General features: G+C 50.3%; 4 protein-coding genes across 6 annotated transcripts; 2 read left to right on the top strand and 2 right to left on the bottom strand.

Moving 5' to 3' along the window:
• Window positions 1-48,322: 48,322 nt before the first annotated feature.
• On the top strand, window positions 48,323-48,700 carry KCNE2 (potassium voltage-gated channel subfamily E regulatory subunit 2). The gene has a single exon (XM_050332898.1). The coding sequence runs from the start codon at window positions 48,323-48,325 to the stop codon at window positions 48,698-48,700; it is 378 nt and encodes a 125-aa protein (XP_050188855.1).
• A 1,893-nt stretch (window positions 48,701-50,593) lies between these two features.
• SMIM11 (small integral membrane protein 11) lies at window positions 50,594-58,007 on the top strand. Of its 2 annotated transcripts, XM_050332902.1 has the most exons (5): window positions 50,594-50,717; window positions 52,076-52,137; window positions 54,952-55,042; window positions 56,257-56,433; window positions 57,780-58,007. In XM_050332902.1, the coding sequence occupies exons 3-4, from the start codon at window positions 55,022-55,024 to the stop codon at window positions 56,419-56,421; spliced, it is 186 nt and encodes a 61-aa protein (XP_050188859.1). In that variant the 5' UTR covers window positions 50,594-50,717; window positions 52,076-52,137; window positions 54,952-55,021; the 3' UTR covers window positions 56,422-56,433; window positions 57,780-58,007. The 2 variants fall into 2 exon arrangements, with proteins under 2 accessions (XP_050188859.1, XP_050188860.1); XM_050332903.1 differs by lacking the exon at window positions 52,076-52,137 and having other exon boundaries at window positions 50,648-50,717.
• A 25,384-nt stretch (window positions 58,008-83,391) lies between these two features.
• Window positions 83,392-83,763, bottom strand: KCNE1 (potassium voltage-gated channel subfamily E regulatory subunit 1). The gene has a single exon (XM_050332899.1). It carries the CDS (start codon window positions 83,761-83,763, stop codon window positions 83,392-83,394), a length of 372 nt encoding a protein of 123 aa, XP_050188856.1.
• Window positions 83,764-102,108: 18,345 nt separating this feature from the next.
• RCAN1 (regulator of calcineurin 1) lies at window positions 102,109-131,600 on the bottom strand. Of its 2 annotated transcripts, none has more exons than XM_050332879.1 (4): window positions 131,340-131,600; window positions 107,277-107,450; window positions 105,405-105,564; window positions 102,109-104,532 (listed from the first exon to the last, which is right to left on the bottom strand). In XM_050332879.1, the coding sequence occupies exons 1-4, from the start codon at window positions 131,598-131,600 to the stop codon at window positions 104,357-104,359; spliced, it is 771 nt and encodes a 256-aa protein (XP_050188836.1). In that variant the 3' UTR covers window positions 102,109-104,356. The 2 variants fall into 2 exon arrangements, with proteins under 2 accessions (XP_050188836.1, XP_050188835.1); XM_050332878.1 differs by lacking the exon at window positions 131,340-131,600 and adding an exon at window positions 110,427-110,708.
• Between the last annotated feature and the right edge of the window lie 9,784 nt (window positions 131,601-141,384).

The raw sequence follows: 141,384 nt of genomic DNA, 5'->3' as shown, positions 1-141,384 counted from the left end.
TCACTCTCTGAGCTCCCCCTGCCTCGAGCCCTCGGTGCTGGTGTTGCCTCCCCATTCCTGGATTTGAGGGGATGCTGATTTGTGTCCTTCCCTCCCATCACAGGCAGTGGCAGGGCAGAGTCCCCCTGGCCTGGAGGGGCCATGTCTGGAGGTGGAAGTGTCAGTGCTAAACCCAGGCCCCTCTTGGACTGCGTTAGGCTTTGTCACGTGGTTGTTTTAAGCTCTCCTTGGTTTTCTGTTGGGTTTTTTTTTGGTTTTATTTTCAAGTGGGGAAAGGTGTGGGGATGCTGAGGAAGCACTCTGGAGGTGATGCTCAGCCTTTGGCATTAACATGGACTTGGATTTCCATCACAAACATCCCTGTACTTGCAAATCCAGTGAATGACAGAGAAAACTGCTCTAAAAACTGTGGGTCTGAAGGAAACTCAGAGTCAAATGCAGCTTATCAGGCCCAGCTGCTGGTTATCACCCCTCTTGCATCTGGCTTTTCACATCTGTTTAGCATAAATAAGTTCTTTATTTCTTTTTATTGGTGTTCCTCTGGTACATCCAAACAATGAACAGAAGAAAAAAAAGAGAAACTGTAAATAAATTTTACAGTGTCAGTAAGAGCATTCACATTAAGGGGAAACTATTTTGAGGGGCTGCCAGTTCTTAATAAATTGCCATTATTCTGGTGTTTTTACAAAGACCACAAGGAAAAAAAAAATAAAAAGAAGAAAAAGAAGAAACAGCCAGAAATTATGGAAGAATGGAAACCCTGAATGTCACTGCTCAATCATTGCTTTTCACAATAAATATTTCTAGGCTGTTCTCCTCCAGAGGAGGTGCCAAGGTTTTTGATTTTTCCTTCCTTTTGGTGTCTATCTGAAAGGCAGTGGCATAAAAAAAAGCTCCTGAGTCAGCTGCCTGGGCTCCCTTTCCTGAATTCTCCCTGCACTGCCGGGTTTCAATCCCTGTCTCCAACCCTGGGGCTCCCCAGAGGTGACTCCAAACCCTTTCCCAGCTGATGTGTCACGCCCAACACTCCTTAAGAAGGATTCCTGTAGCCCTAATTCCCAGTTACTGCTGCCTTGTTTGCTGGAATTTCTTGGAAGTGGGACCTTGCAGTGCGTTTGGACCGGGAATTCTGCTCAACCACCCAAACCTTCCCCCGGAGCTAAAACTGATCCTTCCTGAATCATCCTCTCCTGGGTGCTCCTGCTTGAACTCCCCTGGACCAGGTGGGCTTTGCAAGGGCATTTCCAGATCTCTGTATCCACGAGCTTTCATGGAAAACCATAATTTTGGGCAGCAATGAGGGTCTTTTCCCACAGAATTCCTGTCCCTGAACATCACGGTTCGTATTTCAGGGGGTTCTCAGCAAATTTCTTTTTTTCCTCTTTTTAAAATTTCTGACATTTTTTTTTTAGGGATCAGGTTTATAAACAATCTCCAGGTGTTTCATTCCTGCCTGCAGGGATTTTGGGAAGTTGCTGGATTTGCTTGGCATCTCCAAAACTAGAGGAACTGCTGATGGTATCCCAGGAGCAGCGTGTGGAATGGGTGGCTGTCCTGGGAATGGTACATTGAAAACACCCAGCTGGTGTTGGAAAATCAAGTGTTAGGCTGACCAGGACATGGTGGTTGGATGACACCTGGGCAGGGCCAGGGGTGGGACTGGATGATCCTGGTGGGTCTCCTCCATCCTGGAATATTCCACAATTCCACCATAACTCATGGTCTGCTGTACCCACCACACTTCTGGGCCTGAGCTCTTTGCCTTTTTACACAGCCCAGAAGTGCTTTTATAAGGAAATAAAAGCAGAGCCCAGCGAGCCAGAGGCAATCAGGGCTGCTGGACGTGCTCACATGTTGCCTGATGGGGCGATTTTAACGAGCAATCGATTGCTAATTACACGTGAGGCATCCTGGTACTTCAACATCCACCGAGAACCGGCAGTTTCTGCCGTGCTGCTTTTTGGAAAACTCGGGGCCTGCCGATGTCCCTGGGGTGGTTGTGCCTGATGAATCGAGTGCATTGTCCTGGGTGAGTGTTGATTGACTGGCTGAGCCTGAGCTCAGCTGTAATGAAGCTCTCAGGGCGGGCTGGTTGAGGCACAGGGGGTGCCACGTTATTGGTTTGTCTGGACGGCTCCCTTTTGGTTGGACTTCAAGAGGAAGAACTCCCGGCCCGGGGACAGCTTCCCACTCCCCTCCAACTGAGGAGGCAACGAGGGAGCCTCAACAGACAACAAAAGTTATTAAACTCACATGGACGCACAGGACAAGTAGAAATATTGCAGCAGGCTGGGCTGACTGAGGGGCCAAGAGCAACAACAAAGCCTGGTTGGGTTGAATTCCCAACCAGGTGCAGGCAGGGAAAAAAAAAAAAGCATCTCCAGCTGAAGGGCCAGGCTGGGAATTCTAGGGGAGATAAAATGCAGGTATGGAGGAGAAGGAGCTCAGAAACCAACTGTGCCCTGGGCTGATCCCACGGGAGGTGAGGGGGGGATTCTGCCCCTCTGACCCCTCAGGGAGGAAGGGCTGGGACAGCTGGGATTGTTCAGCTGGAGAAGAGAAGCTTTGGGGGGACCTGACTGTGGCCTTGCAGGGCCTAAAGAGAGACTGTTTCCAAGGGCTGGAGGGACAGGACACAGGGAATGGCTTTGAACTGCCAGAGGGCAGGGTCAGATGGGATTTTGGGAAGGAATTGCTGGCTGGGAGGGTGGGCAGGCCCTGGCACAGGTTGCGCAGAGAAGCTGTGGCTGCCCCTGGATCCCTGGAAGTGTCCAAGGCCAGGTTGGACGGGGCTTGGAGCACCCTGTGCTGGTGGAAGGTGTCCCTGCCCATGGTAGGGGCTGGAAGAAGATGATCATTCAAATCCCTTCCAACTCAAACCATTCCATTATTCTATATAAATATCTACCCTGTTCTTCTCCACCACTGTTTCTCTGCACCCTTTCTCTTCTCCTCCAGCTGGGACAGGACAATGGTGCCGTGAAACATTTCCTGGATGAGGAAGGGGCTCAGGGATGCTGGTAAACACCTTGTGGAGCTCTGTGGAACCAGGGCATGGAGCTGGGATGCTCCTGGACCCCCAGTGTGCCACCAACCACAGCCCTTGGAGGTGCTGAGGTGTCCCCAGGTTCCAGGAGTCTCAGATCCCCAGGGGTTTGCAGTGGAATTCCAACCAGGAGCAGCTGCAGCTCCGGTGTTTGGTCCTTCCTCTCCTGGTAATCCCCACGAGGCACAGCTGGCATCTAAATGATACACTGGAGATGCCCCAGCCCTGGGTTTTTTTATTTAATAGAATTATAAAATGATATTCCTGAGGGATGTGAAAGGAGCCTGGGCACGGGGGGGACGTGGAAACAAGAGTCCCTCACTTCAAAAAGCAGCCTGGGGAATGAAAAAGCTCTTCCCTGGGTGTTTGTGCTGCCACAGTGTCACAAATTCCCACCTGGCTTCAAGCCTAGGAGGTTCCAGCATTAGAAATGTTGCAGTAATGGAGTCATCTGGTGATGTCATGGGCTCAGGTCACCTGGAATGAAGGATAGAAATATTTAAAAGATACAGTATGATTTGCATGTTGGGGATTTACAAACTACAGGATGTACCCACAGCAAATATAAATTTTTTTCAAAGTGCATTTCTAGTGTTTCTGGTAATCATGTGCCTCATGATCAACAAGGTTAGCAGGAAATTGCAGCAAATTTTCTTCCTTATTTTCTACTTAATCTACTGTGCTAAGAAATAATGATTAATATAAAAACATGTATTAATAGTGGAAATCTGATGTAGGCATCAGGGGATTAAGCTGAGTCTCAGGAGGTGCCTTTTCATTTCCCTGCACTGTTAGACCCCTCTGCACTGACTGATGCAGGGTTTGGGTGCCTGACTGGGGTTAAAATCAGGATGTTTGAGGGTGCCAGGGAGGAGTGAAAAACATGCAAGTGTTTTTCCAAGACTCTGGGCTGGGGTAACTCAGGAGCATTTACCCCAGGGAAGATGAGGCTCCTCATCTTCAAGCACCTAAATCCATGAATTCAGCACTGATGGCAGAAGAGACACCTCAGAATCATGGAATGCTTTGGGCTGGGAGGGATTTTAATGATTATCTTGTTCCACCCCCTGCCGTGGGCAGGGACACCTTCCACCAGCCCAGGGAGCTCCAAGCCCCGTCCAGCCTGGCCTGGGACACTTCCAGGGATCCAGGGGCAGCCACAGCTTCTCTGGGAATTCTATCCCAGCCCCTCCTCACCCTCCCAGGGAAAGATTCCTTCCCAATATCCCATCTATCCCTGCCCTCTGGCAGTGGGAAGCCATTCCCTGTGTCATGTCACTCCATCCCTTGTCCCCAGTCCCTCTCCAGCTCTCCTGGAGCCCCTTTAGGTCCTGGTAGGGGCTCTCAGGTCTCCCTGGATCCTTCTCTTCTCCAGCTGAACCCCCCCAGCTCTCCCAGCCTGGCTCCAGAGCAGAGGGACTCCAGCCCTGGGATATCATCTCCGTGGCCTCCTCTGGACTCTCTCCAGCAGCTCCACATCCTTCTTGTGCTGGGAGCCCCAGACCTGGACTCAGGACTCTGGTTGGGGTCTCACAAGAGCAGAATAAAGGGGAAGAGTCCCCTCCTTTGGCTGATTGAACTTGCCACCACTTTCCTCCCAGTTCCCCCTCCAGCACCATCTGACCACTGTAGGTTCCCCCAAGGTGTCCCACATCTCTCCTATTCCGTGTCTTGGGGCAGCTCTGCTCCTCATCCCAAGCCAAAATTCCTCCTCAGGAGTCTCAGGTTGCCTCCTCTGAAGGGCTGCCACACATCTGGTATTTTTGTTATCATCTGTCAGTCGACTCCCCCACCCCGGGTATGGCCCCTTTCCCATCTGGAAGCGGGGGCTTGGCGGGTTCCAAGTTTTCCTGAGAGCTTCCAGCTGCTCCACTGTCAGCCTTGACAGAGCCAGAAGGTGCAACTTCCCTTTGGTGATGGCCCAGAGCAGGTCCTGGAGTTATGGGCTGAAATCCTGGCCGGGGTTTTTTCCAGGGAAGCCGTCGTGGATCTCCAGCCCATCAGGATGCGAAGGATGGATCCAGTGTTCCAATCAGCCCTCCCTGTGCCAGGGGGAACATTTCCCCATCCTTGATCACCCTCCTGAAGGTTCCCCCCAGTGCTCTGGGGTGGTCAAAGCCATTTCTGAGTCCCACTGTGTGGTTTTGCTGCCCTGCTGCGAGTCCAAGGCTGTTCTTGTCCCTCTTATCTGCTCACAGACCCCCCCGCTGGGCAGGATGGGCCACAAATAAATTCAGAGACCAGAAATAATCTGCTCTGGTGAAAAGCAACCCCTGAGAGACTCATTGGCTCTTCCTCTTCCAATCTGCGCTTGCCCCCAGTGCCCTCACTGCCTCTCAGTGATTTCTGCTCCCTTTGGCATGAGGAGGAATCTTCATTTTTATCCCATTTCAGGCTCCAGGGCACCATCAACGCCCTGGAGAACAGCTCAGGAGGGGTGATCCAGTGGTACACAGGGAAGGGGCACTCAAAGACTTGGAGCTGAAGCTGCAGGAGGACTCAACAGCGAGCAGAACATCTGGAAAAGAACTGGGACTGAATTTACCAACTCTTCACATTGGAGAAGAATTTCCTGTGCACTTCCAGCATTTAAGAATCATGGAATGGTTTGGGTGGGAAGGGATTTTAATGATCATCTTGTTCCACCCTCTGCCATGGGCAGGGACACCTTCCACCAGCCCAGGTTGCTCCATCCCTGGAAATGTCCAGGTTGGACGGGGCTTGGAGGGAGCATTCTGGGTTAGTGGGAGGTGTCCCTGCCCACGGCAGGGGTGGAACGAGGTGATCATTAAAATCCCTTCCAACCCAAACTATTCTATGATCCCATGACCTGCTGGTTATCTTGGCCTTGCAGAACAATTAGCACCTCATCCTGATGCACCACTCCCCACTGGGAAACTGCATTTGTTCCCACTGTCACCCAAGGGATGGATGTTTCTCCTCAGTGTCAACCCGTGGTGCAGAGGAAACTCAGGCTGCAGGTTCTCGTGTCCTTGTGCTGGAACCAGCACAAAACCAATCCCTGACTCAACTCTGGAGCAGAGATTTTATGGACAGTGACTGAAGACAAATGACTGCAGGCAAGGGATGCCAGGATTTAAAGGAGCAAAGGCTGCAGAGCAGAGCTGGCACAGGCAGAGCACTCACTGCATGGCCAGGCTGCTCCCAGGGAAGGGGAATCTGAGAGCAAACCATCCCAGAATGGTTTGGGATTGTCCAGAGAGGTTGTGGACCCCCAGCCCTGGAATGGGACACATCCCTGGAAGTGTCCAAGGCCAGGTTGGATGGGGCTTGGAGCAGCCTGGGCTGGTGGAAGGTGTCCCTGCCCGTGGCAGGGGTGGCACTGGATGAGCTTTAGGGTCCCTTCCAACCCAAACCATTCCATGATTCCCTGATGATTCTCTGACTCTGGCAGTAAATGCAGGTGCACTGGTGAGTGTGACCCTGGGCTGGGGTGAATCAACCCCTCTTGTCTTCATCCTCATCCACATCCTGACTCCCACAGCAGGTCCTCTTTGCTGCCATTCCCGCTGCTGTTTCCTGGCTCATTTCTCCTGGAAATCTCTGCCCGGTGGATTCTGTTGTCCCCCCAGGAAGGTACAAGTGCTCACCAGGGTGGACATGCCTGGAAACTCATTTGGTGGGGCTTTTTTGATGAATTTTTGACTTCCTCTTTGGTTGTCTCAGGACATTCCCATTTCCATTTCCATTTCCATTTCCATTTCCAAAGGAAGGTGCAGAGAGCACGAGGAGCTGTCAGAGGCAGGGTGGTTTTGTGCTGCACTGATCTTCCAGGCCTTGTTTGTTATGTAAAACCCAGCAGAAGGAGGGAGGAGGTGGGGGGAGAAACAAAACAATTTTCTTCTCAGCATGTGCTGGGACCCTGCACTGCAAATAAAAGCATTGTGAGCTGAAATCAGTGTTTTGGTTTCTCCCTTCCTTTGTGAGATGCAGCAGAGGAAGCAGATTAAAGATTGCCAGCTTTCTGGCAAAATATACTGGTGGCATCATAATGACTTCATTATGGTCTGTAAATGAGCTAAGAGACTAATAATGTGTTCAGGAAAAAAAACCACATTATGAACGTGCACACAGGTGTGGGATTAACTCCTTCCTTGGCAGGTCTTGTTGGGAATTCAGAGACTGCAGCTCCAGCCCCGGCTCCGTTCTCTGGGAGCCGGGCAGGAAAGGATTTCATCCAACAGCTGCTCCAGTTAATTGCAGCTGTATTTTCTTCTGAGTTCATCTGCAATGCAAACATGGCAGGGATGGGTTTGTTTGTTTGCTTGGCTGCTGGTGGCTTGAAATCCCAGAATCCCTGGGAGTCACTGGCGTTGGAAAAGCCCTCCCAGCCCATGGATCCCCCTGTGCCCCATCCCCACCTTGTCCCCCAGCCCAGAGCACTGAGTGCCACGGCCAGGCCTGCCTTGGACACCTCCAGGGCTGGGCACTCCAAACCTCCCTGGGCAGCCCCTGCCAAGGCCTCACCACCCTTGCCAGCAACAAATTCCTCCTCCTGGCCAACCTGAGCCTCCCCTGGCACAGCTGGAGGCCGTTCCCTCTCCTCCTGTCCCTGTTCCCTGGGAGCAGAGCCCGACCCCCCCCGGCTCCCCCCTCCTGTCAGGGATTGCAGAGCCAGAAGGTCCCCCCTGAGCCTCCTTTTCTCCAGGCTGAGCCCCCCCAGCTCCCTCAGCCCCTCCTGCTGCTCCAGCCCCTTCCCAGCTCCCTTCCCTTCCCTGCACACGCTCCAGCCCCTCAGGGTCTCTTCCAGGAGGTTCCAGAACTGGACACGGCCCTGGAGATGTGACCTCCCCACAGGGGGACAATCCCTGCCCTGGTCCTGCTGCTGCCAGGTGGAAATCCCAGAATGTCCTTGGCAGCCAGAGATGGCTCTTCCATGTCTTCTCCTGCTGTCTTCTGGAGTCTTCTCTGGGAGTTTCCTGGAGTCTTCTCTCCACATTCTCTGGACGTGCCCAATATGGCCATTATGGAATGAGAACATGGAAGTGTGGGATATGCAGGATGTGGGATATGCAGGATGATGTGGGATATGCAGGATGTTCTGCATTTCCAAAACACCTTTGCTGTGTGTGAAGCCCAGCTGTGAAAGCCTCATTCAGGCTGCTCTGATCTGGCTCAGAAAAGTGAGGAGCAGCAGCCAGGGGGGTGTCCTGTACAAGGGTAGATCCCGGTCAGGCACCACCGATGGGTGGGAGAGTGGATTTATGGAGTGGGAGTAACTGGGATGCACAAACCCACGTCAGCTCTGCTGTCCAGGTCTCACTGGATCTGCCAGAAGTCCTGAAACCCAAAAAGACGTAGGAAGTCATGAAAATGTCCTGAAATATCCTAAAAATAGGCGGGATTTCAAGGCAGAAGAAGGGCACAAAAATATGAGCACGGGGAGACAAAGCCACCCTTAGTTCCAGACACTGCTGCTCTGTGCCAGGAATACTGGAACTGCTGGAGCCTGTCTGCTGATGGATTTGTGTCTGGAGGCTGGCCTTGGTATGGAGCAGGATGTGCTGACAGGACAAGGGGGATGGCCTGAAGCTGAAGGAGGGCAGGGTTAGGTGGGATATTGGGAAGGGATTCTTCCCTGTGAGGGTGGGGAGGGACTGGAATGGAATTCCCAGAGAAGTTGTGGCTGTTCCATCCCTGGGAGTGTCCAAGGCCAGGTTGGATGGGGCTTGGAGCAACCTGGGCTAGTGGAAGGTGTCCCTGCCCATGGCAGGGGTGGCACTGGATGAGCTTTAAGATGCCCTCCAACCCAAACCCTGATTCCATGATCTACTCTCCCCTCTCTTGCCATTCCTTTGGCTGATTCTGTGGCTGATGGACATTAAAAAAAAGCCTCATCCCAAGGCTGTTTCACCCCATTCCAGGCTGAAAACGCCTCCTTTGAAGAGCTGCACTGCAGAGCCCGGTTGTCCTGCTGCAAAAACCTCCTAAACCTCAATCTCTGCAGCTTTGCTTCGGTGCTGTGACTTGTCAGGGCCGTGACAAACAACCCTCTGCAGTGACGGCTTCCAGGAGAGCCCGGGAGCCGGATCGATGCTGATTTATCACGCTCCAAGCCGTCCCTGCCAAAACTGGTGACTCTGTGCAGATGTAGATGGAGGAGAAAGCTGTCTGGGAGTCGTTTAGGAGCCGTGTCTAAGGAGCAGCTCTGCTGTAAAGCAGCTCATTGTTCGTGTCTCGCTGCGTCACCAGCGCGGCCTTGCAGTGCTCCTGTAAGAACTCGGGGCAGCTGCCTCTGGCAAGGACAGAAACGGCTGAAAAGTGGGAAACAGCGACAAAAGCTTTTTGGTTGAGGGGGAAATTTAAGGTAGGAGTTCAAATAAATGCTGGTAATTGCATTAGGAGTGGTTTGGAGCAGCGTTGTTTGCCAGGCTCCCCAGGGTAGCGGGCACGGCCCCAAGGCTGCCAGAGCTCCAGGAGCGTTTGGGCAACGCTCTGAGGGACAAGAGGGGATTTTGGGGTGTCCTGGGCAGGGCCAGAGGTGGCACTGGGTGATCCTTGGGGGTCCCTCCCAGCTCAGGGCATTCCATGATTCCTCTCCTCTGAGCCTGCAGTAAAGCTGACCCAGGGGTAATAAAGCTGTGGAGCTTCACTGAGGGATCCTTCAGATGTTCTGCTTTAAATTCATTCCTCCCGAGCTGTTCTCCTGCTTTGAAACAGGTTTTTACAGTGTGCAGCTCAGGAGCTGCTTGTGACAAGCAGAGCAGTCTGGCTGCACACAGGTACAGCTCGAGGTCACCTGAGGAAGGTGAGAGGATTTTCTTTGGAGTCACGAGGAGGGTCTTTTGTAGGAATTCTGTTCCAACAGATAATGTGTCTGAGAACCATGGAATAATCTGGGTTGGGAGGGATCTTAAAGCCCACCCAGTGCCACCCCCTGCCATGGGCAGGGACACCTTCCACCAGCACAGGGTGCTCCAAGCCTCGTCCGACCTGGCCTGGGACACTTCCAGAGATCCAGGGGCAGCCACAGCTTCTCTGGGCAGAGAGGAATTTCCTGCTTCCACTGAAGATACCCAGATTAGAATTCTCAGCTTGATTCAGGTATTGGATATCATTAGGTCACCTGGAAAACGGTGGCCTGTGTACATTGCTATTCACTAAAGTGACCTGGAGCACCTTTGGACTTCAGAAATTTATAACCAGAGCTTTAATGGTCTATACTGGTTCTACTGGAGCAGCCCCAATCCATCCTGGATGGAGATATGGCTGTGAAGACTGAGGCCAGAGCCACTGCCATTTTATTTCCCCCCTTTAGGGACAGATCTTCACGTGGCCACCTCCAGCTCCCAGTTCATGGCTCCAACCTGGAGGTGCTGCAGAATCAACAGCCCATCTTTTCCTCCTCTTCTGATCTTTTTCCCAGGAAAACAGAGGGGAAAAAACATACAGCACACAAAACATGAGCTTCCTGTTGCAATGCTGTGAATGTTTCATGGAGATGAGCCAGCTTTGTTCCCCCTGCTCCCATTCCACGGTGGGTTTGGATGCAGAGCGTTCCTACAGGAAAAATGAACGTGGCACCTGGAATGGAAGAGCAGCCGGTTTGGGGATGATCTCAACTCCTGAGCCTTTCAGTGTCAGGAGGGCAGAGCGTGGCCCCCATCAGATCTTTCATTCATGGCAGTTTCCACGGCCCAGGCACCTTCCTGGTCTCCTGCTCTGGAGGGAAAAGCTGCCCCCACCACATCAGGAGTGAGAGTTCACGGAGAGGGAAACATATCAGAGGAACTGAACCCTTTCCAAAATCAGTAAGTGGTTTTAAGGAAGGGGCATTTGAAGGGGGAAGTTCTGGCTCCTGTGCAACACTCCTGGTGAGGAGGCACCACCCAGCAGAAATATGCAGGAGAAAGCGGGAACAAGATGGTTCATGCAGGGCAGATAAAATGATCCTGGCCCGAGGTGTGATGCAACCCAAGCACTTTGGAGGTGAGGCAAAAACCTCCCACTAATTCCAAAAACGATGGGACCTTTAGCAAATAAAAACTGGAATATTCCAAGGAATGCAGATCCCAGCACTGGGGATCACCATTTTTGTTCAGCAAAGTGGGAAATGGTTGGGAATGGTTTTCACTCTGGGGAAGGCTCTCCATGGAAAAGATCTCGTCCTTATTGGGCTCAAGAGAGGCATCAGTCACAAAAACAAGGGCAAAACAGAAGCTCAGCCACACTTCCATGCTTATCCTGAGGTGGGAAAATCACAGGAGCACCGAGGCTGGAAGAGACCTTCGAGATCATCCAGTGCAATGAAGTGCCCTGGATTAAACCTGTGATGGTGGGAGGGAAAGGGAGGAAGGTGGCAGGACAGCTGGGGGTGGGAAAGGGGACCTGAGTAAGAGGGAATGCTGAGCCAAGGAACTGAGGGGCCCAGGGAAAATACCTGAGTGGGAAGGGACCCCTGAGGATCATCCAATCCAACCCCTGGCCCCGCACAGGACACCCCAACAACCCCACAGTCAGCAGCTCAGAAGCTCTTTGGAAGGTTTCTCCCTCAGGCAGCACGAAGAGACAGTGGAAAAGACAAAGCAGTGCCCCAGACAAGGGGGAATTTAAACCCCCCAGCTCTGAGTTATGAAACACAAAGAGAGGAGCCACTTTGAACTCTGCCACTTCCCGATGAGTGCCCCAAACTGACAGTTTGGAGCTGGTTTGCAAAGTTTCTGTGTCAGTCCCTCAGCCCACCTCCATCACTGCTTGCCTCTGGGGAGGCTGATCTGTGGCCATGAAAAACAGGCCCCATTTTCATCACAGAATATTTAATCACAGAATCTTCTGAGCTGGGTGGGACCCACAGGGATCGTCAAGTCCAACTCTTAAATGAATGGCCCATACAGGGACCAAACCCACAACTTTGTCAGAAGCTTTGATGTTTGCAAAGGCATCTGAGTGCTCTGCTCCAAGTTCTCTGGTAGATGAGCCCAGATTCTTCCTTCCAGAGTGCTTGGGGTAAACACTTGGGTATATCTGAAGTAAATCCTCTGATTTAAGGCAGCAAATCTGATCCTGGGGCACCCACAACACCACATCTGTGCCTCGGTGACTTGCAAACTGTGCTCCATCTGAAATGGATCCTCAAGCAAGAATGAGGTCCAACAACCCCAAATCTAACAGGGTCACTCCATAAATATGTCCTGAACATCCTTGGTTTCCCCATTTGTGTAAATTCCTACCTGTGTCACAAGTGCTGGGGACAAGTCATTTATTTAGGGTGGGGAAACACTTCGAGGTCTGAAACACTGCCAGTGTCACAGAGTGGTGTTATAATAGTTATATATATTATTAGTTATATATATATAGTTATATATAAATATTTTAACACCAGTAGGTTCTTGGGGTTGTAACAGTTCCTGCAGATTTGGGGCTCTGGTTGGTTTTGGATAGACAAGGGAATGCTGGATACCTTGGTCTGAGGGTACTGCAGGTGTTTTTAGCTCAGGTTTGTTTCTAAATACTCAGAGAGGGCAAACACGGAATCCCAGAAGGTTTGGGTTGGGAGGGACCTTAAAGCCCATCCAGCCCCAACCCCTGCCATGGGCAGGGACACCTTCCACCAGCCCAGGCTGCTCCAACCTGGCCTTGGGCACTCCCAGGGATCCAGGGGCAGCCACAGCTTCTCTGGGCAGACCTGTGCCAGGGCCTGCCCACCCTCCCAGCCAGCAATTTCTTCCCAATATTCATCTAACCATCCCCTCCTCCAGCTTCAAGACATTCCCCTTGTCCCATCACTCCACCCCTTGTCCAAATTCTCTCTCCAGCTCTCCTGGAGCCCCTTTAGGCCCTGGAAGGGGCTCTGAGGTCTCCCTGGATCCTTCTCCTCTCCAGGCTGACCACTGAAAGCCTTTTGCTCTCTCCATCAGACCCAACATGAAGCCCAGTGCTCTGGCTCTCACAAGAACCTGGAGCTCCAGTTTCTCCAGTGCTTCCCACTGTGTTAAACATGGGTCAGGTGGCAGGTCTGGACCCTCCAGACCCCTGCCTGGGCAGGAGGACACACAAAACCCCCAGAGCTAAAGCCTTTCTAGTGACTCTGTTCTCTAAGATCTAATTCAAGATCTTTTATGGGTTAAGATGGAAAGGATTTCTCCTAAAACAGTTGCAGGATGGATTTCACTTCAAGCATCAAGACAAGATGCTCTTTCCTCCTCCCTCCACCCCACATGTGTCTGGCTCTTACCCTGTGGTTTTCTCACGGCTCAGGCCAGGACTTTTCCAGCCTCTTCATCTCCCAAATGACAAATTTTTGGAGGCCAAATGTGACCGTGACGGCCGTGACGTCAAAGTCTCCCCTTGTTTGACTTCACGCCCTGCTGGATTCCTTCCCTTCTCTCATCTGCACCCTCTGCCTGTTTTTCCTTGAGCTCAGCAGCCTCAAGCTGGTCTGTTCTTCCCAAATTCCCCTTTGGAGGAGGTTGCCTAGAAAGTCAAGGTGCCTCCTGCGAGTGGAGTGGCTGCAAATCCTCCCCAGGTGAGGTCAGAGGGGGTTCAGCTCTGGCTGAACTTGCTGGAGCTCCCAAGATCAGGTGCTGCCTTTTAACCTGAAAATCACTGACTTCCCATTTACAGCATCCAGAATTTTCCCCCAGCCATCCCATGGGTTCCCTTCTGGTGTTGTCCACCCCCTTCTCTGGGTCTGATCTGCAGGAAGTGTTTGGGATCACCCCGTTTATACCTTTAGGGTCTACCAGGCCCTTCTAGTGGGATCCCTCGCCTGAACTCCTTGGGATCAGGTCCTTAGGGAGGAAAAAAGATGTCCATCCATTTTTTTTTTTTTTTTGGAGGGGGGCTGGTTCTGTTTTTAGGGGACCTGCTGGTTTTGCATTTCCATTCCAAATCTCCAGGTTTGTGCCTGCTCGGGGTGAGAGGCCTGAGATGAAAACCTCAGCCAGGGTTGTGCATTTTACAGTTCTATTAAAAAAAAACCCCAAACAACGAACATGGGGGAATTTTCTAGATTCCATCCAATCCATAATAACTTTTGAAAAGTTAATTTGCTGCAGCTGCTTTATAACTCCTCCTAAGGCCACAACTCCACATGATTACACAACCGCAGCAACTTTTATGGCTGAGTGGAAACACTACCCTGGTTTTGTTGTTCTACAAAAGCCAATATTTGGTTTAAAGATTCCCTTGGATTTTTAATCCACTTTGCTTGGAAATCTCACTCGCCACCAGTAATTTTTTTTTTTTTTTTTGTAGAGACTTCACCTGCTTTTGGGCCTGTTTGTGGCCATAGATCTGAGAGGTTTAATGCAGATTGGGGACAAATTTTGTGGTCGTGGGGCCAGGGCAGGGATTGTCCCTCTGTGGGGAGGTCACATCTCCAGGGCTGTGTCCAGTTCTGGAACCTCCTGGAAGAGACACTGAGGGGCTGGAGCGTGTGCAGGGAAGGGAAGGGAGCTGGGAAGGGGCTGGAGCAGCAGGAGGGGCTGAGGGAGCTGGGGGGGCTCAGCCTGGAGAAAAGGAGGCTCAGGGGGGACCTTCTGGCTCTGCAATCCCTGCCAGGAGGGGGGAGCCGGGGGGGGTCGGGCTCTGCTCCCAGGGAACAGGGACAGGAGGAGAGGGAACGGCCTCCAGCTGTGCCAGGGGAGGCTCAGGTTGGCCAGGAGGAGGAATTTGTTGCTGGCAAGGGTGGTGAGGCCTTGGCAGGGGCTGCCCAGGGAGGTTTGGAGTGCCCAGCCCTGGAGGTGTCCAAGGCAGGCCTGGCCGTGGCACTCAGTGCTCTGGGCTGGGGGACAAGGTGGGGATGGGGCACAGGGGGATCCATGACCTTGGAGCTCTTTTCCAACCTCAGGGATTCTCTGATATTGGAAAAACCCTGCCCTCCACCCTTTGGGGTATCAAACAGGTCAATGGTGTCTCCTGATTGTGTCCATGCAGGTGTAAATTGGGACCAAGAGCAGCCCCAACCCTGGCCCTGCTTCCCCTCCCGTGTGAGGGCAGAGCGTGGAGCACAAATTCAGCCTCTCTCCCCTGGCCATGCTAATGAAAGTGCTGCCTCTCCACTCAGCCAGCTTTGCCCGAGGACTCTGTCAGCCGAAATAAAAAGGATATTTCTATTTAAATACCATCCAGTGCGTGCACACTGAGAATATTTTTACCCTGGTAGCAAACATGCCACTACCAATAAGGGGGTTTTGTTGGTGTAAGTTGGCTGCTAAAATTCAGCCAGGACTAAAAATTGCCAGAGAAAGTCTCGGCCTAGAAGGCCTTTGTTTGTTTTGACAGGTTATTTAAAACAAGGCCTGACAAATAATTAGTGGGTTTGGAGTTGTACCTCACATTTTTTTTTCTGTTTCCAAAGGTCTGCCGTGATATTTGCTGGGGATTGGATCCCCACAGGAGGAGAGGAGTGGGAACTGCAAACTAGCAGGCAAATTCTGGGATTCTTTTTTTAGGAACTTAAAAAAAAAGAAAAAATTAAATAGCTAGTTCCTTTTCAGGACAGAAAGAACAACTAGAAAAGTTTTGAGTGTTTCCCACCGGGAATACTAAAAGGGTAATCAATGGCTGTCCACAGAGGTGGAATAAAAATCAGTAGAAATGATAATTTTTTGCATTTTTCAGTTTGGGTAAGGGATTAAAGCCTTTCCACCTACAACCTGCTGAGAATCTGAAGGGCCTGAAGAGATGGAAGGGTGGTCCTGGGTCCTCTTCAGCTGTAGGTGGAAGTGATTGGCTCAGAGAGATGATGAGCCTTGCAAACAAAACCCACCTCAGTTCCTGTGTAAATGATGGCCTGACACCCTGAACCCTCCAGGCACTCAACCCACGGCCATACAGGTGTAGAATCCGAGCAACAGAGGCCAAAGCTTTCAGAAAAACAACCAGGTCAAAACCCAAGGGCCCTAAATCTCTGCTTGGCCCCACAAACAAGCACCTGATTTTCGAGCTGCTGAGCACCAGTGGCTTGGCCCCAGGTCTGAGGGCTCTGGCTGACGTGACTCGTCCAAAGCCACGCAGGAAATCTGCTGCAATTCCAGGAACAGAGCCCAGATCCCAGGGCTTTAACCACAGGCTGGCTCTGTGTTATTTGTCAGCAGCCATTCCCACAGGGAAGCAGGACCAGGGATCCTGCTCGGCCAGGACCTTGCTGGGGATGGAGCTGAAAGGTGCTCCTTGTTCTCTGGGTGTGGGAGAGCTCCCAGCAGCTGGAGCTGCTCAGGACACTCAGGATCAGAGAGCAGAGCCAAAGGAAAGGGGGGGAAAAAGGAGGAGACAGCACAGATTGGAAGAGCTGCTGTTGGCACTGAGGGGAGGGGGAAAGGCTCTTCAGTTCCTTCAACAAGCTGGGTTTGGGGCACTCAGGAGGACAGAAGCTCCTCTGCCCACAGGTGATCAGAGAATCATGGAATGATTTGGGTTGGGAGGGATTTTAATGATCATCTCATTCCAACCCCCTGCCATGGGCAGGGACACCTTCCACCAGCACAGGGTGCTCCAAGCCCCGTCCAACCTGGTCTTGGACACTTCCAGGGATCCAGGGGCAGCCACAGCTTCTCTGGGCAACCTGTGCCAGGGCCTGCCCACCCTCCCAGCCAGGAATTCCTTCCCAGTATCCCACCTATCCCTGCCCTCTGGCAGTGGGAAGCCATTCCCTGTGTCCTGTCCCTCCATCCCTTGTCCCCAGTCCCTCTCCAGCTCTCCTGGAGCCCCTTTAGACTCTGGGAGGGCTCTCAGGTCTCCCTGGATCCTTCTCTTCTCCAGGTGAACCCCCAGCTGTGCCAGCCTTTCCTCCCAGCAGAGCTGCTCCAGCCCTGGGATCCTCTTGGTGTCTCCTCTGGACTCTCTCCAGCAGCTCCACATCCTCATGTCGGGGTCCCAGCACTGCCCTCTCCCAGTTTGAAGCCATTTCCCCTTGTCCTGTTCCTGCCCACGAGTTTCACTCAGAATTATTGTGCAGGTGAGAAGGAGCTGCAGGAAAATGAAGCCCCAAGGCCCAGTTTTTGTGAGGAGAACATGGAGAGTCTCCTCAGGATCCAGGAATTTGCCGCTGTCCAAGGGCAGCCAGCGGTTTCCAAATGACATCTTATGTAAGTCCTGAGAGGAATGAGATAACAAAAAAGGTCTGTGTTGCAGTCAGAGACCCGTAACTAAAAACTCTCTGAACATTATACTTATATACTTATTGCTAAACCAGGGAGGACAATTCCAAATTACAAAGTTTCACTGTTCATTACCAGAGTTCTCCTATCAAGGCAAACCACACATTCCTCTTTGGCAGATGCTAAATTTGAGGATTTAAAGACAATTTTTTTCTGGACTTATCCAAGTAAAAGGAGTATTTGAGTCATATTTTTTTTTCTTTTTAAATTGTTCTGATTGATCAGCTCTAATCTGAACAGATTTTCTTCTGTCTGAAAAGGAAATATATTCAACTCTGAGCTGAGACCGAGGAGAGAAGGTTTCAGGCTGTGCAATAGGAGGGGTGGGGAATTGTCAGGGACAAGTGGGTTATACTGGAAATCCCAGCTTGGTTTCAACAATAGGACTGGTATCCTGATACTTGCATGTAAGAAATGTGGATTTCCCCATCCTGACCATCTTCCATGAATTACTGCAGATCTGACACATCGGAGTTATTGGGCTCCTCCTGGGAGGTTTTTAAAGCCAATTGTAACAACAGATTATATGAAACAGCTGCTCAAACAGAATGAGGAACCAGTTCATTGGCATTTGATGAATTAATAAAAACAGGCACAATACAAATTTCAGCAACAGGCAGCAATTCTCCTGGAGAATGGGGAGCAAAAAGAGAAGAGGAGGGATCAAATTGTAGCAGCTATTTGGCCAACAGGTAGGGGGTAACTATTTCTTCATGGCTAAGGCTTGGAAAACTCTTAAGTGATCCCCTGGGAAAAAAAAAAAAAAGAGCTGCTTGCAGGTTGTGCAGATGATAAGAGGAGTGCAGAAGGGTTTAAATGAATTCCTGACTGTTCTTTGGAGGAGACACTGGTGAAAGAGAGAAAAATGCCCAAAAAGTTGTCAGCAAATGCAGGGGCAGAGAAGAACAGACTGAGGGGTCTCATGGGAATGAGGGGCTGTGGGGACAGGAATCCTTTCACTGTTGCATGAAGTGTATCCCAGGATCCTGGAATGCTTTGGGTTGGAAGGGATCTGAAAGCCCATCCAGTGCCACCCCTGCCATGGGCAGGGACACCTCCCACCAGCCCAGGCTGCTCCAAGTTTATCCAACCTGGCCTTGGACACTTCCAGGGATCCAGGGGCAGCCACAGCTTCTCTGGGCAACCTGTGCCAGGGCCTGCCCACCTTCACAGGAAGGAATTTCTCCCAATATCCCATCTATCCCTGCCCTCTGGCAGTTTGAAGCCATTCCCCTTGTCCTGTCCCTCCAGCCCTTGGAAATAGTCTCTCTCCATCTTTCCTGCAGCTCCTTCAGGCCCTGCAAAGCCACACTCAGGTCCCCCCAGAAGCTTCTCTTGTCCATCTGAACAATCCCAGCTGTGCCAGCCTTTCCTCCCAGCAGAGCTGCTCCAGCCCTGGGATGCTCTTGGTGCCTCCTCTGGGCTCTCTCCAGCAGCTCCCTGTGCTCCCTGTGCTGTTCCCAGGGCTGGAGCAGCTCTGCAGGGGGGTCTCAGAGGGGCACAATCCCCCCTGCCCTGCTGCCCACGCTGGGGGATCAGCCCAGGGCACGGGGGGTTCTGGGCTGGGTCATGTCCAGCCTCTGCCCCACCAGCACCCCCAGGGCCTTCTCCCAGGGCTGCTCCATCTGCTCATCAGGAGGTGAAATGTCAGAGCAGGAGCTGAACAAGCAGCTGATTAAATAATTACCAAGGAATTCTCAGGCCTTGAGGGCTCAGTCAGTGCCTGGAGAACCACGGGAATCCAAGTGGGTACAGCTGAACTGCTGCTCACTCTGCCACCCACATCACCCTCCACACCTGGGGAATAAAGAACCACGTGGGAAACGATGATTCCTGAGATGGTTTTGATGAGGCCCCTCAGCACAGGGTGTTAAATGCAGGAATGAGGCTTTGGATGAAATGCAAAGAAGGAAAAGTGGAAGGAGCCCATTGGGTTAAAACTGAAACGTGGAAGAGAGTCGGGTTAGATGGGATATTGGGGTGGAATTCTTCCCTGGGAGAGTGAGGAAGGGGCTGGGATGGAATTCCCAGAGAAGCTGTGGCTGCCCCTGGATCCCTGGAAGTGTCCCAGGCCAGGTTGGACGGGGTTTGGAGCACCCTGTGCTGGTGGAAGGTGTCCCTGCCCATGGCAGGGGTGGCACTGGATGATCTTATGGTATTTGAGGTCCCTTCCAACCCAAACCATTCCACAGTTCTGTGTTTCTAACTGAGCTGCTGCTGTTCAGAAGGTTGCTCTGGGAGTCCCTGGAGAGTTCCCTGAAAAGCCAGTTCAGTGTTCAGTGATGGTGAAAAAGAGGAAAAGACAAGAAGCAATGATTAGAAAAGAACCAAACCCCCCCCCAAAAAAAAAAAAAAAATTTGATTAAACCTCTGTTCAAACCCATTCTGTGCAGTTGTTGAAACTGGAAAATGACAGAAAAGAGGGAAATAAAACTGATGAGAAATGTAGGAGAAGTGATGAATAGATTGGGAAAGACATGAATGGTAATAGAGATCCATAAAATCATGAAGAGTGAGGAACAGGGAAGGATTACTCATCATTCCTGGTGATAAAAGAAGCAAGAAGCAGCTGATAAAAGTGGCAGGCAGGGATTTGAAACCAAACTGAAGTAAGAACTTCTTAATTCAATGTGTAATTAAGTTGTGAAACCCTCCAATCCCAACAAACGGTGGGGGCCAAAGGTTTGAATCCGTCAGGAGAGTTTGGCCAAATCCAGGTGGGATGGGGTTGTTTATAACCAACAAAACTGGCCCAAGGGGAAATCTCTGCTTGCCAGAGGTGCAGGAGCTCTGTCAGGGGGAAAAACTCTTTCCATGGGTGGAGCTGGGACACCAGGGAGGTGACAGGGTGCTCCACTCCAGGAAAACAAACCTGTTCTCTCTGGATCCAACCCGGGGTAAAAAGGAGAAGGGGTTGGTGTGAGAGAGATTTAGGAGGGGGTGGTTTGCTTCTCCAGAAGACCTTTATGCTCTTGCAGACCTTTCTTTGACCTCCTCCATAAATTCCTCGAGGGGAAGGGGACCAGAAGCAGGAAATCCCTGAGGAATCCAGTGGCTGCAGGTAGCGGGAATCTCCACCCTCCTGCTGGAGTTGCAGCTCTGGGATATGGGAAGACCTTCTGGGAGGGGAACTCTGGATCATGGGGGCACCACAGAAAGGAGCTGCAAGGCACAGGCAGCATCTTCAGCTCCCTGGGATACGTTCCCAAGGCTGTGCTCAGGCTGGGGATGTGTTTTTCCTGTGGTCAGCCTGGAGAAGAGAAGGATCCAGGGAAACCTTGGAGCCTGCAGAGGAGGGACAGGGACTTTTTATACCTGCAAATACTGACAGGGCAAGGGGCAGTGGTTTTAAACTGGAGGAGGGAAGGGATAAATAGGGAATTGGAAAGGGATATTGGAAAGCAATTCCTCTCTGTGAGGGTTGGGAGGGGCTGGGATGGAATTCCCAGGGAAGCTGTGGCTGATCCATCCCTTGGAAGTGTCCAAGGCCAGGCTGGAGCACCCTGGGCTGGTGGAAGGTGTCCCTGCCCATGGCAGGGAGTGGCTCTGGATGGGCTTTAAGGTCCCTCCCAACCCAAACCTTCTGGGATTCCAGGATTCTGAGATTCCATGTGTTTGATCAGGGTGGAGACTCTTCCAGCAGATGTTTCTCAGTGGCCCCACGAGGCTCTGCACAGCCCCCCCACCCTGCTCAGCTCTGACCCAAAGCAATCAGGACACTCTGGGACAATCCAGGACCGGGATATTTTGAGGCTCTTGCAGAAGAAAGGAACCAGCAAAGACTCATCCCAGTGTCCTGCAGCCCACGTGTCACTGTCACCCCCTGGTCACAGGACGGGAGGGAGCACAGAGGACCCGAGACAATTAAAATAAAATTCAAATTATTGGCTCCTTTTGAACTCCAGCCTTCGGCTCTTTCAGGCTGGAGCCGTTTTTCAGGACCTGGAATAGTTTGGATTTGGGATCTCAGTGGAATAACACTCCATCTCCCAGCAGCAAACACAAAAAAAAATCTCAAAATATTTTAGATGTTCTGCACCCACACAACGAGGACTTTCCAGCCAGTTTTTCACTGGATTTTGCACTGGGGGTGGGGGTGGGGGGGGGAATGTTCTTTATATTTTTCACTGGATGGAATAGAATCCTATTTTTTTTAACTCAAGACTTCCCTAGAAAAATGGAAAAATTCCTCACCAAATGGAAATGACCCTTTGGGATCTCTCTGATGGGGCTCTGCTGTGACATCGTCCAATTCCCAGTGTGGATTTACCCAGGAGAGAAAATAGCAGTTGACCCTGGAGTCTGAACTCAGTTAACAATAAACTGAAATAGCCACAAGATTTTTTTTTCAAAGGGAGAAAAAAAAACCCCAGTAAATCCTCAGCTCTTCCAAATGCGTAAGAAAATGCTGCAGAAAGGTAGTGTTTGAAAACCTAAATATTCGGTTTTCATGAGGCAAAAATCAATCAAGGATTTTCCTGGGAACTCTGCTAAGCTGGTTGACTGGTTTATGGAAGAGTGGTCAAATATTTCAGGCCTCGAGCCTGTTCTAAAGCCATTTAACCAGATTAAATCAGAATAAGGGAAGCTATTAATTTTTCAATCACATGATCTTATATTTACTCTTGTAATCAAATGACGTTCCCACCCCCCTCAGCCTCACTTAAAGAAACGGGAATCTCAGTTCAAAAGAGAAATTAAATTACAGTGAGTTGACTTGAGATGGAATGGCTTCATCAGAACTCAGAGGTCCTTTAATCATATTTAAATATAGTCACTCTGAGCCAAACGTTGACCTCAGGTTAAAAGAATATTATGGGCTACTTCGTGCAAATCCATTTATAGAGCACCCCAAAGGATTGTGGATCCCAGGATGGTGGAGGGCAACTTGGGATGAGCAGAAATGCAGCACTGAACTGCCCCCACCACTGGCACGTCTTGGGAAGGGCATTATTTCCTTTTTATTTATATTATTCTGTAATAAAAAAGAAGAATTTTTTAATTCCACGGAAGAGGAGAAGAGCAGGAAAATGATGATTTTTGGCTCTGGGACAGCAGAGATTTCCAGAAGGTGAATGTGAAGTGAATTCCACGTGCACCTCAGACCTTTGTGATTCCAACGCTCCCTTCTGGCCACGGCCACAGGGTTGATGAGTGAAGGTGAAGATGGACAAGCTGAGACATCAGAGGGTCTTTGCCCTCTTTGTTTTAATTCTCGTGCAGCAACAGATGATTCCCAAAGGCACAAGCAGCTGTTTGGCTGAGTAATGATTAAAAATGACAGGGAATTCAAGGTTTTCCTGATGGTCCTGGCACTGAGAAGCCCCCCAGGAGCTGCAGGATCTCGTGGCCACCACGGCTTTCTCCACCTTTGCCCAGGGTGTCCTTACCCATGGCAGGGGTTGGGACTGGAACCAGGTGATCTTTAAGGTCCCTTCCAACCCAAACCATTCCATGAGTCTATCAGAAAAATCCCCATTATAACCTCAGATTTATCCATCAGCACCTGCATTTTTTTCTGAGCAGTGTAACCACAAAACTCAGGCTTTCCTTGCCCTGGCTGGTGGCAACAACAAACTGCTTTCCCTGCCTTCTCCTGCTTCTACTGAAGCTGAGTTTCAGGGCTCCCACAAACTCGCAGGGCTGTGAGGGGGCAGGATTTGGCCTTGGCCAGAGGACTGGGAAGCTGAATCAGCCCTTTTTTGTCCTGCCAGTCCTTCACAGCTTTGTGACCCGGGATGGTTTGTGCTGCTCTGCTGCTCCTCCAGCCAGCACAGCCTTCCAGAGCCCTTGGGATTGTTATCCACTGGTGGAAACAAGGGGGCCAAGTTCCTTGAGGGACCTGGGGAGTGCACATGTGCAGCTGGCAGCTGGTCAGGATGCTGGAGGTTGGGTCCAGGAGATGGGAAAAGTGTGAGACAAGCTCTAAATAGGATCTAATCCTGGTTTTCCTTCTGTACAGTCAGTTCTGTGACCTGAAGGACCTGAGGGAGTGTGACCTGCACAGCCACAGTCAGCTGGGAGGGAAAGAGTCCCTTCCACCAGGGCATGGATGGCAGGACAAGGGGGAATGGCCTTAGGCTGAAGGAGGGCAGGGTTAGATGGGATATTGGGAAGGAATTCTTCCCTGGGAGGGTGGGGAGGCCTTGGCACAGGTCACCATGGGCAACCATGGGCAGGGACACCTTCCACCAGCCCAGGGTGCTCCAAGCCCATCCAACCTGGCCTTGGACACTTCCAGGGATCCAGGGGCAGTCACAGCTTCTCTGGGCACCCTGTGCTGGGGCCTGACACCCTCCCAGCCAGCAATTCCTTCCCAATATCCCATCTAACCCTGCTTTTTGTCAGTTTGAAGCCATTCCCCTTGTCCTGTCACACTCTGCCCATATAAAAATTCCCCCTTTTCTATAACCCCCCTTAGGCACTGGAAGGAGCTCCGAGGTCTTTCCAGAGCCTTCTCTTCTCCAGGCCAGGGAGAGAAGTTCATCTGCTCTTCAGGACCACTGACAACCCGTGTGTGTGATGGAGACAGTGAGAAACCCTCTGATCTTTAGGGACCTTCCACATTTTAGGGACACACTGTCATTGTCCCCACAGTGAGGTTACTCCTTCTGGAATTCCCAGATGTCTGGGAGTAGGGAAGGCTTAGACAGAGACAGTATTTCATATTTCTCTGTGGTTTGCTGTCTCACTCCTGCCTCTCCTGATTTATTTGCTGTCATATATCTCCCCTTTGCTCCTCCTGCCTCTCGTTTTTTATTCTTTTGTCCTGTCCATGTTCCTTTTTTCCCTCCAGGTTTGGGGTTTTCCTGTCTCACTGAGAACTCTGCAGCAGTGAGTGAGGTCACCTGCACAGGTTATGTTGACCTTTGCTGAAGGAATCATCAAGAAATGATGATTTAGAAACGCCCCACAGTTTCATTTGCAGACCAGCTGTCCAAGCCTGGCTTTGCTTCCAAGTTTTTCCAGCATTCCAGTAAGTAACGGTGACGTGATGGTTGGTGAGGCCATCATCCAGGGCACTGCCTGTGGGATGCAGCCAGTGTCCTGACTTCCAGCAGGATCCAGCCCTAGGATCCATCTGCTCAAGCGCAGAGATTGAGGATGGAGGCATTTCCTGCAGGATTAGTCACCCTGCAAACCCTTGGTGGTCAATGAGGACACATAAACACTTGCAGAGCACATTTCATCTCCTATTCAATCAGTCACCTACTTTAGGCCAGATGAATCCCGCCCCAAAAAACCCTCCTTTGGTTCTTGCCCAGTGGGAGGACTTAAATCAAGGGCCCACACTGTGTCTCCTAAAGCACCAGGATCCACCTCCCCTGCTCGCTGTCTCAGGTCCGAGCTTAGAATCCTTTGCTTCAGGTTTCTCTTTGACTGCTGATCGTGAGGCAGAAATATTGCCAAGCTGGGAAGAACAAACTCAGAGCAGGGTCAGGAGAGCTCAGCCCCAGAGGAAGAAGTTACTCAGTTCAGCTGTGAACCTAAAAGGGGTTTGACCCCCTGTGCTGGCACTGCTGAGGGACCCCCAGGGCTGTGTCCAGTTCTGGAACCTCCTGGAAGAGACACTGAGGGGCTGGAGCGTGTGCAGGGAAGGGAAGGGAGCTGGGAAGGGGCTGGAGCAGCAGGAGGGGCTGAGGGAGCTGGGGGGGCTCAGCCTGGAGAAAAGGAGGCTCAGGGGGGACCTTCTGGCTCTGCAATCCCTGCCAGGAGGGGGGAGCCGGGGGGGGTCGGGCTCTGCTCCCAGGGAACAGGGACAGGAGGAGAGGGAACGGCCTCCAGCTGTGCCAGGGGAGGCTCAGGTTGGCCAGGAGGAGGAATTTGTTGCTGGCAAGGGTGGTCAGGCCTTGGCAGGGGCTGCCCAGGGAGGTTTGTGTTGGCGACGGGGTCTACGCCACCATGAATATCGACACCAACTTCGATGCTTGGAAGGTGCAAAGGGGAGATATGGAACCAGGACTGTGAAATCAACCCCAGGGACTGTTGTGCAGTAGCTTGTGTGTTGAACTTAAAAACCTATTATTAGGTTACCTACCCTCCATTTTCCCTTCTTCTTCCCCTAGCCGATAAGCCCTGTCAGGCTTGGCAACACTTCCCCCATTGGTTAGTTTACCATAAGGTACTCTCCAATCATGTTCTCCTAAGTTTTCTCCTCCCCAGTTGACACCCATTCCTGGTTATGTAATCCCCGTTACCCTATAGAGTGTAGCGGATTTGCATGCTCCGCCTTGTTACCTCCCCTTTTCCAGACAGTTCTTTCCAAGGGGGTATAAAAACCCTCCATTTTGTTAATAAAGTTGGATTAGCTTTTGGCTTCCTTGGTGTTCACACTGTCTCTGTGTCTTCTTTGTGGGTCACAGCTGCGGGTGAACCTTACCTCGGAGCCCTTGCTATTGCCTAACCTTCCACCTCACAGGGCAATCTGCAAGAACCCTCTCGCTAGTCTGCTCCTTTCCCAAAGAGCAAGGCTGCGACAAATGGCGCCCAACGCGTGAGGTTGTCCTGTGAGATTTTCTTTTTGGATCGTCTCGCACCAACCTTCGCTGGGTATCAACTGCGGGAGTTCCTGATACGCCGCAGTCCGGCAGCCTCCCCCGGCAGAGACTGGACAAGAAGTCCCCCTCATCGACGGAGCAGGCGACCGCCGAGAGAGGTGAGCTGCCGGGGAAGTCCCTACCCTTCCTAACCCTTCTCCTAACCCCCAGTTTCGGCGCATCGACTCACCATGGGATCCGCTCTACGAAAACCCGAGCGCCCAATATATAAAAAGATCAGAGCGGTAATTGAATACCAGGGGCATAAATATGATAAGGCATCTCTGAAAGCCCTTGCCACCTGGATCAACGCCCACCAAGTCTATCTCCCAGATGAACTTAACATCAAAGACTGGGACACCCTCGGTGCCACTCTTTGGAGGGCAGAAAAGAGAGGAGATAAGATAGCCGCAAAATCTTTGATTGCCTGGAGACTCATATACATGCTGCTCCAAGATCGACAAAAAAGTGGGCTTTCCACCCCCACAGTCAATTCAGCTACCACACAAAATGGCGTCTCTACACCTACCTCCCCCCCTACTAACATGGCGGGAATGACCTCCGGGAGGGATCAAGGACAAAATGGCGCTAAAACATATAGCCACTGCATGCCATGCGGCGACAATACCGGCGTCGGGAGACATCTTGTTCCATGGGACCACGAGGGAGGGCACATAGGCGGAGTTGAAGTTACAACCCCTAGGGCGGGACCGCCGAGCTACACTCCCCCTGACGTCACTTCTCAATTTGTCTCCGCCCCCCTCGGCGTCATGGACACTCCCCAGTTACATCACCTTCCGTCTCCACCCTTCATCCAAAGACACGCCCCACTTCCGGCTCCAGACTCCACCCTTCCTGAACAACATGGCTGCGCCCATGATAACAGGCCCGTACCTAAATCATCTGAGGCCTACCCTCCACTACCGCCCAGACCTTCCATTACACCCACTACTCCACGACCATATTATCCGTTACATCCCACACCACCTGAGAAGCCACAGAGGCCTGAGCCCCTGGCCAAGGCCCAGGTCCCACTTCCATCCGTGGCCTACAGGAAACTCTCCTTCAAATCCAAACATTCTCACAGTACCGTTACCCACACCTCTACTCCTCACTTAGTTCAAAACACACCTGTTTCTCACCCTGGCATACAACACTTTCCTAATTCCAGTCAACAACATTCACTTCCATCCCACTCAAAATCCAATTCCTCTACCAATGACACTTCCTCAGATACTGATGAGGAAACAATACCATCGTCTTATAATCGAACCACACCTTCATTTAAATCTAACACTCTTAGAGATAAAAAATGTTCCTTTCCTCCTTCCAAACCACACACACCCGCTACCTCCACATTTAAATATATCACTCCTACCGGAGATCAAGGAGACATACATACTTTTCCAGCTACTGCTACTACACAGGACTCTGTAACATCAGGTCCTTGGGTTGATGTTACCCATGAAGTTATAGAGGCGCAAGAAAAAGCTTGGAAAGTCTTCCATGAGCAGGCCGCACTTGCTGGCGACTTGGAGATGCTCCAAGCTTTTCCCATCATTAAAGAAGACGGCAGACCTCCTCAGTGGAGACCCATTTCCTATCCGGTCCTTAAAGACATAAAAAAGGCTATATCCGACCATGGCTTGAATTCCCCATACACCCTCAGCCTCCTGGAATCTTTTTTTAATGCCTTCGACCTTACACCCAATGATATCAGACAGGTTACCAGCGCATGGCTGACAACATTAGAATACTCTGCCTTCGAGGCAGAATGGAAATTACTCATTAAAAAATATGTTAAGGAAGGCGGGGACATCAGAGGGATGACTCATGAACAGGCCATTGACAGGCTATATGGGGAAGGAGCGTACACCTCCAATGCAAGGCAAGCCATGACACACATTTCACTCATCCATAAAACTAGTGAGTTGGCATTTAAGGCCATTAAAAAAGTGGCTAAAGTTAGTACGAACACTCCTTCGTACGCCCTAATATTCCAAGGGCCAAAAGAACCATTCTATGATTTTGCCACGCGTCTAAAAGAAGCCATCTCGAAACAAATCAGTGATACAGTGTCACAGGATATACTTTTCAAATCATTAGTGGTCGAAAAGGCTAACGAGGAGTGTCAGAAAATATTACGTCCACTAAAGAACCCTACATTACTTGACATGATTGAGGCATGTCGTAATGTAGGATCCACCAAAGAAGAATTGAAGCTTGTAATGTGTGCCGTTAAAGGCCAGTGCTTTAATTGCGAAAAGCAGGGACATTTAGAAAGACATTGCCCCGATAATCAACCCCCACAACCCACACCACATAAAAATCTACCTCGGTTTAACTGCCAGAGGTGTGGGAAGGGGAGGCACTGGACCTCTTTGTGCAGATCACTGACCGATGTCAATGGTGACCCCCTTCCACCGAAGTCACCTAAACTCCACTCCAAGAAACAAGTCACCTTTAATACTCCTCCCCCACAACGAAAAATGGATGAGGAGCAGGGAAACTTTCTCCTGAGCGCCAAGGGGGGCGCGATGACAACAAATTCCTCCCTAATTCATCTCCCACGGACTCAGTCCGAACCAAATCTTCATTAAAATCTACACAATACATCACACTTTATCCCTGCACTCCATCTACCACACTACTTGGGGAAGAATGTACTGTTACTACTACACCTCGCAAAAACCTAGACAAAGGAGAGTGTTATTTAGTACAACCTGCAGAAGAAGCCTCCTCTAGAGGCATTATAGCCCAAACTGAACTGATTAGTAACTGCGACACTAACATTTTTACCATCTCTTTCCGAGTTCTTCTCCCACCTGCTGAGGTCCATCCACAGGAACCAGTGGCAACGTTGCTACCTGTGTCTCAACTAACACAATTAATACAGGAACAGGACCAGCAAAAAGACCTTACAAAAATCGTCAACTGGTCAAGCACCATCACGGATACACAACCGCTTTTGACAGTCGACACTTCTTCACCCCTAGGAACCGTTTCCATCAGAGATACAGGAACGAAATGGATACCATCACGGCGGATAAGAGTTTTTCTTGGACCTCCATCTTCCTCGTCCTCTTCACCATGAACATCGTTCCAGCTACGCAACGGCCCGTTCCCCAACCTCCTCCGATGCCACCTGCGGGGTCACCCCTAAGGGGCAACATTTGGGTAAAACTCGCGCATGCTATAAATTCGGACAAAATTTGCCTTACCGACCATAACATCGATGACCCACTGAAATCACACATAATTGCCATATCTGATAGTTCCAAAGTCCAGAGATTTTTTAACGATTACTACTTCAAGGCAAAAATCGATTCGGAACCCCAAGAACTAAAAATCTTAGGCACATTCAAAACCAATCTTTGTTTTAGCTTCCACAAATCCACAGAAAACATTAGACACATTGTCACCCCAGATTCATTGTTCTATCGTAACGCATCTTTATGGTGCGAGAACCCGAGTTTCCGAACGGATATGAAATCCCATGACTATCCCACACCGAAAACCCTTCCAAAAGGGATATTTCTAATCTGCGGTGACAGAGCATGGGCCGGAGTTCCATCCCTCCCCCAGGGAGGCCCATGCACAGTTGGTAGGCTGGTGTTTCTTGATCCGGCTACCCCATCAATACCCAAAAGAGTCAATGAAAATCCTGACCCCCTAAACCTGAAAATGGAAGTGGTCTCTCTCACATCCATTGACTCAACACACGATTTTGACCTTCTAAACCGGTTAGACAACCTTACTTTTAGGAGCCAACCCAATTGGGCATTGGTGAAACATATTGACCCCATTAGCATTGCTTTACACAACATTACCTTGGACTCTTTCGTTTTTTCTCACATCTCTCCAAATTACCGTGCCGCCATAGATTACTTTATGCTTTCTCGTACAATTGGATGTGATGAAAAACCAAATTTATGTTGTTTAAACTTCCAAAATTACCCTAACTCGACCAAACATATCTATTACAGCATCACTGAATTAAAAAATCTTCTCACTGCAGCTAAAGTCCCTACCAATTTCTATTCTAAAGACATTTTCGAGAGCATAAAAATTCCCTTCCTACCTAATTGGCTCAAACAAATATTCCTCATATGTCTTTCGTCGGCCTTTACCTATTCCCTCTCCTATGTGAAGGATTCTATAATCAAGCGAGTTTTCCCTGCCAAATTACAAAACAGAAAAGGAGGAGATGTTGGCGACGGGGTCTACGCCACCATGAATATCGACACCAACTTCGATGCTTGGAAGGTGCAAAGAGAAGACATGGAACCAGGACTGTGAAATCAACCCCAGGGACTGTTGTACAGTAGCTTGTGTGTTGAACTTGAAAACCTATTATTAGGTTACCTACCCTCCATTTTCCCTTCTTTTTCCCCTAGCCGATAAGCCCTGTCAGGCTTGGCAACACTTCCCCCATTGGTTAGTTTACCATAAGGTACTCTCCAATCATGTTCTCCTAAGTTCTCTCCTCCCCAGTTGACACCCATTCCTGGTTATGTAATCCCCGTTACCCTATGGAATGTGGCGGATTTGCATGCTCCGCCTTGTTACCACCCCTTTTCCAGATAGTTCTTTCCCAGGGGGTATAAAAACCCTCCATTTTGTTAATAAAGTTGGATTAGCTTTTGGCTTCCTTGGTGTTCACACTGTCTCTGTGTCTTCTTTGTGGGTCACAGCTGCGGGTGAACTTTACCTCGGAGCCCTTGCTATTGCCTAACCTTCCACCTCACAGGGCAATCTGCAAGAACCCTCTCGCTAGTCTGCTCCCTTCCCAAAGAGCAAGGCTGCGACAGGTTTGGAGTGCCCAGCCCTGGAGGTGTCCAAGGCAGGCCTGGCCGTGGCACTCAGTGCTCTGGGCTGGGGGACAAGGTGGGGATGGGGCACAGGGGGATCCATGGGCTGGATGAGGGCTCTTTTCCAACCTCAGGGATTCTGGGATTCTGGTATGAAGTGGCATTTTGGCCGTTGCTTACGGATCTTGACAATCCCTGTCCATCCTTCCTCTGCCAGCCATGGAAGGGATGCAAGGGAAGGACAAACTCCCAAACTGGCTGCTTTCAACAAGAAGAGCCTGCAGGAAAGGTGGGATGGGGAGCACTTCCTCCTCTTCAACACCTTTCTCTGCAAGTGCCTTCCCCATGAGCCTCACTGGGGACCCTGGCTCAGGGGTCCTCTCTCCCCAACCTTCCAGCTTTGCCTGAGAGAGCAGGACAATCTTCCCCCAGCACTGGCACTCTCCAGAGTCCCCTCTGGAACATCTCGAAGCTCCACAAACACAAATCCTCGAGAAACAACATTTAGTTTTCGAAGACAATTGAAATGTTTTCGCCCAACCACCGTTTTGGCCCGGGCTTTGCACTTTCATCTCCCAATCTGCACCAGCTGCAAAGGCACAGATATTTCCTACACGTCCCTCCCCACTCCCCCCAAGTGCCCAAATTCCTTTGCCTTTGTGTTCCCTTAACCTCAGCTCCCATCCCACATAATTTCCCTCACCTCAACTATGTTCTGTGGAATAACACTGAATTTTGGTCAGCTCATTGTTGGCTTTGTTTGCCTTCGGTGCACTTTGCGTTGCAGGGTTGGCTCCAAACACAAATCCCAGTGGAGGAGGAATCCAAGATGGGGATATAATCACTTGCCTCCTGCTGCAGGAATAGTTTCCATTATGGCCCCTATTTTTTACACTCTCCTAACTTTCCAAAACACTCACCTTTGGAGGTGGAGTTTTCCATGGCTGGTGTTTGCCTGGAGGTTCAATTTACCTGTGGGAGTGAAGACTTTGACACGATGGGAGAGTGGAAAAACCCTACTTTTGTTTCTTTTTTTTCTTCTTCTTCTTTTTTTCTCCCCCCTAGATTAGGGAGAAAAATGTGAAACCACATTTCTAAGAAAGGGCAACAGCAAATCTGCTGAGGGTTGGAATTCGACAGGCACAATCAGGGCTCTTGAACTCATCCCTGTGTCTCCTGGTGTCTATTTGTGTTCGATGGTCTGCAGGATGAGAGTCAAACCAACCAGCCACCCCAACCACCAGCAGCTCAGTCCTGTCCCTTTTTCCCTGGGGAAGCAGAAACTCAGGAGCTGGATTAACCAAAGTTCAGTTTCTAACCATGTTAACCCAATAATCTGGGTGTGAAGGGGTTGTTTGTCTGGTTAAACCTGGAGAACTGAGTGTTATTAAAAGAGCTGGAATCTCTCTTGTGCCGTTGCTTTTCTTTTTCCTGCTTAAAACACCCACCTGGTGTCTCTGAAGAAGTTTTGGGTTGGAAGGGACTTCGAAGCCCATCCAGTGCCACCCCCTTGCCATGGGCAGGGACACCTTCCACCAGCCCAGGGTGCTCCAAGCCCTGTCCAACCTGGCCTTGGACACTTCCAGGGACGTGTCCCATTCCAGAGCTGGGGCTCCACAACCTCTCTGGGCAATTAGTGGATTATTACCTGCAGGGAGAAGCTGTCTTGGTTTAACAGCCAAGCCATGAAGCCAAAAAAAAACTTCTTAGTTGATACACCAGGAGCTCTTAAAGAAACCACCCCTGAGCTTCAAACTGTAAAGAGGCCTCATCCACACCATGTGCAAGTCAAAAAAAGCCAAAAAGAACACCGTGACCTCGAGGCTGAGGCAGCCAGGCTGCCCAGGACCCAGAGAAATTACAAGCTCTAACTGAGATTAAGGTGATTTTGTGAGCCAGACACTCACAGAGAATGTCTGAAGCGTTGAATTAAATTAAATGTCACAATTCTACTTCGGAGAAGACACTTTTACATTAATTCACTGCGTGAATGAACAGCCCTCAGCAACCAGGTAGGAATTAGTTGCCACCAGCAGCAGTGGGAGGGGTGAGAAGTCAGAGTTGGGAGTTCTGGGGAGGGGTTGACACTGCCCAGGTGGGACTGGAGAGGGGAGAAGTCCCACAGCCATGAATCCACCTGCTTTCAGTCAGGGGAGGTCATTCCAGCAGTGATTCCAGGGCAGGAGCAGTGGATGAACCAACACAGGTACCCCTGGCTGGGCCTGCCCTGCCCTGTGAGGTGAAGGATCACAGCACCCACCCTGTGTCCCTCTCTGAAAGCCTCAGGGATGGCACCTCTCCCACCAACCCCTGCAGCACTCCAGGCAGGCTGAAGATTCACCCTCAGTCTTGACTTCTGAGCCCCAGGAACAACCTTTAACTGGCCACGTTCGAGCTCCTGAGGTGCCCTCCCCCCTGAGTTACCCACCCTGCAGAGCTGCTGCCCTGAGGAGTCCCCCAGATACCTCACTCACAACGGGGCTGGTTGTCCCTGGCTCTCTGAGCCCCACAGGTGACCCTTGTGTGCCCCAATCCCCGTTCCTGTCCTCCCTGGGAGTTCTCCCCACCACCTGTGCCTGTTTGTTCTCTTGATTGTCCTCCCCAGCCTGCTGTGTCCACCTGCACCTTCAGCAGCCCTGGGTGACCCTCAGCCCCCATCCACAGGGCCAGGAGGAGCTCAGTACCCTCCTGAGCTCCTGCCAAAGGTGTCCTGAGAGCAAGACCTGGGGCACTTCCCCCCCAAGCTGCCCCAGGGATGAGCAGCTGGTCCTGCTGCGCCGGAGACAGCGATGGGACACGGTGGGAATGTTGTCCGTGGGGCCAGACCCCAAGGGGCAGAGGTGAGGGCCCTCTGGCAGGTCAGTGAGTGCAGGGAAAGGCACGTGTGGTTAAAAATACTTTCTGGTTGACAAGTGTAATCCTGTGGTGGAGGCCCAGCAATCAGCAGCAGCCTCACACCGAGGAGCTTCTGGCAAGGAGTCATTCCTGAAAGTCAGCTCAACATTCCGGGCCACCTCCGTGCGGTCCCGGAGGCCACTCGCATTCCCCCGACCCAGGGAGATGGGTCATGGCCTGGGAGGGAGGTTGGGAAGGTGATCACAAGCCACAGGCTGGCCTGACCTTTGTCTTCACCAATCTGCAGGGCAGAGCTCAGCTCCCCGGGCCAGCTCCCCATGGAAGTCGCTCCGGGCTCGGGGAGTTTGGTTCTTCTGCTTCCTGCAGTCTGTGGTGCCAGAGGGTGTGAAAAGGGGGTACAGGGCATCTCCCCCCACAGGTGACAAACTCAAGAGGATGGAGAAAAAGCAGAGGTGAAACAGAGCCCCAGGTCCTTGAGTTCCTCGCTGGCCCCACTCCAAGGAGCTCCCCCAGGGTCTGATTGCAGCTCCTCCCGAGGGGCAGCTCCCACCTCTGCTGGCTGGGACAGGGACAGCACCCAGGGAAGGGCTGGAGCTGTGCCAGGGCAGGCTCAGCTTGGAGCTCAGCACAAGGTTCTTCCCCCAGAGGGTGGTTGGCACTGCCCAGGCTCCCCAGGGCAGTGGGCACGGCCCCAAGGCTGCCAGAGCTCCAGGAGCGTTTGGGCAACGCTCTGAGGGACAGGGGGAGTGTTGGGGTATCCTGGGCAGGGACTGGGGTGGCACTGGGTGATCGTGGGGGTCTCTCCCAACTCAGAAGATTCTCTGATTGCCTCTGGTTCAAGGGCTCAGCCTTGATGCTGAGCACACAGGGCTGAGTCTCCAACCTCTCCACCTGCCTGACCTCCCAGAGCTGGGCATGAACCTCAACAAACTCTGCTGGACTGACCTGAGCAAAGCAGGAACAGCAGATTGTGAGGGATTGGGGTCACCTGAAAGATGAAATCCCCCTGGATTTGGTAGCTGGAGTCCACTCCCTGCCTCTTACCAGGAGGGATCTCAGCTTCTGGCCAGTGTGTGACATCTGCTCTCCAGCTCTGGATGCTCAGCACTGCCAGGCCTGCCTTGGACACCTCCAGGGCTGGGCACCCCAAACCTCCCTGGGCAGCCCCTGCCAAGGCCTGACCACCAGGAGGTCCCCCTGAGCCTCCTCTTTCTCCAGGCTGAGCCCCCACAGCTGCATCTGGGAGGGCTCTTCCTGCCTGAGGGCTTCCTGAAAGACTTCATATTTAAGGCAGAAGTATCTTCCCCCATCCCAAGTGGTTGCTCCATCTCTTGGACTTGAAGGAATCCTGTAATTTTTGCCCTTAGTCCCCTGATTTCCCTTTGTCCCAGTGGCCAGTCTGGCCAGGGATCTGTACCCCATGGCCCCTGCAGCTCTGCTCTGTGAAACCACAGCCCTGCAGGTGTTTCTTTCCCTGTTCCCCTCAACCTCTCTCCATTTAGTGAGGACAATGTGGGCCTCATTTGGCCCCCACCCTTGGGTGGCAGGTGACTGACACACCTGGCTGTGGACAGGGAGGTGACAGGGCCTGTGGCACCTCCAGGGCCCAGCTTTTGAAGAGACACCCTGTGTTTGAGAGGACGAGGGAGGGGGATTGAAGTGTCATGGGCCACATTCCAGATACATCCTGGAAAACTCTGCTGTTCCAGAGGTGCTGATGCTGCTTTCGTGACTGGTCATGCAGATGTAGAATCATGGAAGAGTTTGGGCTGGGAGGGAACTTAAGATCATCTGGTTCCAGTGCCAGCCCATGCCACGGGCAGGGACACCTTCCACCAGCCCAGGCTGCTCCAAGCCCCGTCCAACCTGGCCTTGGACACTTCCAGGGATCCAGGGGCAGCCACAGCTTCTCTGGGCAACCTGTGCCAGGGCCTGCCCACCCTCACAGGGAAGAATTTCTCCCAATATCCCATCTAACCCTGCCCTCTGCCAGTTTGAAGCCATTCCCCTTGTCCTGTCCCCCATCCCTTGGAAATAGTCTCTCTCCATCTTTCCTGGAGCTCCTTCAGGCCCTGCAAGGCCACACTCAGGTCCCCCCAAAGCTTCTCTTGTCCAGCTGAACAATCCCAGCTGTGCCAGCCTTTCCTCCCAGCAGAGCTGCTCCAGCCCTGGGATCCTCTTGGTGCCTCCTCTGGGCTCTCTCCAGCAGCTCCCTGTGCTCCCTGTGCTGTTCCCAGGGCTGGAGCAGCTCTGCAGGGGGGTCTCACCTGAGGGGCAGCTCTAAGGGCTGGGTTCTCCCAAAGCACCGATTTCTCTGTAAATTGGGGTGGTCCCAGTGTGTGCCCAGCGAGGTCAGGGAGGCTTCTCCCTCCCACCCTTCAGAGCCACCGCAGAGGGCACAACTCCCAGTTTTTGGGGACGTTTCAGGTCTCGGTGAAAGGCTTTATGCAAACGAGGAAGGCTCCCGGTGTGATTTCTTAGCAATGAGCAGCAGACCTTGAATTCTGACCTTTCCACGTTGTTGGGTTTTCTTGGCTGGTTGGTTTGTTGGGGGTTTTTTTGTTGTTTTGCTGTGGATTTTTTTTATGGCTCTCCAGGCCTGACCCGACAGCGCTGGGCACAGCTGAAGGTCAGCATCGTTCTCCTGCCAGCTCTGCCCGTGGCAGCCGGGGCTGGAGCTGCGCTGGAGGGAGGGATGAGCTCGCGTTTGGGATGAATTCCCGCTGGAAGGAGCACGGATGCAAGCACAGCTCTGTGGGGACACGCTGTGGCCGCTCCCGACCACGGCAGCTGAGCCTGGGGATTCATCTCCCCTCTCCCGAGCCGGCTGTGGGCAGAGGGAAGAGTGAAAACCGGCTGATTAAACCCGAGTGCCCACTCGCAGGGGCATCTGGTCCTCGGTGCCAGGCTCTGGGGTGGCCAAATTCCAACGCTGAGCAGTCTGGGAAGAGGAAAAGGGTTGATTCCATGTCCTGCACTTGAATTCCTGGTTAACTCTGCCCTCCACCTGCTCGGGGGCACTCAGGGTCAAAGGCAGGTGTGTCCAGGGTGGTGTAAATGAGGGGCACTCAGGGTTAAAGGCAGGTGTGTCCCAGGTGGTGTAAATGAGGGGCACTCAGGGTCAAAGGCAGGTGTGTCCAGGGTGGTGTAAATGAGGGGCACTCAGGGTTAAAGCCCAGGTGTGTCCAGGGTGGTGTAAATGAGGGGCACTCAGGGTTAAAGCCCAGGTGTGTCCAGAGTGGTGTAAATGAGGGGCACTCAGGGTTAAAGGCAGGTGTGTCCAGGGTGGTGTAAATGAGGGGCACTCAGGGTTAAAGCCCAGGTGTGTCCAGGGTGGTGTAAATGAGGACTCCTCCTGCCTGGCTGGAGTGACCCCAGGTGTGTCAGCACCTCTCAGAGAGCTCCAGCCGCACTGGGAGAGTCATTCCCAGGAAAGCTGCTCCCCCCGTGCCCTGCAGCATTCCCAGCAGGCCTGTCCAGCTCCAGCTGCACTCCTAGGGGAAATCCTGGTGCTCCAGCCCCTTCCCAGCTCCATCATGGCCATTCTGGGAGCTTCAGGCCCCTGTGGTGTGTCCAATTAAATTATGAGTGACCAGTTCTTGTTTGAAAGAGCAGGTGGGGTCCTGGCCCATGGCCAGCTCTGGGGGCCTCCCCAGCAGGTCCCATCCTGCAGGTGGCACAGGCAGGGCTTTGGGCAGGAATGAGGAGTTCTGAGGTGGTTTGGGTTCCTAAATCAATCTCTGCACCGGGAGTCAGGGGGTCAGCAGAGACAGGCACAGCTGAGGGGTGGCAGATTCACCCTCTTGTGCCATCACAGAGTCACTGAGTGACCACACAGACCCCTGAACTTCTCAGAGCTGGTTTGGTTCCTCACTCCCACTGATTTTAACAGGCAGGACCCACCTTGAAGCTGCTCTTCTGTCTGTGCTGTGTCTGTGTCCTCCACAGCAGCCTCCTCCCCCTTCCTCAGGCTCCATCAGCCCTGGGATGCTGCAGGAAGGGCTCCTGCTGTTCCCACAGGCAGATAAAGCTCCTTTCAAAGCTCCAACTCCTTCAAAACAATCTCACACCACACCAGCAGGTCTGGAAGCTTCCAGGTTGTTCAGAGTTCCGTGAGCAAAGCTGTGTCTGCATTTTCAGCAAATTATCTGCTAAAAACATGGGAGGGGTAAAAATACATTGAGTTGTCCAAAGGTGCCAGCGAAGAGAGGGGTCAGGGTAAGACTGAGCTGGTGCTGTGGGTCATGGATCACAGAATTATGGAATGCTTTGGGTTGGAAGAGCCTAAAAATCATCCAGTGCCACCCCCTGCCATGGGCAGGGACACCTTCCACCAGCACAGGGTGCTCCAAGTTTATCCAGCCTGGCCTTGGACACTTCCAGGGATCCAGGGGCAGCCACAGCTTCTCTGGGCATCCCATTCCAGTTCCCTCCCAGCCAGCAATTCCTTCCCAATATCCCCTCTAACCCTGCCCTCTGGCAGTGGGAAGCCATTCCCTGTGTCCTGTCCAAGGGCAGGTTAAAGCACCTTAGAGAATCCCAGGCAGGAGTGCATCCATCAGTACAAGCCAAATGAGCAAAATTCCTGTAATTTCTCAGGTTAGAGCATCACCTCTTCCTATTTATCCATTTCATTCCTATTTGTTTGATGGTTTTCAGCTCCATATGTAGGAAAAAAAAAGGAGGAGCCCACTGTGGGTCACCATGGGATGCTGCCATGTCCTGATGTCCAAAGGGAAGGAGAAACATCTCCCTCCTTTAATAACACCCCAGTTGGCCCTTCAAACATGAAATTATATTTACAGCCCACTGGAGTTGGGACCTGCCTCCCCATGTGCTCCAGGAGGAAAAACAAGGGCCATCCCACTGTCCTGATTTATGGAAAAAAATGTGTCTCTGGACAAGATTAAATCCTCTCCTGCTTCACTGGCAAAAGTGACCCAGATATTTTTCTATCTAATCAGGTTCCTTTTCACTTGTCCTGATGTTTAGGCAGAGCTGGAGGTCAAACAAAAGGCTCTGTGCCCTGTGCCAGGCACGGGCTGATAGGGAGCCCTGGAAGGAAGGAATGGGAACAATCTTCTCCCCCAGGTGTGGGCCTCCTGGTAAGATCCAGTTCCTCCAGGTGAGCCCCGAGCTGTGGGACCTGTGGGGTTATTTGGATTATGCAGAGTGGGATCAATGGCAAAATCAAACCCCAGAGATTGGAAACTCTTCATTTCCATGCTCTTTCCCTTCAGCCAACCCATCCACACGGTTTGGATTGGGAATGGTTGGGGTTCTTCTGGAGGAGGAGCAGTTTGTGAAGGTGAACTTGTCCAGTTCTCACCGTGGTTTGGGATCAGAGGAGAGCCCAGAAATCTCAGCTCAGATGTGAATATATTAACATGGAGGAATATGCAGAATTAAGTTCAGTTCTTGCACAGATATCCAGATTTAGGAATGGTCTGCAGAGTTTGAAGCCAGGGCTGGATTCATAGTTGAGGGAACTGAGGTCCCAAAGGTCAGCTCTGAATCTTTGTCCACCAAAGCTCCTGAACTGGGGCACTGGAGAGGTGGGTGATGCTTTTTGCCTTGGAATGTCTTCCAGGATAACTGCAGTGGAGACACACACGTGCAAATCCAGGCAAGGAGCCCATCCTGTGATTCCCAGCTCCCCAGGGACAACGAGCTGAAGTTCATCAGCATCCGGAGGAGACGAGGAGGAGCCAAACAAATAAACACCCACTTGACTCCAGATTATTCTCTTTAAACTCGCTGGCACCAAAGAGCTGACTTGGAGCTGAAATCTGGCTGTGCCTTTTAGAACTAATTTGCAGTAGGAACCTTGGACTGTTTGTTGTTTTTTTTTTCTGCCACTACAACAGCAGCAAGTACCCGAAAATCAGGAGCCAGGCAATGCACAGTCACACTGCACAGCATCCCATAATTCAACACACCAAAAGACCTTCCTGGGCACTGTGAAAAAATTGGATTTATTTCGAAAGGGAGTGGGAATTTTTATGAAAATGGCAATTCCTTATCTTTCTTCCATCTTCAGGTCAGGGAAAGGCAGCACCAGAAACACCCAACTCATCGTTCTCCAAGGTGGAGTCGCTGGAACTAAAAAGCAGCACCAAATTCCTGCACAATTCCATGGCTTTCGTGGGATAAAATGTCATTCCACGATGCTTCCAGCACATGCTCCTGGCAAGCACGCTCACAGTGGTCAGGAAAATTAAGGTGAAGCATCAGTGGTTTTTTTCTGGAGCTTTTTTCTGGAGCCTTCAGAGGAGACGCCAGGACCCGGTTTCTGGAGCTCTGGACATCAGCAGATCCAGGAGGGTAATTACTGGGATGGAATCCAATTAAAAGATTACTGTTCTGCACACAGGGGTGTTAGAGAGATGCACAGAATTATCTGCTGAAATCCCTCAGGCAGCTTACCCAGAATAACCTTCTCCTGGCTCGGCTCCAGCTCCCAGCAGAGGCTCCGGCTCAGGAAATCATCTTTATGCAGAGCAGCACTTGAGCTTCTGCTCAAACTTAGGCATGTTCTGAAGAGCCACTTCCAACAAGGATGAACTTAATTGCACCCTGCCTTCCGAAATGGAGATTAATGTCAACGGGAAGCTTCCAGCTGGGAGGAGGCTGCTGGGAATTCCATGGAATTGCTGCACTTCTTAGAATCCCAGAAGGGTTTGGGCTGGAAGGGGCTTTAAAAATCATCCGTGGGCAGGGACACCTTCCCCCAGCCCAGGCTGCTCCAGCCTGGCCTTGGACACTTCCAGGGATCCAGGGGCAGCCACAGCTTCTCTGGGCACCCTGTGCCAGGGCCTGCCCACCCTCACAAGGAGGAATTTCTTCCTAATATATAAATCCCAATATCCCATCTGACCCTGCCCTCTGGCAGTTTAAAACCATTCTCCTTGTCCTGTCACTCCATGCCCTTCCTGACCATGGAATATTCAATTACTCAGTGCATTGTATCTCCCAAATCACACATTCCCTCAGGCCTGGGAGCCATCCCAGGAGAGGGACAAGCACGAGGAGCTTTCCTTGGCTTCCAGCACCTCCCTGGGGGAGCTGCTGGTGCTGGATGGGGGACAGCCCCGATCAGAGCAGGGGCAGCACAGGAGCCAGAGGTGCCACCAGCCCCTCACCCCAAGGTGTGGAGCCAGGACTGGGTGCCAGGGAAGGGTTGGCCTCTTCCTTGCCCCTCCAGAGCCGAGGCTTTGGTGCTGGAAGCAGGAGCTGCACACACGGGCAGATTGCAGGGCCAAGTTTGCACAACTGGGGTTGCAAATGGGGCTCAAGGTCACGGGAGGGGGAGGAAACGAGGAACGGGCTCATGCAGCAAATACCAGGTTACAGGAGCAATTATTTCCCAACTGCTGTGCTGACACACTTGTTTTCCACCCCTGGCAGTGGCTGGAAATGAGCAGTTGTCTTTGCTTTTCCGACATGGTTGTGTGGGAGGCCCCCCCCAATGTCCTGGGCTTTTGTGGGGCCTGGGGATATGTTTTGGCCTCGCTGACCTCTGTGGGTGGTTGTGTGTAAAACACCAAAATAAATCTCAGTGTCACGTGGCCTTCCCTGCCACTGGAGCTGGACACTCCAAAGGTGCTGTCATAGGAGGTTGTGGGGGTGACTGCTCTGCTTTTCTGTGTCACTAAAATGTCCTGGCCTGGCCTTTGCTCCCCTGTTTTCTCTCACTGCAGCACCGACTCCACGACCACAGGGCTTCATTAAAGTCCCAAGTGTGGACAAGGAGCACCTCTACTAAGCTGGACCCAGGGGTACAACTTAAAAACAACCAGCACCTCTTCAACATACAGTGATGGAGTGCAGGAAAATCACAACACACGCCAGCTCTGGACCCAACTTGAGAGATTCCTGCCATGCACTGAGTTTGGCACAGGTGATGGTTGTGACTCACAGGGTGATGGAGGTGATGGTTGTGACTCACAGGGTGATGGAGGTGATGGTTGTGTCCCACAGTTGATGTAGATGGTGGTTGTGTCCCACAGTTGATGGAGGTGAAGGTTGTGACTCACAGGGTGATGGAGATGATGGTTCTGGTCCCACAGGGTGATGGAGGTGATGGTTGTATCTCACAGTTGATGGAGGTGATGGTTCTGGCCCCTGGGTGGGAGGAGGCCTCAGGGCACACCTGGAAGAAGTGCAGTGCCAGCTGAGCTGCCCCCCAGGGCTGTGATGAAGGAGTGAGTGGAGCTCAGTTCTGCTCCTAAATATCCCAGATCTGCACCCTGACTTGCTCTCTCATCAGATTTTCCAGCTTAAGCTCAGCCTCTGCAAGCCTCAGGCTGCCTCTTGATGTCTCCTTCTCCTTCTTCAGTAAAGCCCTCATCTAGTCTTTAAAAACAGAAGGCATTAAGAGACATAAAATTGGATGTTTACATGTCTGGTTGTTTTGCAACCTGGGCTAGTGGAAGGTGTCCCTGCCTGGGGCAGGGGGTTGGAACTGGATGATCTTGAAGGTCCCTTCCAGCCCAAACCATTCTATGATTCCATGTAGATATTTTCATGCAAACACAGGCAAAGGTGGAGTTTTAAACATGGAGACTGTCCTGGTTTCAGGCACTTTGATTTGGCTCCTGTGCAGGTCTTGAGGCAGCTCTTGGTCAGTGGCTAAAGGTGCCTGGTAGGGAGGACATCAATGTGAAGCAAGGCAGAGTCTTTCCACGGGTGGCTGATACCTGGTTTTAAGCACATCTTGCTCTTCTGAAGTTGTCTGTGTAGATCAAACCACTGGACAAGTCCCAGATCAGCTGTCGGGACCTGCAGGGATTGGTAATACAAGGAAATGTTTCCAACAGAAGGCTCAGAAATGTCTTGTATTTTTTTCAGAGACTGAGGGGCTGGAATTGTATCCCTGACTTCAGCCCTCTGTCTTCTAAATGGCTTTGTTTTGAAATGTGTCTTGAGATGCCTCCTTGCTAAGGAATCACCTGGAGAAGGGGTTGGACTCTCCAGCCTGGGTGGATCAGGCCACTTGTTTTGCTGAGGAGTTTGAAAGCAGATGGTTCCCTCCCACAGGACACTTTTCAGCAGTATTTTGGGACACAGGAGCTACCAACATTTCTGCCACCAAACCCGGGGCTGAAACCCACCCTGGGACATCCACGGGCTGCAACAACACAAGGATGTCCATCCTGGGCCAAGAGGGACACAGAGCACCCTGAGGGTGGCAGGATGTGATTTCTCTTCTGACCCCTGAAGAACCTTCCAGAAAGGCTTTGTTTGCTCTCCTGCCCTCCCCTTTTTATTCCCCTTGTCCCATCTGAAGCCCCAGAGAGCCTCTGCACCCTTGGGTTCCACAGGAGCGTCCTGGTGACCTCTCCACCCTCCCCTTTTCGTCTCTGTTGTCAGGGGTGGATTCCTACTGGCATTTTTGAATTTTCCCACAGTCCTCCTTCCTGCCCCTCCCTCCCCTTTAGCAGACAGGGTGGGGAGCTTTGGGTGAAGAAATCAGGCAAGGGAATGGACAAACCTGAGCTCAAGGAAGAACACAGAACAAGTGGGGCAAACACGTGGTCACACCTGCCCACGGCAATCTCTGCTGGGACTGGCCATGCTGTCCTTTTACTCAAACACTCTTGCTGCATTTCCCTGCTCTGAATCACCTAATTCTCAGTGTGTCCTGGGGCAAGAAGGTCCAAGAGCTTCTCAGGGCGCTGTGAGAGCGAAGAAGGGGACAAAGTGAATCAGGAATTCAGGCAGGATTTGGATCCAGCTGCCAGGCTGCTCTGTGGTGAGGATATGAAAGGAGAAGGAACGAGCCTTGGAGCCACTGGTGCTGCTGTGGGGATCCAGCCCTGCCAGGAGCTGGAGCTGCCCCTGCCCAGAGGAGCTGCTGCAATCAGTGACCAAACCCAGGGCCTGCTGCTGCAGCTGCTGCTGGCCCTTCCCTCTGCTTTGCAGGGACAGGGCTGGGCAGTGAGATGTGGCTCCAGCAGTGGTGCCTCCCCCAGTTCCCATTCCCCAACCCTCCACAAGCTCCCTCTGAGGGAGACCCCAGGCTCTGCTTGTGAGGATGGGCGGGTGTGACATGATGCCCGTGACTGTTGCACACCTGGGCTGCGATTCCTGTCGACTGCTTCCCACTGCAAGCCCCAAAAAAACCCCTCCTCAGGTCTGCTGGAGGCCAAGCATCTCCTGTTCTCCAGAGCTGACCCGGAGATGCCCTTTACAGGCAGCTTGCTGGGCAGGGCTCTGTGTGCCCAGCAAATCCATCCCTGGGGCTGCTCTTTGGAAAGGTGTTTATTTTCCAGCTTGCTGCGATCTCCGAGAGGCTGAGGAGTGAATTTCACCCGCAGCAAAGCACGGGCAGGTGGCGAAACGTCAGTGTTTGCTTTTGCATTTCAGCGCCACGGGGAGGCAACAGCCTCGTTTATCCCCTAAAGCTCCTGACACGGCCACCCAGAAAACCATGGCAACAAAGCTGAGGGATCGCAGGCTCCTCCTGCTCCCACTTCTCCAGCCTGGGCTGGGGGGAGCTGAGCGTTCCTAGGCAGGACCTCCTTGCTCTCCACAACTCCCTCCCTGGGGAATTCAGCCCGGTTTTAGCAAAGGATTCAAAGCAGGAATTACTTCCTTTGGATGATTCCTTGCTGCTGAAATGGGGGCAGAGCAGGTGATTGAGGGGGTTCACCTGGAGGAGAGAAGGATCCAGGGAGACCTGAGAGTCCCTAGCAGGGCCTAAAGGGGCTCCAGGAGAGCTGGAGAGGGACTGGGGACAAGGGATGGAGGGACAGGACACAGGGAATGGCTTCCCACTGCCAGAGGGCAGGGAGAGATGGGATACAGGGAAGGAATTAATACTCAGCAAACACACCCAGGGTGTTACAACAGGTGATCAAACTCTATAACACACGATAAAGTCTCCAGATCTCTCAGAAAAACAAACTGTTGAACCAGTAAATGTGTTTATTGAGCAGACAAAAGCCCCAGGAAATAACCTGCAGATGAAACCTCTAAATGTTCCTCCCTGAAAGATGGAAGAGCAGTCCCACAAGAAATAAATAATTGCAGAAGGGTTTCTTCTTTGAAAGGGGAAACCCAATCTGTACAGGGCAAGGTATCAAAACTCCCAGTTGTGCTGAAAAACACAGGAAATGATGGAGAAATCCTAAAATCCTGGGAGAGAAAATCATGCCCATCATTCATGGGGTGAAGGCAGAAAGCAAATGAAAGAATTGGGATTTTCTTGGGGGATTTCTTAAAGAGAAATTGGGGCAAGAAGAGTGAAATGTTGAGCCAGTGCCTGGTACAAAAATTAAAGGAACAGGGAAGGGCCATGGAAGCAAAGCTGCAAAGGAAAAATAAAGAGGCAGCATCTTTAATTATCAACACTTACAATAAAGGAGCAGGGAAGTGTCTTAAGCTGTAGTAAAAATTGGATTATGAAGGAAAGTCAGCAGAAAGAAAAGGTTTGAACTTAATTAATAGATGTCATTTTGATTAATCTGAAGAGGAGAGGTTTCAACAGACACAGTTAAAGCCAAACTATAAAATCTTCCTCTGAGGCTGAGTTAAGTCTGTGTATACAAAGGTTGGAGGTTTGTAAAGGCCAGGAAATGGTGCAATATTGTGATTTAACCAGTACAGAAGAAATGCCACAGGAAAATGACCCAGGGATGTATTAAAGGATGCTCATAATTCCCCAATAATCACATTGAGCAGCTCCATTAAGTTTTTTTTACCTCTAAGAATTAACCCTCTAAAATTCATGATCCCAAGTTATGGACCCTGTAAGTTATGTGTGAGTGATTCCCTCACTTTAAAGAAAATTAGGGGGAAATATGACCAAAAAAATGTATAAAAATAGCAGCTGGTGATTGAAAATAAAGTGCAAAGTTTGTTTCTTGTAGAGAATGAAGGGAAACAACCAATGGATTCCAGCAGAGCCCACAGGAGCAGTGCCAGCTCCTTCAGCTCCCAGGGACACGTGGGAATGTGCCAGGGAAGAGGCAGGGATCAGAGAGGAAATGCTGCCAGGGGTTCCTCAGGGACTTTGCCACAGCAGGAGCACAGCCCTGGCTGCCCCAGGGCAGAGCTGCACCTGGCAAAGGCCTTTCCCTGCCAATCCCTCGGGCAGATCGACCTGCAGGGTGAAAACAGGGTTTTTACAGCCCATCTGGGCCAGCCCAAGTGCTTGGGGAGCACTTGGAAGCACAATCCCCCCCTAATCCCCCCCTGGGTGTCCCCAGCAGAGCCAGGAATGGCTGCTGGGAGTGCCCAACGTGCTGGCACTGCACTCCTTTCCCTTGTTTTCCCTCATTTCCCTTGTGTTCCCAGGGGGCACCCACAGCTCTCAGTGAGGTGGCAGCACGTGCTGTTTGCCAGGGATAAAATCTACATTCATTCATTCTGCCTTTTCTTTATTATTCCTTTTTTTTTAGTAAGTTTTTGTCTTTTCCCTCTCCATGGTGAGGTGACCCCCGAGCAGAGCTCAGAGGAGCTGGTCCTGGGGGCAAGAGAGGATTAGCTTTGTGGAGGGCTTGGACACTAACAGGCATGATCCTGGTGGGAGAAGGGAAAGGCAAGTCACATTTTGGGTGCTGAGCAGCCTGACAGGCAGGACTCTCACTGCCCTGCTCTGTGATCACCTCTCATGCACAAATTAACCAAGGGAATAATAATAATAATAATAACAACAACAATAATGTTGAATATTATTATTATTGATATTGTATTATTCATAGAATCATAGAATGGGTTGGGTTGGAAAGGACCTTAAAGATGATCCAGTTCCACCCCCTGCCATGGGCAGGGACACCTTCCACCAGCCCAGGGTGCTCCAAGCCCCGTCCAACCTGGCCTTGGACACTTCCAGGGATCCAGGGGCAGCCACAGCTTCTCTGGGCAACCTGTGCCAGGGCCTGCCCACCCTCCCAGCCAGCAATTCCTTCCCAATATCCCATCTAACCCTGCCCTCTGGCAGTTTGAAGCCATTCCCCCTTGTCCTGTCCCTCCAGCCCTTGGAAATAGTCTCTCTCCATCTTTCCTGGAGCTCCTTCAGGCCCTGCAAGGCCACACTCAGGTCCCCCCAAAGCTTCTCTTGTCCAGCTGAACAATCCCAGCTGTGCCAGCCTTTCCTCCCAGCAGAGCTGCTCCAGCCCTGGCATCCTCTTGGTGGCTCCCACAGGTCAGTCCATGGGGTCCCTCAAACATTGCTGGGCCTCACACACGACCCTGCAGGGTCTTTGTGGCCCCAAAACACCCAAACCGACAGTGCAGAAAAGCCCCTGCAGTGCCAAAAGGAGCTGAGGGAAAAGCCTGGGAAGAGGGAAGGCAGGAGGACAGAGCAGAGCCCAGGCCTGAAGTGTCCCCACAGCAAATCCTGGGGCCACAGAGACCACACGGAGCGAGGAAGGACAACAACAAATCCCTGAGAGTGTGGTGGGAAAACCACCCTGCCCTGGGCATGGAAAGCCCCTTCCAACACAGAACCCACCCCACTGCTTGGAACAGTAGCAATTCCCTGCCTTAGGAATTCCCTGCTTCCTCCCAGGGAACAATTCCCACTCTAATGATTCCCCCTCGCCCCTCCGGATGGAGCTGCAGGTCCCTCCACCCCCAGGCAAGCAGAGAAATGCTTTTAAAACACCTCAGCTGGCCACAAGCAGCACCAAGAGCCCTTCCCAGCACCCCCCTGGGGCTCTGATGGGAGCCAATATTTGACTTTCCAGGGTTGATTAGATTTAGCTTTTCATTCCACATCCACAGGAGGGGTGCAGTGCAAGGCACCTGCAGCTGCTCAGAGCCCCGGGCAGGCTGCTCTCTTTTTGAGATTGTCACCTGCTTAGCCAGTGGAATTTGGAAATCCTGAGTGAATCTCCTGGAAAAGGACACGGGAAAGGTGAGTTTCTCTCCATAATTATTTCCTGTTGGGAAAGCAGAGCAATTTTCGTTCTGAATCAGAGCAAAAGCTGAGATTTTACAGATTTTTAGGGACACAGGAAAGTTTCTGTCAGTAATTCTGTATTTCCTCTTGGAAAAGCAGAGCAATTTTGTTCCAAATCAAAGGAAAAGCAGAGAGATTTTACAGAGGGAAAAGTTTCAAGGCACTTTGTATTATACTTTTTTTATGCTTATACTTTCATTAATTACCTTTATCCCCCATGTCTGAGAGAATAATTTCAGTATAATCTGAACTCATATAATTCAGTATAACCTGCATGTGGACCTTCATCCTTCTGTGTGTGCACACCAGGCTGGGCCAACAAGCCAAGGAATTCCTGAATTCCAGTTTGAAAGACACCCCAATTTCTGATGAATCTGAAAATCCACCACCTCTTGCCCCAGGCTGCAGCAAACTCCTTTTTGCTTGAGGGTTGCACTGAGATGAAGTGGCTTTTTTTTGGGAGCTTGGAGGGCTTGGCTGGCCTGAAGAATTGAAGGAATTCACTTCCCTGTGTCCATATGGATGCAGGTCAGCCTTGCCCTCCTTTGTGGCCTTGCAGGGCCTGAAGGAGCTCCAGGAAAGATGGAGAGAGACTATTTCCAAGGGCTGGAGGGACAGGACAAGGGGAATGGCTTCAGACTGACAAAAAGCAGGGTTAGATGGAATATTGGGAAGGAATTGCTGGCTGGGAGGGTGGGCAGGCCCTGGCACAGAGAGGTTGTGATGCCCCTGGATCCCTGGAAGTGTCCAAGGCCAGACTGAAGCAACCTGGGCTAGTGGAAGGTGTTGGGGGTTGGAACTGGATGATATTCAAGGTCCCTCCAACCCCAACCATGCCATGACTCTGAGTAAGACCCCCCTGGGTCTCTGAACACACTGAACCCCTCAGAGATGGGGGTTCTCAGCTGCCCTAAAATGGCCCTTCCAAGGGGCACAGGGTGGGTGTGGCTCATCAATTGTCACCACACAGACCAAAGACAGCAGTGCAACTGTTTGATTACCAGTATTTAATTAAAATCAGTGTTTTGCCTGCAGCAGGGATGGCTGAAATGAAGAACTTCACCTGGGCAGTGGAAGACATCTTCAAGGACACCTTCCTCAACTACATGAACGGCTGGAGGAGAAACATGACGGAGGCAGCAAACAAACTGCAGGCCGAGGTGGCCGCCGAGAACTTCGACTACGTCATCCTGTACCTGATGGTGATGATCGGGATGTTCTCCTTCATCATCGTGGCCATCCTGGTGAGCACCGTGAAGTCCAAGAGGAGGGAGCACTCCAACGACCCCTATCACCAGTACATCGTGGAGGACTGGGGGGAGAAGTACAAAAACCAGGTGCTCAACCGGGAAGACCTCAAGTGTGTGATCCATGAGAATCTGGGGGCAAGGGATAAAGCAAGCCCTGAGTCACCCTGAGCCTCAGGGAGCGCCAGCGGTGAGGAAATCATGGAGTCACACCCAGGGAACCCACTGGAATTGTAAAGAGCTGGGAAGCTGTTCATGGAATTAACACACAGGTCGACGTGTAACGGAGGAAACCAACCCTACTGGTTCCCACTGACCTTACTGGTTCCCATCCACCTTACTGGTTCCCATCCCCCTTACTGGTTCCCATCCACCTCACTGGTTCCCATCCACCTCACTGGTTCCCAAGAGGACCTTGGCACAGCTCCTTGTGAAACTCCCAGGAAAAATGTCTGATTGTGCTTCGCTCTGAGATTCTGTTCCTTGGGAAAATAAAACCAAGAGAATGAATAATTTGGTTATATCTCAACTATTTATTTTTTTTCCCCCCAAATCCAGAAGCAGATCTGCACGTTCCCACCTGGGAACAACCGTGAATTAGTGGCCAAAAGTGCATTTCTTGAGTGAACAATGTGTGAACAGTGTGAATCACAGGAGGCAACTTATCCCTCCCCACATTCACTCCAAACCACTTTCTAATGCTCTGACTCCCATTTTCACTTCATTATTCCTCAGCAGCAAAGGTTGATTCACGGCCTCCTGACAAGGCCTGTTCTGTGGAAGAGCTGCTGAACTAAAAGCCTCATCCAGGAGCACGGCCTGGGGGTCTGGGGCAGCTTCCAGAGGTTCATCCTCTGTCTCCAAATCCATAGCTGGCCAAGCTGACCCTCCTGCTGCTCCTTGGTTTGCCAGAGGAATCTGGGATGCATTTGGGTGATGGAGCTCTGCTCACAACCAGATGTCTCTCACCAGTCAGGGCTCGGTGTAAAACCCCCCAGATTTCACCTTCTGGAATTTCCACACCCAGCTATCCAAGCAGTCCCATTTCTGCGCTTCCCGAGGGATTCTCACGTTGGTTCCTGCTTTCCACTGGCTGGGAAACGGGTTTTTAAGATGCTTTGTCTGCTGTGAGGCTGAAGCATCACAACACTGGCTCTTGGGGGGTAAATTAGAAGCAGAAGTGGTGTCACTTCTGCTATTAAAACATGTTCCAATTTGTAAGGCTCTGGGTTTAGCTCCTATTCACCCTGCCAGACTTAAACCACTTCAACTCAGACTTCCAGAGCTGGCTGTCCGTCCCGTGGGCTTCTTGGTTTTTGGAAGGTTTGGGCTGAAGCGCTTCAGCCATGCCTGGCGCTGCGTTTCGGGCACTTTTTGTTTTGCTCGTGGTAAAAAATAAATGAAAAAGGGTTCTGCTTCTTGTTGGAAGAAGCAGAAACTGGACACCTTCCACCAGCCCAGGGTGCTCCAAGCCCCGTCCAACCTGGCCTGGGACACTTCCAGGGATCCAGGGGCAGCCACAGCTTCTCTGGGCAACCTGGGCCAGGGCCTGCCCACCCTCACAAGGAGGAATTTCTTCCTACTATATAAATCCCAATATCCCATCTAACCCTGCCCTCTGGCAGTTTGAAGCCATTCCCCTTGTCCTGTCCCTCCAGCCCTTGGAAATAGTCTCCCTCCATCTTTCCTGGAGCCCCTTCAGGCCCTGCAAGGCCACACTCAGGTCCCCCCAAAGCTTCTCTTGTCCAGCTGAACAATCCCAGCTGTGCCAGCCTTTCCTCCCAGCAGAGCTGCTCCAGCCCTGGGATCCTCTTGGTGCCTCCTCTGGGCTCTCTCCAGCAGCTCCCTGTGCTCCCTGTGCTGTTCCCAGGGCTGGAGCAGCTCTGCAGGGGGGTCTCAGAGGGGCACAATCCCCCCTGCCCTGCTGCCCACGCTGGGGGATCAGCCCGGGCTGTCCCGCCACGCTGGCTGCGGGAATGGCTGTACCGCAGATCCACTGGTTTTGGGGGAAAAAAAATCCACGATCACGCTCGGGGCGGGCTCGGCGGGCTCAGCCCCGCGTGGGGCGGGCGGAGCGGCCCCTTCCCGGCCCTGCCGCGGCCGCTGCCGGGAGCTGTAGTTGCTGTACATTTGTAATTGCCGTAGTTCCTGTGTCCCCGTGTCCTCCCCGCCATGGCCGCCCCCTGAGGTAGGACTCGCGTCCCTGGGCCTGCCCTGCCCTCACGGAGCCCCGGCGGGATCGGCACGGAGGGCGAGACCGGGCGGGAGCGGGGCGGGCACCGAGAGCCCGGCCCGGAGCGCTGCCCGCGGCCTTGGCCCTCCTGCCCGGCCCTGCCCTCCTGCCTGTCCTCCTGCCCTTCCTGCCCTCCTGCCTGTCCTCCTGCCTGCCCTCCTGCCCTGCCTGCCCTCCTGCCTGTCCTCCTGCCTGCCCTCCTGCCTGCCCTCCTGCCCTTCCTGCCCTCCTGCCTGCCCTCCTGCCCACCCTGCCTGCCCTGCCTGTCCTCCTGCCCAGCCGACCTTCCTCTGACCCTTCTCCATCCCCCTTCTCGCTCTCCATCCCTCTCCCTTGTTCTTCACCCCCTTCCTTGTTCTTCACCCCCTTCCTTGTTCTCCTCCCCGTTCCTTCCTTGTTCCCTCGCTCTCCAGCCCCCCCTCCGTGTTCACCAGCACCCCTTCCTTGCCCTCCAGCCCCCCCCCCACCACCGGCCTTGTTCTCCATCCCTCTTCCTTGTTCTCCATCCCTCTTCCTTGTTCTCCATCCCTCTTCCTTGTTCTCCATCCCTCTTCCTTGTTCTCCATCCCTTCTCCTTGTTTTTCAACCTCCCCTCCTTGCTCTCCATCCCTCTTCCTTGTTCTCCAGTCCCCTCTCCTTTCTCTCCAGCCCCTTTCTTGTTCTCCACCCCCTCCCTTGCTCTCCAGTCCCCATTCCTTGTTCTCCAGCCCAGGGCAGAGCTGGGATGGGCTCAGGGGAGGTGCCTCCTGCAGACCCTTCCCAAGGTGGGACAGAACCACACAAGGGTTTGGGCTGGAAAGGCCCTTAAGGATCATCTCATCCCACCCCTGCCATGGGCAGGGACACCTTCCACCAGCCCAGGCTGCTCCAAGCCCCGTCCAACCTGGCCTGGGACACTTCCAGGGATCCAGGGGCAGCCACAGCTTCTCTGCCCAACCTGTGCCAGGGCCTGCCCACCCTCCCCGCTGAGAATTCCTTCCCAATATCCCATCTCTCCCTGCCCTCTGGCAGTTTGAAGCCATTCCCTGTGTCCTGTCCCTCCATGCCTTGTCCCCAGTCCCTCTCCAGCTCTCCTGGAGCCCCTTTAGGCTCTGCAAGGGGCTCTCAGGTCTCCCTGGATCCTTCTCTTCTCCAGCTGAACCCCCCCAGCTCTCCCAGCCTGGCTCCAGAGCAGAGGGGCTCCAGCCCTGGGATCTTCTTCCTGGGATCCAGGCTGGAACAGCTGAGGTGCCACTGGCATTTCTGCTTGTGATTTGACTTTAATCCAGGCACTGTGACTGATCCATCCCATCTGCTCCCTTCTTATTTTCCAGAGTTTGGAGCATGTGAGGAGCTGCCAGAGGAATCACTACTGTTTTCATTTCTGCTTTGTCAGGTGTGAAGATCTTACGTGGCTCTTGATGTTTATTTAATTGTTTTCAGTCGGGACCCTGAGCTCCTTCAGTTGATCCAAAATCAGAACCACCTGAGACCTCCTTGCTTGGGAGGGAAGGTAACACCGTCCTTCTGTGGGGCCCAGGCTGTCCCCACGAGTGTTTGTCCAGGGATTTTCCTGGGGAAGGAACAATGCCTGCCTGTGGATGTGTTCCCAGCTCCTATCTGGGCCTTATCAGCCTCGGGAAAAGGCAAACACAACATTCCAGCTGTTTATTTGCCCACAGGCTTTTAAGATACCACAACCCTTGTGCGTCTGAGCTCTGTGCTTGTGGACTGACAACCCCAGTGCTAAGAAATGTTGGTTTTCGTAGAACCCTGGAATGGTTTGTGTTGGAATTGGGCTTTAAAGATCATCCAGTTCCGATCCTGGACACCTTCCACCAGCCCAGGTTGCTCCAAGCCCTGTCCAAGCTGGCCTTGGGCACTTCCAGGGATGGGGAGTCCACAACATCTCTGGGCAGATCCTGGTTTTTAATATCATCTTCCCACTTTCCTCTCCCTGCCCTGGGCTCCAGCTTCACCCACGTTTTTCACTCCTGGCCTCTCATATTTCAGAAGGGCAGGATCAAATGGAAGAGTCACGGGATGAAAGGAGGAGGAGGGCTTGGCCACTGGGGGCTGTGGGAATGCACATCACAAGTGTCAGCTCTCCCAGGAAACATTTTGGGATTATAAAGAAGGCTGGAGAGAGGCTTTGGACAAGGGCATGGAGTGACAGGACAAGGGGGAATGGCCTTGAGCTGTAGGAGGGCTGGGTTAGGTGGGATTTTAGGGAGAAATTCTTGGCTGTGAGGGTGGTGAGGCCCTGGCACAGAGAGGATGTGAATGTCCCATCCCTGGGAGTGTCCAAGGCCAGCTTGGATGGGGCTTGGAGCAGCCTGGGAGAGTGGAAGGTGTCCAGGGTTGGAATGAGATGATCTTTAGAGTCCTTTCCAACCCAAACCATTCCATGATTTTATGATTTTGGATCAAAACCCCACTCTTGAGAACACAGGGAGAATTTCTTTGCTTCCCATCCTGTGTGACTCTGGTGCAGCTCCTCCTGATGGACACCCAATCCAGGCAGATTCCATCAGCAGAGCTGGAATATTCCAGCAGCGTTGGCTGAATAATCCCAACCAAAGGCCTCTTCAGGAGTGATCCACGTGCCACAGGGACTGCACCCTGCAGTCACACCCCCAGATGGGCTCCCACAACGTTTCCTGAGTCTAAAACTCATCCTGCACACTCAAAAAAACATCCCTTAAAGCCATTCTCAGCATCGTTTGCCAGGTGCTGGGTTGGGCTGGAATGGTTGAATTCCCACCTTTTCCCAGGCTGGAAAATCCATTCTGCCCAAAGCACAGAATTCACAGGCAGGGAGGGGAAGAGTGAAGGGTGTGTTGGGTGGAACCCCCACCCAAGTCAGTGTTTTGAGGTGAGGACACCCCAGGTGGTCCCTTTGGATCAGGCCAGGTTTGGGTCACTTGGATTTTTGAGGAGCATCCAACCCTGAATCCTGCCCTGGGAACCAGGTGCTGCTCTGCTGTGGGATTTCAAACCTGAATGGTTGCTGGAATTGTGGGGGCAACAGCAGAAATTCCTAAAAGGAAGATGGAGAGGGACCTTTTCCAAGGGCCTGGAGTGCCAGGACAGGGGGAATGGTGTTAAGCTGAAGGAGAACAGGGTTAGATGGGATGTTGGGAAGGAATTCTTCCCTGTGAGAGTGGTGAGGAGCTGGGATAAAATTCCCAGAGAAGCTGTGGCTGCCCCATCCTGGAAGTGTCCAAGGCCAGGTTGGAGCTTGGAGGAACCTGGGAGAGTGGGAGGTGTCCAGGGTTGGAACAAGGTGGTCTTTCAGGTCCCTTCCAACCCACACCATCTGATTCCACGATGCCAGGAAGTCAAAACACCTGGTCTGGGAGGTCCAACACTCATCAGTTCACAGCTGTCCTGGCATTCCCTCAGTACAAAAATAAGGGAACTTGGATACAGTTGGATCTCCAGGACACAGATCCCTGGAGTGCCTCTCTGTGGGGATGTCTCCGGGGTGGTCTCAGCAGGCAGGGAGGGTTTGCAGCTGTGGGAAAAGGAGGGAAGAGGATTCCCTGGCTGGGGAAATCACAATTTACTGTCTGAGCAGGGCAGGAGCTGCAAGAGCAGTTATTTGGCTCCTGGCTTCTCAGGCACTTCCCCACCCAGGATCTCAGCTCTGGAACGTGTGTTGCCCACCCAGGGAGTGGCTGCTTTGCTCCTGTGTTGTTTGCAGCGTGGAGGGTTTCATTTAAGTTACACTTTTAATGTGGAGGAGTTAATTAATTAATAAATCAGGGAGAAGTGGTAAATCAGAGTAGATCCCAGAATTTATTGGCTCCAGAAGGGGCAGGTGGGCTGGAGAACCACAGGAAGCTCTTCTGGATTGCCTTTGTGTCCTGGAGCTCTCAGACACCACCCAGGCTCTGGGTGCAGCTTCCCAAAGCAGCCAGGGCTGTGTTTTCCACAGGGAGCTGCTGGGCTGGGGAATCCCAGCCCTGCCACCTGCCCAGGGCCTGTCAAACCCCCCTGTCCTTCAGCAGGGACGTTGCTGCTGTCACTCAGCTCCTGCAGAGCCCGTGGGGGTCACTTGGGAAGCGCCTGGTGCTGTGACAGGCACAGGAGCCCGGGGGAGGAGCGGGCTGTTCCTGCTGGCTGGAAGCAGCTTCTCTAATTCTGTTTTAACCTTCATTCCCGTTTCTTCAACACCTGATTTTGCTTTAATTTCCATCTCTCCAAGATGCTCCCGCCCCGCTGGGTGACGTGAGGAGCGTGGCGTGCGTCGGAGCTGGTGTCACCCCACGGCCAGGATGGTGGCATTCAACTGGAAGGTGAGGCTGTCCCACATTCCTAAGGCAGGGAATTGCTGCTGTTCCAAGCAGTGGGGGGGTTCTGTGTTGGAAGGGGCTTTCCATACCCAGGGCAGGGTGGTTTTCCCAGCACACTCTCAGGGATTTGTTGTTGTCCTTCCTCGCTCCGTGTGGTCTCTGTGGCCCCAGGATTTGCTGTGGGGACACTTCAGGCCTGGGCTCTGCTCTGTCCTCCTGCCTTCCCTCTTCCCAGGCTTTTCCCTCAGCTCCTTTTGGCACTGCAGGGGCTTTTCTGCACTGTGGGTTTGGGTGTTTTGGGGCCACAAAGACCCTGCAGGGTCGTGTGTGAGGCCCAGCAATGTTTGAGGGACCCCACGGACTGACCTGTGGGAGCCACCAAGAGGATGCCAGGGCTGGAGCAGCTCTGCTGGGAGGAAAGGCTGGCACAGCTGGGATTGTTCAGAGAGTATTCCCAATTCACAGTGTTCTCATGGAATATCCTGAGCTGGAAGAACCCCCAAAGCTCACCCAGTCCCTGCCCAGGACACCCCAACAATCCCCCCTGGCCCTGAGAGTGTTTTCCAAGCACTCCTGGAGCTCTGGCAGCCTCGGGGCCGTGCCCATTCCCTGAGGAAGCTCTTCCAGTGCCCAACCATCCACTTTCATTTTCTTTTCCCCTCCCTGTGGACTCACAGCCCCTGCTTTTGTAACATCAGGGTCCACTGAGCACTTTGGGTCATTACAGGCATTAAAAACAATCCCTGCAGGCTCTGGATTTTATCTTTTCTTCAAGTTTCAGGACATTTTTCTTTACCTTTCACATCTGGGCCAGTTCACTGCAAAATGACAGTGGACTATAATTTCTGTCCATCCCTCATGTGAGAATTGTTCAGCAGCATTTCCACTTTCCAGTTATCCTAAAACACTGAGCTGTTCCCCTTTTCCACCCCCAAATCATGGGAATATTCCATTTGCTGCAAAACAAGACCTGTCCCAGGGGCCTTCCCCATTCTTTACCTTCAGGTACAACTCGAGTGAAGGGGATTTGTCTTTGTTTTTTCCCCTAATTGTTGATCTGCCTGCTTTAAAGTTCCCTCCAGGAATAAAAACCCTGGACAGAGGAGCATTTTCAGCACCTGGATAATGCTGTTGCTGGAGGGAGCTCTGTGACACCCTGTAAATTCATTTACAATTATCCAAGCGTTCCCTCCTCAATCTATTCTTTTGCATTTCAGGCTCTGGAGAATTTCCCACTGCTGATGTACATTTTGGCAGCCAAAACCTTGATCCTTTGCTTGGCATTTGCTGGAGTGAAAATGTACCAGAGCAAAAAAATTGAGGAAAAACTGAAGAGGGAACGGGAGGAGAAACTGAAAAGAGAAGCAGAGAAGGAGGATTGAAGAGTCCCTCAGGTAGGGAATTTATTCCACATCCTGCTGCTCCCTACTGGCACTGACAAATTAATCCCATTGTTTTGGGGTTGAATTGTGCCATTTGAACCGTCACCAGCTGAGTTCTTGTGCTGTTTGTGGTTTGCACACTCAGATCATGCCCCATCTGTGCTGGAATTCCAGCTCAGCTTTGAGGATATCTTAGCCCAATATTCCTTCTCTGCTCTTTATCTCCTGGAATTTTGAGGCCCAGCCCATTGCCCAGGAAATCCTGCTGCAGGAGGAGAGGGTGAAATTGGGCAGGAAATGCTAGCAGAGCTCTTGGCCTCCAGTCCCATAATTAATTAGGAAATAATCAGCCATTCTGGATTAGTTAAATCATTGGCAAGCTGGGAGTTTCAGCTGGACAGGCCAAATTCCATGCCCAAGGAACAGGTTGGTTTGTGTAACATCCACCGTGCATAATGCACCGAGAAAACTGCTCATCTTTCAGCACAAAGTGAACAAAATGAACATCACATTCCTGAAAATCTGGAGGTTTCATTCCCCACGGGCAGAATTCCTTCCCTGTTTCCCAAGTTTAAGCAGTCATGGCTTTTTTGGATCAAATCCATTACTGAAATGAGTCCTGCCTGGTGCTGAGATTCTGTTCCCTGACTTGTCTGTTATTTTTTTTGTATCATTTTGCTCCCTGTTAGGCCAAAAAACGGGAATTCTCTTCCTGCCCCATGTGAGCTCAGTGGGAGTTTGACATCATGTTACTCAAATAAAAAACTTCCTTTCCCCTCCTCAGGCCATTCCCTCACACCTGGAAACAGTTTTAATCTTTAAAAACGTTCAGGAGCTTTTATTTCCAACCTTACCCCTGCTTTATGCCCTGCAATAAGGGTTGGGAATTGTGCCTGGAAGCGAGGCCCTGGGAATAACCCCGGGAACCAAGAGGTTCGTTTGCCAAGAGAAAAACCAACAACCAACCACCAACCCAAAGGTGTTTTCCAGGTCTCCTCTTTGGCTCTGAGTGAGGCTTTGGTTTGGGGTAAATTTGGGCCAATTTGAGCTTTTCTTGGGAAGCAGTTTTGCTGTTCCCTGGAAAACGGGAGAAGGCGGAGTCAGAGGGAATGAGGTGGGATTTTATCCCTAAACAAGTGACACGTGGACTGCCCTGCAAGGGAGCAGAGTGATCCCAATCCCAATCCCCCTGGGAGCTCTCCATCCCTGGAATTGCTCCAGGCCAGGCTGGATGAGGAGTGGAGCCCCCTCAGCCCTGTCCTTCCATACTGGGAGAGAGAGAGAAGGGAGGGAAATTCTCCTGCAGGGCTGTCATGGCAGCAGATTTAGCCCTGCTGCTCTCACTGCTCTCTCCTCAGCCTGCAGAATTCCTGACACTTGGCAGCTTGCACTGGATTCCTTTCCCAGGAGGATGAAGCCTTCCTGGAGATGATGGATGTGGCAGAGGAATAAAACCCTGGAGAGGAACGTTCCCTTCAGCTGTATCTCCATTTTTTACGTGGACACAGAAGGATTTCAGCCTCTAATTTATGCAATAAAAAAACCCTTTGTAAAAAAAAAATTAAAAAATAAAAAAAAAGCCCTGGCCTCGTTTGCTGCTTGTTTAAGAGATCAGAGCTGCAGGGGAGGCATTTTTAAGGAAGATCTGCCAGGAGGTGCTTGGGTTTACAGGGAATAGCACTTGGGATCCATCATGGATGAGCACGAGGTCCGTGGAGGGGCAGAAGGACGAGCAGAGGACTCTGTGCAGCTTCCCAGAGCAGCTCATTCCTGCAAGGGGGTCAGTCTGGGGACTGTAGAACCAGAGGAACAGCCCCAGGAGAGGAGCTTTCCCAGGAAAACCCCTCTGTGCATCCAGGGCTTGCTTGGATTCCTGCAGGTCACGGGGTCACCTCTGAGGAGGTTTCATGGCAGGAGGTTTGTTCTGAGAAAACAGAATTTTGGGCTCTTATTTTACTCCTCAGCTATTCCTGCAACAGCAGCAGCTCCTGGGGGATAAGCCAGCTTGGTGCTGGAATCCTGGAATCCTGGAATGGTTTGGGTTGGGAGGGACCTTAAAGCTCCTCCAGTGCCACCCCTGCCACGAGCAGGACACCTTCCACCAGCACAGGCTGCTCCAAGCCCCGTCCAACCTGGCCTGGGACACTCCCAGGGATCCAGGGGCAGCCACAGCTTCTCTGGGAATTCCATTGCAGTCCCTTATCACCCTCCCAGGGAAGAATTCCTTCCCAATCTCCCATCTCTCCCTGCCCTCTGGCAGTGGGAAGCCATTCCCTGTGTCCTGTCCCTCCATCCCTTGTCCCCAGTCCCTCTCCAGCTCTCCTGGAGCCCCTTTAGGCCCTGGGAGGGGCTCTCAGGTCTCCCTGGAGCCTTCTCTTCTCCAGGTGAACCCCCCCAGCTCTCCCAGCCTGGCTCCAGAGGTTGTTAATTGATTGTTAATCAATACACAGATAGAAATATAAATATCCATAGAGAGGTACAGAAACACAGGACTGTTTCCTCGGGCACCAGGAGCCATCAGGTACCTTTGCCTTCCTGTTTCCCTCCTCATTTCCACTCATTTTTCCATCCTGAAGCACTTCCTAAACTCTTGTGCCTTCTGGAGGGGAAGGTGAGGCCAAAATCTGCCCGTGGGGTGGGATTTCAGTTCAGCCACACCCCCCAAACTGCCCGGGAGCTGCCGGGGTCCCCCAGCTGCACAACTCGGCAGTGTTTTGGCTGCGTAAGGTCACTGGTTGTCCTCGAATATTGTGCCCAGTCTGGAATTTTTAGGCTCTCAAGAGTAAATTTATAATAATAATAATAATAATAATAATAATAATAATAATAATAATAATAATAATAATAATCAATAATTAATAGTTATAATTAATAAGACTATATTACTTGATACAATATAACAATATGATATTATTAATATTGTCTTATAATGTATAAAACTGCATATTTATAATTTATATATTGATATACACTATTTATATAAACATATATCCAACATCTATAAATATAGAATATAGACTATATCTATAAATATAGAGTATATATTTAATATATAAAATTACATATAGCACATATTATGTTTTTATATAATATATACTATATAATTATATAATTATGATTTATGTTATATTTAGTATACAAAATTACATATAACACATATTATATTTTTATATTATATATGCTATATAATTATATAATTATAAATTATTTATAATATATAAAGATAATTTTATATAAATATACCATATAATATTATATAGTATAATATATAATATCTATTATTGTTTTGTGTAATAATAATAATAATAATGATGATGATGATGATGATGATGATGATTTTTAACTGTTTCCCTCCAGTTGCTCTGGGAGCAGAATCCAAGGTACACAATCTCCCTTTAAGCCGTTCACCATCAAAGCCTTTGGGCACCATTTGGCCTCCAAAGCAATCCAGGCCTAAAATCTGAGGGCCCTCCCTTAAAGAAGGGAATTAACTCCTTTTTTCCCCCTGCCTTGAAGGGAGGAGCCTCCTCAGCAGTTCAAATCACCCCCTTTTTGCTCCTGCAGCCAAATCAAAACATCTTTGTAGGTGTTTGGCCGCAAATCTGGCCCAGCCTGGCAGCTTCCCAAAGCTGTCCCTGTTCCCTGGCACAGCAGGGAGGGTTTGGTGTGTCCTGTCCAAGGCAGGTGCTCTCACTTGTTGTGTTCTGCAGCTGCAGCTTGAACAAGAAAATCTGCAGACACTGGGGGGAGACAGCAGCTCAGGATTGCTGCAGCTCCTCATTCCCAACAGGCACCTCCAGGTCTGAAAGAATCCCAGGATCCCTGGGGTTGGAAGAGCCCTCCCAGCCCATGGATCCCCCTGTGCCCCATCCCCACCTTGTCCCCCAGCCCAGAGCACTGAGTGCCACGGCCAGGCCTTCCCTGGCATGTTTAGAACAGGAATAGAGGAATCAGTTGAGTTCCTGGGAGCGAGAGGAGGCAGCAGGAACAGAGAGCCTTGAATCAGAATCTCCAGAATCCTCGAGGCTGGAATATCCCATCCCACCCTCACCCAGCACCACCAGAGTCACCCCTACCCCATGTCCCCAAGGGCCACGTGGCAGCTTGACCTACACAGGACCCTCCTGCCAGATATTCCCATCCCAGAAAGTGAGCCAGCTCACACCCTGCTCCCACAAAACCACTCCCCTACTCTTCCATAAAATGACTCTTTTTCCAGAGGAATGTTCAGGCTGTACCTGCCTTGTCTTTCACTGTCAGATGTTGTCACTGTCAAATGTTGTCACTGTCACCACTGCCAAGTGTTGAAGGCAGAAAATCGAAGGGTTGCTTTCAGACTTCAGTGTTTGCACCTTTGGGCTCTCTTTTCTTCAGTGAGGGCTGTGTGGTCTTAACCAAAACTGAAATCCTTGGGGAGCATCAAAGAAAAGGAGATGCTGGGATTTTAGGGGAGAAAATCCAACACTCCCAGATTCTGGGATGACTCAGGTGGCTGCTGGAATGGGGCTCTTCCAGCCTGAAGGAGCTCAGTGCTCCTTGAAGGGAAAACAAGAAGGATTCACCAGCACTGATTCCTCCTTAGACTTTGGCTGAACTGAACGAGAGAGAGACAGTTTGGGCACAGCTGGATAATTAGGGATGTGTCCACGTGTTTCTCCTGAGGGATCCATTTGTCCTGCTCAGGATCTGCTGAGGGAGCTGTTGGAAATGCCCCTGTGTGTACAAACCTCCCCTTGGGACTGTTCCCAGTGTATCCCAAGTGGCTCTTGAGTGGCTGTCACAGGGTGGAGGATGGATGTGGATGCTTCCTATTGATGACTGAAAGCACAGATGGGTGAATATCCCCCTTTTATTCCTGGACTCCCTCATGCTGGCTTTGAGCTCGGCTCTAATGCTGTGGCCCTTTCCCAGTCCAACAGCTCATTTTATTTGCTGTGACTCAGATCCCTCTGGCCCAGACTCGGGCTCATTTCCCAGCTTAGTGTTTTTTCCTTGGCTTGAGGAGCTCAGAGCCAGCCCAGGAGAAAAGGCAGACACTGCTCCAGACACTGCTCCTTGTGTTTATGTCCCAAAATGGGGTTGATTTTGCATTTCTTGTGCTCCTCCTGCTTTCCATCCCTCTCCCTCCACTCCACAAGGGAGGGGGAATGTCAAGGGACAGGTCACAGAGACAGAGGTTGGGCTTTGAGGGGTCTCCCTTGGCTTTCCAGCCTTCTCCCCGTTCCCAGGGATGGCACAAAGTGGGATTTACTCGTCCTGCTCCCTCACAAAAGCTCTCATCACTGAATCCCAGAATCAGCAAGGATGGAAGGGCCCTTCAGGATCCAAACCACATTCCCAAGTGCATTTGTCCCATCCATACTCTGAGGTGCAGGGTGGGACTGTTAGGACTGAGGACTTGAAAATGGGGAAAAAAACCTATTTGGGTCAATCCCAGACCTGCTTTGAGGGCTGCAGGGAAAATAAATCGGGTTTTTTTCCATCAGAATGAGCCTTGGAAAAGCATTTAGGAGTAATTAGTCAGTGAGACATCATGGCAATTCAGGTGATTTGCATTCCAGGAGGGGGACATCTGTTCCAGCTTCTTCATCACCCTTTGCATTTGCATCTGAGTCTCATCTTTATGCAAAGATCCTTTTAATCATTTCATTCAGGAGGTGCATTTCAGTCCCACACAGAGAGATTTCTGAGTGGGAACCAAGAGTTTTCCCTTTGATATCCTGCGCTGGTCGAGTGCCCTGAGCTCCTCTCCAAGAGCCACTGCTGGCAAATAATAAAATAACAGGTATTTAAAGGCCTCCCAAGAAGTTGTCAGACTCGTGCCTGTTATTCCAAGGGCTGCTCTTGGGTAACATCCTCCCATTAACTTGGTTACTCATGTGCTGAAGGAATTGCTTGTCACCCTAAATTACCACTTGAGTCAGAGCTGGATGAGCCACAATATTTGTCTGCAGCACGAGGGTTATAGGGATTTGGGGGAAAACAGGGGTTGGAATTACTGAATTACTGGAATTACCTGACTCAGGACCAAAGAGGGAGGGGGGAAAAGGGCTCCCTTGAGAAGTTTTTTATCGAAAATCCCCCGAGTTCTTCTGGTTTCACGCTCAGCTCTCCGTCCTGCCCCCAGGTTTCCACACTCAGGAAATGGGACTGGGCAGAAAAGTTTTGCCTCAACGTGCCAGAGGGGAGGGTGAAGGTGTTTCACGAGGCTTTCCCAGGAAAAGGAGGGTTTTCCCGTCCTTTCTGGGAAATGGGGTGTCAAACCCTCTCCCTGCCACGCCAAATTCCAGCTCCCATTTAGCTGGTTTCCACACCCAGGAGGAAGGGTTGTCTCGGTGTACTGAAATGCTTTAGTGAACCTGTGGATGTTTTTACGGTCTTGGTTCTCTCAGAAATACAAAAAACCAAACACAGATTGTAAATTGGGAGCCACTTTCAAAACAAAACCAAAAAAAATAGAAGAAAATTTTCCATGAACTTGCATCACTCACCATGTTCTGAACACAATTCCATGAGAAACCATCAGCGGGATGGGGAAAGGAAATCCCTGATGATGAGGTGCCATATTTTATCCTGAGACACTGAACTCCTCACCCTTTAAAGCCTGAGCCACCCACTAATTGCTGGGCTTCAGAAAGGAACTTCCCTTTCAGAGAGATTTCTTCTCCCTGTCACTGAGGAGTTCATTCCAGACTGCTGGAAGTGAAAGGCCTGGGATAACGAATGTGAGGTGACACCAGATTTTAATGTGTTTAGGATGGGAAAGTCCCATTAAATCCTTCAGGCTTCTGGTGTCAGTGGTGGTCCAACACATGCCCTGCTCAGGAGGGGATCAAAGACAGGCTTGGCCTGTGGAATTCATTTCTTCCTCAGAACTGAGGGAATTTGCATCCAGTCCCAGGGATGGGCTTCACCAGACTCCAAAAAGACACCTTTTTGCTGCTTCACCAAACTCCAAAATGCAGCTTTTTGGTGCTTCCCAACTTTCCCACCCAGCTAAAACAACGAAATGACCAATTACCCAGGAACAAAGTCCCCATCAGTGTAACAATTACCTGCAATTACCACTTACAGGCCAATTACCCATTTTGGAGTCATTATGTTATTAGTTTACCAGACACCACATTCTATATTCCAGCTTAAAAAAAAAAAAAAATCACAAGCCCCTTTATTTTTAAATGCCAAATAAAAAACATGATGAAATCCAGAACATAATGAAATACACACAGCAGGCATCATTTTAGGCACACAGTGGCTGCTTTTACTGCTGGATTATATTACAAGCAGCAGCTAAAATTAAGTTGCTAAGTTTGAAATTGAACATTTTATTTTGATATAAATTAAGTGGTTTATAGGTTTAATTTTGTGGGGTTTTTTTTCCCCAAACCAATGCTCTACAGGGAATTTGGTTCCCTCCCAGTTTTACACACAGTGAGAAATATCAGGATTCATTTTCTAATAAATCCCATACCCAATTTAATAATTTATTTTCCCTCCTGGCTGGCTGATGAATTCCTGAGCACCAGCTGAAGTCTCCTGACAAAGCTGTCTTCAAAAATACCTTTCCAAATGTGTCAAAAAGACTTTCCAAAAGTGTTTCATTTTAGCTCCTGATCCACCGTGGAACCAGGAAGAGAAACGCCCAAATCAAAGGTGGCTTCAGGATGGAAGTCACCAGAAGAAGGTGGAAAATTTAGGAAATAAATAAAACCAATATTTAAAGTCAGAGCCTTAAAGCTCTCAGGGCAAGAGCTGATGGTGTTCCATGGAAGACCAGTGAGAGACCTTGTGAAAACTGCCCAAATTTGGGGTTCAGCCTCAGGAATTCTCCACCAGGGCTGAGTTCATCACCCTTCCCATCCCAGTCACAACTTCTGCCTGATCCCAGCCCCTGTGTCAGGTGGAAATACCTGGCTATTTCTAGCCTGGGCTCCATGGGAATGTGGTTTCTTTGGGAGCTGAAGGGTTTTGGGAGGTGTGGTTGGAATTGTGGGCACACACGGCTGTGTCTCCTTGGGGGGAGGAAGGAAAGTCCAGAAGGGAGAACTCCCAGGGCACACCAAAGGGAATAGCAGTGCTTTCTTGCCAGCCATCAGCAGGGAATTGGGGTTTGGAAGCAAGCAGGGAGGCTGAGAGCCCTTGGGTGGGGTGACAAGGTTGCCTCAGCCTGTCCAGGAGGGGAAATGTCCCTGCTGAGACCTTGGGATGGGTGATGGGTGATGGGTGACAAACCTGCCCCTGGCACTCACCATGGAAAGAGTCACCATAGACTCTGCTTCCTGACTGGAAAACTCCATCACCTGAGGCTGCAGAGCAGGGGCTGCAGGAATTGTCAGGAATGCTGGGAGTCAGGCTGAACTCTGGAATGATCCTCCCCCCTCACCGTGGATGGTGACATTTGGCACCTCCTGGAAGACACTGGGGACGAGGAACAAACCTGGAACCTGCTCCTTTCTCCCTCGGGACACCTCTGGTTGCTCAGCCTGGAGCAGCTGAGCTGCAGCAGTGGGAATGTGGCTGGTGGGAGCAGGAATGGTGGATCCAGGCTCAGAGGCAGAGACTGAAGCCAAAGGAATGGGATCCAAAGGAATGGGATCCAAACCCAACTCCACGAGCCTAACCAGCCTCTGCTGGAGACACCACCCATCCAAAAAAGGCCATGTCTCCCTTGGAAAGCTGAAGCTTTGGAATTCCAAGTGTGGAAAGCCAAGAGTGGGTCGGGTTTCATCTCCACTATCAGCTGGAAGTAGCACTTGGAGCTGTGCCTGAAGAGATCAGGCCCTGCCATCCTAAATCTCCCTTAAAGGGTGGGGCCAACACGAGTAAATCCTTTCCAGGAGGTTGGGTTGGACCAAACAGTGGCAAAATCCCTTAAAATAACAACAGCATGTCTTGGCAGAAAAGGATTCAGGATAAAAAAAGAGAGAGAGGGGGGGAAAAAAAAAAGAAATCACAGTAAAAATTTTTACGGAGTAAAAAATCTGTTCAAGGAAAAATTAGGAAATGATGTTTCCTAGGGCACAAAATCGTTGGGAATTGTTGTCCTCTCAGTGACAATGACCAAACACACAAAGGCTGAGTGGAACCCCCCACTGCCACCCCACAGACACCCAGGTTTGTGGGGTTTTACAGGATTTTTGCTTCCTTTAAATGCCTTTAAGTCCTCGGAGTATCTGCCCCACTGGCTTCCAACCATTTGGACTGGCAGACTCCAGAGCTTTTTCCAGTGAATTCATGGACCATGGATGGCAAGCTGGAGGCCACTGCCAGCGTTTGCTTCTCCACATGAGCCCATCCTGGATGCCAGGGCTGTGCAGGACATGGATGGGACACTCCGGAGCCGTGGCGAGGGCAAACCTCTCCTCCCTGTGCCTTCTGAGGTTTGGTGGCCTGCAGGAGACACCCTAAAACCACAACACCCCCTCTGATTCCTGCCCATCAGCTGAGGGAGAGCAGGGGCTGAGGGTTTGATGGGATTCCGTGAGGAGAGGGTTGGCAAAGAACGCTGAAGGAACTTGGGATTGTTGGCACAACGTTGTTGTCACCATCCTGAGGGCTCCAAGTGGGCTTGGCAGCCCTGATGCTGCCCAGGGGGGCCTGGGAGGGACCCTGGAGGGACACCAGGATCATGGAATCATGGAATGGTTTGGGTTGGAAGGGACCTTAAAGCCTACCCAGTGCCACCCCCTGCCATGGGCAGGGACACCTTCCACCAGCCCAGGGTGCTCCAAGCCCCGTCCAACCTGGCCTGGGACACTTCCAGGGATCCAGGGGCAGCCACAGCTTCTCTGCCCAACCTGTGCCAGGGCCTGCCCACCCTCCCAGCCAGCAATTCCTTTCCAATATCCCATCTAACCCTGCCCTCCTTCAGCCCAAGGCTATTCCCCCTTGTCCAGGCACTCCATAGGATGTCTTGGCTCTTCCCTTGTTCCAGGTGAAGGGCTGACAGGTGGAAAAGCTGCTGAGAAATGCATGACCAAATGTCCCAAACCCACTGCAGACCAAGCAAACAAGTTCAAGTCCCAAATGTGCCTCCAGAGCCTTGAAATAACCTTCCTTGCAGAAGGGCAGGACACGGATCCACCCCCGAGGGTGGGCACCGAGCCTGGGCTGGCTGTTTCTGCTGGCAGGACACCCACCAGGGCTCACTGGCAGCTCTGACCCCCCCCAGTAAATTAAGGACTGAATAATATTCCCAGGTGGACACGTGGTGGCCCTGCTTGAAGCAAGAACAAAGGGAGGGCTGATCCCTTCTCTGGGGGGGCCAAGCCGTGAAAACACAGGATGGGAACAGCCAAGGAAGAGCAGCCCAGCAGGGACCTGATCTCCAGCCTCTTCTCCACGGGCCAGGGATGAAATAACATAACAGGTTGTGGTCTGCTGCCTTCACAGCTGCACGTGGGAAGGCTCCCCAAGGCCAGTCTGCTCCTCGTGACTGACAGATATCCCTGTTCAGGCTCACGGGAAAGGATCACGGGTGGAAACACCATCACACGTCCCTCGGCACCGAGTCTGCCGCCTCAGAGCCGGGGTGGGGTTTGCCCTCCTGCCTGTGCAGCTCCAGGAAGGCAGAGCTGTTGATGATGACGAAGGTGTCCTTGTTGTCCTTGCCTGGGAGCTCCACCTTGCTCCTGGCAGGGCCGAGCTTCCCCGAGTACAGGTAATCGATGTAGTTCTCCGGCTTGCTGGCCACGATGTTGCTGAGCATCATGACAAAGAGGAGGAAGCCGAAAAAGCCCACGATGATGAGGATGTAGAAGGAGGCCATGATCTCCTCCTGCAGCTCCAGGGCCGGGTTGCTGTAGTTGTTGAAGCGAAGGGCCTTCTTCTGCTCCACAAACATTTGCAGCGCGTTGGGCAGCGCCGAAGTGCCGTTGGTGTGGTTGCTGAGAGCCATCGTGGCTTCCCCTCTGGATAAAGCAAAATTAACCAGAATTAGCTGATTCATGCACATCCATCCTTGTGTGTTTTCTAGCCGAGGGCCTTCACACCATTCCCTCTCCTGTGCCCTGTGCTGGTGCAGCTGGAGCAGAGGAGGGCAGAGCTCAGCGGGGGCTGCAGCTCCTCCCGAGGGGCAGCTCCCACCTCTGCTGGCTGGGACAGGGACAGCACCCAGGGAAGGGCTGGAGCTGTGCCAGGGCAGGCTCAGCTTGGAGCTCAGCACAAGGTTCTTCCCCCAGAGGGTGGTTGGCACTGCCCAGGCTCCCCAGGGCAGTGGGCACGGCCCCAAGGCTGCCAGAGCTCCAGGAGCTAGAGGAAGGACAATGTCCTGGGCACCTCTTGGATGATCCTTGGGGGTCCCTCCAACTCAGAATATTCCACAATTTTATCCTCTAGCTGAACATCTTGCCTACATGGAGCCACAGTGAGGGAGCGGCAAGTTAGAGCAGGAATTCTGGGAATCAAAAGCTGCCTGCATGGAAGACGTGCATGGACAGGCACAGCCTCCCCCAGGCTGGCTTTGTTCTGCTGCTGCTGTAGCATCAAAACCAGGGCACAGCAGTAACACTGCCAGTTCCAGGGGATATCTTAATGGAAACAGCATGACTTAGTTCTTAGACACCAGTATAACTCCAACAATAACACTCTGAAGGGCAGAGGAAATATTGGGATGATCATAAAATCCCAGGATGGTTTGGCTTGGGAGGGACCTTAAAGCCCATCCAGTGCCACCCCTGCCATGGACAGGGACACCTTCCACCAGCCCAGGTTGCTCCAAGCCCCGTCCAACCTGGCCTGGGACACTTCCAGGGATCCAGGGGTATCCACAGCTTCTCTGGGCAAATCATTGTCTCTAAGCAAACCACAAAATCCTTCCATTCTGAGGAATATCCAGATAAAAAAATTTGACTCCATCTCCCAATCCCACACTGAAAAATAAGCCTGTTGTTTTTTTTTTTTTGGCAGCAACAATTTTCCAACTTTGATGGAAATCCATATATAACTTTTGGCTCTCAGAAATCCCCTTCTTTGGGAAGTCTGTGATAATCTTAGAAAACATTTGTTCAAATCTGCCCAGGAGATCTGGCCCAGCTGTAAATACAAGCCACGAGTTTCATCCCAGACATGCAAATCTGCTGATTTAAAGTCCTTCCCTTTCCTGGTGGGGAGGCCCTGGCACAGGTTGCCCACGGAGGTTGTGGACTCCTCAGTCCTGGAAGTGTCCAAGGCCAGGTTTGGAGCACCCTGGGCTGGTGGAAGGTGTCCCTGCCCATGGCAGGGGGTGGCACTGGGTGGGCTTCAAGGTCCCTTCCAACCCAAACCATTCCAAAGGGTCTGTACAAACCGAGGCTGCAACCTCAGGGATTGCAAGTGGAGCTCTGGTGGTTTTACAACACCTGAGGCTTTGACCTCTCCCTTCCATCTCATGCAAGAGCCCATTTAAAGAGCTCGACGTGAATAACAGATTAAAAAACTCTGCAAAGATTCTGGTGGAGATTCCAGAAAGCTCCCTCAGAGCTGCTCCTCTTCCTGCCAGTCACTCCCAAAATGCTTGGTTGAGTTATCCTTGGAAAACAGAGTGCCCTGACCCCCAGCTCAGGACAGCTGGCATCCCTGGCTGGCAGGAGGTGTCTGATCTGCTCTCCTCGTGCCTCACGCTGGGATGTTCACTGCTCCTGACTCAGGGAAGTCAGGCATTTCCTCCCTTGCTGAGACCATCACCCGACCACTGGAGTGGCTGGAATTGCCTGAACATCCTGGATGATTAAGGTTGGCTATTCCTGGTTAGGTTTCCTCCTTCTTGCAAGCATTACCTGTTAATGGCTGTGTTTACCCTGCCTGGCTCGTGACTGCTCTGCCTGGAATCTATTAATAGCCAAGTGGGGAGTTTATGTGGGATCCAGTCCCGGAGGATTGTGGAGATTTACAACCACAACATGGGAGCTGGACACGTCCCAGGGGAACACAAGGAATTCCAGCAGCAGTGGCAGTGTGGGATCACGTGGGGCAGGTGGAGCAGAGCTTTTAGCCAACCAGGGTGTTGGGGTTTTTTTTGTCTATATAACAAAAATAAAGAGGCAAAATTCCTTCCTGATTCCAGGTAAGCTGCCCATGGATTACAAAGCTCCTCCTCTCTCTGCCCCAGCCCAGTCTGGCTACAGAAAGTCATGGAATCATTTGGAATGGGAGGGAACTCAAAGATCATCTCATTCCACTCACCCTGCCACGGGCAGGGACACCTTCCACTAATCCAGGCTGCTGAAAACCTGGCCTTGGACACTTCCAGGGATCCAGGGGCAGCCACAGCTTCTCTGGAAATTCTATTCCAGTCCCTCCCCACCCTCCCAGCCAGCAATTCCTTCCCAATCTCCCTCCTATCCCTGCCCTCTGGCAGTGGGAAGCCATTCCCTGTGTCCTGTCCCCCCATCCCTTGGCAATTGTCCCTCTGCAGCCGCTTGTCTGCCCCAGAAATGAGTGCCCACCACACTCCTGAGGCGTGAGATCTGTCCTGGTGTTCCCCTCCCCGAGGGCCCAGCGTGGTAAAAGCTGGATTACAAAAGCTGGATTATCCCTTGGCTGAACCCCAGGTGAAGGTTTCCTTCTGGAAAAGGTTGACTGAGAGTAAATTGACTTTCTGACAACAAGATGTTCTCCAGAACCCCCTGATTTATGGGGCACCTCGTGCTCTTCCCCAGACCCCTGGGAACGGGAAAGGGCTCCAGGGATGGTCCCTCTCAGGTTTGGGTTAAAATTGAATATAAAATGCCACTGGTTTGACAGCAGGTCCTCAAACTTTCTAAGGAATTCAGTGTTTTCTGCTCTAAAATAATGAGACTCGTTAAAAGCTGGCTGGGTACTTAAAATATCTTAAATTAAAAATAGAAAATATCCATATAATATTTAAATTTAAAATAAAAATAAATTAAAAATATAAAAATAAGATACTCCTCAAATATATAAAAATAAAAGAAATTAAAAAATCCAAACAAATGTAAAATTAAATTATAAATATGAATATGGAAATATATAACAAAAATAAAATAAAAATGAAATATAAATATATCAAAATAAAATAGATATAAAATATTAAATACAAATATAATATAATAATATTAATATATTAAATATAAAATTAAAATAAAATGTAAAAATAAAATATTGACATAAATAAAAATAGAAATTTAAAATGTAAATATAAAATTATAATTATAAAAATTACATAAATTATTAATTTATAATTAAATTACATACTAAAGTATACATTTAAAATTGCATTATAAATATTATATACATAAATATATGTAAATTATAATTATAAATCAGAAATATAATTGTAACAACGAATTATATTTATAATGATAAATACAGAATAAAACAGAAATACAAAATATATAAGTAAAAATTAAAGTATAAATACAAATATATAAATATACACATAAATAAAAATATATATATAAATATAAAAATACACATATAAAAATATACATATAACTGTGGAATCAAAATTTAACTGTGGAATCAAAAATTTAACTGTGGAATAAAAATAACTTAAAATCTCTGCAAGTGTGGCCTTCTCTGAGCCACATCACTACCCCAACGCCCTGCCCATGCAGGAAACATTTGCGAGGGGAAAACACACGGATTTTTTTTCCTTGTCTCTCCTTCCCTGCAAAACCCAACAGGAAAACAACCCAGCAGGTGCCAATTCCCAGGAAATCCCGGGGAGGGCTGAGGGGAACGACGCCAGGAGCACAAAGTGCCATCGCCAGCGGTGCCATCGCCAGCGGTGCCATCGGCAGCGTTTTCCCCATTGTTGTGCCTCACAAACAGGTTGGAAAATCAGCCTTTTGATCCATGGTGGGACTCAGCCCCTTCCCACCAAACCCCCTCTCCGCTGCCTTTCCACAGCCTGGCCTTGGGTTTTCCATTTTGACCGCGCGTGTCCCATACGAAGATGAATCAAACTGATGGAGGGCAGGGATAGATGGGATTTGGGGAGGAATTCTTCCCTGGGAGGGTGGGGAGGGGCTGGGATGGAATTCCCAGAGAAGCTGTGGCTGCCCCTGGATCCCTGGAAGTGTCCAAGGCCAGGTTGGAGCACCCTGGGCTGGTGGAAGGTGTCCCTGCCCATGGCAGGGGGTTGGGATTGGATGATTTTCAAGGTCCCTTCCAAGCCAAACCATTCCATGATTCCATCACCTGTCATAAACACCCATCATCAACAGCCATGAATCCACGCACTCAGGGAAGCTTTCCTAAACTTCTCCTCTCTCTGAGCACACAAACACACCCTCAAACACAAAACCACCCACAGAGCTACACTCCAATGCCATGTCTGGCTAATTAAAAAAACTAAATATAAAAAAATTATCAGGAGCTGGAGCGTTGAACAGAGCTGATTTTCAGGGGGAAAAAACAAAAAAAAAATTCTAGTAAATGCACCCAAAATAACGAAAAAAAAAAAAAATTCAAAATAAAACCTTCAACCTACTTGTCACTATGGAGAGGAAACTTTGAGGCAGCGTCACAGCATCCCTGCAATGCTGTGCCCGGGCCGGTCACTCACCTGCAGCGCTCCTGTCCCAGGGGCAGCACCGGTGTCAGCGGTGGCTCTGCCGGTGGCTGACCACTGCTTTTAACTATTTGAGGAGCAGAGGGGAGGAGGGGCCTCCCCTGGTTGCCCGGAGCGAATAATCACAGCAAATTATGCAGGAGGGAGTGTCCCGGCGATGGCAGGAACAGGATACCGGCGAGGATCCAGCCGCGGGGGGAAGCGGCCGGGACGCGTTCCTGGAGCCGGCAGGGGACGGGAGGAACGCTCGGTGGGGTCAAAATGGGCCAAATAAACCATCCAGGCTGGTCTGGAAGGGAGGAAAACAAACAATAAAGGCTTTTTTCTTTTTCTTTTTTTTTTTTTGTTTTTTGGGAGGGGGAATAAAATAACCCCCCAGGACTGTTCTGGAAGGGAGCAAAATAAACCTATCAAGGCTGTTCTGGAAGGGAAGAAAATAAACCATCAAGACTGTTTTGGGGGGGAACATAATGAACTATCAAGGCTGTTCTGGAAGGGAAGAAAATAAACTATCAAGGCTGTTCTGGAAAGGAAGAAAATAAACCATCAAGACTGTCCTGGAAGGGAAGAAAATAAACTATCAAGGCTGTTCTGGAGGGGAGCAAAATAAACCATCAAGGCTGGTTTTGAGGAGGGGGAATAAAATAAACCCTCAAGACTGTTCTGGAAGGGAAGCAAAATAAACCATCAAGACTGTTCTGGAAAGGGAACAGAATGAACTATGAAGGCTCTTCTTAGGGGGAACAAAATAAACCATCAGGGCTGGTTTTGGAGGGGGAATAAAATAAACCCTCAAGGCTGTTCTGGAAGGGAACAAAATGAACTATCAAGGCTCTTCATGGGGGGAAGAAAATAAACCATCAAGGCTGTTCTGGAAGGGAAGAAAATGAACTATCAAGGCTCTTTTTGGGGGGAACAAAATAAACCATCAAGGCTGTTCTGGGAGGGAAGAAAATAAACAATAAAGGCTGTTTTTGTGGGGAGCAAAATAAACCCTCAAGGCTGTTCTGGGAGGGTGCTTGTTGCTGGAGGTGTTGGAGGTTGTGGGCCTGGGCTGGCTTTTGGTTATTGGTGGTAAATCTGCCATTTTTTGAACTCAGTGGCTGTCAGAAGTGTCCTGGTGTCCCTTGGTGTGTTTTGGCTCCATCACACCAGAGGAATCATGGAATGTCCTGAGCTGGGAGGGACCCCCAAGGATCATCCAGTCCAACTCCTGGCCCACATAGGGACACCCCAAAAATCCCACTGTGGCCCTGGGAGGAAAGAGGCTGTGGGCTCAGGACACACCTCCAGCCCTGCCTGTCCTGCTTTACCCTTCTGGAGAAAGGATGGGGAAAGAAAGTCGCCAGGAATAGGAAAGAGGATGCTGGATGAGGCAACCTCCCTATCTTTCATCTCGCACCTTCCTGCCCCGACCTCTTCTATCCTGTTCTGCCAGCTGGGCATGGGTGTTTTGTGCCATTCATACACCCTCTCCATGGCAAAACAGCCCGAGTTCCACCCCTTCCCAGCCAAATCCCCTTTGGGAATCAACACAACACCAGCCCCTGTCTTGCAACATCCCTGATTTCAGTCAGACTGGGAGCCCCAGACAGTTCCTTTGTGCAACCAGAACAGCTGAAAGCAGCTGAGGGAGGGGGAGGGCTCAGCCTGAATCCAGCTGCTTTTTCCTGCCGTGGGAAGCAGGAGGGAGGACTGTCCAAGCCCCAGCGTCCCAGGAGTGAAGCAGCAGCAGCTCCTGCTGTTAAACTGTGCTCAGACAGATCCATAAATCTTGCTGTGGGACTGGATTCCAGCTGCTCCTTTTTTTAAAAATTTTTTTTTCACGTGTCTAATCTCTGGATAAGACCCCAAAAGCCTCAGCAGCTCATTAGGGAGCCCCACCTTTGGCCAACAAAAGCAGAAAGGGGAAGAAAAGCAGCAGCAGGGAGCTCCTGGTTGGGGGAAAGGAGACCTGAGGGCTCCCAGAGAGAGAAAGGACAGGGGGGAAAGAGAGGTCTGGGAAACTCCCTGTGAGCCTTCCCACATTCCTGTATAACCCAGGATGATGGGGCTGTTTTCCAGCTGAACCTCAACTCCTGGGGCCAAACGTGGGGCCAAGAGGTTTAAAGCACCATCCTTTTGAGAGCCAAAGCCAGTGGGGAGCACGAAATGCCAGCAGGCCTGTCTGGCTGGTCTTGCCTTGGGCACAGACGGATTCCTGACGGGATGGGCACGGGATGGGCACGGGATGGGCACCAGAGCCGGGTGGAGCTGCCGGAGGGGCCGGCACAGCGGGGTCAGGGTGGCCCTGCAGCACCACCCTGGGGTGTTTGGGGGTCAGCGTGGCCCTGCAGCACCACCCTGGGGTGTTTGGGGGTCAGGGTGGCCCTGCAGCACCACCCTGGGGTGTTTGCTCTGCTGGGCTCCTCAGCTCAGAGCCAGCACCATCCCTGAGCTGCTGCTTCCCAGTTCCACAGCGGGGTCAGGGCTGGGCGAGTCTCACACCTGACCCTTTTTGTCCCGGTCCTCGCGCCTCGACTGAGCGAGGAGCGTGGAGAGGGAAAACACACCGGATTTTACAGAATCCCTGGATCATCCAGGCTGGGAGAGACCTCCAGGATCACCCAGTGCCACCCTCACCCAACACCACCAGGATCAGCCCTAATCCACGTCCCCAAGGGCCACATCCAGACACCTCTGGGACACTCCCAGACACAGGGACTCCACCACCTCCCTGGGACACTTCTTGCAAGGCCTGACCACTCCTGCAGGGAGAAATTGTTTCTGATCTCTGCTCTGACCCTGCCCTGGGGCACTTTGAGGCCATTCCCTCTCACTCTTTCAACCCTCCTGTCAGGGAGTTGCAGAGAGCAATGAGGTCCCCCCTGAGCCTCCTCTGCTCCAGATAAACCCCCCCAGCTCCCTCAGCTGCTCCTCACAGGACATGTTCTCCAAACCCTTCCCCAGCTCCGTTCCCTTCTCTGGACACGCTCCAGCCCCTCCATGTCCTTTCTGAAGTGAGAGTTTCATTCCTCTTCCCTCAGATTTGATGGTTCCTCTTTCTTGGAAGCCAAATGGCAATGTAGAAGTCTCAACACTGATAACAAACCCCTGGGAGCTGATGGACCTGCACGGTGTGGGGTGTGAGCGGCACAGCCTCCAGCAAACACCAAAGGTGGGATTTCTTTTGCTTCCAGGGACTCCGTGGGAGCTTCCATGATTTACTGTGGAGGCACAGGAAGCCCTGGATGGTGCTGAATCCATCTCTCAGCACAACATGCCCTGGAGAGCAGCTTGTTTGCTAATGACTGTGATTAGTGTCAGCCTCTGAGGACACCAGGAAAAGTGCTGTGGGATGGACTCCCCCTCAGCCATCCCTGGGAAAGAGGTGCAGGATTCCTACCTGTCCCCACACAAAGGCAGGACAGCAAGGACCCCACATCATCCAGAGGAAGCTTCCCAACAACGAGAATGGAGGAGCTGGGGTGGTGTGGGATGTCCAGGTGGGTGGGAGGGAGTGAATTATGGGAGTGGGGGAATCCTGTTGGAGTGGGGATGGAGCCACAAGCACATCCCTTGAGCAGAACCAAGGGACACCAGGAACTCCAGCACGTGCTGGATGGTGCCAACCTCCTTCCCCTCCACCCACAGCCCTGGGAGCCTGTGCCAGGGCCAGGGGGCACTTTGCTTTCCAATGGGAATGAAGGATGAGGGAATGGGTTTGGAGCACGGACGTAACTCAGGGCCAGAAGAAATGAACCTGAGAGTCTTTCAGTGAAGACCCCAAAATGAGCTGGGAGGTTCCCATCACTTCATGGGAGATAGGCCAGGCCTCATCAGCTGAGGGTCTGCTTCCCTTATTAGTGACATTTCACTTTTTAACGAAGGTCCCAGAAGGGAACCATCCACATCACTCCTCTTTCCTTACAAATCTGGGATTCTGGAGCGCTGCCAGCTCCCCAGCGAGAACCAAAGCCCTGGGTGGGGTTTAGGAGCCAGTGGAAATTAATCTCTGTGCTCCCTCTCTTCCAGGACCAAGGAGAACCTGGAAGCACACACAGGACATGACCACACAGCCAGCCAGCCATGCCTCTGGAATCCCCACGGGTGGGAACGAGCCAGGAACGGCCCATTGGGGGCGGGGACAAACCCGGCTGAGCTCCAGCCTGGAAGCATTTCCCAGGCACACTCTCCTCTGCAGCAGGAGGGCCTGTTTTCCAGGCTCTCTCCCCCAGCAGGTGGCTCATGTCTCCCAGGGATGTTTCCTGTTGGCAGTGGATGCAGGAATGTCTGGGTGCCGGAGCGGCCGCGGCGCGGCGGTCACTGTGGACAGAGGGCACTGGGCACCTGCACCCTGTGACTGCCTCCAGAAACATCTGGGTCAGGCCCTGGCACGAGGGGAAACAGGGAATCACTCAATCCCACAACGGTTTGGGTTGAGAGAGGCCTTAAAGCCCATCCAGTGCCGCCCCTGCACCTTCCGCCGGCCCAGGTGGCTCCACCCTGGCCTCGGACACTTCCAGGGGAATTTGTCGAGGCTGCAGAGGATTAGGGAGTTGCTGGGGAAGATTTGTCAGGGTACTGAGGTATTTTGCACAGAAAACCCGTTCCCAGGCCCCTGGTTGGGCAGGGGGTCATCTGTGTGTCCTTCTCCAAGTGTCACTGGGGGCTCCACTGTCTTGGCTTCCCAGGAGAGGCTGAGGAGGGACCCAGGCTGAGGGATGCAGGAAGGCAGGCCCTGAAGGGAGCCTTCAAAAAAGATGGAGAAAGACTATTTCCAAGAGCCTGGAGTGCCTGGACAAGGGGGAATGGCTTCCAGCTGACAGAGAGCAGGGTTAGGTGGGATATTGGGAAGGAATTGCTGGCTGGGAGGGTGGGCAGGCCCTGGCACAGGTTGGGCAGAGAAGCTGTGGCTGCCCCTGGATCCCTGGAAGTGTCCAAGGCCAGGTTGGACGGGGCTTGGAGCACCCTGGGCTGGTGGAAGGTGTCCCTGCCCATGGCAGGGGTGGCACTGGATGGGCTTTGAGGTCCCTCCCAACCCAAACCATTGTGTGATTCCAGGACTCTGTGCCTGCTCCCAGTGCAGGTCAGACCAAGTCATGGATGGCATTGCCCAAGTTTCTGTGGCTGAGAATGAGCCAGAGCTTTCATTTTGCTGTTGCAACAACAGGCCTTGGGCTAATCCTGGTTGTGTGGTGACCTGTTTCTCCCTCTCCTGCTCGAGTGTAGGTGTGAGAAAAAGCTCCTCTGAATCCCTGAGTATTTCTGGAAAACACTCCTCCAGCCCTGCTGGGAGCAGCTTGGTGCTGGCACCTCTGCTCAGGGCTCTCTGCAGCCACAGGGCTCACTCCTTCCTAATGAGTTTTTCCTACAGGACCTTTGGATATTCCCAATATTCTCCCTCAGCAATAAGGGAAAACCCTGAACAGCTACTTGCACATCACACAGAAGAGAAGAGCTTTTTCCTTCTGGGATATTCAGGGTCAGGTGGCAAAAAATGATGCTATTGGATACTGTAGAACGAGTGATTCTGCTGATCAAAGTCCCAGGCAGTTCACTTTAGGCTCTTTGTTTCTTCCTTCCCTTTTTTCCTGCCTTTATCCAGCATTTTTCTGGAAATTCAACCGATCCTTCTCGATGCCTTCAGCTTTGTCAGTGCTCCAGTGTCGAACCTGCACGGGTTTTGCTGCTCTGCCGCCACTCCCAGGCTGTGCCTTGGCCACAGAACTGTGTTTTTAGTGCTGCCTGGGTGCTGCTGTGCCCCCCATCAGCAGGAACTGCCCTCTGACAGCACAACCTGCTCCAGGCTGTGCCTCCTCCTCCTCCTCCTTTGATTCATTCCACGTGCAGACGGAGCTGCTTCAGGAGCTGCTTGGCCCAGAGCCACAGCCACGCTTTGCCACCTGTGACTCACCCACTGACAGCAGAATTCTGCTTGTTGCCCTCTCTAATTGTAGCCATGGAGCAAACAAAACAACCGACCAGAAACAAAAATCCACCTTTCGGGGGTTCCGCGTTCACGTTTCTGGCTCCCGCCCAGGCACGCGGGGACACCACCTGAGCGGTGTCACCTCCAGGACAGCAATAAAAGCTCCTGCCACTCCCATCCTGTGCTTCACATCCTGTTTCCACCACGGGCTACACATCCAGGAGACACCACACGAGGCTGAGGAGACACAGCAGGAGTCACGCTGGGCCACGCGGGGCCATCCCGGCGGGAGGGGGAGGGAGGGAGAACGGAACCCTGGAGACCAGGATCATCTGTGGTGGCACTGAAAACACCCCTGGAACTTCACAGAGACCTTTTCTCTGCTGTGCTTCGCCCCAGGCAGGGGGCAGAGGAGCTGGGGTTGCTGCCCTGTGCCCCTCAGAGGGGTGGGTGCCCCTCAGGGCATCATTTCCACACTGTGAGCTCCTCAGGCATCAACCCTGAGCTCACAAAATCAGATTAGAACCCCACATCTGGGTTGGCAGGGACCTTAAAGCCCACATTCCTAAATCCATGGGCTGAACAGCTGGGAACACCCTCTGGGATCTGCCCAGGAAGGCCCAAAAATGGAAGAAGGAGGTGTCACCAGAGCAGGAATATCTGTGCAGGACCAGTGCAGGGAGGCGTCTGGGTTTGGACACACAACTGACAGGTTGCCCTGCGTTGTCCTTGCCTCTGTGATTCCCTGTTTCCTCTTCCCCCTTCCCTGGAGATTTCCAGGTAAAATGTGTTATTCTGAGCCCCCTGCACTGGGGTTTAACTGGTCACCAGCTGGGACACACAGGGCTGGTTCCTGCAGGAGGTGTGGACTCCTCCTGCTCCTCCTTGAACTTTAATGGAATAAACCCCAATTAATTTGTGGAATAAACCCTCAAATGTGTCTGATAATGTGGTGACAGCTCTTTTCTCCCTTTCTAAGATGTCACAGATGACTTAATTCTCTGCAAACTCCCCAGAAATGCCCGTGGATAAATCAAGAGGAAGAACCTGGATGCAGGTGATGCATTTCCTGGGATGGTTCCCACCGAAGGAAGTCGGGGAGGGAAGAGGAAAAGTGCCTGAAGGGAGGAAAGGAGGAGTCATAGAATCATGGAATGGTTGGGGTTGGAAGGGACCTTGAAGATCATCCCATTCCAACCCCCTGCCATGGGCAGGGACACCTTCCACCAGCCCAGGGTGCTCCAAGCCCCGTCCAGCCTGGCCTGGGACACCTCAAATCCAGATGGATGCTCAGAACTGGGACAAGGAGCTTTTCCTGTGTAACAGTATGAAAAGTGCACCTGGAGACAAGATCAGAAGTGTCATTTGCTGAGAATGCATTTACTGGGTGTCAGAAAAAGCTGGGAGAGCTGGGATTGTTCAGCTGGACAAGAGAAGCTTTGGGTGACCTGAGTGTGGCCTTGCAGGGCCTGAAGGAGCTCCAGGAAAGATGGAGAGAGACTATTTCCAAGGGCTGGAGGGACAGGACAAGGGGAATGGCTTCAAACTGCCAGAGGGCAGGGTTAGATGGGATATTGGGAAGGAATTCTCGTCTGGGAGGGTGACACCAGCACCCCCAAGTCCTTCTCCATCTGTTCATTCCTAGCCTGGATTGAGATTCCCACGGAGCTTGCCCAGCTCCCTCTGGATGTCTCCCTCCCACATCCCCAGTGAAGCAGGGCCTGACCTCCCACAGCCTCCTGTCCCAGCAGTTTGTGCTGCTCCCTGGAGCAGGTTCTTGAGAAAGGCTCCGTGGAGCTTTCACATGATGCCTCCAGCGGGATCAGGAGATTAGGGAGGGAGTTTTGGGGTGGTGATAACGACGTGTAAAAATGAAACAGGATGCCAGAGCAATATTACATGAGATAACACCAGTTATCAGCTGTAAAAGAATGTTCTGCCTGCTCCTGATTGCCCCTATCTTCTATTTTTATCTGTTTCCTCCTGCTTGTCTCTGTACACGTTTCCAGGTTTAGCAGGTCTGACCCAGCCAGCTGCAAATCAAGATAACACTGATAACTATAAACTTTAAACTCACACACTCGGGCTGGAAAGCGTTTTCCAGCTGGACTCTCGAATCCCAGGGGTTTGACCTCCTGTCCCTGCAGCTCTGAGGGGTTTTGGTGGTACAATGAAGAGCCACCTGCTGTGGGTTCTCCATGAGATGGGAAAGAAGAGCTTGAAGCTCTCCAGGGTGGTGGGAAAAGGGGGGAGGTTCTGCAATGAAGGCAAAGGATGAGCCCTCAATTTGGGCACATCCTGGATTCCTGGGTATGAACCACTTGGAGTCACTCCTGGGCATAGTGAGCTCAAAAAACAACTTTTAAAGTTTGGGCCAAAGAAAATGCAAGAGTTGCTTAATGGGTTTAAAATTCTTCATCCTCCCCAATGAGCAGGAGATCAGAAAACATGAGCTCTGTCTGATGACCAGTTTGTTGCTGGCCTTTGGTCTGTGGCAAAGATGATGAGCAGGTGGACTAATCCCACATTTCTGGGCACTCCTTGGGCACTGGATCATGTTTCTGCCATTACATGAAGTCAGAGATGGGTTCTGTCTCAGCCCAGTGTGGACACTCCCAGGGATCCAGGGGCAGCCACAGCTTCTCTGCCCAACCTGTGCCAGGGCCTGCCCACCCTCCCAGCCAGGAATTCCTTCCCAATCTCCCATCTATCCCTGCCCTCTGGCAGTTTGAAGCCATTCCCTGTGTCCTGTCCCTCCATGCCTTGTCCCCAGTCCCTCTCCAGCTCTCCTGGAGCCCCTTTAGGGGCTCTCAGGTCTCCAAGGATCCTTCTCTTCTCCAGGTGAACGCCCCCAGCTCTCCCAGCTCCTCCAGCCCTGGGATCAATTCAGTGTCCTCTGGGCTCCTTCCAGCAGTTCCATGTCATTTGGGGGGTCACCAAGCCCGAGGTCCCCTCAGGCAGGTGCTGCTGGGGCTGCAGGGGAGAAACCTGGGCAGTTCCTGCCCAAGGGCTGAGCCGGGATCGGGATCGCTGCCCCCGGCACGGAGCCAAACTGGCCTGGGGAGGGGGAAAAACCCCGGGAGCTACTGGAGATGAGGAATTTGCTGCTGCCATTCTGCTGTTTCCCCAGGTCTGGGTGCCCTGGGAGATCTCCCAGCACCTGGCCCTGGTTAATAGGGTGTAGAGGGGACGGCTGAGTGGGTGCCCACAGGTGGGAGCAGCGCCTTGCCCTGAGCTCGTGGAACAGGTTGGGAGATAAAAACAGCAGCTGAGGCCACAAACTGGGCTTGGAATTCATTTATTGCTTCGTACAGGTGAAAAAAAGGGGGGGGTTGGAAGAAGGAACTGCAAGGTAATGTGAAAACCCACAGTGGGAGCCCAGATCTGCCCCCAAGGGTGACACAGGAAAAGCCACATTGAGTTCTGGTGCTTAAATAAATAAAAAGGCAGAGCTGGTAAAATTAAAAGATGGGAATCAAGAAAGGCTGACTGTCACCCTTGTCACAAATAACCACCTTGGAGCTCCTAAAATAAAGTGGGCAGCCAGTGCTTAGACCCAAAATACCCTGAAAACACCCTGGGTGGAGGGAGAGCTGCAGGAGGGAGCCCTTGGAGGAGCTTCATGCTCAAAGGTCTTGATGGAATTACAGGTTTTAATTCATGAAAGGCCGTTTTTGAGGCAAGTTTAAACAAAGTCTTTGCAAGCCACGAACAGGGTGCACAGGGGGATCCCAAAAGAGCAGAGCCTGAGCTGAGAAACCAACATTTCCCCCAAGCTGGGCTTTGCTTTGCATTCCTCTACAGGGGGAAAAGTGCCTCGGATAATGAAGCTGGTGGAGATTTCCCAAGTTGAAAACGTGGGTCTTGCCCTCAGCTTAATGGTAGGCCCTGGATAAAATACTTTTAAAAGAAGCCAAGCCTGCATTCTGAAGGGTTTGAAGCGTTCTGGGAGGGCAAACTTGGCTGGAATGTCACTTAAATGGAAGTGCAGGGATGCAGAAGTGCCTGGGAAAGGGATGTGCTGGCACTGCTGCCCATCCGAACTGCCTGCCTTTGAAGCAGCTGCTCTGCACAACTTTCAAGCCTTTCCCACTTCTCATTCCTCTCCAGGAGCAGAAAATGGGATGTGTGTCTGCAGAGCAGGAATAATTAAAAAAACCCCATTCCTGCCCAGACTGTGGTTTCTGTCATCCCAAACAAAAAAAAAAAAAAACAGGCTTCAAGTTTGAAAAGTTGAGTATTGCAGTGTCCAGGGGGATGTTTCTCCTGTTGATGGAGACAGATGGAAGCTGCTGCCCCAGGAGCTGAGTTTGGCTGCTCTGTGCCCCCTGAGCTCAGCAGACACAGCCCAGGAAGGAGGGATAAGGAAGCCCAAGGGCAGGAAAAGCTTCCTGGCCTGGATTTCGTGTTGGATGCTGCCATGGGTGACAGGGAGCTGCTCCTGGGAGCTCTGAGGTAAGCACAGACATCACCTGTGTGACTGATTAAACACCAGGAACTTGGTGGGATTGCTCTTCCCAGGGTGGAAATTCCCCTTCCCCACCACGGGCTGGAACTGGGCTGCAATAATGAGTTGGGATTGAAACTCTGGGAACGTCACACACTGGGGCTGCTCAACCTTTGGATGTGGATATTGGCCCCAGGATCAACTCCCATCCACGAGGAGAACCAAAAATAACCAGCAAGCCCAGGCTGGGGAACCTGCTGAGAATTAGGATGGTTTAGGTTGGAAAAGCCCTCTAAGATCTCCAAGTCCAACCCTGAGCCCAGCAGTGCCAAGCCCATCTCTAACCCATGTCCCCAAGGGCCACGTCTATTGAAAAATTCCCTCCAAAGTCTTTATTTTGCCACAGAAATAGTTGCCAGAAACAAAACAAAACAAAAAAAGGATTATTTTCCTGATTTATCCCAGAGAAGTGCAGGATTCTGAAAAAAACAGGCAATCCCCAGCATTGTGCACTTCATGGAATTGTTCTGTGCTGGATAAAAAATGCCAAGGAAATATTTCAGCTGCTTTTCCTTGGAGGAAATCGGTCTCACTTGGAAATGACTGTCTAAGCCACGCTTGGAGACTGGGTCCAGTTGGGTTCTAACTGAGTTCTGATTTCACACTGGCAGCACCAGCTTTGGCCTTTTTATAGAATCACAAAACCACAGGCTGCTTTGGGCTGGCAGGGATTTTAGGGATCATCTCCTTCCACCCCCTGCCACGGGCAGGGACACCTTCCACCAGCCCAGCTGGCTCCATGCCCCCATCCAACCTGGCCTTGGGCACTTCCAGGGCTGGAATTTCCTCCTAACACCCCCTCTAACCCCCCCTATTTCAGCTCGGGGCCGCTCCGTGGTGGGTGAAGCTGCTGAGTCCGTGACGTTCCCTCCGCGTGTCCCCTCCTCGGCCTCAGGGTGATTCCAGGAGGCCACCAGGAGCTTCTGCCTGCCCAGCTCCCCCAGCCCCACCAGCTTCACCCCCAGCTCGGGGTCGTTCAGCCGCCTCGAGGCTAAGCAAGGCCCTCACGAGGTCCCACCGTCCGTCCCCACCGTCCCCCTAGGACGATTTTTCCTGGGGGATCTGCACCGCCGGCTGCTCCACGGCCAGCTGGTTGTCCAGGACGCAGCACAGCTTGCAGCTCTCCAGCACCCTGGCCTGGAACTGCTGCCTGTCCCTCCTGCGCCAGCGCTCGGCGGCACCGCGGGCGTCGTGGGGCTCGGGGGAGCCGCGCGAGCGCAGGTTGGTCACCAGCACCCCCACCGTGAAGAAGCCGAAGAGCCCCACCATGAGCAGCACGTAGATGATCTCCAGGCTGCTGCCACCGGCCCTGGCCTGGGCTGGGGTGGAGCTGTTGCTCCGCTCCAGGCAGTGCTGGAGCAGCTTGGACAGGAGCAGGTCCAGGGCCGTGTGGTTGGATGGCACCAGCATCTCGCTCCTCCCGCCGCAGCTTGTCTGGAAAAGGGATAAAAATCAGGGTGTCATTCCTTCTGGAGGTGACAGAACTCCCCTCACGACTATTCCTCATTAATCAGTTTTAATTCACCTTTCTAATTAATCTCTTTAATTGCTCGTAAGCCGGGTCGTTTCCCGCCCCCGTCACGTCCTTTTGATGAGGTTTTGCCACCACGAGCTGCTGTTGTGGGAACTGAACATTTCAGTTTTGCTGAAGCAGCTGCAGCCAAACTTCGTGGGCTTCAGTGATCTCAGGCCTAGGGGGAGATTAACAAAGCCTGGCAGGGAGATGTTGCTGCAGCCTGGACACGAGGAACGCTCTGTGGGACAGGGGGAGATGGTTGGGGTGTCCTGGGCAGGGCCAGGGCTTGCACTGGATGATCCTGGGGGTCCCTCCCAGCCAGGATATTCAGTGATTCCATGAATCCATGATTTCTATGACCCCCCCACACTCTGCTTCTGGCTTTGCATATTGTGGTCGTGGCTTCCCTCAGTTCTTCTCTGCTTGCCATTTAAAGATTGGATTTGGAGACAAAACTTCTCCACCCGAGTTTTGGTGAGTGGAAATCTCTCAGTAGCCTCAGCAAACCCTTCCTCCTCCCCCTGTGGAGGGGCCTGGCCTTTCTTCTGCAGCTCCAGCCTGAAACACACCCTGCAAACCCCCCCCCCCGACAGGAATGGATCCCACAGTCAACATTCCAAGGGGCATGGAATGCCACAGGGAATGGACACAGAGGGAGGCTGGAGACACTGCCTGCCCAGCAGGGGAAAGGGAAAGCACCTTCTTCATCCTCCTTCCCACACCTCCTTCATCATCCTTCCCACAGCAGGACCAGGGTTCGTTGCCTTCCCCTCCAAATTAAATTGTTGTGTTTTGGTGTTTAGGAGGATTTCCCTGGAATGAGTACAGCTCAGGACTGGGGCAGGAGATGGGAACACCCAGAAGCACCTGGATGCCCAAAGCCTTCTGGTCAGAGCCCTGGAGCTGGAGGGTCCTTTTCCACTTTCCAGTGGCAGCTGTAACTCAGTCAGGCAGAGGATTCCTGTCAGCACTGCATTCCCACAATCCTGTCAGCACTGCATTCCCAGATCCTCAGCAGCCAGGGAACATAAAATCATGGAATCATTGAATGGTTTGGGTTGGAAGGGACCTTAAAAGTCATCCCATCCCACCCCCTGCCACGGGCAGGGACACCTTCCACCAGCCCAGGGTGCTCCAGCCCCATCCAACCTGGCCTTGGACACTTCCAGGGATCCAGGGGCAGCCACAGCTTCTCTGGGCAACCTGTGCCAGGGCCTGCCCACCCTCCCAGCCAGCAATTCCTTCCCAATATCCCATCTAATCCCTGCCCTCTGGCAGTTTGAAGCCATTCCCCTTGTCCTGTCCCTCCAGCCCTTGGAAATAGTCTCTCTCCATCTTTCCTGGAGCTCCTTCAGGCCCTGTAAGGCCACACTCAGGTCCCCCCAAAGCTTCTCTTGTCCAGCTGAACAGTCCCAAACTTTCCCAGTCTCTCAAACTTCCCCCAGCCCTGACTGACACCCTCCCTACAGCACCTCTCTGAACTGTGCCTGGAAAACCAAGACAACAATCTGGTTTTGCCCTCAAACCCTAGACTGAGGGGTTGTTACTCAAGGAGATTTCTGTGCCAGGAATCCTGGCATCACCTGAGGGTCCTGCCAGTGCTTTCTGCACCTTTAAATCTGTGGGAGCAGCACCTCAGCAAAACCCTCGTGCTGTTTGGGGGCTGGTTTTTTTTTCTGAGGCACTGCACTGTCCTAATTTCTAATCCATCCTGCAAATGGACCCTGGGGCACAGAGCCAGGAGAAGAGCCTGGGCAGGAGCTGCCTGTCTGGGAGGGGATTTAATGGTGCAGGGATGTTTTCCAGGAGCTCTGCAGAGGAGGGAGCTCAGCTCTAATGACCCTGCAGAGGCTTCTCTGGGTGGTTTGTGCCACGTTATGGCATAAAGGCTGTGACAGGAGATGCTGAGACCAGAGGAAGTGAGATTGGATCTCACACCCCACCATCCTTCCTGTGGAGAACAGCAAAATTTCTTGTTCTGGGGAAAGAAGAGCAGCTGACTGAGAGCACAGTGAGTGCAGATGTGGAGCTGATCCCACCCTCCCACATCAGGGAACAACTTCTAATGCAGCTGCTGGACTGGTTTTTACTCTGAGCCCTTTCCTGGGCATTCCTGGGAGGTTGGGGCTCCCTGAAAGTCAAACCCTCAGCCCAGGGGGATGAATTCTCATGGAATCACACAATGGTTTGGTTGGAAGGGACCTTAAAGCCCATCCAGTGCCACCCCTGCCATGGGCAGGGACCCCTTCCACCAGCCCAGGCTGCTCCAAGCCCCATCCAACCTGGCCTGGGACACTCCCAGGGATCCAGGGGCAGCCACAGCTCCTCTGGAAATTCTATTATAGTCCCTCACCACCCTCCCAGCCAGCAATTCCTTCCCAGTATCCCATCTAAATCTCTACTTTTCCAGTGGGAAGCCATTCCCTGTGTCCTGTCCCTCCATGCCTTGTCCCCAGTCCCTCTCCAGCTCTCCTGGAGCCCCTTTAGGCCCTGGGAGGGGCTCTCAGGTCTCCCTGGAGACTTCTGTTCTCCAGGTGAACCCCCCAGCTGTCCCAGCCTGGCTCCAGAGCAGAGGAATTCCGTGGATTCTCTTTGGAATTCCGTGGATAGAGCCCCGTTCTCCTCCCCACAGAGCCCTGGGGGACACGAGTGGCCCCAGCCCACAGCAGGTGACACCAACCCACCCCTTGGCCACTGGGTGACCACTGGGGGCCCAGGTCAGGCCCAGGTGGGCTCAGCCTCACCCTGCCCCAAACAAGCAGTTCCTGAGACAAGGAAGTCTCTCCTGCAGGAACAACAAGCCCACAATTCCAAAGCCTCAGGATTTTGGCTTTAAACTGAGCCAAGCCAAGCCAAGCCAAACCCCAACACCCCAATCCAATTCTTGTCTTTAGGTGCTTTTAGGAGTCTTTAGGAGTCAAACAGCCTGGGCTGAAGGGTTCAAATCCATCCCCCTTTCCCAGCTCTTTGCAGATCCCTTGGAAAGGAAAAGGAAGTTTCAAACCTTTCTCTGAGGTTCCTCCTCCCGAGAGTGGGGAACAAAACAGAACTGCTGACAAATCACTGCAGAAACTTCAGAGTGAGGGAGGATCTCCCTGGATTCTCAGTATTTTCTCATCATAAAGGCAGGCAATGTTTTCCCATAGCAATTATCAGCAGCAGGTGGTAATTATCAAATAGTTATAAAATCATTTGATATCAATTATCAGTAATTATCAGAGGCTCTTGAGGTGCTGGTGAATTGGCATTTTGGGGCTGGATGTCCTCACCCACCTCCCTGTGTAATCTGGGAGGTTTCTGGGTTGGGAGGTGTTCCCTGAGCCAGGTTTTTCCTGGAAGCTGGTGGGAGCTGAGGGGCCCCACTTCCATATCCGCATCAGGTGGCAAAAACCAGGAGAGGGACACCCAGGAAAGCTGCTCCCAAAATCTCCACAAGCCCAAAGCCCTCCCCCCCCCCGCCCCTTCACTGCAACTGTGCAGCTCCAGTGGAATCCACACTGGGACAGGTCTGGGTTGGGACTGCCCAGGACTGGGAAGAAGAACCTGGGGTGGTGGCCCTCAGGTCACCCCATCCCACCCCACAGGAGGTTTTGGGGAGGGGGTGTCACCCCTCCTCCCTCTCTTGGGAGGGGACAATCCCTGAGCAGTGACTGCCCCTGTTCAGAATGACCTGGGGCAAAACTGAACCGTCCAGCAGCTGTTCCAGAGGGATTCAGTGGGAATTCCCTGCAGTTGGAGCAGCCTGGGCCACGTCCTGCTCTCCCAGGAATTGCTGTTTATCCACCCATTACAGTCAAGGCAGGAGCCATAAATCAGGGAACCATAAATCAGGGAACCACATAAATCATAAATCAAGGTTTGGGTTGGGTGGGAGGGACCTCAAAGCCCATCCAGTGCCACCCCTGCCATGGGCAGGGACACCTTCCACCAGCACAGGGTGCTCCAAGCCCCGTCCAACCTGGCCTTGGACACTTCCAGGGATCCAGGGGCAGCCACAGCTTCTCTGGGAATTCTATCCCAGCCCCTCCCCCGCCTCCCAGGGAAAGATTTCTTCCCAATATCCCACCTGACCCTGCCCTCCTTCAGGCCCTTTTCCAGTAAGTGATGAATCCATGATATCCCTTCAGGGCCAGCTTGGAGCAACCTGGGCTGATGGAAGGTGTCCCTGCCCATGGCAGGGGGTTGGAATGAGGTGATCTTTAGGGTCCCTTCTCCCAAACCAGTCTGGGATTCTCTAATTCCATGGCCTTCTCCTAATCCCTTCAACACCCAGGTCCTTGCAGTTCTGGGGTGTCGGAGCTGCAAAAGGCAAGTCCAGGAGACACTTCCCGTTGTGTGCTGTGGAGTCTGAGCCCAGCTGGGTCAGAGGAGAGGCCAAGCTGAACCTCTGGAAAGCACCTGGGGCCTGTCCAGGTGCTGAGGTCATGGGGAATATCCCAAGAGAGCTGTAAAATTGCCATTTGAGTTCAACTGCAGCAGTTTGCAGCTGCAGAGCATCTGGCACCAAATGGAACTCCTGTCTGCAGTCCAAATGTCAGAACTGACTGACTCCTGGCTGCTTCCCAACCCAGGCAAAGCAGGATGGGCCTGGCTGCCCAAAAGCTGCTCCCTGAGCCTGCAGGCTGCTCCCACTGGAGCTGGAACAGGATGGAGCTTGGAGCAACCTGGGCTGGTGGGAGGCGTCCCTGCCCGTGGACAGCGGGTGGCACTGGGTGGGCTTTAAGGCCCTTCCAAGCCAACCCACGCTGTAATTCCACGATCCCGGTTCTTTGGCTGGATTTCTCTTCCCTTTTGAGGTGTAGCTGTGCTATTTCTCCTGTAACAGAGGTGGGTGTTAAAGGGCAGATCCTCGTCCACTCGATCCAATTCCCTCAGCTCCCACAGATCAAAGGGCAGCCACTCTAATTGCTGCTGAGCAAACACCTCCAACTCTCTCTCTTTCTCTCTCTCTCTCTCTCTTTCTCCCATTGCTGCCAAAACCATCAGGAACCCAGCACCAGAAACTCAGGGAGACAAGAGGAACCCTTACCTCTGGAAAACACAGCTCTCTAGAAACTCCTCCCGCTCCGATGATGCCCAAAACGCCCGTGCCACGCTCGGAGCAAAAGCCAGCCCAGCACATCCCCTTGTTCCCGAAATTGTCTGCCAACAGCAAGCTTCTCCACCGCCATAAATGATCCCCTGACCTCCCTGGCTCGGCTCCCCTCAGGGATGAGTAGGTCACACACCATTCCCGAGGCCGGGAATTGCACAAGGCAGAGCCGTTTCCTCCCCGCAGCTCCTGGGAATTTTGCAAGAGTGCAGCATCCAGGACACTGATCCTGCCCAGGAGGGGCCAGCAGCACATCCCAGGAGGGAGCAGTGCCCGGGTGGGCAGAGCTGGAGTTCCACACCAAGTGGAAGCAGCTCCTGTCTGTGGACAATCCCACCTGTCTATGGAAAATCTGTGAGCTCTCCCTGCCTGTCCCAGGGTCATCCACGGCCTGGGCTGCACCTCAGATCCTGGGGTGACCTCAGAAAGCAGCATTTAGGCAAGGGGGGCACTTAATTCTCCCCCCAAACATCAGCTTTGTCTGATCACAGAACATTAAATCAGTTCTCTGACACACTGGGTAGGTGTCCCATTATTTCGAAGAAGAATCCCAGAATCCCAGAATCCGCTGAGTTGGAAGGGATCCACGAGGATCATCGAGCCCAGCTCTTAACCCTGCACAGGGCCATCCCCAAGAAATCCAATCCATCTCCCCAAAAAACCATCCACCCCAGTTTATCCTGGTGGGTGCAGCTGCCTCGGGTTCCCATCCAGCCCGAAGGAGCAGGAAAAACCCCTGGCACGGCTGGAACAGCAAACAAAGCCTGGCAGGCAGAGAGCCCTGCCTGGCTCCCTCTTTTCCATCAGTTCAGCTCTGCTGCCCGGCAGCTCCTGGAGCTTCCCAGTTCTCCACCACCCCCTGCCCTTGTTCCCAGTGCCGGTACAGACCTGGCGGGCGCAGGGCTCCAGCAATTCCCGGGAAGCAGCAGTGGGAAGATGCCAGCCTGGAGAGCCCCCAGCGGGTGGCTCGTGGCTCCCGCGGGGACAGCAGCCTGGCTGTCCCTGTGCCCTGGCTGTCCCTGTGCCCTGGCTGTCCCTGTGCCTCTGGCTGCGGGCTCAGCGTGACAGGTGAGAGGCAAACAGGGAAGCACCTGGAGCCACTGGATGGGGGAGGGCAGGAGCGGCACCTCCCGTGTCCGGCCCCGGGGGAGGTGCTGGGGGGGCACGGGGGGTGGCACAGGGGGTGGCACAGGCTCTGGCAGGCAGGAGAGTTATCACAGAGCCATGGGATATTCTGAGCTGGGATGGACCCTCCAGGCTTATCCAGTCCCCTGCCCAGGACACCCCAACACTCCCCCTGTCCCTCAGAGCGTTGCCCAAACGCTCCTGGAGCTCTGGCAGCCTTGGGGCCGTGCCCACTGCCCTGGGGAGCCTGGGCAGTGCCAACCACCCTCTGGGGGAAGAACCTTGTGCTGAGCTCCAAGCTGAGCCTGCCCTGGCACAGCTCCAGCCCTTCCCTGGGTGCTGTCCCTGTCCCAGCCAGCAGAGGTGGGAGCTGCCCCTCGGGAGGAGCTGCAGCCCCCGATGAATCTCCCCTCAGTCCCCTCTGCTCCAGGGAGGTGTTGGGATGTTGGGACATCTCCAGTGGAGCTGCCCTTGCTCCCTGACACATCTCCCCTGCTCCTCACACACACAGACACCTCCTGCCCTGCGTGTCCTTGGGTCTACACAAGGGACAAAACCATGCAGGAGGCTTTTCTAGAATCAGAAATTGTGGTTTTTAGAAACAGAAATGGTGCCAGCAGAGTCTCCTGGGAGCAGGAGGTAAGGGGAGGTCCATCTTCCCGAGATATTGCACATTTGGGCACGGCCCCAAGGCTGCCAGAGCTCCAGGAGCGTTTGGGCAACGCTCTGAGGGACAGGGGGGAGTGTTGGGGTGTCCTGGGCAGGGCCAGGGGTGGCACTGGGTGATCCTTGGGGGTCCCTCCCAGCTCAGGATATTCAGTGATTCCCTGATTTTGGGGTGCAAGCAGGAAGGAGGAGCCATCCCCAGGGCTGCCCTCAAACCCAGCACAAACCCCTCACTGACTGCTCTGTGTTCCAGCAAATTCAATGTTCTGGAAGCATCTGGGCAACCTCTGTTTGACTTTGGGGGGACTGGAGAGCTCCTGTGACAGGGACATTATTGTTTTATATGATATTTATATAACTACAACCCCAGGCACGAGTTTTCTTTGCCCTGATGGATCTGTCAGCAGGCAGAGATTTCCTTTCCTTCGGCTCCAATACAACGTGGAGAGTGATGGGATCCCTCAGGGAGCTTTTCCTGGGAAGGTCACAGAGGACATTTCCCAGCACAGGAACCTGAAGATCTCATGGAACCATATTCCTGGAAGTCTTTTGGTTTTAATTTTGCCTTGCTGTCGTTTTGAGGAAAGAAATAGTGCAATAAGTACAGTCAGGGTGTATGAAAACCTGCTTTACTTTTGCAGTGAATTGTTGCTCTTCCTTGGAAAAGCTGCTGCTGTGCCCTTGGACAAGTCCAGATCTTTGGCACTTTCTTGTGTTAATCCCTCAAAATCAGGGGGAATCATGGAAGCAAAGCCTCCCTGGCAGAGTTTTCTGGGCTCCTGAGGGAGAGGGAGGGGGAAATAACTCTGAAGGTGCCTTTGGGCACTCAGTGACCCGAGCTGGGCTCAGCTCGTGGCAGCCCCAGCTCTGCTGCCTTGGGGCTGATCCAGGGGGGCACAGGGGGATGACTGGGACCCTTCTCCAGCTCCAGCCCCAGCTCCCATCCCAGGAATGTCCCCCCACCAAAGGGCTCGTTGCTGAAGGTCTTGGCCAGTCCCTTGGGGATGTGACCCCCAGTTCAGCCCAAATGCTGCAGAAATGCCTTTGGATTGGGGTTATCCAAGGCATCCTACAAAGGATGGGCTTCCAGGAGAACCCCAGCACAGGATGGGATTATCCAGGTCATTTTACAGGGTTTGGGCTCTCTGGAAAACCCCAGGTCGGCAAATCTGTCCAAGAGAGTGACGTTTATTCACTTCCTGCTGTCCCAAGTCCTAAAAACAAGGCTTTGGACCACCTGGTCCCCCCACATTTGCACAATATTTGCCATCATCCAACTGCAAAATAAAGGTGCCCCTGGCTGCAGCAGCAGGAGGGATTCCACAGGGAAGGGAAGCAGTAAAGTCAAATGTGGGGATTTACATGGAAATGCAATTTAGATGGAAAAAACCCCCACGAAGTTAAATTAAAAATGTACTGGGAGCTGCAGAGTTTGGAAGAGGTGGAGGATGGAGGCACTTACAACCACATAAGAAGGTTAAGTTCAATTCCCTTCCTGCAGAGGAATTCAGGGATGACAGGACAGAGAGGGAAGGGAAGGAAAAAAGAAAGGAAAGAAAAGAAGGAAAGAAAGAAGGAAAGAAAAAGAAAGAGAGAGAGAAGAGAATGAAAGAGGAAGAAAGAGAAAGAAGAAGAAAGAGAAGAAAGAAAGAAGAAGAGAAGAAAGAAAGAGAAGGAAGAAAGGAGAGAAAGAGAAAGAAAGAAGGAAAAGAAGGAAAGGAAGGGAAGGAAGAAGGAAAGGAAGGAAAAGAAGGAAGGAAAGGAAGAGAAGAGGAAGGAAAGAAAAGGAAGGAAAGAAGGAAGGAAAGGAAGGAAGGGAAGGAAGGGAAGGAAAGAAGGAAGGAAAGGAAGAAGGGAAGGAAGGGAAGAGAAGAAAAGAGAAGAAAAGAGAAAAAGAGAAGAAAAGAGAAGAGAAGAGAAGAGAGAAGAGGTGGTGCAGAAAGAACAAACTGCCCAAACATCATCTCTAAACTCCCAGGAATTTGCAGCAAATTGCTGGGTGAGGATGGCAGAGGAGGGACCTCCATTCCCGAGGAATGACCCCAACATCACACCCACCTGGGAACAGAGCCAGCCCAGGGGGAGGGGGAGCTTTGTATCCTGAGAAGCAAAAAACCCCAAACACCTTTCTGTGAGTGGAACTAAAGCAGGGACAGCTCTTGGGTCGTGCTCTGCCCTCCCAGGCACAGCTGTGAATGCATTCCCAGATTGCTGTGGGAGAAGTCAGACCTTGAGGCAGAGCCAGAGCTTTTGTAGCTGCTCCCAGAACACCTTCCCAAGCAGCAGCAGAGGAGCCACGTCAGGGAATCACAGAATCAGGGAAGGGTTTGGGTTGGGAAGGGACCTTAAAGATCCTCCAGCTCCATCTCCTGCCATCAAAGCCGGGTTGGATGGGGCTTGGAGCACCCTGTGCTGGTGGAAGGTGTCCCTGCCCATGGCAGGGGTGGCACTGGATGGGCTTTAAGGTCCCTCCCAACCCATTCCATGAGTCCATGTTCATTCCTTGGTTGGCACACAGAGTTTTCTCTTTCTTCCCTGGTCCCAGCCGAGCAGAAGGAACTGAAATCCTGCAGAGCTCAGGACCAGAAGATGCAGAGAAGTCGGCCCAGGAGGGGTTTTGCTCCCCCTGGCTCCAGTGTCCTCTGTCAGCTTCCTCTGCTTTAACACACAGCAGGAAAAGCCAAAGGGGTGTGGGGAGACCCTGAGGGATTTGGGACACTCGGGGTCTGACATGCCTGGAGCTTGTGGGGCTCCAGTGCTCCCATCATCACATCCAGCTGGATGATCCCGAGATCCAACCCCAACCATCCTGATCCTGAAGCAAAGGCACAACCCGTGCTGTGTTTCTTCCAGGAAACCTTGAGCAGCTCCTACAACCACGTCCCTGCTGGTTGAATCCACCTCACCCAACATCCTGAGTGACCAGAGCTTGGGGTTAGAAACCTTGGCTCCCTCAGGATCCTGCAGCACCCCTGGGCTGGAAATGCCCTGCAAAGGAGAAAACTGTGGGCACAGATTTTTTTCTGGCCTGGAGCTGGGTTTGGATCCACCCTGTGCAGCCTCTCTGCCCGTCCCTGCCCCAGCTGAGCACCGTCCAACATCTCTGACACCCACTTTGCCCTCCAGGCTGCAGGGGAAGAGCTGCAGATACTTCACTGGTAGACCAGCAACCCCAATTTCACCAAAAAATCACTAATCCTCCTCCATTTCAAATAAAATCAGCTCTTGTTTAAGACCTACCTGCAGTTGGTGTCCCCAGGTCCCTGCAGGGGCGTTGGGAGTTCAGACCAGGCTCAACCAGCCCTGCCTTGGGCCAAGGTGGGGCCAGTTCAGTCAGTCAGGGCTTAAATCCTGCCCTGTGCCAGCACCTGCAGGGCCAGGGCGAGGAGGAGAGCAGAGAACCTCCAAGATCACCGTCCAGTCCAGCCTGTGGCAGAGAGTTGGCTTCCTTGGCTGCTGCTTACCCCAAAATCTCCTCACAGCTCCACCTAATGACGCTGCTGGAGGGGAGGCTGCGGGAGGTGATGGGTGCTGGACACCCTGCAGCCAGGCTGGGAGGGCAGGGGGAGGCCAAGGCTGCTCCAAAAAGGCACTGCTGGGGAGGTAAATTCATCAGCTGGGGGGGGAGGCAAAGGTGGGGATGGGCAGAGGGGATGCTGAGGTGGAGCCCGAGAGGTTTGCACCGGTCCACGGAAAAGAAATGCCTGGATCGTGGAGTTGTGGAATGGTTGGGGTTGGAAGGGACCTTAAAGATCATCCAGTGCCACCCCCTGGGACACCTTCCACCAGCCCAGGTCGCTCCAAGCCCCCATCCAACCTGGCCTTGGACACTTCCAGGGATCCAGGGGCAGCCACAGCTTCTCTGGGCATCCCATTCCAGTCCCTCCCCACCCTCCCAGGGAAGATTTCCTTCGCAGTATCCCATCTAACCCTGCCCTTAAAGCCATTCCCTGTGTCCTGTCCCTCCATGCTCTTGTCCCCAGTCCCTCTCCAGCTCTCCTGGAGCCCCTTTAGGCCCTGGAAGGGGCTCTGAGGTGTCCCCAGAGCTTTGAAGATTCACAGTATCTGTAAGAGCAGCCTCCAAGCCCAGTCCCTCCCTGCCCTATTGTCCTGTTTTTGTGTGCAGACAGGAAGAAAGGGAGAAGGACAAGGAGCTCTCTGAATCCCCAGAGTCAGCTGTGGTGGTGAAAAGCCCACCTGCCTCACCTGATGGCTTTGTGAGAGCCAGGAAACCTTTTCCTTCCACACCAGCAGCTCCTGAACCAGACAGGGAGCCAGAACCTCCCTGTGCAACCATCTCTGGGGAGGGAACTGCTCCCAACTCCTGCTGCCCCCATCCACCACATTTCCAACTGGAAGACGCTCTGGGAAATGGAGCAGGGCTGGAGAGTGCAATGGAGAGGGATTTTGTAGGGACAGGACGAGGGGATGCCCTGGAGCTGAAGGAGGGCAGGGTTAGATGGGATACTGGGAAGGAATCCTTGGCTGGGAGGGTGGGGAGGTCCTGGCACTGCAGGATCCTTGTGGGTCCCTCCCAGCTCAGGACTCTCCAGGATTCTGTGATCCTGGCTGTGCCACAGGGGCATTTTCTCCACATATTTTCATTACTTCAGGCATTTCCTTTCCTCCTCAGCAAAACGAGTCTTCCCAGTTCTTTTGAATTCCCTCCCACTCCAAACAACAGGAGCGAAACTGTCCCTCCTTACCTCGGGCTGCCACACATTCCTCTCGCTTTCCATGAGGGATTCTTGCTGAACTCATCATTCCCATTCCCCCCAGTCACCGGGAAAGGCTGGAGCCTGTGCTGGTCCCCAGTCAGGGCTGGAAAAGCACCTGGATCTTGTGTCCTGCAGCTCAGTCACAACTCGGTGTTTGTGAAGGAGTTTGGTTCATTACTGAGGTGTTTCAATAGACTACTCTCATTCCCTACTTTTAAACATTCCTGGAGCTCTGCTGTCTCGTGCCTGGGCAGCAAATGGCCTCAGGGAAGAGGCTGCAGGGAAATGAAAGCTAAAAATAAAGTTGCAGATCCACACAGAGACACTTTGGGAGGCCCAGACGTACTGTGGGAGAGCAGTTCTTTCATGGAAATCCCAGATCGCTACAAAATCCATGGGATTTCACAGAACCATGGAATCCCTGAGGTTGGAAAAGCCCTCCCAGCCCATGGATCCCCCTGTGCCCCATCCCCACCCTGTCCCCCAGCCCAGAGCACTGAGTGCCACGGCCAGGCCTGCCTTGGACACCTCCAGGGCTGGGCACTCCAAACCTCCCTGGGCAGCCCCTGCCAAGGCCTGACCACCCTTGCCAGCAACAAATTCCTCCTCCTGGCCAACCTGAGCCTACCCTGGCACAGCTGGAGGCCGTTCCCTCTCCTCCTGTCCCTGTTCCCTGGGAGCAGAGCCCGACCCCCCCCGGCTCCCCCCTCCTGGCAGGGATTGCAGAGCCAGAAGGTCCCTCCTGAGCCTCCTTTTCTCCAGGCTGAGCCCCCCCAGCTCCCTCAGCCCCTCCTGCTGCTCCAGCCCCTTCCCAGCTCCCTTCCCTTCCCTGCACACGCTCCAGCCCCTCAGTGTCTCTTCCAGGAGGTTCCAGAACTGGACACAGCCCTGGGGGTCCCTCAGCAGTGCCAGCACAGGGGACAATCCCTGCCCTGGACCTGCTGGATGGGGCTTGGAGCACCCTGAGCTGGTGGGAGGTGTCCCTGCTCATGGCAGGGGGTGCCACTGGATGGGCTTTAAGGTCCCTTCCCACCCAAACCATCCCATAACTCCAGGATCACTGCCCCAGGCCGTTCCTGATGCACTGACTGAGGGATTTACTCCTTTTAAGCCTCCTTTGTTTGTTCCGGGCGAGGAAACGGAAAATGTGAATTCAAGCCCTGCTCCAGATATAGAACATTATTCCTTTGGTCTGGAGAGTTGGGTTTCCAAACACCATCCATTACTCAAAGTGCATTAATGCAGCAGCTTTACCACCCAAATAGTTTCCAGCAGCTCTCACCAGGAGGATGTTTTCCACCCCTGGTGTCACAACCAGCCACGCTCGTGTCAAAAAAGCTCTGCTTGGCATCCCCTTGTGACCCAAATTTGAAAGAAATAAGTGGGGTTCTCGTCCATTTAGGGGTTTTAACCACCTGAGACCATCCCAGGAATGCTGCTGTGATTCTCCTCCACTCAGCCCTGTCCCAGCAAAGCTGAGCTTTGCTATCCTTAGTGCTTATCAACCTTCACAACATGCAATAATGCTGCTGGTGGAAAATTAATTAAACACGTTGACAGCCATGATTTGATTGCTGGAGATGAAGGAACCTCTCGGAAAGAGTCAAAGAGAGGAGTGGACCCCGAAGTGAAGCTTTCTAGGGCAAAGCAGCAGCAATAAAACAGCGGTTTTGTTTGCTCTGTTTACACCTTGGTGCTACGTCTCAAGGTCAAATTCGACCCCTGATGTTCCCACAGAACAGAAAAATGGGATTTTTTCCTTTGAATCTCACCCAAAAAAGTCATGAGTAAATTGTATCAGTAGAATCATGGAAGGGTTTGGGTTAGAAGGGACCTCAGAGCCCACCCAGTGCCACCCCCTGCCCTGGGCAGGGACACCTTCCACCAGCCCAGGGTGCTCCAAACCCCATCCAACCTGGCCCTGAAGAGATGTTCATGACCTGAGTGCTGCTCATCGACCCCAGGGAATAAACCAGGGCAGCAAAACTGCTGAAAATTACCCAGAGACAAACCTGAAATAACCAAAAATTCAATCAACCCTTTCCCTGCTCATTAAAGCTGCAACATCCACACCCTTGGGTGGGATCGGGGTCTCCTTTGGCCTCGGGAATCAGAACCACGGGGTGGGTTTGGGGTTGGGTTTGGGGTTTTGTTTTCTTTTTAAACTGAGATCAGCATTAAATCACCTTGTAAAACGTGGGACTCACAGAACCCCAGAGTCATCCAGGACTGAAGAGCCCTTCAGGATCATCCCCCAGCACCACCAGGATCAGCCCTGATCCACGTCCCCAAGGGCCACATGCAGACACCTCTGGGACACTCCCAGACACAGGGACTCCAAACCTCCCTAGGACACTTCTTGCAAGGCCTGACCACTCCTGCAGGGAAGTGTTCTCCAATCTCTGATGCTCTGGAGGGCACAGCCCAGCTCTGTGTGGCCCAGCCCAACCTTCCAGCAGCGCCATCCCCACCCCAGCTGGGCCAACCCAGAGCTCTTTTTCTGCCCAGCAAAGCAAACTGCACTCAGGGCACACTCAGGGCAAATAATGGGGGGGGGGGTTTCCCAGTCACAAAGGAGGAAGAAGGGGGCTCCCTCCCCAGCTCCACCCAGAGCAAACCCAGCACAAAAGGCCTCTGTTCTGTCTTGACAGCAAAAATCCCCTGGGTTTCCACCTGCACTGATAACAGGCCATAAACTGGGGTTGAAAGGATGTAAATGTGTTGGGTTGGAGAACGAGGGACTCCAAGGAACAGCACAGGGAGCACAGGGAGCTGCTGGAGAGAACCCAGAGGAGGCACCAAGAGGATCCCAGGGCTGGAGCAGCTCTGCTGGGAGGAAAGGCTGGCACAGCTGGGATTGTTCAGCTGGACAAGAGAAGCTTTGGGGGGACCTGAGTGTGGCCTTGCAGGGCCTGAAGGAGCTCCAGGAAAGATGGAGAGAGACTATTTCCAAGGGCTGGAGGGACAGGACAAGGGGGGATGGCTTCAAACTTCCAGAGGGCAGGAATAGATGGGATATTGGGAAGGAATTCCTCCTTGTGAGTGTGGGCAGGCCCTGGCACAGGTTGGGCAGAGAAGCTGTGGCTGCCCCTGGATCCCTGGAAGTGTCCAAGGCCAGGTTGGATGGGGCTTGGAGCACCCTGTGCTGGTGGAAGTTGTCCCTGCCCATGGCAGGGGATGGCACTGGATGATCTTTAAGGTCCCTTCCAACCCCAAACCATTCCATGAGTCTCTGAAATACCCAACCTTTCCTCCCCACAGACCAGGGCAAGGAATTAACTCATCCCTCCCTTCTGCCAGGTAACAAGTGACAGGACGAGAGGAAATGGCCTCAAGTTTCTCCAGGGGAGGTTTAGATTGGATAGTAAAGAAAATTCTTCAGAAAGGGTTGTAAAACCTTGGACTGGGCTGTCCAGGGGAGTGGTGGAGTCATCATCCCTGGAACTGTCCAAAAAACATGGATATGGCAGTTATGGACACAGTGAAGGTGGTGGTGCTGGGTTGACAGTTGGCCTCGATGACCTGCAAGGTCTTTTCCAACCTTAATGACTCTGGGATTCCCGTGATTTCCTTCCATTCCCAAAGGTTCCCCAAAAGCACCTGGCACTTGATCTCCCTCTCCAGACCTGACCCACTTTGGGACTCCTTCCATCCATGGCCCAGTTCCCACATCCGAGGTTGCCGACAGGGATCGAGGTCTGGGGGCTCCTGGGCAGGTCCCAGGTGAGGGCTGGGAGGAGGAGGAGGAGGAGGAAGAGGGAAGGACTAATCAAAGCCTGTGATTAATTATCCTCTGCAAACAAACATCAGGCTCCAGAAAGCCTCTGTCTGCAGCCACAGGAAGGAATCCCTGAGCACGAACTGGGGGGGGTCAATAAAACAGCCCCAACCCCAGAGCTCCCAGCTCAGGAAGTCTGGGGGAGCTCTCAGAGCTCCTTCCCAGAACACTTCACAAATTAAATCCTGCTGGAAATCGATTTTTTTTTTATCCCCCAGGGCAGCTGGGAATGGATGTGAGTGCTGGGAATTGTCCTTCCTGCAGGCTGGGCTGGGAGGGAGGGTGAGTAGGAAGGGGGAGGGCTGGTGCTGGTGCTCCTGTCCTTGGCACCCAGGGCTGGCATCTGCCCTGCTGAGTCACCCCCAGGGCTGCATCTGCTCCCTGATCCATGGGATCAAGGTTTGGGCTGGAAGGAACCTTAAGGATCATCCAGTGCCACCCCAGGGACACCTTCCACCAGCCCAGGGTGCTCCAAGTTTATCCAGCCTGGCCTTGGACACTTCCAGGGATCCAGGGGCAGCCACAGCTTCTCTGGGCAACCTGTGCCAGGGCCTGCCCACCCTCCCAGCCAGGAATTCCTTCCCAGGATCCCATCTAGCCCTGCTTTTTATCACTTTGAAGCCATTCCCTCTCCATGGGACACCCTGGCTGCTGCCCAGGATGGAATTCTTGCTCTCCCACACGGCACGGGTTGGCAGAGGGATTTACACTGCAGAGGGATTTACACCTGCTTTTCCATCCCACAGATTCCAGCTGCTAAACCACCCTCCTTCAGCAGCAGGAGCCACTGGAGCTGCTGCTCAGCCAGGACCTGCTGGAACAGCCAGGATTCCTGCCCTGCCTTCGGGAGCTGCTTTACAGCTCTGCCTGTTATTAAAGCTGTGGAAAAAATATCCCTGTGGAATGGAGACAGTTCCCAGAGCTGAAGGGACCTGGAAAAGTCCTGGTTACTCAGCAAATTGCTTTGGGGCCTTTGTTCAGTGACTTAGAAATATCATTTTCATGGTTTAGTATTGTCAAAGTGAATAAACCCAGCAGAATCCCAGGATTTCCTGGGATTTCCAACAGCCCTGTGTCCATCCTGAAAGATTCCCTCAGAGTGCTCAAAAATCCTAAAAGTGGAAAGCAAGAGGAGAAAACCCTGCTTTTTGTCAAGTCATGTATTCTCCCAACTCAAATAACATCAATAAGTGGATCAGTAATTTAATTACCACGAGGCTCAATCCTGCCCAGTTCAGCTCCAACCCTGGAAAATGTCCCTCTCCCTCCTTTTCACAATCCCTTTTAGGCACTGGAAGGGGCTCTAAGGTCTCCCTGGAGCCTTCCCTTCTCCAGGGTGACAATTGTAGCTGGTCCTCTTCACATCAGCCTGAGGATAAATCAACCTAAGGCACTATTTTGGATGGTTTTATCCCTCAGTTAATACACCCTGGGAATCAGCATCACTTTATCCAGAGGCTACAGGGAGCTGAGCACCCGAAATTCCCCTTTCCCAGCTGGAGCCAGCCAGTTTTCACTCCGGGGGCTCCTTTAAAGTAAGAAGAACAAAGAAGAAAAGAGAGTTTGCAAAGGTTTGATCATAAAACCATGGCATGGGTTGGGGTGGGAGGGACCTGGAGGATTTTTTCCACTCCTGCTGTCGGGGTGGGAGCCTGAGCTGGAGGTCGAGTCGTGAGGTCCCAGTTCCAGCTGTTGGTGGGTATTTAGCTCCACCTACGGGCACCTCCAGGGAGCTCTGGAAATCCTTGGAATGGACCCATTCAGTCGCGTTTTGAGGTTTTAATTCCACAATCAGAAAGGTTGGAGGAGACCTCCAGGATCATCCAGTCACAAAGCACCACCAGGATCACCCCTAATCCACATCCCCAGGGGCCACATGCAGACACCTCTGGGACACTCCCACACACAGGGACTCCACCACCTCCCTGGGACACTTCTTGCAAGGCCTGAGCACTCCTGCAGGGAGAAATTGTTTCTGATCTCTGCTCTGACCCTGCCCTGGGGCACTTTGAGGCCATTTCCTCTCCTCCTTTCCCTTGGGATGTGGCAGCAGAGCCCGACCCCCCCTCCCTGCCCCCTCCTGTCAGGGAGTTGCAGAGAGCAATGAGGTCCCCCCTGAGCCTCCTCTGCTCCAGATGAACCCCCCAGCTCCCTCAGCTGCTCCTCACGTTCTCCAAACCCTTCCCCAGCTCCGTTCCCTTCCCAAACGAACTGAATTCCTGGCCCAACTCAAGGTGACAACGGGTTTGAAGTGTGACAGCCACCACTTTATCCATGGAAATTCCATCAAGGGAAGATAAATCTGGCCCTGGCAGCTCCGTCCTGTCCCCCTGTTGTCACTGGAGTCACCTCTGTGGCCTTGCCTTAACTGTAAGTACCAAATCTGATGTTATTTGAGAGCTTGAGTGTCAAAATTTAGGAGTCTCTTGGGGAAGGTCTTCACCACTGGTGGGTTTGTTTTCTTTTGAGCCGATTTATGAATTAAAAAAAGCACTGGAAAGGGGTCATTTCCTGCCAAAAAAAGCCTCTTGGGCAAGGCAGGGTAGAAGCAAAGGGGACGGGTTTGTCCTCCCCAAGGTGTCACTGGGAGCTGGCAGAGCAGGGATTGTGCCCAGGGCAAAACCCAGGTGGGAACTGTTCCAGTGGTGTGGCTGGAACTCCAGTTCCAGTGGCTGGAGAGGGAGCTGCTGGAGTTCTGTCCTTCCCCACCCTGGACAGGCCTGGGCTGCAGGTTTATTTGGTTATTAAGGGTGTGAGCTGGCAATAAATCCTCCCCACCCCCTTGGCAAATCACTTGTTGGGAAGCTTCAAATCCCCATTTTGGAGCAAACCCTCTCCTGCACAAACACCACGACAGCTGTACAAGAAGAAGACAACAAAATATTTTAATTTAAATATGCCCCGTGCTACACAACTGTAGAAAATACCAACTAAGCATTCAGTTGAACATTAAAAATAAAAATAAAAATAAAATCAAAGGAAAAGGAACAGGCAAAGCCAAGGAGATACAACCAACACCCTGTCACCATTCCAAGATTTCCAGGCTTTCCAGTGGCCACTTCCTCAGTGTAGGAAAGGATAAAAATCAAGTCTTTTGGTGGGTTTAGCTGAAAAGCAGCACTGTTTGTTGTTGTTTTTTATTTAGGAAACAGAACAGCAGCTCCCTGGGTTTGTGATGGAAAAGTCATGTTCTGATTTGCCATGGTGGGAAAAAAAGACAGGAATTCTTCCATTTTAAATGGGATGAAACACCAAGTCCAGCAGGAATTTGAGGAACATGGGGAAAAAAAAATCTTGGAAAGGCTTAAAGGCAGTTGTGGCAAACCTGCTTTATTCCTTTATTTTGGGGGCTGGTACACGGGACACGGACCCAGCTGAATGTTGTACCCCCAAAATAACCTGAATTTCCCCTGTTTTGTCCACAAACCAGCTCCAGCAATACTTGGAATTAGCTCTTTTTAACACCAAGGACCAGGGTTTCTTCCAGTTTCCTGGGAACAGAGATCAAAGCCAGGGCAGAAAATTCCATGTATTCCCGTTCTCCAGTCACTGATTCCTCTGTCACTTGGCAGTGCCAGTCCTTCTTTCCCAGCTTGGAAGGGGCTCCATCCCACATCTTCAGCTTTAAAATAGGTATTATTTTTTAAAAAAACAAGGGTATTTAAGTCAATATTTGCTCCAACTCCTTCTCAGACCAACTGTGGCCAAAGCAAAGCAAGAGGGAACCACGTTTGGATTCCCAAAAAACACGGTGAGAAACTTCCAACGAACTTCCCAAGACCCATAAAAGATATTTTCCACAAAAATCAGCTCCTGTCTCTGCCAAAAAAATACTGACAACCTGTTTCAAGGTGAGGATCTCCAGTTTAAAAAAAGAAAACAACAAACAAAACAAGTAATAAAATACATTTCTCTCCTCTTTTATTTGCCTTGAAATTTGGATTATCAGGACTGTCTGGAACAATATAAAAACCCCTAAAAGCTTCTCCCACATATTCCCATTATTGAAATGTGCATTACTTGGCATTAAAGCATTTAACACCAGCTCAGTTTGGAGGCAAAGCTAACAAAAGTTTGGGATTTCTGGATATACAAAGCCGGTAGAAAAAGATCCAAGTGTGCAGCCTGGAGCAGGAACGGCCAAGGAAAAGGCACCATCTCTCCCCTCCCTGTTTTTACACCCTGTGTGGAATTTTACAATCACCATTAAACCTTTTCTCACAAAAAAAAAAAAAAAAAGCAGGTTCAAGTCCCTCCATCACCATTTTTTCCCCTGAAAAAATTCAGAATATGCACCATTAGCTTTATTTATACCCTTAAAAGTCCTTTATTCCCCCCCTCCCCAAGTCAAAGCTACCAAACAAACGTTATTGAAGATATAAATTATCTAGAACTTAAATAACTTAAAATCCATTTATTTCAGCAAGGCTCCCATTGCACTTTTTTAAATTTTTTTTCCAGACAAACTCCCCTGGAGGCATTTCAGAGGTTCAGATTTTTAAAAGCACGAGTCCCACTGCCCCTAAACCGAGGGGCTGAAGGAGTTTTGTGCCTGCTGGAAAGGCAGTGCTGATAAAAACAGATATAAATATAGGTATTTACACATCTAGAGGGAAATCTGGGGGGTGCCGGACAATAAATACTTGAAATACTCCCCCGTTTCCTGAAGCTCGTGAGAAACCCTAGAAAAGAACTCCCAAGTTACTTCAGAAGACCCACGAATACACATGCACAAAATGCAGGATAAGAAAAAGTACAATTCCCACGCTTTTCACCCTTAAAACCTTCCCTGTTATCCCGAGGTTTTCCACATGACTGGAGGATTGAAGAGTCGGGCAAGGAAAGCTCCCCCAGCTGCTTTACCCCCCCAAAACAAACCTGTTTTGTCTCAAAACACCATCCTGTTCTCCCAGCGATCTGGGAATGCCCCCATGGATCAACCTGCAGCCTCAAAAAAATAAGGAGGAAGCTTCCTTTATTTTCTCTGAGCAAACCTAAGACGGGAATTTCTCCGGCCGCCAAACCTGCGAGCCGCCCTTTCCGCGGCTTCCCCCTGGAAGCTCCCTACTCAAAACCCTTGGGAAAAACACCCAACCAGCAGCAGCAGCTCAGCTGAGATGGGCAGGGGTGTAATCCGGTCTCCTGGTCTGGATGATTTTGGGTTTGGGTTTCTTGGCGTCGTTGTCGCCGCCGCCGTCGTCGTCGCTGTCGTGGTCGCTCTCGCACACGTGCACCACGACACTGGGGGTGGTGGCGGTGGCGGCGTGCAGCTCGTACTTGTCCCCTGCAGCACAGAACAACACCCAGCTCGCACCCAAAGAACCTCCAAAAATTTACTGACTGGTTGGTCTGGGTTTGTTTTTGTTGATATTTTTTTTAAGGTGTGAAGATCAGCGAGGGAATAAAACCGCGCCGAGGGATTCTCGTTGAGCGCTGACTCGGCATTTAAAACACAAAATAATGCGATACAACTAAATAAAAATAAATTACAAACCCAGGCTTCAGGTAGTTTTAATTTCATGTTAAATCAGGGAAGGAACAAACTGGTTCTTTTCAGCTCTTCCCTGATTTTTTCCTTTTTTCCCTGGCCTCGTCACTCCTCAAGCTCCGTAAGAGCACAGCTGACCTGCACTCAGCTCTTCCAGCTCTGTTTTCCCAGGAATTTTAGGGGAGCTCAACAACAGGGAGAAAAGGGCCAACTTGGAGTGCCTTAAATATTTATTTTAAGAGCTTCAGGTTTCTTTCTGGTATTCCTAAAAAAATTCCAAGGAAAGCTTGGAGTAAAGGAACAGCAACTCTGCACTTTTCATACGAACAGCAGCTGTCTTGTTATTTATAATATTATAAATTATATTATCTATTCCTTCAATCTGTTCCATCAAAACCAGCTTTGCTTCCAAAACTGGCTTCAGGATAATTAAAATCTTTGATAAAAATATGTGATTTAATTTAAAACTATGGAATTCATCAGCAGGATCCTGGATGGACAGATTTCAAGTCCTACACGTGTAAGAAATCACTGTTTTTACTAAGAACTTCTTCTGACATTACCAGTTTAATTGGGAGGTAAGGATTTCTTGGAAAAGTCTGGGAAGCTCAGGAAGTTCAAAGGGGTTTTTTCCCTCGCTCCACATCCCGATTTTTACCCCTCCTCACCTGGTCCCAACTTGGAAATGGCATATAAGAGGTCATAGTTGATGACTGGAGTTGCATCTTCCACCTGCTTCCAATCCACGGGGGGAGAGGCCGGAGGGGAAATCAGGAACTGCTTGTCCGGATTCGGGGGTGCCAGGTGGGAGCTTCCAATGTGCAAAGTCTGGGAATAAAAAAAGGGCAGGAAAGCCAAAGGTGTGGCACTGTTATCCGAGGAATTTTAAGGCTGGCAGAGGTGTTGTTCTCTCACAGGGACTCAGGGTGGCAGCACGAGCCAGGACTGCACGGCCCAGCCACCACGTCCAATTCCCACGGAACTTCCAAAGAAGTTCCCTTAAATTCCCTGAAAACAAAACCTCTGTCCTTAAAATCCCGCAGTGGGGGGAAGCTGGATATTGGCTTTAATGACAAACGGGGGGGAAAGTCATTAACAAAAGAGAGGGGGGGGGGAATTCCAGGAGGGACAGAAATGAACTGGGACATCCAAAACAGACACACAGGGATTCATCTTCCCACAGAAGGATTCATTTTCCCATACAGGACTTCCTTTTCCTACACAGATATTCCTTTTCCCAGACAGGGATCCCTTTTCCCACAGAAGGTTTCTTTTTCCCCACAGAAGGATTCATTTTTCCCACACAAGGATTTCTTTTCCCATACCAGGATTCCTTTTCCCCACAGAAGGATTCATTTTCGTCACACAAGGAGTCCTCTTCCCATACAGGAGTTAATTTTTCCATACAGGAATTCCTTTTCCCATACAGGAGTTAATTTTTCCATACAGGAATTCCTTTTCCCACACAAGGATTTCTTTTCCCATACCAGGATTCCTTTTCCCCACAGAAGGATTCATTTTCCTCACATAAGGAGTCCTTTTCCCATACAGGAGTTAATTTTTCCATACAGGAATTCCTTTTCCCACACAAAGATTCATCTTCCCACACAGGGATTCCTTTTCCCCACACAGGGATTAATTTTTCCCACACCAGGATTCCATTTCCCACACTGGGATTCCTTTCCCCACACCGGGATTCCTTTTCCCTCACAAGGATTGATTTCCCACATCAGGACTCCTTTCCCCACACCAGGATTCCTTTTCCCACATCAGGATTCCTTTCCCCACACTGGAATTCCTTTCCCCACACCGGAATTCCATTTCCCCACACCGGGATTCCTTTCCCCACACCGGGATTCCTTTTCCCTCACCAGGATTCCTTTTCCCACACCAGGATTCCTTTCCCCACACCGGGATTCATCTTCCCACACTGGAATTCCTTTTCCCACATCAGGATTCCTTTCCCCACACCAGGATTCCTTTTCCCACAGAGATTCCTTTTCCCTCACCAGGATTCCTTTTCCCCACACCAGGACTCCTTTTCCCATACCAGGACTCCTTTTCCCACAGAGATTCCTTTTCCCACACCAGGATTCCTTTTCCCACACCGGGATTCCTTTTCCCTCACCAGAACTCCTTTTCCCACATCAAGATTCCTTTCCCCACACCAGGATTCCTTTCCCCACACCAGGATTCCTTTTCCCACACCAGGATTCATCTTCCCATTCACTTTCCAGCGGGAAACCCTGAGCAGCTCCCAAACCCCACCCTGATTCCCAGAGTTTCTCTGGCATCTCCACAGCTGCTTCCATGGACATCTCCAAGACCAGGCTGTGCTGGAAAAGCCTGGAATGTGCAGCTCTGCAGATGCCGAGGGGCAGAGCTGCACATTCCAGGCTTTTCCACCATCTCCCAGGCCATCCAAACAATCCCCAGGGACACAAACACAGCGAGCTCTGTCTGGGCCCACCCGGAACGCGCCGGACTTTCCGAGGGAGTTTCCCTTCGGAGCTTCCAAGAAAAAGCGGGAGAAGCTTTACCTGGGCAAAATAGAGCTTGATCTCTTTTCCCAGGAATTCTGTCTTGTGCAGCTGGATCCTGGCATCTGCTGCAGACAGGGGGTTGCTGAAGTTGATCCGGACCCTCTTGAAGCTCTTGAAATACTGGAAGGTGATTTCCCGGTCGTAGGGGCGGAAAAGGGACTCGAACTTGGCCTGGGGGGACACAAAAACAACGGGAAAAGGGGATTTGAGATGTGGTTTATCTCCAGGAAATAAAGGGAAAGATAAAAAGTCACCCTGCCACCAATTTTGGGGTTTTGTAACAGATGGATTTTGTTTTCTCTAAGAATATTTGTAGGAAATATTGAATTTTTCGACCTTCCCACTTGTTTTTCTCTATAGCTTTTCCCTCTCCTTATTAAAAATTATTAATAAATTAATTTAAAATTATTAATAAATTAATTTAAAACAATGCATTTAAAATTTAAATATTAGTAAAATTAATAATAAATATTAATAGACTAATAAAATAATAATATTAAAATATTTAAAATAATAATAAAATCTATTGAAATATATTACAATAATAGATAATAAAAATAAATATATTAGCGTGGTAAATAATTAAAATAAATATAATAATATAATAATATATAAATAATATAATAAATAATATAATAAATAATAAATATCTAAATTAAAATAATTACTAATAAATATCTTATAATGACTAATTATATATTATAATAATTATTAAGTGTTCAAGATGCCCCAATGTAACAACAGGAGGAAGATTTTGGAAAGAAATGCTCCATATAAAGTTAATATCCAAAGGCCTGGAAGAAAGCCTGCCAAGCCTTTGGCCAAGTGTGGAATTTTCCAGGAGGACACAAGTTTTAAGAGACAAAACTGCAAATATATTTGCAAGGGAAATGTGATTTTCTCCAGTGACTCAGCAGAGCAAAGCCCATGAACATTTCCTGCTTTATTGCTATTTTTAATCTGATTTATATAAAAAGTGCTTCCCCTCTTCCTGCAGAATTCCAGGCCAGAGGAGGAGATTCCAGGCTCTTGCCAAGTGTTCTGCTCACACTCAGAACCACTCACAGACCTCACTGCCCTGATGGCAAGACATTAAACATTCCAATTTCCCCCACTGTCAGGTATTTTCTCTCCCTAAAAACTTACCAGAAGTTCAGTACAAAGCCAAAAGAAACATTACCTCATTGGGTTTTTTTTTACTACTATATTTGGAATTTTTTACTACCATAGTTTGAATTTCTTTACTACTGTATTTGGCCCTTTTTTTGCTACTGTAGTTTGAATTTTTTACAACTATAGTTTGACTTTTTTCCTGCTATATTACTATTATATTACTACTATATTTTGCAATTTGTTCCTATTATATTTTGAATTTTTTCCTACTATTTTACTACTACATTTTGAATTTTTTCCTACCATATTTTGAATTTTTTTCCTACTATATTACTCCTATACTTAGCATTTTTCCCCACTATATTTTGAATATATATATATAGTTAATGTGTGTGATTATAGAGGTGAGAAATGTCACTTGGTCAACTCAATAAAATGTGATTTTTGTCCTTAAGGTCACTGTGTTAGGATTTATATCTATTAAATATATTAAGTATATTATATTGTATCCATTAAACACATTATATTCATCAAATACATTATATCCATTAAATACATTCTATTATATCCATTAAATATCCTATCTTATATCTATTAAATATCTTATATCCATTTAACACATCCTGTTATATCTATCAAATATCTTACACTATATCCAAATACATTAGTTATATCCATTAAATATCTTATATATCCATTACATTCCATTATACCCATTAAATGTCTCATATTATATCCCTTAAATATCTTACATCCATTAAATACATTCTATTATATCCATTAAATATCTTGTATTATATCCATTAAATACCTCATTTTATATCCCTTGAATATACTTCATTATATCCATTAAATATCTCACATTATATATATATTATATATATTCCATATATTCCATTCCTTGAATATATTCCATTATATCCACTGAATATCTTATATCCATGAAATATCTCATTTTATATCCCTTGAATATATTCCATTATATCCATTAAATATATTCCATTATATCCATGAAATATCTTATATTACATCCCTTAAGTATCTTATATCAATTCATTCTATTATATCCATGAAATATCTCACATTATATCCCTTGAATATATTCCATTATATCCACTGAATATCTTATATCCATGAAATATCTATCTCATTTTATATCCCTTGAATAAATTCCATTATATCCATTAAATATCTTACATTATATCCATGAAATATCTCACATTATATCCATGAAATATCTCACACTATATCCTTGGAATATATTTCATTATATCCATTGAATATCTTGTATTATATCCATTAAATATCTCATTTTGTATCCCTTGAATATATTCCATTATATCCATTAAATACTTTATATTACATCCCTTAAGTATCTTATATCAATTCATTCTATTATATCCATTAAATATTTTATATCCATGAAATATCTTATATTATATCCATTAAATATCTCACATCATATCCCTTGAATATATCCCATTATATCCACCGAATATCTTATATCCATGAAATACATCATTTTATAACCCTTGAATAAATTCCATTATATCCACTAAATATCTTCCATTATCTCCATAAAATACCTCACATTATACCCATCATTATCCCCTAAATACACTCTCTTACACCCATTAAATACATCACATTATGCCAATCGATTAAAAACGCAAACCCGAGAGGATTTCTTATGGTTTTAAAACACGGCAGCGGCAGGCACAAAAAAAAAAAAAAAAAAAAAAAAGGAAAAGCAGAAAGTGAATTTGTGAATTTTAACTACCAAAATAACAAGGGAAGCACTTCCTAAAAACTCAGAGAGCCCGAGTACAGCCAGTGAAGGAGTTCTGAGGGGGGAGCTCGGAGCTCCAACCCCGCCTCGCTCCCAGCGCGGGGGTCGCTCCCGCCGGCACCGGGAGCTCCGCGCCCTCCGCTGGGCTGTTCCCCCCGATGAATCCCTGGATGAATGAATCCCTGGATGAATGAATCCCTGGATTAACGAAATGAGCCCCTGGCAGCCCCCCCCGGCTGCCGTACCCGCGTGTCCGGCTGCTCGAAGAGCTCGGCGGCGGCCGGGCCGGCCAGGAGCGCGCTGAGGGAGCTGAGGGAGCCGCGGCCGTGCCCCAAGTGCATCTTGGCCGGCCCGCGCTCGGCAGGGTTTGAGGGTTTATAAAGCACAGCGAGCCCGGCCCCTCCCGACAAAGGAACCTCCCGGAGCACCCCGCGCGTGACGGAGAATTCCAGCCGAGCCAGGGGGCCGGGAACGACACGCCGGGCTGGCTGGAAGGGGCTGACGCCATCCATCCGTCGGTGCCCGCCTCCCCGCGCCCGTTCCCGGCTCCCCGCATGGAAAATCCAGCCCTGCAGCTGCTGCCCCCGCGAATATTTTCCACTGGCGCTCATTCCACGCAGCCCTCGCTCCTCCCGGCCGCGGATGGAAAATGTGAGCAAAGGGAAGCGGCGGGGAGCGCCGGGATGAGGATCTGAGTGGCCGGGAGGGGAATGTCGAAGGCTTTGGGAATGGAAAAGCAACCCCTCAGGTCTTTTTTTTGGGGGGGGGAATAAAAAAGTTTAAAAATCCACAGGTTGGCATTTAGGGATGGGGAGGGAGGAATCATTTTCCTCATGTTCCAGCAGGAATTCATTTGGAAGCTCTTTCAAAGTAACAATTATTATCTATCTATATATGTATATATATATAAGGTTTATATAAATATATACATATGGCTTTGGGAATGGAAAAGAAATCCCTCAGGGCAACTGGGGTTTTTTTCTGGGAAAAAAATCCACAGGTTGGCATTCAGGGATGAGGAGGGAGGAATCATTTTCCTCACATTCCAGGGGGAATTCATTTGGGAGCTTCTTCAAAGCAACAATATGGACTAATTCCCACTCTCGCCTTATTAAAAACTCTTCCCAAGCCTCAGGGACTGGGGAGGGATTTTATTTTGGGATGGATGGTTGGGGTGGCTTCGTGTTTCTTTATTTTAACAGGAGCTTCCCCAGGGATTTAAGGGACAACCTGAAGCGCTGACAGCAGGGATAAGGGATAAACCCTGCATTTCTGGCATTTTCTGGGATATTTGTATCCCAATGTCACTGCATTTCCCAAAATTAGCATGGGACACGTGTTTGAGGGTTTCTCTTGGTTTTTCTGGAGGATTTTTGTGGATTTTTTGGGAGCAGGGTGGTTTTGTGGGGTTTGTTGCTGTTTTTTTTTAAATCAAGAACCGTTTTAAAAACTTGTCACCATTTCAAATAATTAATTAAATTTAAACTGAAGTTTTACAAACTTTTTGGGGACTTTCCTTTGCGCCTTCAGCTCAAAATTCATACTGAACTCAAACCCTGTGTGCACTTAGTTCTTGATAATATAACTCAGGGCTTAGGAAAACGGCAGGTTTTATAGAATACCTGCAAAAATCAGCCGGTCCCTAAGTTGAACACCTTATTTCACAAATATTTAACCATGGATAACTATCCAGATGGAGAGTATTCCCTATTTTCAGGGGCTAAAATCCCCCTTGAGGAGAAAAACTCTCTGCTTTGTAAGGTTACCTTGGGGTAAGAGTGAAAGAATGCTCAGACCAAATTCTTAGCACCTTTTCCTGCATGTCCTCACTTCAAAATCCCAGGATCACTGAGGTTGGAAAAGCCCTCCCAGCCCATGGATCCCCCTGTGTCCCATCCCCACCTTGTCCCCCAGCCCAGAGCACTGAGTGCCACGGCCAGGCCTGCCTTGGACACCTCCAGGGCTGGGCACTCCAAACCTCCCTGGGCAGCGCTTCCCATGTTTCCAAGCCTTCCCATGAAGGAAGGGATGCATCCATCCCATCAGAGATATCAGGACTGGGAACAAACACACTGAATTCCCAACCAGCACTGAAGGCCCTGAGCTCACACAGAAATCTGGATCCTGCCCTGGAATTCGGGTGTTGAGTCCGAAAGCCTCGGGATGTGGAAGCGCCAAAGGTGACTCCAGAGCCCAGAGGTGGGGATGTCACCTGGAAAATATGGCCATGAATCACCCAGGCAGGGAAGGCGAAACAGGCTGGGCTTTGCAGGGCCCAGGAGCTGCATTTTCATCAGAAATCCAGCTCTAAGCTGGGCCTGAGTCCCTGGCACAGCTGGGGCTGCAGCACCTCGGGGGGACTTTTTAATGCCCAGATCTCATGGAGAGCAAGACATTTAAAATGCTGTCCTCAGGGCCACCTACACGTCATGAGAGCCAGGGAAAAGGACTCTCCAGGCCACCTTTCAGATGTCACTTTGTCATCTAAAAGGCAGGGAAGGAGCCTGCTGTGTTGTCTGTAAACAAACTGACTGTTCTGAGAACATTTATCACCTCACAAACCCATTTGTTTCCCTGTGTGTTCTCCAGATGTAAAATAAACATCGAGTCTCCCACTGTTACACACCGGGATGTTCATCTGCCTCCTTAAAACCCCAAGGAATCAGTCCTAGTGTGTTCCATTGTATCACTGCCACCATCATTTTTGGGGGAGGTTTGTCACAATCACACAATCCTGGTTTGGGTTGGAAGGGATTTAAAGGACCACCCAGTGCCACCCCTGCCATGGGCAGGGACACCTTCCACCAGCCCAGGTTGCTCCAAGCCTTGTCCAACCCGGCCTTGGACACTTCCAGGGATCCAGAGGCAGCCACAGCTTCTCTGGGAATTCTATCCCAGCCCCTCCCCACCCTCACAGGGAAGAATTCCTTCCAATATCCCACATAACCCCACCCTCTTTCAGCTCGAGGCCAGAGCGTATTGAACAAACCACCCTGAATTATTACAAATCAAGCACTTGTAACCTGCAAAGAAAAGCCCCAGCTCTCAGTGGCCCTGCCCAGCTCACCAAGGGCTGTTTGAGGAGCAGCTTCACCCTGAGCTGGTGGAGAAAGCAGCAGCCAGAGTTACACAACCCCCTGTTGCCAAAGCCTGGTGGTGTTGAAATGTTCCCTCGGCCCCTGGAACTGCTGGGTAAGGACCTGCAAACCCTCTGTGTGGAACGGGAACACCACCGGGCTATCAGTTTGTGGAGCTGATGTTCTGATGTTATCACAGGCCAGCTTTTGTTCTGCCTTTTATCTCCCCCTGGGGAGTTTGGGGCTTTCTGCCTTCTCTTTGAGCCTCCCCAGTGACCCACAGGGAGAGGCTGAGGGCAAGGGCAGCACCTGCTTCAAGGTGTGTGTGTCATTAGGGACCAATTAACACCACAATTCATCAGGGCAGAGGGGGGTTCTGGTGCTCCCAGCATGAGGAGGACGTGGAATTGTTGGAACAAGTGCAGAGGAGGCCACAAAATTCCTCAGGGGACTGGAGAGCCTTCCCTATGGAGACAGGCTGGGAGAGCTGGGGCTGTCCAGCCTGGAGAGGAGAAGGGTGTGTGGGGACCTCTGGAAGGGGCTCCAGGGAAGCTGGAGAGGGACTGGTCATCAGGAACTGCACTGCCAGGACATGGGGGAGGGGTACAGATTGAAAGAGGGGAGATTTAGGTGAGATATTAGGAAGGAATTGCTGGCTGGGAGGGTGGGCAGGCCCTGGCACAGGTTGCCCAGAGAAGCTGTGGCTGCCCCTGGATCCCTGGAAGTGTCCAAGGCCAGGTTGGAGCCACCTGGGCTGGTGGAAGGTGTCCCTGCCCATGGCAGGGGGTGGAATGAGATGATCCCTAAGGTCCCTTCCTCAGGTTTCCCTTTTTCCTTGGGAGGTGCAGATTCCAGGGCTCAAGTTTGGAAAGCTGAGTTCTGAACATCACACACAAGATGCTCAGTGAAGTCCTAAAGTCTTCCCAAACATCAACACCACCTGACCCTCCACTGGATACTTGTGGTGGGAAAGGAAAAACAAGGAGTCAAAGGAGTGCATGGAACAGTGGGAACACAAAATGACTGAATGCCACACTAAGTCCATAATTTAAGACCCACGTGCAGTAGGAGAGGGAAGGGAGAGCAGGAGATGAGGCCACAGAGTTAATAAAAAAGGCGAGTCATAAAAACTGCCCAGAACTACAGCAGCAAAGTGAACGTTCCGAGAAGGGAAATTAATGTAAATGTGTTGGAAATTCCATGAGCCACTAAAATGATCCCCCACAAGGCATAAATCAGACCAATCCAGGCCATTCTTGTCTCTCCTCCCTGGCAGGTTTTCCAGGAGCCCTTGGAGCTGCTCCCTGTCATCCCTGCACTCCCACTCCAGACCTGGCTGCTCCTTCCCTCTCAACATCCCATTGAGCCACTGGAAAAGTCAGGAAGTTTAACACGTGAAGGGTTCATGAGCACAAATCCCTGACAGTGGAATTTTCTCTCCTGCTTTGAAAAACATCCTCCAGCCTTTTCTTTTCCCTGCCATTGGGATTCAAGAAGTGGGATTCAGGAAAGGGGATGTTTTCCATGTGGGGGGGTTGTGTTGTGGGGTTTGTTTTCTTTTGGAACTTGGTGAGGAGTCACATCAAAAAGTCACATTTAGATGGGATATTGGGAAGGAATTGCTGGCTGGGAGGGTGGGCAGGCCCTGTCCCAGGTTGCCCAGAGAAGCTGTGGCTGCCCCTGGATCCCTGGAAGTGTCCAAGGCCAGGTTGGAGCAACCTGGGCTGGTGGAAGGTGTCCCTGCCCATGGCAGGGGTGGCACTGGATGGGCTTTGAGGTCTCTTCCAACCCAAACCATCCTGGGATTTTATGATCCCATGGGCAGGGACACCTTCCACCAGCCCAGTTTGCTCCAACCTGGCCTTGGACACTTCCAGGGATCCAGGGGCAGCCACAGCTTCTCTAGGAAAGACAACTGAAAGGAGACCTGGCCACGATTTCTTTCTGCAAGTCTGACAGGGTTTGTTTTGAGGGAACATTCCCTGGCAGATCAATCCTACTGGAATATACTTTTTCTCCTCAAAACCCTTCCAACAGCCTGAGCACTGGGAAAACTGGCAGTGGGAGCCTCATCTAATCCAGGAGACTGGAATAGCAACACACCTACTCATGGCTCTAAATTATCCACAGAGATTTCTGCCATGCCAAGCACACCCAGAGCACAAACAGGGGCAGCAGAAAGGACTCAGAATTCTCAGCCCCTCAGAGTGTTAAAGGACAACAGGAATGTTAGGAAGGAATTCTCCCCTTGGAGGGTGGGGAGGGGCTGGGATAGAATTCCCAGAGAAGCTGTGGCTGCCCCTGGATCCCTGGAAGTGTCCAAGGCCAGGTTGGAGCAACCTGGGCTGGTGGAAGGTGTCGCTGTGGGGATGGAACTGGATGATCTTTAAAGTCCCTTCCATCCCAAACTATTCCACCATTCTAGAATTCTACAATTCCTTCTGTTTTTGTGGTGATGGAAAACTTTGATGTGTTTCAGAGCTGCACACTCCACGTTCCATTCCAGAAAGATACAAGTGGAAGCAGTAAATCAGGAAGGAAGGTCTAAGTCCACACAGGGAGCATCAGCAGAGAAACAACTCCCAACAAAACACCTCCTTCCCGTGGAAAAACCCTTTGGCATCCCAGAATAAACTGCACAAAGAGCTTTATTTACAGCAAAGGAATCAGAGCCCGGCAATCCAAGCCCACAAACTGGTTTTCCAAGTCGCCGAGGATTGAGGCGACGCCCACACACGATGATGACAACACGGAAAAAGGGGCCGGAGCAGGAGCCGGGACCATCCCTGCGGCTCATTCCCGGTGTTTACACACCGAGCACTCGCTATTCCACAGCCCTGCAAACATCCCAAGCCTTGGATTTCCAGCCCTACGAACAGGGGTGGTTTTAAGGGAGCTGAGGCATCTGATTCCCTGGGATGAGGTGCCTGTGCCCCGTCAAAGCGTGTGTGGAGTTCTGAACGGGAGCATCTGAGAAACGGCTCTGAAACTCCAACATCCGGAGGTCTTTCCAGGAAAACGGCTGGAATGCTGCCAGCAGCGTCGAGCAGAGCACTGGCTCAGCACAATTAGCACTGGGAATGTAAATGTAAAATATTTATAGCAGAGGCAGGACCGAACTGGGCCGACGATAAAATCTGGCCACACGTGCCTGGGGTGCGTTGTCACCTCTGCTTTAGATTTGTAGCTATTCCAACAAAAAAAATCTCCCTTTTCCAAACAGGAAACAGAGGAATGACTGCTCGTTTTTCAAGAGATCAGGCAAAACCACAGGGCAACGAGACAAAAAGCTATGAAGATTTCAAACCTTTACATGTGCTTGAGACAGGGGACTCAAATCCCCTCACACACCTAAAATTAACAGTGGATAAATGGCAATCCAAAACTCTCTATTTCTATTTCTTTCTGTGTAAACTCATTAACTGCTTCACCTGAATTCCATCATTCTCTACAGGTGATAATATTTATAGGACAGCATCTATTTACAGAAATGATAATATCATGAGACCCCTTTTTTTGCAGGAATTGGGTCGGGAGACTTGAAAAAAGGGAAGGAGAAAGTTCTTGCAAGGTCAGTCCTAAAAAGAAACAATCCCCTCACCCCCAGCACGGAGAGAATTTGGGTTCCAGATGGTCAGAACAACCTTCAGGAAGATGCTTTTTAAAATTCCATGAAAAAAAGAATATTATAACTCAATCTAGGACCTGTTGGGGAGGGGAGGGAAACTATGAAATAAAGGAAGCACCAGGTATTCCTACCACTGGAACCAGGAAAATCCAGCTGCAATCCCACCTTTCCAAGGTTATTTATTTGAGTAACAGCACAAGGAGAGGGGGGAGATAAATCTGGAGGGTAATGAACAGGTGTGTGGAATTGGAAAATGGAATAATTTAATGGGAAAAAAAAAAATAAAGGGCATTTTTATAACCATCAGCTCCTAAAACAAAAATGGGCTTTGGATAATTATTTCTTGAGTGAGGGGGCACCTCGTGGATGAAGAACATGTTGTTTTGGGAGCAGGGAGCAGCTGTGAAGTTATTTATAAGCTGCGTGGAGAGGAGGGAGAGGTGCAGGGAACAGGGCACATGCTTCCAGTGGGATTCATGGATTCTTCAGGCGTGTCACGCATTCCCTGAGAGTGAGCACAGCTGGAGCCCTGCACATCCCAGGGGGAGGGGGAGCCAAGGGGGATGAGGAAATGGGCTTGGACAGGGGGGAAAGGGTGAGCAGGGACCAAAGTTCCAGAGAGATGGGCCCTCAGGGTTAATGGGAAGATGCTTAAGCGGTGGCAGCGACACAAGAAGGAGCTGCAGCTGCTGCACAAGGGGTGGGGCTGGAAGGTCTCCCTCAAACACAACCACCTTGTGACAGCTCCCCAGGAGGGATGGGGAGGGAAAGGCACAGACACCAAGGGCACAGAATCCTGGAATCCCTGAGGTTGGAAAAGCCCTCCCAGCCCATGGATCCCCCTGTGCCCCATCCCCACCCTGTCCCCCAGCCCAGAGCACTGAGTGCCACGGCCAGGCCTGCCTTGGACACCTCCAGGGCTGGGCACTCCAAACCTCCCTGGGCAGCCCCTGCCAAGGCCTCACCACCCTTGCCAGCAACAAATTCCTCCTCCTGGCCAACCTGAGCCTCCCCTGGCACAGCTGGAGGCCGTTCCCTCTCCTCCTGTCCCTGTTCCCTGGGAGCAGAGCCTGACCCCCCCCGGCTCCCCCCTCCTGGCAGGGATTGCAGAGCCAGAAGGTCCCCCCTGAGCCTCCTTTTCTCCAGGCTGAGCCCCCCCAGCTCCCTCAGCCCCTCCTGCTGCTCCAGCCCCTTCCCAGCTCCCTTCCCTTCCCTGCACACGCTCCAGCACCTTTGACTGTTCCAGAACAGCTCTGGAAACAAACCCCTGGTTGCTCAAAGACAAAGCAGTTGGGCTTCTTTAATTGGTTTATGTGAACCTTTAATGAGCTCTGATTCACTCCTGATTTAGATGCTGAGTGGGGAATAAAGACAAGCTGACACAGATTCCTTCCTTCTGCTTTTTCTCCTCTGTACTGACCTTTTATCAGGAATGTACAAAGGGAGATAAAAATATCTGGACTTATTTTTCGTTTTTTTTTTTTTGGTCTTTTGAGAAAAGTTTCAGTGGAGATGGAAGGAAACCAAACCAAAACTGCCACCTGGCCTTTTAACCCTGGGGGAACGATGATCAGGGGGGTGTCAGAAAACCAGAAAGCCAAAGGAATATTTTTGTGTTTCCCTCCAGGAATATGTAAAAGATTGGGATGCTGGCACCAGGTCTGTCACTGTTCACATGGTGTAAAAGAGAAGTATTAGAAGATTAGACTTTAATATTATGTGGAATCCCAGACTGGTTTGGGTGGGAAGGGACCTTAAAGCTCATCCAGTGCCACCCCATGCCATGGGTAAGGACACCTTCCACTAGCACAGATTGCTCCAACCTGGCCTTGGACACTTCCAGGGATCCAGGGACAGCCACAGCTTCTCTGGGAATTCTATCCCAGCCCCTCCCCACCCTCACAGGGAAGGATTTTTCCCTAATTCCCAATCTAACCCTACTCTGTGCCTGTTTGAAGCCCTTCCCCCTTGTCCACTTGCCCCAGGCCCTTCCAAAGAGTTCTGGGAAGTTCCAGCCTTATTTCTGCTTCCTTTGAATTCTCCCCTCTCCCAGGAATGGGAATTGCAGCTCAGGCTTTCTCCAGTTTCATTTACTCATTTTCTGCACCTCAGTTCAACAGCTGTGGATGTGACAGAAGGAAAAAATCCCTCCCAAAGGTCAACTGCAGTTATTGTTATCTCAAAAGGAGAATAAAGAAGAATCCTGGAATATCCTAAGTGGGAAAGGACCCCCAAGGATCATCCAGGACACTCCAACAATCTCCCCCTGTTCCTGAGAGGGTTGTCCACATTTTTTAAGGTAAAATCCAACAGCAGAGCCAAGGACAGGAGCTGTTTGTCCTTATTTTTCTTGAAGGGCCTGAAATCTCTGAGCTGTTTCATGATTTAAATGGACCCCACAGACATCCCAAATGAACATACAGAGCTGGGCTCTGTCCCAAAAACTCCATTTACAGACTCCACGTGGGACAGTTTTCCAGCCCGCCACCTGAAAAATAAAATACCTACAGCGTGGCTTTTTCCTTCCTTGGAAAAATCCATGACTTGCCCTTCCATTTCCAAGCCCTAAACGCTGAATTCCTGCTCGCTGACCGGCAGCTTCAAAGGGGCCCCTTGGAAATTCCCCTCCAGAACATCTGAGTAACCAACCAGACTCACCCAGAAAAGGTTTGGAGTGAGCACATTCCAAAATGTAAATGCCTTTTTCCAACGTGTTTCCACTCCTGCAGGGAACACACTCAAATGGCCCAGAGTAAATGGATGACGGTTTTCCCCTCATTTGGTTATTCTGGGAGGGAACAAACATTTTCATACATAATTTAGTGGCAGGTATTTTTTCCCGTCATGTCAGGTTCCATTTTCCATCTGGAAAATGCTTCCAACACTTTGGGATCTTAAATCCATCCCAAATAAACCTGCTGAGGGAAGAACGAAGCCCTCCAGGGAAAAAATCTCTGTATCTCATTCAAGAAGTGATATTTTGGAATAAAACCAAACCTAAAGTGAGGAATTATGATGTTCATTTATCCCTAATTCCTGTAATTCCACCTGGAAGCCTGACCAGCCCTGGAATTCCTTCCTCAAAGCCATCCTGCTCTTGGGAACTACAATCCATCGAGCCCAGAGGAGCTGGGTTGGAAAACACAAGGAATAATTTCTGACTGAGGAGGGTTTAGGAATCCCACACGAGGTTTGTTCTCCTCTGGGAAGGGGAAAACATCTCTAGGAATATTAAAAGGTTGGGAATTTTTAAGGAGCACTCTCTGTTCAGTGCCAGTAATCCTGGGAGTCTAAAAATCCACATCCAGACACCAGCCAGGGATAATCTCCTCAGGACATTCCTTAAAGCTTTAAAGAAGGATCTGGAAAAAAGTGGTTTCCTTTCCAAATGGAAGAAGTAAAAAGAAGTAAAAAACCCTGGAAGAAAACCGGCCCTTGAAGTGAGAAGGGGAATTTTCTCCAAGTCATCACAGAGCAAAAAAAACCATGGAATGTCTGGAGCCTCCTGGGGAATTTCCATGGAATGTTACAGCAGGAAAAATCCTGGAAGCATCAGCCTTGGGAGAACCAGCCCTTGGCAAGGAAAGGGGCAACAAGTGAGATTTGTCAGGCATTAAAAAATATTCAGCTTCACATCCCTGAAAGGATTTCTAAGTCCAAGCAATTCCCTCCCAAAACCAAAAATTCCCCCAGGATTCACCCCCAGGAAGATTCCAAGCTGTTCTCCCTCACCTCAAACACTTTTTTTCCTGGAATTTCTGATTTCTTTTGGCCTTGCAAGCCTGGAATAACTCGTAGAATAATTATTAGAATAACTCTCAGAATTAGTTATTAGAATAACTAATATTAGAATAATAACTAATGTTAGAATAACTAACTCAGGTCACACCTGCCAGTGCCAAAACCATGGAAGTTCACAGCACATTCCAAAGGCATTTCTAGAGGCAAAACACCCAGAGGGGAGAACCTGGCTGACAATTACACTCATAACACGAAATAATATATTTATTAGAATTTAATAACGAAATATTGGGCCAATTTACTGCATGTGAGGTCACCTTTTGCTGTCAGTGCCCCCTCAAATTCCCTAAAAACAGGTAGAAGAGGCGAGTTCAGGGATGAAAGACCTTTTGGCTGCCATTAAATTTTCTATTTCTTTCAAACCAAGCATTTTTAGGAAGCCAAGGAGCAGCAGCTCTATCAGTGGCTGCTCTAACCAGAGCTCTTTTTTTAATTTCTGTCCCATGATTTGTATAAAATCATGGAAAGCTGCACCATTTCCTGCCAGCAGAAAGGCCCAGGGTGGCTCATTCCTTCCACTGGGTTTTCCCTAAGTGATTCATGGCTGGGCTCAACTTTCCTGGAAAACATTCCCCAAAGTCTGCCCAGCATGTAAAGCAAGATGTTCTCCCTGGCCAGCGTGTAAATTGGGATCTTTGAGCTGGAGAGACAAACAGGTTTTTTTAGGGCCTTCCTTCTCTCAGCTCTTGATTTTAACTTCTTTTTGCCCTGAAATATTAGAAAAACTAAATTTTATGCGTAACTTTCACTGCCTTTCCTAGATTTCACATTCCCTCCAGCCTCAGACACCCTAAAAACCAAGCTTTTAATTGTTACTTGATGTTTATTTAAAGGTAATGAAGACAGAGCCTCTCTATTCCCATCACCTCTTAAAAGCCTGTTCTTTTCTTGGAAGTCACAACACTTCAAAGAGGAGTTTTTTTCCATAAGTGGGGGTGGGTTGTGAAATATTTCCAAGTTCCCTGAAGCTCCAGGCCTGGCTGGTTCCTGAAATGCCTCAAGGTCTTGATGAGACCAACTCAGGACCTGCCCAAAGCTCAGGTCACTCCAGCTGAGCCAGAGTTAACTGAGCCTTCCCAACACTTCCAGGATCCTCATCTGCTCCTGTCCCACTTCAGAAAATAAGGAAACTTCAGCTTGTTTAATGTGCAGATGAGCTGTGGGGATGGTGGAGCTCCGTGGGATGTTTTCCATGTTCTTTATCCTCTGTGGAATTCAACAGGACAAAGGTGGTGCTGCCACTGCCCAGAGAAGCTGTGGCTGCCCCTGGATCCCTGGAAGTGTCCAAGGCCAGGCTGGAGCACCCTGGGCTGGTGGAAGGTGTCCCTGCCCATGGCAGGGGGTGGCACTGGATGGGCTTTAAGGACCCTTCCAACCCAAACCTTCTGGGATTCTGCGACACCTGAGAAATTCCAACCCCGTGTAACATCACTCTCAGATCCATCATTCAACCTTCACTTGGGATTAGGAATAATTTTGTAACACTGGAAACTATTTTGATCACAGAATGATAGAATGAATCATGGAATCCCAGGATGGTAGGAATCTTAAGGATCATCTCATCCCACCCACTGCCATGGGCAGGGACACCTTCCACCAGCCCAGCTTGCTCCAAGTTTATCCAGCCTGGCCTTGGACACTTCCAGGGATCCAGGGGCAGCCACAGCTTCTCTGGGCAACCTGTGCCAGGGCCTGCCCACCCTCCCAGCCAGCAATTCCTTCCCAATATCCCATCTATCCCTGCCCTCTGGCAGTTTGAAGCCATTCCCCTTGTCCTGTCCCTCCAGCCCTTGGGAATAGTCTCTCTCCATCTTTCCTGGAGCCCCTTCAGGCCCTGCAAGGCCACACTCAGGTCCCCCCAAAGCTTCTCTTGTCCAGCTGAACAATCCCAGCTGTGCCAGCCTTTCCTCCCAGCAGAGCTGCTCCAGCCCTGGGATCCTCTTGGGGCCTCCTCTGGGCTCTCTCCAGCAGCTCCCTGTGCTGTTCCCAGGAGAGCTCTCACATTCCTCATTTACCTGCTCTCACAGTCCCCCAGCGCCTGTTTTGGAAACTCCACCCCCAGCCCTGTTTTCCATGGAAGGAACAAAGGCCCCCAGGTGCCCTCATGGGATACCCTGCAGCTATTCTGGCCCTGAGTGCTGCCAGTGCCTCTCCCCAGGAACTTCATTAAGTTCCCATAACAACAACAACAACAACAGCAACATCCCAGTCCATGGAATGGCTCCTGTTGTGTTTGCTCAGCCTTTAAGCAAACACAGTTTTATATATATAAATATAAATATAAAATGAAGATTAAATGTACAAATATATATTAAACAATAATTTGCAAATATATGAAATCAATCCAGTGGATCTCTGTTCATTAATCTGATGTCCCAAACTCTGGTGTCCCACATCCAACCTATTTTAAAAAATGAGATTATTCACTTCCAAGACTGAAGGTGGCCTGGTTGGGTTTTTTAGGACCTTTCAGCACTTCTTAGTTCAGGCTCATTCTTCGGGTTTGGATTTGGAGATCCAAGGATTTTTGTTCTCCTGTTCCTTGCCTTTCCCAGGATCCTTCCCCTTGTGCTTCCAGTTCCCACTTGGGCAGTTTTTAAGGATAAAATGGTGGGGTAACTGCTCTCCTAATAAAGGTGATTAAATTATCAGTCCCAAGCACTGAGCTCTGGCAGTTTAAGCCAGGCTTAGCCTAGGAAAGATTTCAGTAACATTATTTTATACTGCTTCATTCCCTTTGATCAACAAACACTCTGTGCATCTCTCAGGCTTCAAACACACCTTCAGCACCGTCTGTGGGGTCAGAGATCTATCATTAATATTATTATTATTTTTATTTTGATCTTCAGCTGCCATTTCTGCAAAGTAAAAAAGCATTTCTGAGAAGTAAAGCAGGATTTGTCCCCAAACATTTGTACATTTTTACAGTGTTTTGGCACCTGTGACAGGCACAAGGACTGTCCCACACTGAAGGTGTGGCCATAACCCTCATGAAGGAGAATGAAAAGTAATTCTAAAATTAACAATTTACAACCGAAAACCACAACTGGGTTATGGCAAAACTGCTCCTTGAGGGAGTGCAAAGATCAAGAGACGGAAAAATCCCGTGTTTGGGGATATTTTTAACAACAATACTGTTTGTTTCGCTCCAACCTCACAGAGATCATCCCAGAGGAGCAGCAGGTCCTGCCCATCCTCTGACACACTCCCTGTGACTCAGGGAAAAAAAAAACAAAACAAGAGTGCCAGGAAATTCAAAATGAGACTCCAACACGGGAGCTGCTCAGAACCAGGCTGGGCTTTTGTGAACTTCAAGGAATGAAATTTTCCACTGAAGTCATGGGAGAGAAGTTGCAAAATACCTTCTAAGAATGTTCTGGGAGCAGAGCAAAAAAAGAATATAAAAAAAGGCAATTTAATGTGATATTAAGTTGTTGTACCTCTAAGAATTTATTAAAAGCACCCAGAAATTTCAGAAGGGTTTAAAAATATACTAAATAAAGATGATGAAATGTGTTGGAAAGGACCTTAAAGATCACCTCATTCCAAACCTCCTGCCACGGGACCTTCCACGAGAACAGGCTGCTCCAACCTGGCCTTGATAAGACAATAAAATGTAATAAAAAGGTGCCACAGAAAAGTCTGGATTTTATCCTGAATCCCCTGAATTTCTGGTATACAGGAATTTTCTCAGACCTTTAGGGGCACATCAGCATCACACTGAAAGCTTTTAAGGTATTTAACAATGAAGCTTCGAGGCTGCATTAAATTTCTTTGATTTTTATGGTTTTGATTGGAGGTAGATAAACAAAGACCAGCATTAGAAAATAACTCCTGAAAACATTTTAACTTCCTGAACATTCAAGGCAGTGTTTTTTTTTGGTTTAGGAACCAAATCTCTTTTTAACTTCTGCTGCAGGAATTTTTGGGTTTCCTTTTTTTTTTCCTTTTTTCAGCAGGGGAGATGAAAATCACTGCAGCCCAGCAGATAAAAATGGAATTTTACTTTGGCAGCTCAGGAAGGAAGGAAAACACGACTCAGCTGCGACCCAAGCAGTTAATTAAGGACCAATCTCTCCTGAACCATCTCCTGAACAATTCCTGCACTTCCTCTGCTCTGGGTGAGGTTTCTAAAAGCGGGTTTATATTGGGATATAGCGAAAGAAAAGCTTTTTAAATGTGCTCAAAGTCAACATATACCTTATATATATTATATATCTTCTCCTCCACTCCCTTCCCACAGGACAAATGCCCAAATCCTGCTGGGAAGGCTTTATTGCTGCCTCACTGATGATGGGCTCTCCTCAGTGATGAGGAGTGAACACACACTCGGTGTTTTTAATAGAGCCCCAATGATTTCACCTGCTCTGATCCCATTATTCCTTGGATTATACAACCCCAGGCTGGAGTTATTCACACTTTCCACTGCCTGCACCAGCAGCTGTTTGCCTGGCACCCCGGAGCTGAGGAAAATCCAAGCCCTTCATCAGAGTTTCCATGAGCCAAGAGATCCCTGCCATGGGCTGGATGGGATGTGACCCTGGGAAAAACTCCATTAAAAATAAAACCCACCCTGCAAAGGAGGGTCCACACCCCTCTGGAGGTGGGAGAACATCCCCTCTGGAGGTGGGAGAACAACCCTCTGGAGGTGGGAGAACAACCCTCTGGAGGTGGGAGAACAACCCTCTGGAGGTGGGAGAACATCCCCTCTGGAGCTGGGAGAACATCCCCTCTGGAGCTAGGAGAACATCCCCTCTGGAGCTGGGAGAACATCCCCTCTGGAGCTGGGAGAACATCCCCTCGGGAGCTGGGAGAACATCCCCTCGGGAGCTGGGAGAACATCCTCTCGGGAGCTGGGAGAACATCCCCTCTGGAGCTGGGAGAACATCCCCTCTGGAGCTGGGAGAACATCCCCTCGGGAATGGGGAGAACATCCCTCAGGAATTGGGAGAACATCCCCTCAGGAATTGGGAGAACATCCCCTCAGGAATTGGGAGAACATCCCCTCGGGAATGGGGAGAACATCCCTCAGGAATTGGGAGAACATCCCCTCAGGAATTGGGAGAACATCCCCTCAGGAATTGGGAGAACATCCCCTCAGGAATTGGGAGAACACCCCTCAGGAATTGGGAGAACATCCCCTCTGGAGTTGGGAGAACATCCCCTCTGGAGTTGGGAGAACATCCCCTCTGGAGCTGGGAGAACATCCCCTCTGGAGCTGGGAGAACATCCCCTCGGGAACGGGGAGAACATCCCCTCGGGAACGGGGAGAACATCCCCTCGGGAACGGGGAGAACATCCCCTCGGGATTGGGGAGAACATCCCCTCTGGAGCTGGGAGAACATCCCCTCTGGAGCTGGGAGAACATCCCCTCTGGAGCTGGGAGAACATCCCCTCAGGAACTGGGAGAACATCCCCTCGGGAACTGGGAGAACATCCCCTCGGGAAAGGGGAGAACACCATTTACAGCCAATATTCCCAGCACTAAAATCTATCCTGAGCTTTCCACGGTAATGGAAATATTCCTACTGCCACCAGCTCTGAGGGATTATCTGAGTCTATAAAAAAATAATCATAATAATTAACAAACTCTGCCAAAAATATCAGTCCTTAATGTATTTAATAACAGTATCTCCATTTTTGGGGTTATCAGAAGGGAGGGGATATTTTAAGTACAAACCCACAGAAGTGTTTTGTTTAAATATATATGGATTCTGAAGGGCTTCTTTGCCTAAAAAAAAAAAAATGGAAATGGGAAAAAAAAAACCAATTTATTTTAACATTCCAGCTTTTATCACCAGCTCAGCTACTCCAGTTTTCTATTTCTACAGAGAAAGGAAGCAGCAACTCTAGGAAAAAAACAAAAGGAAAAGAAACAATTCTTGCCTTTCAGGCAGTTTTTACTTGGAAAACATCCTGATTTTTAAGAGGTCTTTTATACAGACACTTCAACCCCAACTCGTGAACCATCTGCAAAGGGCAGAGGAGGATTTATCCCTGATTAATTTTAATAAATCAAATTGACTAAGTATTGACAGCTCTGCTTTATGAGGGGGGGGGGCAGTAATAAACAATGACTCACTAATTAATTAAAAAAAAAATGGCATTCTGGTTTATCTCAGGCAGTAAAAAGTGCTGGGAGGAAGAGACAAAAGCTATAAATCAGGTACCTCTAAACCAGGCAATGGAACCTCTCAGAAAAGTGATGCCCTAAATCCCTGTGCTTTTAAAATGTATTCAGAGTTATTAATTTATATTTATTATACACTTAATGTACAGATATATTATATATACTATATATTATTATATTTATTATAGTGTATATATATATTATATACCAGACACCACTCACAAATCAGTGCCACCCCATTTTTTACATCTATGAAAATACTAATATAATGTAATATCAATATTAAATGTAAAATAAAAATATTATATGTATTTTATTTGTTTGATTAAAATTTTTAATGGTTTTATTGCTCAAAGTAAAACCAGACTATTGGGATGTGATTTTGAACCACAGCCTTAACCCTGGGCTTTTTTTTTTTTTTTTTTTTTTGGAAAGCAACAGCACTGAAAAACTACAAGCACTGTGAAAAAAGTTGCTTTTTTTGGCAGAGGGAGAATGAAACCCTTCAGAATATCTGGAGGGAATCACAGAGGCCACTAAATAATAAGTTTTATATGCCCTGGGGGAAGGTTTTGGCGAAGGCAGAGCCGGGATCCTGGAAAAACGCTCCTCTTTTCCTGCAGGATCCTGCCCGGAATGGGATCCCAGAGGGTTAAGGAGCTTTAAGGAACAGGATTAAGGAGCCCCGTGGTTGGGACAGGAAGGGATTACCAAAAACTGGGCATTGTTGGATAAAGAAAGGTTTGTTCCAAACTCCTCAGCAGCCTCACAAAGGTCCTGGCAGGCAGAAGTGATTGCAGTCATCGCTCCAGTGTTTAAAGCCCCCCCAAATCCATCTCAGGATTGTTTCAGCGGGTTGAAAGTCCATTAAAAAGGTCTAAAAACGGGGCTCATTTAACAGCTTTAGTTTTAGGGGAGTTCACAACAAGTTTTTGCTGCATAAGGCTGAAGGAGAAGCAGGATTTTGAAGGTGGAATTATGATATTGTAGAATAAATTATATTTATATTGAGATTGTTATAGTGATAAAATATTCTATTGTATTTATTATAATTCTAAAATAGATATATTCAACATTATATTTCTATTGAAATTATTTTTATAAAAATATTGTGTGACATTGTTATATTAGAGTTATATATTATAGATTTATATTAGATAATTATATTTATGTTGATATTATATTTATTAAGATATATGAAATGGTTACATTATAGTGATAAAATTATATTATATAGTGACTTATTTTTACATTGTGATCATTATATTAAAATAGTATATTAAATTGTTACCTTATAGTTATAAAATTCTATTATTTTATAATGAATTGCATTTATATTGAGATCATTATATTTATTAAAATATCATATAAATTAGTTATATTATTATAAAATTATATTATTATAAAATGAATTATATTTATATTGAGATCATTATATTAAAGTATTATATGAAATGGTTTCATTGTAGTTATAAAATTATATTATATTATTAATTATATTTACATTGAGATCATTATAGTCATTGAAATATTAAATGGATACACTATAGTTATAAAAGTACATTATCTAATTAATTATATTTATATTTATATTGAGATCATTATATTAAAATATTATATGAAAAGGTTATATTGCAGTTATACAGTTATATTATTATATGATAATATTATTATTATTGAAATAAATATACTTATTAAACTATTACATTAAACAGCTGTGTTTTGTTATAAAATCCCATTATTCTACAATAAATTAGATCCTAATCCAGGATTCCAGGATCCAGCACACCTGAGCACTGCTCTTCCAGGTTACACAGCTCCAGGGATTTCTGACCTTCTTTAGGCTTTACCTTCCAGCACAGCCAGAATATTTCTCTCCTTTTGCTCCATAAATAATCCCAGACAGTTTCTCTGTCTCTCTGGGGTTATGTGAGGACACCCTGCAGGAGGAAGCTGCCTCATCCCAACTTCCAGCCCACTTCCAACGGGCTCCATCTATTCCTTAGCCCCCCTTCCAGCAAAGTTTTCCCAGAGGAAAACCCTTCCCGCCACAGAAAAGCCCATTTTTCAGGAGTTGTTGTTAATTCTGGAAAAGCTGCAGCTGCTTTCACTGATTTGCAGGAACTCAGGGAAAAAGAGCAGAATTATCATGGAATTATTAAAGTGGGAAGAGACCTCCAAACCCACCAGAATCAGTCCTAAAGCACGTCCCACATCCTAAACCCAGAAGTTTTCCAGCCAGTGTCACATCCCTCTAGAATTCCAGCATCCATGGAAGTTTATTTAGTGCCTTTTGACAGCACAAAGTTCTAGGGAAAAAAAAAAACAAACAAAACCCACCCTGAGTGTCCTCCACTGACACAGAAAAAGCCCTGAAAAAAATGGAATTACCAACTGAGGAGGATGGGAAGATATAAAAGCACAATTGCTGACCTAGAGATCAAAAATCTTCATTTAAGGTTAATTTCTTGTGTTTAAGAATAAAGCAAAAGACACAGAATTTACAGGTATTCCGAAACTGAGAATTTAAGTGTTCTCTGGAAGATTTAGGGGCTGATAATAAAAGAACCAGCCATGAGGTATTTTTATTTCTTAGGAGAATAAAGCAGAGAACAAACTGTCATTTAATACAATTTTTCTTGATAGGAGGGTCTGTTTTGTAAGAGATTGGGGTCACAAACGAAATAAAACTTCAGATTTCTCAACTGGGACATCGACAGCACAATAATAAAATTTTTAAAAAGTAAAAAAAGGGGAAGAACAATGAATTCAAGCAGCATTTCAAGCCCCAATCAGTGTTTGGGAAGGGTGAAAACAGAAATAGCTGTCCTGTCTCACCTTTGATTGGATCAACCCTCCCCAAATAGGGCAATCCAGGATTATTAAGGGGCCCTTCTGAAGGAAAAAAAGGAACATTAACTACACGGAGAAGGTATTTTAGGAGGGTTACCCGCTCTGGGAGCAGTAGAAAGTTCACAGAAAAGCACCAAAGCACACCCAAAATCACAGGATATTTAGAAAACTCAGTGTCTGGTGGTTTATTTTACACCCCTTTCCTCCTCCCTTCATCACCACACGGTTCTCTTAAAATATCTAAAGAAAGAAATTAAAGAGATATAAAAGCACTATTAAAAACCAAAGCCAGTTTCCCTACCCAGCATTCACGGGTTTGCAGCTTTCAAGTCATTCCCCACCTCTCTGACTGCATTAACTGCAGCTAAATTATGTATTTCCATGCTTAAAAGTTCAGTTCCCTGACACTTAAGCTGATTTTTTTCCACCTCTTAAAAGCCTGGGTACAACTAGCACGTTTTTAATCACCAGGTGTCCAGTCCCTCGACTCTTCTCTCTCTTTTTTTTTATTTTATTTTGCATTATTTATAAAACTTCGAGGCTTTTCTTCCCTCCTTGGACACACCTGTTTATTCAAGTTCAAGATAATTCTCCCATTCTTTGCCTCAGAAATGCCATTTATGCAGTAATGAGTTGTCATCCAAGGGTGGGTTTGTGCTGAGATGATGAACATCTAATTAATGATGAACATCTAATTAATGTGTTATTATCTTAAGGAATCTGCATCCCTTCCTGCTGCAGCTCTTAGAAAGGGGGGGGGGGAAAGGAAGTTAAACCAATTTTTTATTGTCGTTTTAAGGACACCTAAGACTTTTGTCCTCGTCTAAATTAAATTACTGGAGACAGAGATTAATTGGAATAATAAAAGAAAGACTGAAAAGCGGTTTAAGTGTTCAAAGACCCATCCCTGGGAGTGTCCAAGGCCAGGCTGGACAGGGCTTGGAGCAACCTGGGCTGCTGGAAGGTGCCCATACGGATCTTTTAAGGCCCCTTCCACCCCAAACCAGTCCGGAATTCTACGACACACCCAAAAAAATTAAATATATTGCCATTAAAAATTACATAACCTGAGAAACTGCAATATAGTGGAGCCGCATCTCCTACTTTTAATACTTTACAGCCGCCAGCAGGTTGAGATGTGGGACAACAACAGCTCCAAGTGGTGTCTCACTGAGGGGCAGGCGATTATTTTAGGGGGGTTTAAACCCTCATTGCCTCATTTTTCAAGTCCATTCGACTCCCACCTGTTTGAAAAAGCTGAGCACCTCCCTCAGTAGGAAAGACACCAGGAAAGAAGAGCCTGATAAGAAAACCAACTATAAAAACGTATTAAAAAAAAAAAAAGGCAAAACCACAGCAGGATAAGGCTCATTTTTTTTCCCCATTCTGGTCTGCGCGGAGCTTGTCCCTGAGCGGAGGGTTCGGGAATCAAAGGAATTAAGCCGGGAGGGCGCTGGTGCTGAAGCCCCGAGGCTGGAGGGGAGCTCCCGATCCGCCCGCCGTGCCCGATCCAGCCCGGGCAGTGCCGAGGGTTAAACCACCCTTTCCATGGAGGAATTGCTCCGGTATCCAACCTGAGCCTCCCCTGGCACAGCCTGAGGCCGTTCCCTCTCCTCCTGTCCCTGTTCCCCGGGAGCAGAGCCCGATTTCCCCCCCCGGCCCCGCTCACCCGGCACGGCCCGTCCTGGAACACGCGCGGGTCCAGGTTGCAGGCGATGGTGGCGGTGGGCAGGTCCCGCAGCGCCACCGCCTCCATCTCGCCGTCCACGAAGCTCCACTCCGTGTCCGTCTCCTCCTCCTCCTCCTCCTCCTCCTCTCCGTCCCCGGCCGGCGGCGGCTCCCGGAGCGGCGGCTCCTCCATGGCCGGGGCCGCGCGGGGGCGGCGGAGCGGACGTTGCCGGGACGGCTTCACCCGCCCCGCGCCCGCCATTTTGTTTCCTTAACACCCCGCGCCGTCCGAGCCAATAGGAAGCCGCCGCCGCGGCCCCCCTGCCCCGCGTCAGCCAATAGGAAGCGGCGGCCGCCGTGGCAACAGGTGCCTGAGGGAGGCGCCTTCCGCCATCTTGAGTGAGGGCAACGCCGTGAGGGAGAGGAATAGACTCTCTATATAACACACTATATATGTGAAATATGCTATAAATACTGTATATAATGCATATAATGTGCTATATATGTGAAATATGCTATAAATGCTGTATATACGGTGTATATAGTATAGAAAGTTGTTGTCGTTTCGCCCCAGCTGGCAACCGAGCAACACAGTATATGTACACATATATACATATATAGATATAAACATATATATATGTATCTACATATGTATGTATCTATATGCATATTTATGCGTATATATACAGTGTGTATATGTATAGATATGTGTACATATATCGTGTATATATGGCATATACACAGTGTGTATATACAGTATATATATGCTATATATAAAATTATATGTATGATATACTATGTGTATAGTATATACAGTACAAATACTACATATTATAGTATAAATATACAGTGTGTGTGTATGCAGTATATATAATATAATATATATTAAAATATGCTACGTATTAAAACACACAATATATTGAAATATTCTATATATAAATATGCCTTAAATCAAAATACGCTATATATTATTATGGTACTTTAGTATGTATTATATGTTGTTGTTGTTATTATTATTATTATTATTATTATTATATATTATTATGGTGTTCTATCAGTGGGTCACTGAGCAGGCCAACAAAAGGAAATCTGGAATTAAAAGAGGCCACGAATCTGTTTGCACAGTTGTGTCTCCTCCTGCTGGTGATTGATCCACTTTATCTTCACCCTTTTTTGTACGTTTTAACAACTCTCCTACTGCTGTGCCACAACCAAATGACTTTAAAATCAGTGAAAAAAAGGGCACAGAAAGGCAGGTTTGTGTCCTTCCCTCCTTATTTTATCCTTAGAGGGGGTGTTTTTTATAACCTTCCTTCTTTACTTTGGTCAATAAAGCCCTAAATTGTAAATATATATATATAAATATATATATATGTAGCACCACCTTCCAGGGTAAGGCCCAAAAATGAGCTTCAGAGGTCCCAGAGGTTTTTAAAATTAAGTTTATTTACCCTAAACCCGCCCTGCTTCAGCTTAAAACCATTGCAAGCCAAGAAGCAAAATCTGGCACCAAGAAATTCCCGGAATCTTCCCGTTGGGAAAACCGTGGCCCAAATATTAATCCGCCCTCGGCTGGTTCTCGCAATTCAGCTGTCACATTTGCAGGTGAAGTAATTCCTTAATTATATTTCATAGCATTAATTAAGCCTAAAGCTGAGATCAGCGACCACCAAGGACCTCCTTGCCCTTAGAGCTTGTGAGTTCAACCCACAAATTAATTCCAATTAAAACCCCTCCAGTCAATAAATAAATAAATAAATAAATAAATAAATAAATAAATAATCAAACCTGAATCTCCCTAATCTTAGGATTTAAAGATTCATCCTTTCTTGCCCCACGGGAGGCAGCAAACGCTTTTGAGTGGAAGAGGTGGGAAGTCAAGGGAAAAAAAATTGATTTTTCCCCTTAATATTTGAGGTCGCAGCGCGTCTTTCAACGTAAATGGGCAGCGATTAACTCGAATGATTTCTTTGCCCGCAGGAAAAGCTTCCTTGGGGGGAATCGTTAAATCCCCTGGAGAGGAGCCAGGTGGTTTTTCCGAGCACAGACACCACCATCTAGCGGCAAAAATAAACCCCGGAGCAGGCGAAAAAAAAAAATCCCAATTTGTCCAGTGAAAAGCAGCTGGCCAGAATTAAATAATTAAAAAAAAATTAAAATAAAATCAGATTATACACGACTTGATTATAAATAAATGGGCTAACGTTTGGAGGAAGGAAAAAAAAAAAGTCACAGAATCACCGGATAATCGAGGTTGGGAGGGACAAACTGGGGAGTTCTCCTTATGAGTATTTTCTTTATTTTTTTTTTTTTTTTTTTTTTGTGGGGGTGTGTGTGCTTTGCTCAAAGTAAGTTTAAAACGAAAGTAGTGAGGTTTTGGGGACTTTTTAAATTCACTTTATTAAATGTCTGGCTTGGTTTAAAGAGGGTCAGAGCTCTCTGCCTGTGCCAGACCTGGGAGGGGAACGAGTGAGAAATGAGCCCAGAGGGGCTGCCTGGCACAAGGAGAGCCCTTCAGAGGGGTAAAATTGAAGGCTTTGCTGAATGGGATTCTCAGGGAAATATCCCAGAAAATCAGGTGTTTGGGATGGATGGAGGAAACAGGAGGCAAAACCAGTGAAGGAGTGACTGGAAAGGTCAAAGTGTGTTTTGGAAGAGCGGGAGTTGTCCAAGGGCAGAGAAGAATCCCAGAATGGTTTGGGTGGGAAGGGACCTTAAAGCTCATCCAGTGCCACCCCTGCCATGGGCAGGGACACCTTCCACCAGCCCAGGGTGCTCCAAGTTTATCCAACCTGGCCTTGGACACTCCCAAGGATCCAGGGGCAGCCACAGCTTCTCTGGGCAACCTGTGCCAGGGCCTGCCCACCCTCCCAGCCAGCAATTCCTTCCCAATATCCCATCTAACCCTGCCTTCGAGCCATTCCCCTTGTCCTGTCCCTCCAGCCCTTGGGAATAGTCTCTCTCCATCTTTCCTGGAGCTCCTTCAGGCCCTGCAAGGCCACACTCAGGTCCCCCCAAAGCTTCTCTTGTGCAGCTGAACAATCCCAGCTGTGCCAGCCTTTCCTCCCAGCAGAGCTGCTCCAGCCCTGGGATCCTCTTGGTGCCTCCTCTGGGCTCTCTCCAGCAGCTCCCTGTGCTCCCTGTGCTGTTCCCAGGGCTGGAGCAGCTCTGCAGGGGGGGCTCAGAGGGGCACAATCATCTCCCTCAAGCTGCTCCCACTGCTCCTTTGACACAGCCCAGGGTGCTGTTGGAATTCAGAGCTGCCAACACACACTGCTGGCTCATCTCCACCTTTCCACCCACAAGAATCCCCCAAATCCTCCTCCTCAGGGCTGCTCTCAGGGAATTCTCCCACTCCATGCTGACATCTGGGATTGCCCCGACCCAGGGGCAGCACCAGCTCTGGGATTTGTTCAACCCCAGGAGGTTCTCGTGGGCCCCTCCTCCTGAAAAAAAAAACAATAAAATGCCATTAAACAAAATCACTGCAGTGAAGTTCACGGGGGTTTTTTCTGCTCTGGCACTGGTGGGACGGTAAATAGCGCTGAGGGGCAGGGGCTGAAGGTAAATAGCGCTGAGGGGCAGGGGCTGAGGTGCCTTAAGGAGTGTCTGCAGTGACGCACAAAGCTCCTGTTCCTGATCCGCATCAGCTCCTTTGTTCGCTATCAGCACAATCTCTTCTCTTTACCGGGGTCTCCCCCTCCTGCCGCGGCTCTCTCCGCCGTTCCCAGCGAGCTGGGAAGCTCTGGAATGTGCCTTCCCCTGTCTGGGGACAGGTTGGGCTCCCAAGGTCGCTGCCACCCTTGGATTCCACCCCGGGAATGCCGCAGGTTGTCCTGTCCCTCCTCCTGCTTTTCAAGCTCCGGTGGTTCGGCTCCTAAATCAGGGAGAGAGCGAAGAGAAACACCCAGGGGAGGTAAAAGCCATTTACAGCAGGAATGGTCGTGGTTACTGATTTACAGAGAGCTCCCAGGGCCGCTGGAAAGGGCAGCGAGTGCAGCACAACTACCACAAAAACTGCTGGGGGGGTAAAAGGAAGAGGAAGGTTGGGGTTCCTGATCCTGGGAAAAGGGAAGGGAAATCAAAAATAGTGATAAAATAATAATAATTTAAAAAGGGATAAAAGAAAAAAGAGGAAAATGGAAAAGGAAAAGGGAGAAAAGAAAAAGAAACAGAAAAGGGAAAGGGACGGGGGAAGGGAAAAAGGAAAGGAAAAGGAAAACTGAAACAGAAAAAACAGACAGAGAGAAAGAGAAAAAGGAACGGGAAAACAAAAAGGAAAAGGGAAGGGGAAAGGGAAGAAGGAAACAATAAAAAACAGAGAAAGAGAGAAAGTACAGGAAAAAGGAAAAGGGAAAAGGAAAAATACTGTGGCGTAACCTGTGTGCAAATAACAAAATAAAAAGAACATTATTGAAAAATGAACGTTAGTGAAAGACAACCGAGCACTGGACCTTGAGTGCACAGGAAACTTCCCCATATCAGCAACTCCGATGATTTCAGTGCTGTCCTGAAACATACAGAGTTTTATTCCCAAAATCTGTAATTATCAGAGAATCCTCAAGGCTGGAAGGGACCTTCAGGACCATCCAGCCCCACCATCATCACCCCTAAACCCTGTCCCCAAGCAGTCAATTTAAAACCTAAACTAAATTTAAAAGTTCCCTCAATTTCCCCCAAAAAGAATTGTGTTAAAATCCAAGTTCAGGTGGAAATGGTTGAGAAGTTGACTCTGTTAAGTAAGCTGTTAGAACCTATGAATGGTGAAGTGAAATTTAAAACGAGAGCGCAAAAAATTTAGATTTAAAACAAGATATAAATTCAAAACAGGAGTATAAAAAAAAATATCAAAGGAGATGTGACTGGGGATTATATTTCAAAAGGTTATTCCAAGAAGCACCAGGAACAATAAACCAGGAAACTCATTTAAAATAAATGACAGTTATTTGAAATAGGAGGTAAAATAACAGAGTTCAAGACAATCCATTATTGAAAGTGAAGAAAATCTCTTGGATCTTAAAAAAAGCTTTATTTCCAGTTCCACACTAAAACACTCTGTTGGATCTAATTAAGGCTTCATATACTTTTTATAGATATATTTGTTTTATAGACATATATTTTAAATAATTTTTTTTAAAGCAAAGTGAGAAAAGCAGAGTTTATAAGAAAAAAAAAATGGACCTCTGGGTTCATCTACTTAATTCTGATTGCAAAAAGGAACCAAGGCTCGTTTTCAGCTCAGAACAGCTTTTATTTTAAGGACTGATTTTCCCACACCTCAAACAGGTGAAATTCCGCCGAAATCGGAGCAGTTTTGCAAAGTCCCCCCCGCCCCATCCCAAAATTCCCCGGGAAGCGGCGGGAGGGACGCGGGGGTGTCAATAATGAAATCCCAGCCCCTTCCTGAGCCCCAGATCCTTGTAAAGGCTCTTAACTTTAAACGTCCCCCTAATCCCGTGGAATTGTCCTGTAAATAGCGCCGCGTCCCTTCCCCGAGGGACCGCCGGGAATCCAAGGGAATTTGGAAGGACCGGAGAGGAGGGAATTTCCCCCGGCGGATCAAAAGCCTGGACTTGTCCGAAATAAAAGCGGCTGTTGAGCTGGACTAATTTACCGAGGAAACAAAACAACACTCCACGACATTCTCCAGACTTTCCAGGACCTCGCTGCTTCCACATTAATTCCGAAATTTAATTCCGAGCTAATCCCGCCGTTTTATTGACTTAGAAACGATCCCTGACAATAAAAAAGCGACATAAACCATCAGTTTGCTGCCTTGCCTGTGGCACGTGGAGGACGTTAATTGTTCGTTACTTTCAAAGCAAAATGAAGGGAAAATCGAAGATTCTTTTGGAGGCTGAGCGGGTTTTAAAGGGCTTAAAAAACCAGAGGGAATAATAGGGGGGTTTGTGTGGTTTTGAAACTCTCCTGTGGTTCAGGATGCTTTGCTGGGATGCTGGGAATTGAGGACCAGAAGGAAAAGAGGGACTGGGAGTACCTGGATTGAAGGTGCATCTGCCTCTTTCTCGCTGCTTTTCCAGCCTCAGCTGGAGCAAGGTTGGATCTCTGCCCTTCCCAGCCCAGCCACGAGCTCTCCCCCTCCTCCCTTGCGCATTCCCACCTTTCCCGAGGCAGCTGGGAAGGGAGGGGATTGCCCCTAATCAGCTTAGAGCCGGGAAGCTCAGAACTCTAAATACAGATGGCATCGCCCCCCAGCCTGCTCTTCAACTCCTTCTTACTTCGGGACCCCCTCTCCACCCCAAATTAACGGGATATCACCCCAAATCCTTCATGGAAAACTAAGAAACCCAGGACAAACAGAGCCTTTTGAAAGCAGGGAAAAAAATCACCACCCTCCAGTGCCGTTTTTCCACTCCCAACTTCGTCTTTTCCACAGTTGAAATAACATTTTAAATACATTACAAAAAAATATCTATGCAGTTTGGGGGTTCTTTTTTTTATCCATCTCGGAGGGCCGGGCATCCGTATTCTTGTGTGAATATTCAAAATATTATATTCGTAATATTATATTCATAATATTAATTATATTCACAATATTATATGCATAATAGTAATATTCTCATATGGGATAATGTTTTATACCACAAGTAATTTGTGGAAGTTCCAGCTAAACCCTCGAACGTGGGGTTTGCACCTGTCTGTGTTTACTCTGGTAAATCCCTCCCTGCGGTAAATCCCCCCGGGGAACACCATTAAATGCCACCCAAATTCTGGAGGCTCTTCTTCTCTCCATTCCCCGCGGAGTTCGGTGCAAAACACCCGAAGAAAAAGGAATTTTGTTTCCTTTACCTCTGGCTGCAAAAACCACGACCCGGATCTGCAACAACCTGTGCAGTCAGGGAAGGAAAAGGAGTTACAATAATCCACGAGCCTATTTAATAACCCCCAGGGATAAAACTTGTTCCCTGCCAGACTGTGGAGGGATCTCGGTGTTGTCACTAATGTTTAACAGCTGCGATATTTAATTACCTGCACTCATCTTTTAACCAGAGAAGGTGTGCAGTAATCCTTCCCGGAGCCCCAGAAAATCATATTTATTAGCCGAGGGGCTGTTCTAGAAACAGATGGGGCGTTAAGAGCTTGGAGATGGAGCGGGAGGAGATTAATTGTTAATTGATTGAGGCGGAGGGGGAGAGTACTGAGTGAGCAGAACACCCAAAGCTCCGGGATTCCACCGGGACAGACCCAACCTTAGCGTTTCCAAACCCGCCTTTGGGAAACCGGGATGCCGGAGGGTGACGAGGAGCGACGTGGCGCTCCCACTTTGGATTGGGAACCTCTGGAATGGGAACCTTCCACCCCATCGGAGTTCTCGGCTCCGGCAGGAGGACAAACATCTCTGCTCCTGGACTCGAGTTAAAACACGGCAACTTCTGACCCAAACTCCTCCATCGTCCCCCCCCCGTAAAAGTGGTGACTCAATCACTCTACCTTAAATTTCACCCCTCCGGAGATAATTAACGACTTGAGCTGTTAGTCCTGAAACTCTGTATATTTAAAGAGCTAATCTTTTGTTAGGCTCAAACACCGAGCGCTGGGAACAATCGGGGACTGTTTATCACTGAAAGGGGTTTTTTCTTTTTTTTTTTTTTTGGTTGGCCTTGAAATCCTCACCTCGTGGAAATCGAGAGCAGGGAGGGAAGGGGTAAATAAAGGGAAATGGGATAGTGGTGTTGATGACCGAGGGAAGAGGGGACAGCCGGGCATCTCTGCTGTGCTCCCAGCAGATCAAATCCCGGGTCAAACTTTGCATGGACCTGGCTGTCAGGGCCCGTCATAGAATTCCTGAGCTGGAAGGAACCCCCCAAGGATCATCCAGTCCAACTCCTGGCCCTGCCCAGAACACCCCAACAATCCCCCCTGTCCCTGAGAGCATTGTCCATAATCATCTCCAGCTGATTTCGGTGCTGTGTCCACAATCTGCCACCAGATCTGCAAAATCCCCGCCACTTCCATGCCAGGAATGTTGCTCTGCTGTTCACTTCCCACCCTAAAATCCTGAGCTGAGCCTTGTTTTTCCAGCCAGGGCCCTGTGACAGGTCAGGGACATCACGGGATGGGCTCTGGCTCCTGTCTGGAAGTTGTGTAAGATGGGATTTGTGTTCCACCTGGGGAACAGCACAGGGAGCACAGGGAGCTGCTGGAGAGAGCCCAGAGGAGGCACCAAGAGGATCCCAGGGCTGGAGCAGCTCTGCTGGGAGGAAAGGCTGGCACAGCTGGGATTGTTCAGCTGCACAAGAGAAGCTTTGGGGGGACCTGAGTGTGGCCTTGCAGGGCCTGAAGGGGCTCCAGGAAAGATGGAGGGACAGGACAAGGAGAATGGCTCGAGGGCAGGGATAGATGGGATATTGGGAAGGAATTGCTGGCTGGGAGGGTGGGCAGGCCCTGGCACAGGTTGCTCAGAGAAGCTGTGGCTGCCCCTGGATCCCTGGAAGTGTCCAAGGCCAGGTTGGACAGGGCTTGGAGCACCCTGTGCTGGTGGAAGGTGTCCCTGCCCATGGCAGGGGGTTGGAATGAGATGATCCTTAAGGTCCCTTCCATCCCAAACCATTCCATGATGTGACCAAGCTTCAGGCCAAAGGTTAAGAAGGGTAAGGAGGAGTAAACCAATATTATCAACATGGACGTGACTGAGTTGTGTCATTCTACTGAGATCAAACCCCAGAAGAGATAAGGAAAATAATTACCTTGTGATGGGTCCAGCTGCAAGACCCCTATTGTCAGGTGCTGAGTCCCTATTCCTAAACCTTCATGAGCCCCTTTTCATAAACCTTCCTGAATTCCTGTTCCTAAATTTTCCAGGAACATCCCTTCTGACCACAGCAGCCTCCGTTCTATTGTCTCACTACCAAAGCTCCTCTGGGCAAGCAGGAAAGAGCTGCAGGATTATTCATTTATTTGCCTGTTTATTTTTTGTCAGAGCAGGTGTTTGACCTGCTGGGGTGATTTATTCCATAGGATTTCACGTTGGCTGCACCTCCCCTCTTCCCCCCATTCCAAACCCCTGTTCTGTCTCCCCCTCTTCCACCCTCTCAAATATGAAAAAGTGGATTTATATACACTGATCTAAAACTGTTTATCTGGGGGTTTTGTGGTTTTTTTGTTTTTTTAAGTAGAGTACCTCTGGCAGGTATCTGCCTCCACTCTTCTGCCTGCACCTAGAAAATTAGGATTATTTTCCTTTACCGAAGGAACAGTTATTGTTTCCTCCCCCACCCCACCCCCAGCTGCCGGCTCTGCAGGGAACACGGTGATTCCCACCCCATTTAAATGCAGACTCACGGAGGATCGTGGCACGTGAGTGAAAACCACTTAAAAGCATGCAGATCACGGTGCTTTATGGTTTTTTACACGGAATGTTTTGATGTTCCCTTTTACGAGGGAACGCATTTGGCTCCTCACCGATGTCTGGAGCAGCTCAAAGGCTGTTTTCCCGCAATTTTTTAACAGGCTGTCGGGGCTGCGGCGGTTCCAGAGGGTGCGGGTATTAGAGGGCGTCCTTATAAACCTGGATTCGGAAAATGGCATCTGCCTCCTTGTCCTGGCGGCCGGGAAAGCCTCGGGCAGCAGGAGAGAGGAGCGGGGAGAGCAGCAGGACAGGGGGCTGCGGGGACACCCCCGGCCATAAAGGGGGGAAGAGAAGGGGTTCGGGGGGGTTTGGGGTGCTTGGCAGGGGGGCAGGTGGGGTGGGGGACACACAAAGGCGAAGGCTCCGGTCCCTGCGCACCCGGCGGGTGGGGAGGGGGCGGCCGAGGGGCAGCGGCCACCACTGCCCATCCAAAAAATCGCTGGGGAAGAGACTGAGCGGGGCGAAGAGCGGCGGGACGGGGAAGAGGCTGTGCCGTGTGCGGGGGAGGAGCAGGAGGAGGAGGAGGAGGAGAAGGAGGAGGAGGAGGAGCGGGGCACCTGCGGCCGCCGCCCCGGGGGCACCGTGTGCAGGCTCCGCCTCCCCCCGTGCGGTCCCCCCCGTCGGTGCCCGGCGCTGATCCCGCCGGATCCTGCCCTGCTTCCCGCTCGTCCCCGCT

Source organism: Myiozetetes cayanensis, unplaced genomic scaffold, assembly GCF_022539395.1.
Source record: "Myiozetetes cayanensis isolate MyiCay16 unplaced genomic scaffold, myiCay2020 scf5-8, whole genome shotgun sequence".
In the NCBI taxonomy this organism is placed as follows: domain Eukaryota; kingdom Metazoa; phylum Chordata; class Aves; order Passeriformes; family Tyrannidae; genus Myiozetetes; species Myiozetetes cayanensis.
This window is presented reverse-complemented; position numbering and strand designations above follow the sequence as displayed.

Coding starts and splice junctions, on each gene's coding strand:
- KCNE2 (XM_050332898.1), top strand. CDS start 48,323: ATGGCTGAAATGAAGAACTTCACCTGGGCAGTGGAAGACATCTTCAAG.
- SMIM11 (XM_050332902.1), top strand. CDS start 55,022: ATGGTGGCATTCAACTGGAAG. Junction 55,043..56,256: donor TGGTGGCATTCAACTGGAAG/GTGAGGCTGTCC, acceptor TTTGCATTTCAG/GCTCTGGAGAATTTCCCACT.
- KCNE1 (XM_050332899.1), bottom strand. CDS start 83,763: ATGCTGGTGCCATCCAACCACACGGCCCTGGACCTGCTCCTGTCCAAG.
- RCAN1 (XM_050332878.1), bottom strand. CDS start 110,693: ATGGATGGCGTCAGCCCCTTCCAGCCAGCCCGGCGTGTCGTTCCCGGC. Junction 107,451..110,426: donor TCGAGCAGCCGGACACGCGG/GTACGGCAGCCG, acceptor GTGTCCCCCCAG/GCCAAGTTCGAGTCCCTTTT. Junction 104,533..105,404: donor CATTTCCAAGTTGGGACCAG/GTGAGGAGGGGT, acceptor TCTGTGCTGCAG/GGGACAAGTACGAGCTGCAC.